Here is a 144,179-nt window from a genome sequence, read left to right as displayed (position 1 = left end):
CTTTAACTTTTGGTCTACTACTTATAGCAACACTTGAAATGATTCAAGATCAGATTTTCACTTTGTTAAGCACAGACTTCCCATAAAGCTGGTTACTTCGTTGAAGTTCCATGTAATCTATGTGTTTCATCCCAACATATGCTGCTGGATTTCTTTCATTGTCTAGTAGCTCTGAAGCTGGTTCAACCACAGTCTCCAACGATGGTGCAATAACCGTTGCCAATGACATTCTAGTTGCTCCATTGCTCACGGCTGCTCTATGTACTACACTTTTGTACTTCCCGTTGCTCATAATCTATTGCAAAACCAAAACGGCAAATAAGATTAAAAGGAAATCTAACACAGACACAAACATTAGACACGACACTGTCATATTGTGTACCTCAAGATGATCGGACACAAGGACCAAGAAACAGTTTGAAGTGGAACTGACATTGATCCACTTGCCTTTGTGAAGAACTTGAAGGCCACTAACTCCATTCTGTATGAGGAGATTCAAGAGGCCGTGATCAGAATGTGGTGGCATTCCCATCGCAAGTTCGGGTTGAGGACAAGGAGGATAAAGATTTGCTGCCAAAATTTGCAAACCAGAATCTAGATTCATTGTTTTGTCTATATAGTTGAGTTCCAATCCTAAGCTTTCTGATATTCCTTTCAGTAATTCCCTTCCTAATTTCCATGTTCTTCTACTGTACTCTTCCGAAGTTTCCCTTCGACGATAAAAGAGATTGTTAACTTAGAACACAAAATATCATGTCCTAATAATCAGTATGAGAAAAGTAATAGACAGAATAAGCAAAAACCTGAATCCAGAAGGCTTGACCGGTGAGTGAAATTCGGGGTGAACAATAATTTTAACGAAATCCCTCCAGAACAAGACTCTGTCTTCTGAAGCATTGAAGCTGGTTCCATACCTTATTGGATCCACTACTTCCTTACCTGCATACTCTTGCTTCTCTTCCTCTCTAAGATTGAAGAAAGCAAAAACTTGATCAACCATTTTCTCGACGAGGCTCTTTGAAACAAAGTGATTGATTAGCATGAAGAATCCCCACTCTTCACAAGCCTTGCCTATGTCACGAATAGTTTTGGTTCGTTTATCAGGTGCACCAGTGGCCAGAAGAGAATAATCAATAACTGGGATTGGATCATTGTCATCTGGGTCTGCTACTATTTCATTTTTGTCATGTGGGTTGGTGATGAATTTGTATGAGAATGGAATAGAGTTGAAATCTGGAGATTCTGATAATGTTTTCACACTTTTGAAACTAGTTACTCTATTTTTGAATTTTTTGGTAACTTCAGGAGGAACTGTTGAACTTGAAGCCATTTAGAGTAACAGATAATGAAAAAAAATTGACAAGACACATATATAACTAAGCAACAAAAGATGTATCCTTTTTTGTGTTCTCTTCTTAACTCGGATAAGGTTTATCTCTAACGTGACTATTGATCTAGCTAACTATTAAGAATTTGGATTTTGTACAACGCGGTTTTTTTTTATTAAAGATCTAAAATACCGAAGTTTAAATCTTTTAACTAGATAGTTCAGATGTGACCGACTGCATATAGTTATGCGGGTTGTGCCTACAAATCCAAACTCAACCATAACTCACGCGTTCATATTTATCATTCATGATCACATTACACTATTTTTCGTTAATGATAACATTGATTTATTTAATACATACATAGAACTCTCAAACTCTCATCCTCTTATTGAGAGTTAGAAAAAAAAACATTGTAGTATGCAAGAACACAATCAAAAGCTTCTAGGTGGAACATTTAACTTCTTCTGATTGCTGCTATACAAAGACAGTAGGTATTTTCCATTGAAGGATCTTGACCTATCCATTGAACTAGGAGCACTATGCATATTTACTATATTGCCATTCCCACCAACCCTCTTTGAAACAATTTGTTCATTGACTTCACCTACCTCTTGCTTATTGGAAAGAGCAAGATTGATCTTAGCAGCAGAAGAAGAATCAAAAGAAACTGATCTTCTTGGCTGCACATTTACCATCTCTAACCTTGAACTCTCATTTTCCTCAACCTCTACTCCTTCTTCTTCTTCTTCTTCATCACCATTTCTCAAGTGATCAACAACACTATCTTCAAATCCATTTCCACCGTTATTCTCCGAATCATCCATCCGAGAACTTTCGACAAAAACATTAGGCTCCATAGAAGGAATCCTTAAAGGATCAACAACAATAGGAGCTCTACACATAGGACAACTAGTATGTGATACAAGCCAAGTATCAATACATGGTAAATGAAAAGCATGGTTACACTTAGGCAAAAGTCTAAGATTCTCATCTTCCTCAAACTCACTCAAACAAACAGAGCAATCCGACCCATCAATCAAGCCATCACCTTTCTTGAATTTAACAACAGTGATTGCATTAATAATAGATTGTTGAAGACCAGGAGTTCGAATATACCATATGGGGTGGTCGACAACAGAGCCGTCATCATGTTGTTCATCAACAGCAAAACCATGTTCTGTTTGTTGCCTTGTTAGCAAGGTTCTTCTTCTTGAACTGTTCCTACGGGAGAAAAACTTGACATAGAAAGCATAGCAGCATAAAACAAGGAAAATAGCTCCTACAATAGAAAAACTTATGATCAAATAAGTGGAGGTTTTGTGTTTGGTGTGGTTAACAGATGGTGGTGGTGGAGGTGGAGGGTGGTAGCTGCAGTCTTTGATACAGTCATCACAGTTTGTGGAACAAGACACTACAGCATGACAGAAAAAATCACATGTTAGGAGTTTTCTGTGATGAAGTCCCATGGTTTGGGTTAAGGGACAGAGAAGAAGAATCAAAATAACATGATAGGTGGAAGAGGAAGGAGGTAGGTATTGGATTGGATGAAAACTTGGTTTTTGTTAGGTTGAAAATTTGACTTTGGGGAGCTGTGATTTTTCTTTTCTTTTGGAGTTAGCTTAAATCTTAATCTTCTAAGCTTATTAATTAAATTGAAAATGAATAAGATAGTTGATAGCTAATGTATATACCTAATAGTTGAAAAGTTGGTTGATGCGTATAACTTAAATTTAAAATATTAGATAAGATTAGCAATTTGATTAACTAATAAATATGAAATTAAACTAAATAAAAATACCTTAAGTCATGATCAAACTAAATAAATGTATTGTCTTGAATGGGCTAAGATAAATACCTTAAGTCATGATCAAACTAAATAAATGTATTGTCTTGAATGGGGTAAGATTAGGGGTGGCAAAACGGGCTCGGTCCGCGGGGCATGCCCGTTTTGCCCGCACTTTTGTGCGGGGCGGGTTAAGGATTTAGGCCCTCACTCTCAAATGTATCCGTCCCGTCCCGCCCCGTTTTTTTCGCGGGCTTTTGTGGGCACGTGTATTTACATAAATTTTTGCATTTTTAGATTTAAAGAGTGCAGTGTCTGCGGGCTTTCCCCGCCCCGCCCTCACTTTTTTGCAGGGTGGATCTAAGTTTTAGGCCCGCATCCTCAACTATGATCGCCCCGCCCCGCCCCGTTTTTTTGTGGGCTTTTGCGGGGCGGGTCTAAACGGGACGGGCATGCCCGTTTGCCACCCCTAGGAAAGATGGTGTATTAGTAGTGGAAGGATTTGGAGTAAGTATAGAGAAATGAATTTTTATCTTGACTCATTTTTTTAAAGATAAAATTGAAATCGTAAGAATATTAAAATAATATATATATATATATATATATATATATATATATATATATATATAACTCAAAAGTTTAACTTAACTATAAGTAAATATATACTAAATCATCATAATAAAATGTATTATTCATAAATTTGATAGTACATAAATTATCCACCAAATTATAAAAAGTAACTTCAAAAAGATTATAAAAAAAAAAAATTATAAGTTTTTTAAGTTTAAAAAAAAGTGTTTTCATCTTCATCTAACACTTAATCAAAAGTTCAATCCTTCTACGACATCATCTTCGTCAGTGTCTTTATCTTCAATTTGATCAAAATTCATCTCTATGACATCATGGTTCTTCAATATTAGAACCAAAGACAAAATTATTTGAAGGTGGAGATGGAGGATTGCTTGAACTCGCAGTCATCCAAAAGATTATTTGAAGGCTGACAACTCTCATTGTTGAAGTAGATAATGAAATTCTACTGTCAGATGCAAACGGATATGATGAAGTTCCAGCGTTGGATGCTCGTAGAGACATGACATAAGGGTTTAAAACCTTTTACATTTCACTACCCTAGTATGTTCTTTCTCTCTCAAATACGTGTGAAAAAAGTCTTTTGATGTGAATAAAATAAAATAAAAAGTTTGGGAGAAGTCTTCACGAGGCAAAATATAAAATGAGATTTATAAAATTTAAGAAAAAAGATAAAATTGGATCAAAGAGTAAAATTCAATGATATTACATGATTTCACAAATTTTAGAGCGATTTAAATCTTTTAAAATTGTCCTAGGATACGATTTTACATAAAAATAATTTTACCTGCGATTTAACACGAAATGCTAACATAAAATGTGAATTTTATAGAATTTAGGTTTTAGATCGCGATTTTAAGAGCCTTGATTAGGATCATCTGATTTGTATGGTTGGAGATAGGATGAATACTTTCTTTTAGTGTGATATGTGGTTGGAGGAGGGTGTGTTCTGTGATAGACATATGAGACTTTTTTTATCTATCTCAAGATAAAAAGAAAAAGTTCTAGTTGTGGAGATGTGTAGGCTGGGGTGGGTAGTCAATGGAGGGGGTGAAGGTGGAAGTGGAGACTTTTTGTTTGGAATGAGGAACTAGTTGTAGAATATTGTGTTACTTGTTTGTTTACTCGATTTTAATTGTGATGATAGATGGGTGTCGACAAACCTTTTGCTTCTGATGGGGAACTAGTTGTAGAATGTTCTGGGTTGCTTGTTAACTATTAATAAGGATAATCATTATAATAGAGTGCAGAGGCTTGAAGGTAATGTGGAATACTCTGTTAAAGGCGTTTATCATTTGTTAACTAAGATTGTGACTTTTTATCTAAAGGTCTCCGCCGATTTAGATTCGAATAAAGTGGTTTTCTTAAAGGTGTCATTGTTCGTTTGGTGATTGAAAAATAAACTTTCAACTAAAGATAACCTAACTCATCGTAGAATCATTAATTCATATGCTATCTTAAGTGGTGATGGGTGTGAAAAAGTGAAAAAAAATCGTCACATTTTTTAGACTGCGAGTCTTTCATGAAGTTTTAGGGTGTGATGCTTCATAAATTAGGAATTATGTATGTCTTATATATTTCATGTCAATCATTTTCATAAAAAATTTGGAGGGAGGCAGAAGGTGAAAGTTATATACATGTTTTGTAGTTGCATCTATCTAGAATATTTGGAAAGAAAGAAATAGTCAAATTTTCAATTAAAATAAACCATCAATAATACAAATTATAAATAGAATTAAGTTTCAATTTATGTAGTAGCTTCAAGAAAAAAAATTATAAGCAAACGTTCGGTGGCGCAATCCTGTGAAGTGTGTTGGCTTTTTTTTCTTTAGCTTTTATGAACATTTTTCATGTTTTGATTTGTGTTCTATGTAGACTCTTTGATTTTCCTCTTGGCTTCAACAATGTTATATTTTGAACGTTAGCTATTATAAACTTCTTGTCCTAGAGTAGATTTTTTCAATATATTTTTGGTTTTCTTAGAAGAAAAACAAGTTTTGTTTGAAGCTTCAATCTTAAACTTATACTTTTATTTTCACTTTATTCTTAATCTACGCGTTACAATATTGACTTTTGGCAACTGTATGGGTGGGTTTGGGCTTTTATTACTCCAGCCCACTATTGTTAAATAGACAATGACACTGAAGAAATCATATCTGAAAATGTCAAAAATATTAATAAAGTGGCTCAAAAAGTCAAGTAAATACTTTTTGTTTAATAAAAATATTACTAAATCTAATGAGTTACTTGCGACGTGCATGTCACATTATTTAAAATGTGCCACAGCAAATTGTGACAGAAAACTTTCTTTACCCATCAACATGTACTCTGTAAGACAAGTGAAAACAAAATTGTAAAAAGACATTGAAAGAGTCATGCCACTACTACTAGACCACGTACATTTTTAAAAATATATTATTAATTTTCTTTACACTTTTTTTAAGAGAAAAATCACTATATTATTTAATTAACGTTTTGAATTTAAGAAAAATAATTTGGTTTGTTTATCTTATTGCTTCAATACATAGATGTGTAACACGTTTTTAGATTTATAATAAATTTCTAGTGTCTATTTAAATTTTTGATATTCGTGGATTGAATTTTCATCATAAATTACTAGGTTAAATTTATGAATTCACAAGTTTGGTCAAGACCAGGGTGTGGCTATAGCCGCACCAGATTTTTTTAATTTTTTTATTATAATATATATATATATATATATATATATATATATATATATATATATATATATATATATATATATATATATATATATATATATATATATATATATATATATATATATATTAGGTTAATTAATTTTATTATTATTAGGTTAATTAATAAATAAATAAAAATGAATGTGGAATATTGTGTTCATGTAAAAACATCATTTATAATTAGGGGTGTACGCGGGTTGGGTTGGATTGGATTTGGCCTATTCCGTTATCCAACCCGTTCAAATTTCAATGGGTTTGATCCGTTGTCCAACCCGTAATTTCATTGTCAAAATTGATCTGAACCGACACGTTCATTAATGGGTTGAGTTGGATTGGGTTTGCGGGTTGTATTTCAAATAAAAAATATATTTTTTAATGATTTTTTTTGTCGATTCTAAAAAATATAACACAACTCAATACAATCATATTCATTTATAACACTAAAATTCAATGAAACACATCATATAATATCTAATAAAATTTATCAACACGACATAACACTTTATAATAGTATAAAATTCAAAAAATATGTTATTTCCATAAAATACATAAGTTGAAAATGATACAAAAGAAAATAAGAAAAAACATTTAATCTTATAATTACGAAAACTCATTGGTCTAGTAGTATTACTAGTGGAGAATAATTTTTTTTGAAAAAATTAGTTATTAGTGAGATATTAATTTTATATTTTTATTTAAAATAATAATAAAAATAATAAAAAATTACTAAAGTCACATCATTGGGTTGGATCAACGGGTTTGTGGGTTGCAAAACTCAAACCCAATACTCGAACCAAAACTATACGGGTTGGGTTGGATTAGGTATATCCGTAAACGAATGGGTTCGGATAATTTATGGGTTAGGTTGGGTTGGATCAGCGGATTCGTGGGTCGACCCGTACCCATGAACACCCATATTTATAACTATTAAGTTTCTTTTAAGGTGTGACATGTTGTTTATAGGGAGTCAAGAGTCCCTTAACTCTTTATTTAAGAGATTATTTTTTGAATTGATGTACTCTTTAAAGAAAATTAATTAATCCAGAGATAGCTAGTGTAATAGATTGTGCTCTGAGAAATAACCTTATGGTTGTCCCTAAGATTCAAAAGGATCTTGCCGCTGCTTGTCCATGTGAAATAACTCAATAAATTATATGTGATATTGTTGATGATGTGTTTTGTGTTTTGATTGATGAATCTGGTAATGTTGTTGGTAAAGAACAAATGGTTGTTGTTATTCGCTATGTTAATATGGAAGGTTTGGTGAAAAAAAAGGTTTATTGGCATTGTAAATGTTAAAGAAAGAAGTGTTAAGTCACTTAAGGAGGCATTTGAGAAGTTGTTGTCTATTAATAGCTTAAGTATATCTAGCATTAGGAGGTGAGGGTATGACGGAGCTAGCAATATGAGAGGTAAGTTTGGTGGTTTGAGAACTTTAATCCAAAATGAGGATCCATCTGCTTATTATGTGCATCGTTTCGCCCATCAACTTCAATTGACACTTGTTGCATATGCTAAGACACACAAAGATGTTAGTGGTTTTTTTGGTAAGGTCAATATGCTTGTTAATTTCATATGATCTTCTAACAGGAGACAAGAATCGCTTCGGGACAAACAATTAACTCAGTTTACTAAATTGATTGAAGAGTACCAGATAGAGACTAGTAGTGGATTAAATCAAGAATCATATATTGCTAGAGCGGGTGACACTCGTTGAGGTTCCCGCTTTAGGACTCTCACTAGTTTTATGACTTTGTATGGTGTCATTATTGTGGTACTTGAAGAAGTTGAGAATGATATGTCATTTGAAAAATATGGTGAAACTATGCTATTGTTAGATATGCTTCGTTCCTTTGATTTTATCTTCATGTTATATATGATGGTTGAGATTTTAGGATTTATAAATTATTTGAGTGTAGCGTTACAAAAGCGTGATCAAGATCTTTTGAATATTTTGTCACTTGTCAATGCTACTAAACAAGAATTACAAGAAATGAGGAATGATGGATGGGAAGAACTTATATCTAAGGTTATGGAAATTTGCAATAAGCATGATATTGATGTGCCTGATATGGATGCACCGTATGTGCAAGGGAAGAAACCTAGGCGACATGCTACAACTTCTAGTGCTTCTAATTTGCATCATTATAAGCACAATTATTTGTTTAGTGTTTTAGATTTGCAGGTGTACGACCTCAATGCTAGGTTTGATGAAGAGAATAGTAAACCTTTAAAATGTGTTTCATAGTTGAGTCCTTCATCATCATTTGCATCTTTTGAGGTGAAAAAATTATTAAGGATGTTTGAACTTTATTCAAATAATTTTGTAGATGTGTCGGAAGTGGTGTTGCAACATCAACTTCAAAATTATGTTGGAAAGGTTTGATGTGGCCCAAAATTTACAAAGTTAAAAGGGCTTTCATATCTTTATACAAAACTTGTAAAAACAAATAAGTGCAACACATTTGATATAGTTTATAAGCTTTTGAAATTGGCTTTATTCTTGCCAATAGCAATTGCAAACGTGAAACGTGTTTTTTCAACTGTGAAGTTTGTGAAGAGTCAATTATGTAACAAAATGAGTTATCAATAGTTAAATAATCGTCTTATAACTTTTATAGAAAAAGATATTCTTGGAACAATTAACAATGGTGTTGTTTTAGTTCATTTTCAAGAAATAAATGGGAGACGATTTTTATTATAATATATTATATTAAGCAATATTATTTTTCATTTTGAATATGCTTTAGTTAATAATTTCATTTATGATCGGTCACACCAAAATATATGTCAGGATCCGCCCCTAGTTAAGACAATTATTTTTTAAACTAGCTACCTTTTTATCCCTTCTAATTTTACTCACAATAAACTTGCTGTGATAAAAAAAATAGATTTATTAAATATAAAAATATCACATAATTTAAGTTGGATTAGACTTGAACTTTTTTTAATATCATTTATGATTTATTTATTTTACCAACAACTTATAAGTTTAAATTATGTTGTTTTTTAACATTTGAAAAATAAATTTGTAATCAATTTCTAAATGTTTTTAATAAAAAAATAATAATTTATCCCCATTAAATACTTTGATCAAATGCTCAAATTGATCACCCGTCCATGTTATGTTTTAAAACACGGAAAAATAATATGGCTATGAAAGGATTAATGTGTATTCGTCATTGGAAGTAGTTACCAACTCTCATAGAAAATGTCTAATAAAATTAATTCCTTGTTTACTTTTATTTTATTTTTTGAACATTTATTAATCTTTTTCTTCATGCCATGAAATGATTTGTTTCTTCTTTCTTTGGTGTGGGTCCTTGAAGCAATCTGAAAAAGTCCATGTTTCATCTCTTAAACTTGCTTCCAAGACATGTTCATTATGCTTCCCTCTCACGAGTCAATCAATGCTTGCATTCTTTCCCAGTTCAAAACATGAGTTCAACCCACTTATGATGTTTCTGTTACATACATTCTAGAAAAGAACAAATCAAGATGACAAAAGAAAATGCCTTAAATCTACAAGCAATAGGTCAGAAAGGATAAGGAAATTTCACAAACATTACCTTCAAGGAACATCATATCCAACACACATGACATAGCTAGCGTGCGTTTTCCTTTGCTTGGAGTAACGAAATTCATATCCAAAACATTAACTTCATTTTCTTTTCCACACTTTGTGTTACTTTTCCGTGCTTATTATTCAGCGATTTCTTTGGAAGTGTAACCAAATCCCGCACGTCACTCACAATGTAAACTTTAAGAAACAATATAAATAAACTAGAAAATACCTCTGACAAGTTCATATCATATTTTTCTGATTCCAGAAATTGAAAGCTTGAAACTCTACAAAAATATGTCAACAAAAGGTTCATGGATGACACTGAAATTCAGAGGTGTTGTTGATGTGGTTCGTGCTAGCAGATTCCGGGTAAACTATGGTGGATTCAAGAGGAACACTCCAATTGTGACAGCGTCTAAGGTTGGAAATAGTTCCTGGATGATGCAACCTAGTATACAATTCTTTAGCACCAAAAGAAACACAATAACTAACGCAAATAGGTTAGCTAAACACACCTTCTCAAAGCACCAACCATTATTTAAATTTCATCTTCAGATCTAACGGTTAATTTTAGATTCTGAAATTTGTTTTCAACATGTAATTCAGATTAAAGAATGATGAGGTTCCACCTGAAGCACCAGACTCTAAAATTTTCGCATTTTCTTCATGGTAAGACAAGTATTGTTCTGATAAAACATAGCAAGACTTCATATATTTGTTTCTGGTCGTAAGATAAAAAGATTACGATAAACAATTGCAGGGTTAAATGGGTTTTGTGCTCGTTATTTTCTTTCATGATACCGTTCTGGAGACAAAAATGGGGAAAACTACAAAGAATAGAAGGTACATTTAATATCATACACACATAGAATACTTAAAAAATGGTATAAAAAAACTAGATGAAAAATGCACATTAGTTAATTGGGAATGGATATGTGGATTCAGAAGAGGCAGAGTTAGTAATTGAAGAGGTCGAAAAAGTAGCAGAAGTAATAGAAAAGGTGGCAGAAGAAGCCGAAAAGCTAAGCGAAGACATAGCAAAAAAGCTCCCTGAGGATGCTAAGTTAAAGAAAGCAGCATTGGTTGTGGAAAATTTATCAAAACAGGTAGCTCATGATGCTGAGATAACGGAAGAGTTCATACACAAGGTACTCCATATTTATCATCAATCCAATTAACATTAAATCGTGTAGCTAAAAACGGTCTTCAAGTGATTGTGATTATAATTTTTGGCTTATATATGATGAAACACAGATTGAAGAAGTGGCAAATGACATAGAGGACTTAGAATCATACGTGGAACCAGTAATTGACAAGATTATGAAGAAAAAAGAAGCTTAAAACTTAGAATCCTGTTTGTGTATATTTATCTTTTGTACAAAATTATACTTAAAGCAATTGATTTGTAACGAAATTGACAACAATATGAAAGCTCATTAACAATTCAAAATACAAACAAGAAGGCAAAAATAAGAAAAGTTAAACTGCAAATGAAAAATAACAATTGAAGAGAAAATAATGGATCACTCACTAAATTAATAATTAAACTACACAAAATAATAGAATGAAGGAATCGTTACTGAGATCGATCAAAACAGGGCAAAATGGAGGTAATGTTCACGATCCATGAAAATCCATAGTTAAAAACAAAATAAATTAAATTAAAAAGTAAGAGTGACTCTCTACATCATCAAAGCAGCAGCAAAAACCACGATAGCGGCAGATCCGGCGACGGTGAATCTGTTCAAAGCGGCGCTGTTTTCGGAAGGTGATGGTGCTTCAGATGGAGAAGAGATCGCCGATGGAGTGACAGCTGGAGTGGCAGCTGGAGTGACGGCCGGAGTAAGAGGAGGAGATGGTGGAGAGTTGACGGCGGAAGGTGACGGAGAGGGAGCATTCTTCACAGGCACAGAAGGAGAAACCGCTGGAGACGGAAACGGAGACTGAGAAGACTTTGGTGGAGAGGCAACCGGCGATCTGGTTGGAGATGATGCTGGAGATTGAGCAATGGTGGAACTCACCAACAATGTGGCAACTAGCATCAAAACGACGGTGTAGGAAGCCATAGTAGAAAGATGAAGAAAGAAGAAGAAAACGGATTGAGATATTGAAGCAGCGAACACAATTGAACGATTGCGACTGTGGTGGAGAAAATATTAGGGTTTGAAGGGTATTTATATAAGTGTAACAGCTTGAAGAAGACGCGTTTCTAGGGTGAGTCGTTTCCACTTTCCAGGGTCAGCAACTAGGGTTGAAAATAGTGATTAGCACTATTAACTAGTCATAACTAGTTATTGAATTATGGGATACAATTCCAAACCCCTAAACTTTCAAATTTGTTTAAACGGTCAAGCACTAATTTCATAATGTAATTTTTTAAGTGGGATTTAAATTTAATTCTTCTATCTAAATTTTAGAGTAAGAAAGCCACGAATAAAAAATTTATATTAAAATAATTAATAAAATTATTAATGGTAAGCTTCTAATATCTTCAATGCACAATTTTTAAGAATTTTTTTCTATATTTATCTCTTAACTTGTACTTCAATGACACAAGTTAGTATTATCCTAAATTTTATTATGCAAACGAATAATTTTGAATATTTTATAAATTAAAGAGATTATAAACTATGTTCTCAAAAGTTAAATCAAGAGGATTTCAAAAACTAATTAAAAGTTAAGATTTTATAATCATTTTAATTTTGAATATAAAATGAATTATATTTGTTTTGTACGGCCAAATGTCTAATAAAATAATGTTCATTTATATCATTCTTAAGCAAAATTTATTTGATTAAAATATCTCATATTTTGCTATCACTCTTTTATAAAAGTTTCAGATCTCATTTTTTATAAGTTAAACTCATTATCATTTAGAGTTGTATTCATAAAAAAACTCTTTTAGAAGCAAGAATGTATGTAGTCGTTTTCTTATTCCGAAGATAATTAGTCTTTAAATAAGAGTTAGATTTTGATACTAGTTGTTAGATATGTGATTCCAAACAAAATTAGGGGATGACTAATATGGATTTGAAAAGCCATTTAAAAAAATACATTTTTTTGCAAAATCAAAGTTTAAAACTCTTTTGAAAGCGGAAAAAACAAAATGGAATTGCATTAGAAATAAATGATTATAAAGTAAAGAGTTAAGGGATTAGATAAAATCATAAGAATTACATAGGTTTAATCTAATGAAGCGACCTACTCTTTTCTCCAAGAATTTTTTTTTAGAGTTTTCTCTATGATGTGAGTTTTTGACAAGATTTACCCATGAACCTCCTTATATAAGGATTGTAGTTTTTCAATGGATAACTTTCCAACCAACGCGGTGTTTTAACTAAAGAGTCATCCACAACCAATTGTGAGCTTTTAATAGTCGACTAAGCTCACGAACTGACTGGGAATTTCAACTATGAAGATCTCTCTAACCAAACAAAGGTTTTACTTGGTTTACCTCAACAACCAAACACGGGTTTTTTACTTGGTTTAACTCAGAACCAAAACAAAATTTCTCCTAATGAGAATTTACAGATATGCCCATACACCATACCAGACTACCTCACATATAAATTTTTCACTCTCAATAGCACATAGACAAATGTAAGAAAATAAAGACAGGGGGGAGTGAGAGAAAGGTATCGTAAATATTTGTTCCAATGTGTTAGAAATGAGAAAATATCCTTCTATTTATAGGACAAAGGTGGCTCAAATATGAAAATAATCTATTGACTTTTAAATGGTGATAATTGATTGTACAAGTCTCATATCGATTATGAGATACAAAAACGGGAGGTTTTCAAAAGATATGGTACTTAATCGACTACTAACCCTGTAAGACCATAATTTTGAGCATAAGATCCCTCATGCTATCTCACCATATGCATTGGCTTTGGGATCACACCTTGGCAACCTCATTACCCCTCATTCATTGGGTTTGCATTGGGAGAGATCACCAAGCACATTTGATTGTATCATACTTTGTTTTTCATTATTTACTAACCAAAATACCAAAAATATATCTATGTATAGCTTTGTTTCTTTTATAGGTAGTATGTGCATCTACCAATGCCCTATCAAGCTCACAACTAGGGTTTAAGACCCTTAATGCAAGGATATCAATCAAGAGATGGTTCACATTGGTTCTAGACATCATATATGGATCCCCATGATCTCCATTTATCATTTTGATCAATAATTCATCAATAGTTTGAAGCTTGTTTGCCTTGGAAGCCCTAATTCATCTGGGTATCTTGTGTGACTTCCTCAGTAAGTTTCTTCATCATTTGATACAATACATTAAGGGATACTTCATATTACATCATCTTATATATATATGATCCTCCATGAGTCCAAGAGATCAAGATAACTTCAAGTTTGCAAGTTGGTTCATAGTGGTTGAACAGAGAAAGTCAACTAGTCAAAACTGGGGTTTCCTAGACCCTATCTCCTACAATACTTGTCATATGAAAATTATTCTAAGAGAAACTTTACTCCTTATGACAATAAAAACAACTTTAATGTTGAAGTCAAGAGCTATTTTTGCTTGGAAAGTCATTTTTTATGGTGAAATATTATAGCTCATTTTGTTTGAACCCTAGTTAGGAGGTTAACTTCCAAGTACCATAACTTGCTCAATTTTTATGAGATGAATGCTATTCAAGTTTCATGATCAAATTCAAGATGCCCTATATAAATTTTATTATTTTAATAAATTCAAATTCAAATTGCAAGGGCATGTTCCAAGAGGAAACATTATAGGTCATTTGGGGCCATTACCATTGAGCAAGTAATTTTCCTTAAATTCTAAAATGCATACCTCCTTCATGACAAATCCAAATGAGGTCAAATTTGTAACTAAATTGAATATGTTTTAAATATCTACAACTTTTATGAAGGAACTTTTTCCATTTGAAACTCATAACAAAAGTTATTCAAGGTGGAAGAAGTGAACATTTGGCTTGGTACTTAGAAAATTTTCATTTATGTTTGATTTTCCAAACTTTCACCTCAAAAAGCTTCAAATGGAAATGTATTCAAAATTAAAGTTGTTCCGCTTGATCTCACCTTTCCAAAAAGTCTAAGATTGTCTCATTTGGCCAAGAATTTGAGGACTTGCGCATGGGTTCTTCACAAAGCGTCATTTAGATGAATGACATTATCACATTCCAAATACCATTGCATGATCACATGACACACTTTCAGCATTGCACATGAGGAATTTTGGACTTTATTGCATCATTTCATGGGCCTATCACACGCCCTTGCATCCATGCTAAGAAGATTTCTATTTTTGGCCAATTTTTGAAATGTGTAGAAAGCATTGCCTTGCATATAAATAAGACCCCCATTGCTCAAAATTGGAGGACCTGGCCCAGGCTTTGAACCTGCAATCTAAACCCTCACCATTAGAGGATAATCTCGAAGGTTTTCATTTGAAAATCGAGTTTCAAATCTCCTTCTGTTGTGAGATTGAAACTCCAAGAATCCAAGCCTTTCCTTGATCCAATCCAACTTCTGCAAGCTTCTGATGTCAAGCCAAGGCCAATTGGAAGCAAGATCAAGCAAGTTTCAAGCTCCCTCGAAGGTGATTTTCCATAATTTTCGTCTCTTTGATTCTCTCTCAATTCTTCATTATTCTTTGTGATTTTTGGTTGGCTGAAGTCCTACCAATGTAGGAAACAAGATTGAGTTGCTTTGAGATTAAATCGAAGCAACTCAGTTCATGATCCTCAAAATTCAAATCCCTGTATCTTTTTATATACTTGGAATTGAAGAGAATTTAGGCCAGATTCGTGATCCTGAGCATTTTCTCTTTGAAATGGTGTCCTTGTTTTTTATTTTCCATTGAGATGAAGTTAGACCAGTCCGGTGAAGGTCACTGGAGAAGATGATCGGAGCCCTAGCTCCGGTGGTGTGTTGGCACACCTCCTGGCCATCTGATCTTGTTTGGATGTTCTAATATGGACATTTGGTTTGGATTACCACGCGTACATCTCGTTGACTTAAGTCCACCATGGAACGCGCACGTGTGGCCATCAGATTTGCCACCTCAATTAATGAGGGAGATCTAATGGCCCTTGTTTTTTCTTATTTTATTTTAATTTCTGATTTTATGTTTAATCCTTTTATTTTGTTTAATTCATATTAATTTCACTTTTAATCCAAAAAATATGGGACTTTCACCAAAAATCTTTAAATGTTTTTCTCTTTAATATTCTGAATTAAAATTATTTTTTAGATTAATTTTGATATTTTTCATGAATTAAATATTTTTGTGCATATTTTTAATTGTATAAAAATACTTATGACTTTTCAAAAATCATGAATTTTTTTGTCTAAGGTCATTTGACCTTGTTTGACCTAGGATAAATCTCTTGGCCATTTATTTGGTGTTTTGAAGAGATTTTAGGTTTTGACCAAATTAAAATATATTTTAATTCACCTTTAATTGGATTTTTAATAGATTAATTATTTGAAAATTATGTTGAGCCATTTTTATGGTCTTGTGATGTTTGACTTTTTGTTTGGGCCTTGGTCAAGGTTGATTTGACTTTTGTTGGATCAAAACCATTGGACTTAGGGGATTGATGAAATGCACATTTCCTCTCCCAAAATGAATGAATAGTTTTGATTTATAAAACTCCTCATTTGGTCAATTTGCATTTCTATCTTCCCTTCCCTCTTCATCTTCATCCATATTCTTTCTCATTTCCTCATTTGACAAATGAAATCTCTAAAGTCTAAAGGCTAATTGGTTCATCAATGACCTTGTGTCAGATGAACCAATACAAGTATGACTGAGATATGTCCCTTCCTCTCGATCTTTTCTTTTAGTGTGTGGTATGTTTTAGGAGTTTGGTTCTTCATACCAAATCTCTAACATGCATTAACACCTAAATTTTTATTGTTCGGTCTCAAATAGTTGTGACTTCTACATAAGTCCAATTGCGATTGCTTAACATAGAGCTAAATTTGACCCTAATGGCATAGCATTCTAGTAAGTGAGATTGTAAGTCTCTCATTCTTCATGGTATTGTTTGGAGACTTGACCTTTTTTTCCTTTCATGAGAGCTAGTGACATACTTGTTGAATTATCCAAGTTGGAGCCCTTCTCATGGAAGATGTCTTGGTTTAAGGATTCATACTTGTGAATGGATGGTTCAGTGTTCTCCAAAGAATGACTTAATCAATTAAAAAACACCACAAACCTTTAACTAACCTTTGACTAACTCTTGTTAATATTGCTTTACTTTCAAGTCATTTACTTTATGTAATTTAAATTTCAGTCATTTATCATTCATTGCCATTTACATTTCATTTAACTTATTTATGTTTATGTCATTTTCACTTTGCTCAGTTGAGCCATATCTTGTGATTGTATACTATTTGTGTATTTTGATTTTGTTTGTGGTCTTAGGACCTTAAAATACTTAATAACAACAAAAACCCTAAAAAATGTCTGGTGGACTGTTGGTTTTGATCTGGACTCTTGGACTTAGAACTAGGCAACATTCCCTGTGCAAAAAGGACTTGGCCAATGTCAATATTTTGAGGTCAAGCTATTATGAATTGAGCCTTCATCTGATGCAAGCCTTGGATCTTGTTTGAATTCATCTACTACTTTATCTTGGTGCTAATTGTCATTTTGATCTTGTGTCTTATGCTTTGTTCTAAGTTGATCAAGGAATAATTCATCTGATACATGAGAAGACAAATAAGACTGTTAGCTATGGGATTTACTTGCTTGGATGTGGCCATCTTTATTTGATGCCTTAATCTTCATGATGTATGATATTGTTAATTGCTTATTGATTATTGCTTAATTCAAAGTCCAAAGGGAAAGTGGGTTTTCTATATGACATTCTTGTTTGTTGGATTGCATCTCATTGGTCAGATCTCTTCAACTCTTAACTTTTAAATTTATGTTTAGGATAACCTCTTCATCTCCTCCCACTTCTTAAATTTCAAAATCTCTCCCCCTTTTCAAAAACTTCTTTTGCTTGTGATTTCAAACTTATACATGTTTAATGATTAGAAACTTTGACCTTATGCCAATGAATTTTTAAACTTTTTTCTTAAATCAAATTTGTAAATAAACTTAATCATATTGACTTAAAATTTCAAAAGACAAAAAGAACTAACTATCCCATTTAACTTTTTGACCCTTAGGCCTTTTTTATTATTAAACTTTTGTTAAAAGCAATTCACCAACTTTGAAATTTTTACCACGAACTACGAGGTTTTGATCCCTCATTTTTATGTTGGTACATAAGCACAAGTCTGAAGGTCTTGTCAAACACAAAAATATAATCAATGAATTCTTTTCTCATCCTCACACTCTATTTTCGTCAAACATCATTTATAACCAAAACCCATGCACACATAAAAAATGGCTCCCTATGACACTTTGGGTGCTAACACCTTCCCTCTGTGTAACCAACCCTCTTACCTGTAATCTCTGGCATTTTGTTAGTTTTGATTTGAAAACTTCTTATCTTTGGGTTTTGTTCGTACTTTACCCTTTTCCTTTGGAAACAATAAAAGCGCGGTGGCGACTCTGGTTTTTATTGACATTAAGCGTATCCATAGCTTGATGGTCATGAATTTACAGCTATAGAAATTAAGTGGTGACTCTGTTGGGGAGTAGTCCTCAGTGGGTTTAGCCTACTTTTCTATGTGCATATATTTGTATATTTGATGTTTGTATATTTGTTTGTGTGATATAATCCGTCGGTTGTGCTTAGTGATCTCTGAGGGGTGAGATAAGTTCTAACCCAAACTTGAGTGCAATTAAGATAGGAGGATGGTATTGTCATGTTCAACTTGTGCAGAGTAGTCCTTAACAAGTTGGCTTGAGATCCATCTACTCAGTGGAGACCATTTTGGAGTTACTAATGTCACACAAGTTATTTATGGTTAGGCATTACTTTCTCTGATTTGGGGTCCGAGAAGTTGAAGACCATAGAACATTTAACCCCAACTTGGACTATTTAGGACATAGTGCGGAGACTGTTCAGGACTGATAACAGTTGTTACGCGATACTACACTCAGACGAGTTTCTCTTGAGAATATTATGGGTTGATGAGTCAGGCATCCTAACCTATAATATCTGATAGATGGGATTAAGATTATGGGAACTTCTTAGAACATGATCTACATGTTTTTATCCTTAGTACACTCCTTTGGGATGGTTCTTAACCTGACTCCATGCTCGTGTCTCACAACAAACCCTTTGATTCTCGGTTGATCCGATCAAGTATCATCAATATCAATGGAACTTAGGTGTTGATAAGGTGAAAACCATTATCCACCAAAATGTGTAACACCTCAAAATTTGCCCTTCTCTATTGGGACTAGCTTAGCATATTGCATTTCATTTTGTAGGTCCTTAGTCATTGCATCTTTGTATATCATGTGGAGATAATAAGCAGGTCATCCTCCTAAGTCTTGCTCAGAAGATAAAGAGGTTAAAAGATTCAAGCAGGAGGGTCTCATGAATTGATCACTAATCATCTGAGGGTTTGTGCTTCAATTAGGGTTTCTTGGTTCCTCAAGGAGATTGATCATTATCTTGGTTGAAGTGGTGCATCATCATCATCATGGTCTTATCATCACCAAGAGGTTCATTGTGCCTGATCATGTGCCTTGGGATTAGGGTTTTGACCTCTGGTCAACCCTAATCAATTGTATTGTACCAATCAGGGTTTGCAAGGAGATGAGGTTTTCATGAAGATGGGGATCATCACATGATTTTATTGAGCTTGTATAAGCCAGGGTTTCATTTTGGAGCCATTTCATCAGGAGATTGAGGCTCAAATTCATCTGTGCATGACCAAGTCATCTATCAGCTTGAAAAAGTCAACCACAAGTCAACTGTTGGATTTGGAGGTGGGAAGTGGTTAGAAATACTTGATTCATGTTCAAACAAGTCTCATTTGACATTTCAAACATCAACATTGAAGAAAATAAAGTCAGGACAAAACTTTCCAAAAATGGAAAGTGACTTATAATTCAAAATTGCCAAAAATGGAAAGGTTTTCTCCTCAAGATTACATCATCAAAAGTGCTTCAAATGAAACTTTGTTGAACATGAAAGTTGTAGATCTTGTTCTCCCTTTTCCAAAAAGTCCAAGATCATGAATTTCTCATGTATGGTTGAAGAGATATGGTCAAATCTTGGTCAAATGAACATGGAACTTCAAAGGAGCATAACTTTCAAACCATAAGTCCAAATGAAGTGGCTCTTTTTGCAACATTCTCCTTTTAACTTCTAGTTTCCAAAATTGGCATTACATGGCATGCATTCCATTCATATAAATATTTGAAAATTCAATTCATTTTGGAGGGAAAAAATCAAGTTCAAAAATAATGCATTGTTTTCACATTTTAACATTTCCATTGGTCTTAAAACATTATTTTGAGTGAAATACAAGGCAAAAACGTGCACTATTCACATGTCATGCCACGCATAAGGTGAAAAAATAATTTTTGCAAAACACCTCCAAATTAACCATTTTTCATTAGCATTTGATTAGAACTTAATTAATCATGATTAGGAGCTCATATATAACACAAATCATAACAGAATTTTCACACTTTCCAATTCTAGATCTAGAAATTCTCAAAGTCTCTCAAAATTCTCTCTCATTTTTCTCAAGATTTCTTCACATCTCATGCATTTTTCTTGATTAATTCATCATCTAGTATCATTACTGAGCAAGATGCAAGCAAGAACCACTTGAATTCGTGTAGTTTGAAGCATATCCATAGCTTGAGGTCATCAATGGTGGAATCAAAATTTTGTTGAATCAAGTGCAATCAAGCATCAAGCATTCATCCAAACACTTGTACAAGCTTGTTGGAGCAACATTTGATCCATTACAAGGCCTGGAACACGTGAATCCAAGAATTGCACTTCAAGAGGTCACTTTTTCGATCTCTTTAATTCATGAAATTGTTGATATGTTCTTGTAGATCTTTTAATGGTGATAATTCTGCACTTTGAATCGAGTGATTTGGTGTAATATCCATGAAGTTACATGTGTTTAAAGTTTTGATAATGAAACTTGAAACCTTCGATTCTTGCATATTGTGTTGTTTCGTGTTAAATTAATTGTGGATTATTGTTATGTGATGAAAGATCTACCAATTAGTATGTTTAATTTTAAGAAATAAGAAATTTTTTCTTGATGATGGTGATGAAGTACTGCTCATGTCGCGTATGAATTCTGGAGATGATGATGATAGGCTATGGCAACGGTTTTCCTGATGCAAATCCGTTCCCTTAGAATGAGCGCAATTCTTTAGGCCACACTTCAAAACCGCTCTCTTAGGTGCGCTAGGGCTGCAACCTGATTAGTTGCATGACATTCCCATGCAGCGCGCCTTGTGTGTATTCAAATAGGCGGGCGGTTCGAGTCCAGCCTTTGGAGATTTTCATGTGCTTCACTTATTTTGTTCCTTCCATATGTTCATGCATGGCTTCCTATGTTTTTTAATTTTTCTTCAACTTTAAAAAATCAAAACAAATAAAATAATGATCCAAAAATGATGAGATTTTTTGCACTATGTCACATTTTGTGTCTAGAATTTTATGGATATTTTTTCACAAATTGTGCCTGGCTGGATTTAATTTTGCCTTAGGGTTTGTGTATACATGTCATGTTTTGACATTGCTTTGATATATCAATTGTGAAATGCTCAATTTTCATCCAATGCTCATGAAATTTTACATGCTTAACCTAGACATCTTGCTGGACATTTTGGTGTTGAGTTTGCATATTTATCAATTGCCATTGCTGAGTTATGATTTTTCTAAGTTAGGTGTGACAATTTGTGTCACACCTTGTGATGTTCATCTTGTGCTATGTGTTTACCCTATCAAATGAATTCCAATTTCCATGATTTTTGGTATGGTGCTTGATATGCATGTTGTGAATGCTCATGATTTTTTGTGGAATTTTTGGAATCCTTTCTGATTTGATTGAGAATTGTCTTTCTGGATGATCATTTGTGAGCTTTTGAAGTGTCTTGAACTTCAATGATTTGGGAAATGCTGGTTGTTTATCATATGGATGTGAAATTTTGCACATTGTTTCTAGACATGTTTAAGGTTGTTTTTGCTTTGGTTTGAATTTTTTATCATGTACCAATTCTGTTTTAGGCTTGTGCTAAGTTGATGTAGCATTTGGTGCCTCATTTGAGCTTGTTTTGATTGCCTTGACTTGATGAATTTTATTACCATGCTTAAACTTGTCCAAATGCCTTGATTTTTGGTGTGTTGATCATGTGGTGTGTTCTGTTTAGCCATGATTTTTCTTGAGATTAATTGAACCATTTTGGAATTAATGTGCATTTGTTCATTCTGTTGCTTCAATGTGCTTCCAACCTGCATACCTTTCCATATTTTGTTCATGAAATGGAATTGGTGAGTGATATTGATATGGGATCTTTTGGATGATGTTATTAATTGATTGAAGTTGATTCATGTCAATTTTCATGTTCTGTTTTGAATTTTTTTTCTCCCTCTTTGACCCTAGGCCTTGACCTAGTGGTTTGTCTCATCTTTGAGCTTTGATTTCAGGTTGAACATCCAGGTTATATGGTTCATGATGCAATCTCACTTGAGCATTTGATGCTTGCTTTTGACTACTAACATTGTGTGTTTTGTAGGGTTGCTAACTCGTTTGAGTTTGAGTTGTGGCTTATGCCTTTGCCTATTGAGTTTGACTGTTGATATTGATTGTTGTTTGATTGTCTGAGTTGTGTACTGACTTGTGTGATGTTTCAACAGGTACATAAGTTGCTTAAGTTCAATTTGAACTTGCTTTTGCTTGGTTGCTTAACCACATAGGTATAACTCTCTTGACTTCATGTAGTCTGGAAGACCTGTCCTGTTACTTGGGCAGGCACCTGTCTGAAGCCCTCCTTAAGAGGCAATGCTTGTGTATGTTTATTTTTGTGCCAAGCAGGGAAAGTCCTTTGACAAGGCAATTGGCAGATAAAAGAGATGTGCAATCCATCTCCTGCTATTTAGTGTGTCATCCACTTTGCTCACACACCTTGTGTTGATGCATTGTGGATATTAACCGAAGATCTTTGTTGTGTCAGTCTTGTGGAGAAGAGTTCCAACTTTCTGAACTCCCACACTTTCATTTGTCTGAAGCTCTCCCAGGCCAGGGATAAGAGTTGTGAAGTCTTATCTTCACTTTCTATTTCATCTGCTTCACCCTAACTCTCAATGTTAGGGTTAAGAGCTAACTACACCCGATTCCAGTTGGCTTGTGTTTCACAGCCTAACCTTGTGTGAGCCCACTTTGTTTGTATATAGTGTGTGCTAATTGTGTGTATGTTTGCTTTGCTTGTGCTGTTTAGGATAGCTTGTTGCCTGTGCAAGTTAGATAGAAACCTCAACCTAGGGCCATTGTGGAATACATGATAACTATTAGGCTCGAGCCAGTCTCCCTTCTAGTTTGTCATTTCCCAGTCTCTGGTTAGGAGAAAGTTTCTCCCCTGTTAAGGGGAACTACGTTGCCCTGATCCTCATACCAGATGAGGTACGTAGGCAGGAGGTCGTACGAGATCTCTCCGGGCACCCTTTTCTTTTTTTGAGTGTGTTGTGCTTGACAGCTATCAGGCTCGAGTTCCCGACTCCCTGTTAGTCTGTGTGTTCACCCTTTTTCTTTTTTGTGTGTGTTTGCTTGACAGTTAGCAGGCTCGAGTACCAAACTCCCTGTTAGCTTGTTTGTTCAACTTTGTTATTGCTTTTGACGATTCAGCGTCCGGTTAAACCCTTTGTGTGTGTAGGAGTCTGACGTAAGTTCAGCGATTGGCAGTCGGTTTCCTGTGTGCGTTTGTTGGTTCGGAGTCTGATGTAAATCCAGTGATTGGCATTCGGTTTCCATGTTTGCCTGTTTGTGTGGAGTCTGACATAAGTCCAGCGATTGGCAGTCGGTTTCCTGCGTGTGTTTTGTTTCGGCGTGCGTGAGCCGAACTACGGTAGCTCTGATTCTCATTCCAGATGAGATACGTAGGCATGGGATGCGATATCCTAGCGAGCCCGTTCCCCTCTTCTCCCACCTGTGTTGTTTCTAGTGTGTGTGTGTGCTTTGTTTGTGAGCAGTTTTAGCAACCTTATTCTTTCCTTTTGAGCGTGGATCCCGTCGAGTACGACGGATGCGTAGGGGTGCTAATACCTTCCCTTCGCATAACCGACTCCCGATCCCATCTCTCTTTGGTCGCGAGACCATGTCTTTTCCAGGTTTACTTCGAGCGTTTCCTTTCCCTCTTTGGGATAAATAACGCACGGTGGCGGATCTGTTTGTTTTGTTTTAGCCCGCCGATTGTTTTTCGCGGATGCGACAGCTGGCGACTCTGCTGGGGACTTTGAAGTTGACCTCTTGCTGGTCCATCTTCCCTAAGCGAGTCTCTCCTAGCGCTCTCTTGGATAGTTTAGGTTGTTTGTGCTGCTTTATTTATTGCATTTATGCTTATTATGTTGTGTATATATATTTGCATAAATATTTGCATGCATCATACTATCATTGTGTTGTCTTCTGTACAAGTGGTTTCTCTGATTTGGGGTGGGTGTTCTGAGTGGGGCTAAAACCCAGGCCCAAGTATACACCTAGGATTAGCGTGGTATCATGTTGCCTCTCATGTTAGGTCAACATGTTTTGGGCGACGTGACATACCACAAGTCGGACGAGGTTCTTTGAGGGAGCTCTTCCTTTGTGGAGTATCCACTTTGGTTGAGTAACTTCATCTGAACTATTGACTTCGGTGACCGTTCATTCCCGGATCTTTGGATTAGACGATCTTAAGAGAGCTACAACGGCACACCCGAAAGGGCAAACCCGTTGAGTATCTTTGCCCGATTGTCGAGACCATTATCCGCCTTAGGGTGACCTGATTAGAATTTACCTGTGAGGGGAGGGTTGATTCTTACAGATGCATGTTCTGGTGATGACTTTGATGGTGACTAATGGTTCAGCTGTTGATCAGAGTCCTATTTATAAGTTGGATTTATGGATTCATTTCTGAGACGCCGGAGTTCTGTCCGTGTTATTTATCAGTGGGGGTCCGTTTATTTCAGGATTCCCTGGGCTGGTATAGATGATTTTGTGGTTATTTGTTCAGAGGATCTCTGATGATGATGGTGACGTATCATTCTGTTCCGTTTATTTCGGAACTCTAAGCCGGATTTGTGGTTACATATTCCCTCAGATGGTCGTGATCAGTTCAGAGGCCGTAACTCAGTGCAGTAAATGTTCAGATGACTTGGAGGATGGCACAATGCATTGCGTTCACGCATCAGCATCATCCACATTTTGCATTCATCGGCATCTAACTCATGTCTATCCATACTCAGGGTACATTCTCGATTGAGATTCTGGTTGAGGGACATCCAGATGTCAGAATATTATTGTCGATTTTTTTTATCCGTCTCGATGAAGCCAGAATCGAAGGAAAGAGTGTTCCTCATACGGATAGACATTGCATTCATGGGTGAGTCATAATAACCTGACTTCTGTTTTGCAGGTGTCAGTTTCTAACATGTTTGGGTTTACTCAGGAACCATTGCTCGCGCACGCCAAATCATTCCCTTGCACACAACCCGTCCACACAGATACTTTACCAGACGCAACACACCCAAATTGATGGATACTTCCAACACAGACATTATCGAGCTGAAAGAGAAAATGGGAGAGCTGATCAATATTATGCAAGGGTTCACCTTGGGGCAGAAGGCGTTGGTTGAGAAAGTAGAAAAGCTCGAGCGGGTTTCGGCTGCCAACAGTGGTAACAACCTTAAGGGGGTCTCCAACAATGGTCTTGGTGGTTCTAGGGATGGTGGTGATCCCAGGAGGAAGGCTGCTGATGATGTGGTAATCAATAATGCTGGAGGCTTTGGTTTCGCTGCAGGTGGTGGACCTGGTAATGTGGGCAATAATGTGAAGGTTAATCAGTTCCCTCCTTTCCTGGAAGCCTTGGAAGATAAAGAAGCGGATCAATTCTCCATGCTTAATGAACCATTCGGCCAGTACGGTGCCCAACCGCCGAACAAGGAAATTCAGGTGTTGGCAGAAAAGATCAGGGCTCTGGAAAGCCATGCTACTCCGGGGGTTGTCAATATGTCGAACATGGGGCTGGTATAGGGGATTGTGATCCCACAAAAGTTCAAAGCGCCTGCGTTTGATAAATATAATGGGAGTTCTTGCCCGGAAACTCATCTCCAGGCTTTTGTCCGGAAAATTTCTGCCTATACAACAGATCAGAAGCTCTGGATGTACTTCTTCAAGGACAGTCTGTCCGGAGGATCCCTGGAATGGTACACTAACCTGAAGTCTGCTGACATCAAGAGTTGGCAGGATCTTGGCGATGCATTCTTTAAACAGTACCAGTTTAACGCTGATATGGCTCCTAGTCGTACCCAGCTGCAGGGTATGTCTCAAAAGCCTAATGAGGGGTTTAAAGAGTATGCGCAAAGGTGGAGGGAGTTGGCTGCCAGAGTTCAACCTCCGCTGGTGGATCGGGAGATGTCTGATCTATTCATGGGTACCCTTCAGGGGGTTTTTACTGAAAGGATGGTGGGTTGTCCCGTCACTGGCTTTGCAGACATAGTAGTGGCTGGTGAGAGAATTGAAATCTAGATGAGAATGGGGAAAATACAGGGAAATGCTCCGTCATCTGGAGTAAAGAAGCCATTCGGGAACGGTCAACACAAAAATGAGGGTGAATCAAGTGATGTGTATGCCCAGAGAGGACACGGTAGGGATCGTTACTACCAGCACACTGCTGCGGTAACCACCCCTGCTGGTAATCAGTCAGTACGACAGCAACATCAGCCACCTCAACAGAGAGCACAGAGAGCCGGGTACAAGTGAGGGGAAATGGGATTGATCGTCAGTTCGATAAGCTGCCCGTGACATATGCTTTATTGTTTAAAAAGTTGATGGATCTTGGGTTGGTTCAACCAAGGACGATGGTTCCGTTAAGATCAGATCAGAGGCCTCCTAACTATGATGAGAACGCCAAGTGTGAATTCCATTCTGGTACACCAGGGCATAACATCGAGGGCTGTAGAGCTTTTAAGCATGTTGTCCAGGATCTGGTAGACTCCAAGGCCATAAATTTTGCACCATCACCGAATGTTAATGCTAATCCCATGCCGGCGCATGGTCAGGCGTTGGTGGGTGCAATTGCTGAAAATTCGGATCACGCCTTTGCGGTAGGTGAAGAGACTGACAGTGACTGCGAGTTTGATGGTTGGATAAAACCGTGCGTACCAGGGAACTGGAAGGCCTGAAAAGATCATCACTGTCACTCATCCTGAAGAGTAATATTTCTGTTTTTTAATTCTGTTTGCATGAAAGCCATACGTTTTGCCCGAAACGTAATGGTCCATTGTAAGGGCCACCTCATGTGTTTCATTTTGCAACATTTTGCATCATTAATAAATGGATGTTTTTCACATTAAAAGCGGTGTTCCCTGTTTTTCATTTATTTTTGCAGTTTTAAAATAAATAAAAATGACAATGTTTGTTTTCATTTTCCCTTTTTTTTTTGATTTGACTCGTTCCAACTTCGAAAAATAATTCTCCTGATCTCGTTGATAACAATTCGGTTACACCTCTATATGACTTCGACAATCCGATCTATCATGCCGAAGAAGAAGGCGAAGAAGATTGTGATCTGCTGGAAGATTAACCAGGTTGTTGAAACAAGAGGAGAAGGTGATTCAACCGCACGAGGAGCGAGTTGGGATTGTTAATCCAGGCACCGCCGAGGTCGGAGAGGAAGTGAAAGTTTGTTCCGCCCTGGAGGCGAGTGTCAAGAGCGAAGGTGATGCCATTCGGTCTCAAGAACGCCGGTGCCAAGTATCAGAGAGCCATGGTGACTTTGTTTCATGGTATGATTCATCATGAGACCGAATGCTATGTTGACGACATGATAGCAAAGTCCCAAACAGAAGAGGGGCATCTGGTAGACCTGACCAAGCTGAGTAGACCAGTTGAGACAATTCAAACTGAGGTTGAATCTGAATCAGTGCACTATCAGAGTGCGGTCCGGTAAGCTGCTGGGGGTCATTGTGAGTGAAAGAGGAATCGAGGTTGATCCTGCTAAAAAAAAGGAAAAAAGGAAATAAGAATAAAAAGAAATAAGAGAAATGCCTGAACCGAAAACAGAAAAAGAGGTTCGTGGTCTCTTAGGTAGATCGAACTGCATTTCACGGTTCATATCTCACCTAACAGCCACGTGTGAACCCATATTCAAGTTGTTGAGAAAAAAGATCAAACGGTCAGGTGAAATAATGATTGCCAAGGGGCATTGAAAAATAAAAGAATAAGTTGCAGGAGCCTCCGATTCTGTTGCCTCCCTATGGAAAGAGACTGTTAATCTGTACTTGACGGTCCTCGAGGGGTCTATGAGGTGTGTACTGGGGCAGCATGATGAGTCTGGTCGAAAAGAGCATGCAAGTTACCTTAGCAAAGAGTTTACCGACTGTGAAACAATACATTCACTGCTCGAGAAAACTTGTTGTACTTTGGCATAGGCTGCTCGCCGACTGAGACAGTGTATGCTGATTCATACCACTTCGTGGATGTCCAAGATGGATCCGATCAAGTATGCTTTTGAGAAGCTAGCATTAACCGGACGGGTTGCGAGAGGGCAAATGATGTTGATTGAATACGATATTCAGTACATATCTCAGAAAGCAATCGAGGGGAGTGTATTGTCCGATTACCTCGCCCGGTAACCCATTGAGGATTATCAATTGAGGAAGTTTGAGTTCCCTGATGAGGGCATCTCGAGGTGCTCCAATCGAAAGATTGTGAGGAACCGATCCCAGAGGAGGGGCCTGACCCTAAATCCGAACGGATTCTGATGTCTGATGGGGCCATTAACATGAATGGAAGCGGAGTTTACCGAATGCACCGACGGTGTGATTGAGTAGGAAGCTGGTATCCTGGGTATCGAACTTCGTTGTGTACTTCTACTGGGGCAACGCCTTTCTCGTCGGTATATGGAATGGAAGTTGTGCTACCAGTTGAGGTTCAAATTCCCTCTTTGAGAGTCCTGATGGACGTGAAATTGCAAGAGGCTGAATGGGTAAGGACCCGGTACGAAGAGTTGAGCTTGATTGAGGAAAAGAGGCTGGCAGCCATCTGTCATGGACAGTTATACCAGCAGCGGATGAAGCGTGCTTTTGACCGAAAGGTGCGACCTCGGGTGTATCACGTAGGTGATATGGTGCTGAAAAGGATCCTTCCTCCTCAGAACGATCGAAGGGGCAAATGGACACCCAATTATGAAGGTCCATTCGTGGTCAAGAAGATTTTCTCTGGCGGAGCCTTGTTGCTGACGACCATGGATGGTGAGGATTTTCCATCCCCTGTGAATGCGGACGCAGTTAAAAAATACTTCGTATAAAGAGACCCGCTGGACGAAAAGAATAAAATAGTCCAGGCAAAAATGGGCATCCCGGCGAACCTAAAAAAATGAATGAAAAGGTTTGGGAAAAAATTAGGGATAAAAAGGAAAAACTGTACACCCAGCAAGTCGAAAACCTGAAAAGGCGGCTTGGGCAAAAAAGGGTATCCCGGTGGACTGAAAACCTGAAAGGGCGGTCCAGGCAAAAGAGGGATTGAAGCGAACAACTGCGTCTGGCATGATCGTTTGTGCTTTGGTTAAGGCATCAGGATAATCCCCGGTAGGGATCAGTCGGAAGCGTCTTGTTTAGAAGGCAGAAAGCACGGAGAGTCTGAGGACATATGGGGTGTAACCGAGTTGGAACTCGATGAGATCACGGTTTCACATTGCCATTAGGATAGATTTTTCCTTTTGTGCGCAATTACCTCTTTTCAGGAATTGCTTCCTTTGTATTGCTCATTCATGAGCCACATTTTTTCAATCAATAAAATGCATATTCAGTCAAATAATTTTGTTTTTGTTTTCATTACCGCTTTGATTGCAAAAACATCCAATTGTTTGTGATAAAGAATCTTGCATTTTAAGACATACAGGTTCCTTCCAATGCATGTTTATAAGATTGAAAACTTGAAATCTTATTCGGAAGGTTGAGTGACCCAAGTGTTGAAATCTTGACACGCCTGGGGCACGTTTTTATCTAACGATCTCTTTTGCAGGTACTGTTAGATATTTTCGCTCACTTGCAGGTTGTGATGTGGAAGCTTTTGACGAAAGATCCCCGAGGAGTCCGATCAGGGATGAATGAATGGAAGAATGGTGAAAAGACGGTGAGGACGTACGACGATCCTGGATATTAATCAAGAAGACTCTTCAAAGTCTAAAGATTAGAAAGTTTGTACCAATCTAAGGAGTTTGTTCTCCGTAGAGGACGGAGCAGTCGAGAATGCAAGGTGATGAATCAGAAAAGTCCAGACGAGTCTGGGAGTTCTCAAAATTGGAAAGCTGACAGTGGATTTAGATGGTGAATGCCCTGGTTCGACGAGTCGACGGGTGTTCAGTACCAGACTTTCCTTGTTTCCCCAAGCAGAGTTGGGATTGTTACCTCCTCAGCAGATTCAAGGTTTGTGTTTCCCTAGCAGGGTCGGGATGATTATCTCCCCCAACGGATTTGAGATCGGTGTTTCCTCAGCAGCCAGGCCTGAAGGTTGTTATTTCCCAGCGGAGATATCTGTCAGTGGTGGTTTCTCCTAGCAGAGTCGGGATTGTTATATCCCCAGCAAGCCAGAGATTGTTGGTTTCCCCACAGAGTGCGTTGGTGGTTCTTTCCCCAGCGAAGTCCCCAAGCGGACCGGGTACAGAGGAGGTTATTCCTGGTGAGGGTGGCCTATTTCCCAGCAGCGGTGTTATTCCCCAGCAGAGTGGAGATCGGAGTGTTGGCGAGTTCCTCAGCAGAGTGCCTCGAGCTCCCCAGAAGAGTCCCTTGAGGGGGATACTTTTTTATGCATTCATCATGTAGATAAGCATAGCATATTGCATAATAAATCGCGTAGCATTTCCATGATTATGGAGCATTACGTTGAAAAAGTCATGCATCATCATTGCAAGCCTAAGCTAGTCTCAAGTCATGGTTACCGTTTGAGATTTGGTTTTGCCAGTGGGTGAAGATGCTACTCAAGCCGTGATTACCGTTTGAGATTTGGTTTTGCCAGTGGGTGAAGATGCTACTCAAGTCGTAGTTACCGTTTGAGGAGAGGTTTTGCTAGTTGGGAAATCAACAACATTGCCAGTATCAGTTACTCGAGCCGTGGTTACCGCTTGAGAATCGGTTTCGCCGGATGGTGAAGATGTTACTCTGAGGAGTTTAGCATTGTGACGTTAGGTCAATGGTATTTCCCCCCGGTAGTGCGATATTGGAGGAAGATTTCTGTCGGGCGAGATGGAAGTTGGAATGTGTTACTCTGAGGAGTTCAACATCGTGATTTTGGAGCAACAGTATTTCCCAGTTATTCCCCGGCAAGCGTCTGCCTGGTTTTGACATATGTGGATGTCATCCTTGCGATACCAGTAAGTGTCGTGTCGATCCCCGTAATGTCTGCTTTCTTTGGTGTCAGTAAACATCATTGTTCGATGTCAGTAAACGTCGAGTTCCCTCCCAGTCATTGGTCAATGTCTGGTCGAGTTTTCTTTGGTGTCAAGTAAACATCATTGTTCGATGTCAAGTAAATGTCGAGTTCCCTCCCAGTCATTGGTCAATGTCTAGTCGAGTTTTTTTTGGTGTCAAGTAAACATCATTGTTCGATGTCAAGTAAACGTCGAGTTCCCTCCCAGTCATTGGTCAATGTCTGGTCGAGTTTTCTTTGGTGTCAAGTAAACATCATTGTTCGATGTCAAGTAAACGTCGAGTTCCCTCCCAGTCATTGGTAAATGTCTGGTCGAGTTTTCTTTGGTGTCAAGTAAACATCATTGTTCGATGTCAAGTAAACGTCGAGTTCCCTCCCAGTCATTGGTAAATGTCTAGTCGAGTTTTCTTTGGTGTCAAGTAAACATCATTGTTCGATGTCAAGTAAACGTCGAGTTCCCTCCCAGTCATTGGTAAATGTCTGGTCGAGTTTTCTTTGGTGTCAAGTAAACATCATTGTTCGATGTCAAGTAAACGTCGAGTTCCCTCCCAGTCATTGGTAAATGTCTGGTCGAGTTTTCTTTGGTGTCAGTAAACATCATTGTTCGATGTCAGTAAACATCATTGTTCGATGTCAGTAAACGTCGAGTTCCTTCCCAATCATTGGTAAATGTCTGGTCGTATACCCTCTGATATGTCGCCATCGAAGTGGTGTTTTGGTGTTATTTCCGGCGTTGCCAGCGGGATTATCACAAGAAAATGGAGAACGGGGTTCAAATGGAGAGAAGGAGATGCTGGGCATTTTCTGGAAAACGGGGTCTAAATGGGGAAAGGAAGACACGAGGTGTTTTCTGGAGAACGGGGTTCACAATGGCGATCGCAAGTTATCGTCAGGCGGCTGGGGTTCAACTGGAGAGCGGGGTTCATTGTTTGGCAAACAAGACTACTATGAAGATGTCGGGGTTTAACTGCGGTGATCCGGGATCATTCGCGCAAAAGAAAATATTTGTTCGGGGTTCAAGAAAACAAAAAAGAGGAAATCGTCAGAAAGTTTCGGGGTTCAAGAAAAGTAAAAAAATAATAATAAACCCCAGCGGGTATGTGGTGTTCAGGCCATGGTATCCCTGTGTTACCATCTATTTTGGTATACAGGTCAACATTCTGTTCCGGTATTCAGGCCGACTTTCTCCGTACCAGACGAATTCTTCTTTTCAAGATTGCTTCTTCGCTGATTCTGACAGGCATTGTTAATTATTTCCCATCAGAGTGCAAATTGTTCGTCTGTTCTTGGTATTCAATCACTCTTCACCCTGATCATCTGAAAGCCGAGGCTATTCATATCGACAGGTTCACAGTGGATTGAATACGGGCAACTGTAACACCTCAAAATTTACCCTCCTCTCTTGGGACTAGCTTAGCATATTGCATTTCATTTTGTAGGTCCTTATTCATTGCATCTTTGCATATCATGTGGAGACAATAAGCAGGTCATCCTCCTAAGTCTTGCTCAGATAATAAAGAGGTTAAAAGATTCAAGCAGGAGGGTCTCATGAATTGATCACTAATCATCTGAGGGTTTGTGCTTCAATTAGGGTTTCTTGGTTCCTCAAGGAGATTGATCATTATCTTGGTTGAAGTGGTGCATCACCATCATCATGGTCTTATCATCACCAAGAGGTTCATTGTGCCTGATCATGTGCCTTGGGATTAGGGTTTTGACCTCTGGTCAACCCTAATCAATTGTATTGTACCAATCAGGGTTTGCAAGGAGATGAGGTTTTCATGAAGATGGGGATCATCACATGATTTTATTGAGCTTGTATAAGCCAGGGTTTCATTTTGGAGCCATTTCATCAGGAGATTGAGGCTCAAATTCATCTGTGCATGACCAAGTCATCTATCAGCTTGAAAAAGTCAACCACAAGTCAACTGTTGGATTTGGAGGTGGGAAGTGGTTAGAAATACTTCATTCATGTTCAAACAAGTCTCATTTGACATTTCAAACATCAACATTGAAGAAAATAAAGTCAGGACAAAACTTTCCAAAAATGGAAAGTGACTTATAATTCAAAATTGCCAAAAATGGAAAGGTTTTCTCCTCAAGATTACATCATCAAAAGTGCTTCAAATGAAACTTTGTTGAACATGAAAGTTGTAGATCTTGTTCTCCCTTTTCCAAAAAGTCCAAGATCATGAATTTCTCATGTATGGTTGAAGAGATATGGTCAAATCTTGGTCAAATGAACATGGAACTTCAAAGGAGCATAACTTTCAAACCATAAGTCCAAATGAAGTGGCTCTTTTTGCAACATTCTCCTTTTAACTTCTAGTTTCCAAAATTGGCATTACATGGCATGCATTCCATTCATATAAATATTTGAAAATTCAATTCATTTTGGAGGGAAAAAATCAAGTTCAAAAATAATGCATTGTTTTCACATTTTAACATTTCCATTGGTCTTAAAACATTATTTTGAGTGAAATACAAGGCAAAAACGTGCACTATTCACATGTCATGCCATGCATAAGGTGAAAAAATAATTTTTGCAAAACACCTCCAAATTAACCATTTTTCATTAGCATTTGATTAGAACTTAATTAATCATGATTAGGAGCTCATATATAACACAAATCATAACAGAATTTTCACACTTTCCAATTCTAGATCTAGAAATTCTCAAAGTCTCTCAAAATTCTCTCTCATTTTTCTCAAGATTTCTTCACATCTCATGCATTTTTCTTGATTAATTCATCATCTAGTATCATTACTGAGCAAGATGCAAGCAAGAACCACTTGAATTCGTGTAGTTTGAAGCATATCCATAGCTTGAGGTCATCAATGGTGGAATCAAAATTTTGTTGAATCAAGTGCAATCAAGCATCAAGCATTCATCCAAACACTTGTACAAGCTTGCTGGAGCAACATTTGATCCATTACAAGGCCTGGAACACGTGAATCCAAGAATTGCACTTCAAGAGGTTACTTTTTCGATCTCTTTAATTCATGAAATTGTTGATATGTTCTTGTAGATCTTTTAATGGTGATAATTCTGCACTTTGAATCGAGTGATTTGGTGTAATATCCATGAAGTTACATGTGTTTAAAGTTTTGATAATGAAACTTGAAACCTTCGATTCTTGCATATTGTGTTGTTTCGTGTTAAATTAATTGTGGATTATTGTTATGTGATGAAAGATCTACCAATTAGTATGTTTAATTTTAAGAAATAAGAAATTTTTTCTTGATGATGGTGATGAAGTACTGCTCATGTCGTGTATGAATTCTGGAGATGATGATGATAGGCTATGGCAACGGTTTTCCTGATGCAAATCCGTTCCCTTAGAATGAGCGCAATTCTTTAGGCCACACTTCAAAACCGCTCTCTTAGGTGCGCTAGGGCTGCAACCTGATTAGTTGCATGCCATTCCCATGCAGCGCGCCTTGTGTGTATTCAAATAGGCGGGCGGTTCGAGTCCAGCCTTTGGAGATTTTCATGTGCTTCACTTATTTTGTTCCTTCCATATGTTCATGCATGGCTTCCTATGTTTTTTAATTTTTCTTCAACTTTAAAAAATCAAAACAAATAAAATAATGATCCAAAAATGATGAGATTTTTTGCACTATGTCACATTTTGTGTCTAGAATTTTATGGATATTTTTTCACAAATTGTGCCTGGCTGGATTTAATTTTGCCTTAGGGTTTGTGTATACATGTCATGTTTTGACATTGCTTTGATATATCAATTGTGAAATGCTCAATTTTCATCCAATGCTCATGAAATTTTACATGCTTAACCTAGACATCTTGCTGGACATTTTGGTGTTGAGTTTGCATATTTATCAATTGCCATTGCTGAGTTATGATTTTTCTAAGTTAGGTGTGACAATTTGTGTCACACCTTGTGATGTTCATCTTGTGCTATGTGTTTACCCTATCAAATGAATTCCAATTTCCATGATTTTTGGTATGGTGCTTGATATGCATGTTGTGAATGCTCATGATTTTTTGTGGAATTTTTCGAATCCTTTCTGATTTGATTGAGAATTGTCTTTCTGGATGATCATTTGTGAGCTTTTGAAGTGTCTTGAACTTCAATGATTTGGGAAATGCTGGTTGTTTATCATATGGATGTGAAATTTTGCACATTGTTTCTAGACATGTTTAAGGTTGTTTTTGCTTTGGTTTGAATTTTTTATCATGTACCAATTCTGTTTTAGGCTTGTGCTAAGTTGATGTAGCATTTGGTGCCTCATTTGAGCTTGTTTTGATTGCCTTGACTTGATGAATTTTATTACCATGCTTAAACTTGTCCAAATGCCTTGATTTTTGGTGTGTTGATCATGTGGTGTGTTCTGTTTAGCCATGATTTTTCTTGAGATTAATTGAACCATTTTGGAATTAATGTGCATTTGTTCATTCTGTTGCTTCAATGTGCTTCCAACCTGCATACCTTTCCATATTTTGTTCGTGAAATGGAATTGGTGAGTGATATTGATTTGGGATCTTTTGGATGATGTTATTAATTGATTGAAGTTGATTCATGTCAATTTTCATGTTCTGTTTTGAATTTTTTTTCTCCCTCTTTGACCCTAGGCCTTGACCTAGTGGTTTGTCTCATCTTTGAGCTTTGATTTCAGGTTGAACATCCAGGTTATATGGTTCATGATGCAATCTCACTTGAGCATTTGATGCTTGCTTTTGACTACTAACATTGTGTGTTTTGTAGGGTTGCTAACTCGTTTGAGTTTGAGTTGTGGCTTATGCCTTTGCCTATTTGGTTTGACTGTTGATATTGATTGTTGTTTGATTGTCTGAGTTGTGTACTGACTTGTGTGATGTTTCAACAGGTACATAAGTTGCTTAAGTTCAATTTGAACTTGATTTTGCTTGGTTGCTTAACCACATAGGTATAAATCTCTTGACTTCATGTAGTCTGGAAGACCTGTCCTGTTACTTGGGCAGGCACCTGTCTGAAGCCCTCCTTAAGAGGCAATGCTTGTGTATGTTTATTTTTGTGCCAAGCAGGGAAAGTCCTTTGACAAGGCAATTGGCAGATAAAAGAGATGTGCAATCCATCTCCTGTTATTCAGTGTGTCATCCACTTTGCTCACACACCTTGTGTTGATGCATTGTGGATATTAACCCAAGATCTTTGTTGTGTCAGTCTTGTGGAGAAGAGTTCCAACTTTCTGAACTCCCACACTTTCATTTGTCTGAAGCTCTCCCAGGCCAGGGATAAGAGCTGTGAAGTCTTATCTTCACTTCCTATTTCATCTGCTTCACCCTAACTCTCAATGTTAGGGTTAAGAGCTAACTACACCCGATTCCAGTTGGCTTGTGTTTCACAGCCTAACCTTGTGTGAGCCCACTTTGTTTGTATATAGTGTGTGCTAATTGTGTGTATGTTTGCTTTGCTTGTGCTGTTTAGGATAGCTTGTTGCCTGTGCAAGTTAGATAGAAACCTCAACCTAGGGCCATTGTGGAATACATGATAACTATTAGGCTCGAGTCAGTCTCCCTTCTAGTTTGTCATTTCCCAGTCTCTGGTTAGGAGAAAGTTTCTCCCCTGTTAAGGGGAACTACGTTGCCCTGATCCTCATACTAGATGAGGTACGTAGGCAGGAGGTCGTACGAGATCTCTCCGGGCACCCTTTTCTTTTTTTGAGTGTGTTGTGCTTGACAGCTATCAGGCTCGAGTTCCCGACTCCCTGTTAGCTTGTTTGTTCAACTTTGTTGTTGCTTTTGATGATTCAGCGTCCGGTTAAACCCTTTGTGTGTGTAGGAGTCTGACGTAAGTCTAGCGATTGGCAGTCGGTTTCCTGTGTGCGTTTGTTGGTTCGGAGTCTGATGTAAGTCCAGTGATTGGCATTCGGTTTCCATGTTTGCCTGTTTGTGTGGAGTCTGACATAAGTCCAGCGATTGGCAGTCGATTTCCTGCGTGTGTTTTGTTTCGGCGTGCGTGAGCCGAACTATGGTAGCTCTGATTCTCATTCCAGATGAGATACGTAGGCATGGGATGCGATATCCTAGACAGCCCGTTCCCCTCTTCTCCCACCTGTGTTGTTTCTAGTGTGTGGGTGTGCTTTGTTTGTGAGCAGTTTTAGCAACCTTATTCTTTCCTTTTGAGCGTGGATACCGTCGAGTACGACGGATGCGTAGGGGTGCTAATACCTTCCCTTCGCATAATCGACTCCCGATCCCATCTCTCTTTGGTCGCGAGACCATGTCTTTTCCAGGTTTACTTCGAGCGTTTCCTTTCCCTCTTTGGGATAAATAACGCACGGTGGCGGCTCTGTTTGTTTTGGTTTAGCCCGCCGGTTGTTTTTCGCGGATGCGATAAAATGGATGATTGATCTTGATAATGACTTGATCCATACCTTAACCTTTGTTTGTGTTTGCCTTGTATGTGATCCCTTGTTTGTGATTGTTGCATTTATGCATACAAGCGCATCATAACATTCATCACAGAAAAATAAAATTTCAAGGAACTGAGGTCTCATTTGCAAATATTTTCAGACCATGAATTGTGGATAAAGGAACACTAAGAAGTACAGTTTCAGATGTCCTGATTTGAAAGAGCTAAGGAAGTTGTCATCTTTTGTATTAGATCCCTTGGACTTCAAGCAACATCATGGGAAGCTCTTGTTTGTATTATCTGCTGATGTGGTTGAAGGACTCCTGAGTGTTTTGGTTTAGTTCTATGATCCTCTCTACCGGTGCTTCACTTTCCCTGATTATCAGCTTGTGCCTATGTTAGAAGAGTATGTCCACCTCTTGGGTATACCCGTATTTGACAAAGTACCTTTTAGTGGATTGGAGGAGATTCCCAAATCTCATATTATAGTTGAAGCTCTTCATCTGAAGAAACCTGAGATTGATTCTTATTTGGTGAAGAAGGGAGGTATTCTTGGGTTGACTTCTGAGTTCCTCGTTGGAAAAGTTATTGTTTTTGCTAAGGCCAGTAGCATGAATGCTTTTGAAGCCATCTTTGTATTGCTCGTCTATGTTCTAGCTTTGTTCCCTAACATTGACGGTTTTATTGATGTTAATGCCATTAGAATATTCTTGATTGGGAATCCTATTCTGACTCTGTTGGGTGACATGTATTTCTCTTTTCATTTGAGGAATTCTAAAGGTGGCGGGACTATTGTGTGTTGTGTTCTTCTCCTGTACAAGTGGTTTATTTCGCACTTGCCTCAGACGCCTGTTTCTTGGAGAACAAGCAATGTCTACGGTGCTCCCAGAGACTTATGTCTCTCACTAATAATGATATTGTTTGGTATGATTCTACATTAAATAGTATGGATATTATTGACAGTTGTGGTGAGTTCTCTAATGTGTCTCTCATTGGTACACAAGGAGGAATTAACTACAATCCTGCTTTGGCTTGTCGTCAACTTGGGTTCCCCTTGAGAGATAAACCTAATAACACTCAGTTAGAAGGTCTTTTCTATCAAGAGGGTAAAGATCCCCAACATTTGAAGCAGAGGATGGTGCATGCTTGGCATAATGTGCATAAGAAAGGAAGATCCGAGCTTGGTCCACGCCATTGTGTAGCTTTGGAAGCTTACACTATTTGGGTGAATAAGAGAGCTTTGAAGTTGAAGATGTCGTATGCTTGTGAAAGACCTATGTCTTTGGTTATGGATGAGCCATCAACTCTCCCTAACCAAGATGTAGAGGAGTTGGAAGACACACTCACCAAGATGAAGCAAGAGAAAGATATGTGGGAGGAGCGGTTCCATGCTTTGAGCCGAAAGCATGAAGAGTTGCAGCTTGAGACGAAAGACAATGATGCACTTATTGAGATTCTTGAAGATCGAGCTGTGAAGAGACAAAGAGAGCCAGAGGGTTTATCTTCCTCTAGCATGCCTCAGCCTTCCGGTGCTTGGAAGAAGATTGTTGATCAGCTAGTTCTTGAGAAGGCTCAGATGAAGACATCATTTGAGTCCGAGATTCGACGCATCCGAAGGAAGTATGCACCCACAACCAGATCATCTGATACAGTTGCTAAGGGATCCTTAGGATGATAGTTTCCTTTTCTCTTGTATTTATATTTTGGTCTCTGAAATTGTATTCAGTGTAATCCTTCCAAATTTTATGAATAAAAAGAGATTATTATGGTCAATCAAATTGCTGTTATTACAAATAGAACTTCATATGTTCCTTGAAATTAAAAATAATCAAAAAACATTGCATTTCATGCATCATATTCATGACAGGTTTTCTTCCGCCAGATGTCTTATTAGTTCTTCTTTTGTGCATCATCCAAGCTGACTCACTATTACAACACTCGTGCTAATCAACCAAGGATCATGGAGCATCTAGAGCAAGAAACCCAAGAGCTGAAGGATGAGATTTCCAGATTAACGACGCTGATGGAATCTGTCATTGTTGCACAAAACCAGTCTTCACCAACTCCTGCAACTCCTCCCCATAGGACTGTCATTTTTAAGGTTGCTACCTCAACTGTTCCTATTGCTGCTGCAGACAATCTATTCCTTCCATGCATGTTGGGTTCCCTTGGGGAATGCCATCTAACTTTATGCCAGAAGGGTATATGCCCACCTTTATTTCTCTGCCGGCATCTAGCACGGTCATGCCAGTGCCACCTCCTGTTGTTCACACTCTACCTCGTATTGAGGACATTATCCATCACATTGAGTCGTCTGAAGGTTCATATGTGTACGAGAAGATGGACGAGATGAAAGACCAATTCCTTGAGCTGCGTAAAGAGTTGAAGACTTTGAGAGGAAAAAATTTGTTTGGTAAAAGTGATGTTGAGCTATGTTTGATCCCCAATGTTAAAATCCCTATGAAGTTCAAGGTCCCCGACTTTGAAAAGTATAAAGGGAATACTTATCCATTGAGCCATCTTGTTATGTATGCCAGAAAAATGTCTTCTCAGACTGATAATGATCAGTTGCTGATTCACTATTTTCAAGACAGTTTGATTTGAGCCGCTTTAAGATGGTATATGGGTTTGGATAGTGCAATCGTTTGTACTTTCAACGACTTATATGAGGCATTTGTCAAGCAATACAAATACAACATGGATATGGCGCCTGATAGAGACCAGTTGAGGTCTATGTCTCAGAAGGATAAAGAGACATTCAAAGAATATGCTTAAAGATGAAGGGAACTGACTGCCCAGATTAGTCCACCCTTAGAAGAGAAGGAAATGACGAAAATCTTCTTGAAGACGCTGAGTTCATTTTATTACGAACGTATGATTGCAAGTGCCCCCAATTATTTTATCGAAATGGTAAATATGGGGATGAGGCTATAAGAAGGAGTCCGCGAAGGACGTCTGTCTAAGGAAGAAGCATCATCCAGCAAGAAGTATGGTGGGAGTTTCTTCAAGAGGAATGAGGGAGAGACTAATTCAATGTCCGTGGGGAGGTAGATGAGGCCTCATGTTAGGAAGAGTTCTCAACCTCGTCAGCATCAACATCAAGTTTCATCAATAATTCCTATTTTTTCCAACAATTCAAATCAATTAGTTCTGACTCAGCAACAACAACAACAACTGCAACAAAGAACCAACTACAATAACAACAATAATCATCATCAATAAAGCTTTGAGAGGAAGAAGGTATCTTTTGACCTTATTCCTATGACATACGTAGAATTGTACCCATCATTGGTTCTCAAGAATCTCATTCAACCAAGAAATCCTCCGCAAATCCCTGAGCCACTTCCATGGTGGTTCAAACCTGATTTACACTGTGCTTTTCACCAGGGATCCCCTGGCCATGACATAGAGAACTTCTATCCATTGAAATATGAGGTCCAGAAACTTGTAAAGAGTGGCATCGTGTCCTTTGAGGATAGAGCGCCAAATGTGAAAGCTAATCCATTGCCTACTCATGGTAATGCTACTGTCAACATGTGGGCGGTTGTCCATGGAATTTACGAGTATTTTATGTACGACGTATCTGTATGTCGTTGGTGGAAATGCATAGAACCTTGTGTTTAATAAGTGATTGTGAACATGACCATGATGGTTGTGTGATTTGCAGTGTAAACCCCAATGGGTGTATGGTTGTGAAGAGAGATATCCAAAAGTTGATGGATGAGAATGTAATTTAGATTCAACAGTCGGTGGATATAGATAATGTGAATGTAATTGTATCTGTATTCAAGACCTCTGAGCAGGTAGTTATCCAATTTGATAGCAGCAACAACAACAATGTCAATAGATCGGTATCGCCATTCGTTATACGGTTAGCGGGCCCTGTTCCGTCTGCATCCGATAAAGGTGTACCATATCAATACAACGCCACAATGATTGAGAATGGTCAAGAGGTTCCTCTTCCAATTGCAGACTCAGTGGTGAATACTGCAAGGTGACCCGTAGTGGTCGTGTGTTTGGTCCAGTTTTTCCGAAAGAAGTAGAAGATGTTGCCACAAGTAAGAAGGTAGAGATCTCGATGGTAAATCTAGTTAGTGCTTCAATATGTCAGTCTGGTGAATCCAGCAAACTGAAGGCTAACGATGATGATGAAGTTTTAAAATTGATTAAGAGAAGTGAGTTTAATGTTGTAGAGCAGTTGCTCCAGACTCCGTCAAAGATCTTCGTGCTGTCACTGTTGATGAATTCTGAAGCACATGGGGAGGCGCTGCAGAAAGTGCTAGAGTAGGCTTATGTTAAGCAGGATGTAATCGTGGATCAGCTTGACCACATAGTTGCCAACATTACTTCTTGCAATAACCTGAGCTTTTATGATGAAGAGCTTCCTAAGGAAGGCCGAAATCATAATTTGGCGTTGCATATTTCAATGAACTATAAGGAGGACGCTTTGTCCAATGTGTTGGTTGACACTGGTTCGTCTTTGAATGTGCTTCCAAAATCAACTTTATTAAGACTCTCCTACCAAGGCGCCCCAATGAGGTACATCGACGTAGTTGTCAAAGCGCTCGACGGTTCTCGTAAAATTGTCATATGTGCAGTGGACCGTCCAGTGAAGATAGGTCTGAGTGATTTCCAAATTACTTTCTAGGTAATGGATATCCACCCGGCCTACAATTGTCTATTGAGAAGGCCATGGATTCATGAAGCAGGAGCTATGACATTGACTCTACACCAAAAGCTGAAATTTGTGAAGAACGACAAGTTTGTCGTTGTTGGTGGAGAGAAGGCATCGTTGGTAAGCCATTTGTCATATTTTACTTATGTTGATGCCGAGGAAGAGGTTGAAACACCGTTCCAAGCCTTGTCTATTGCTGATGAAATAAAGAAAATTGGGGCACACATGTCTTCTTTAAAAGATGCACAAGAAGCCATTCTGACTGGTAGCATTGACAAATGGGGTCGTATGGTAGAGATTGCTGAAAACAAGAATTGGGCCGGATTGGGATTTCAACCAGGGCCGTTTAATGTCAGAACTGAAGTTATGCAACCAAGTTTCTGTAGTGGAGGGTTCATTCATGGGAATGATTAACACTCAGCTTCCGTAATTGAAGACAGCGGTGATGAAGACAAAGCTTGCGCCAACTTTGTGACGCATGGCCGAACTTGCAACAGTTGGGTTGCTATTGATGTTCCTACTGTTATTCATTGCTCTAAGTAATTTGTTTTCATTTATTTTTTTAAGAAAAATCCTTCTCCTATGCCTAAAGGGTAAGTGAACTTTGTTGGACATTTTCTGATTATCTTCAATAAAAACAATTTTATTCATCCACATCTATGATGTTTTATTTTCGCTTTTTGCTTTTTTTGAAAATGGTAATCATAAAAAACATAAATAAATAATAATCTTCCATCTGCATAATATTTGTTCGCACTCCATTTCTCTAAAATCAAAATATCAAATCATTATGCATGTTGATTCTCAAACCCATTGAATATAATGATCATACTCCCTCTCCAAACTTTGATTTCCCTGTGTTTGGAGATGAGGATGAGATTGATGATGAAGAAGTATCTGATGAGTTATCTCGTTTACTTGAGCACGAGGAAATCCATTCAGCCATTTGAGGAGCAGATTGAATTAGCCAACTTGGGTTCCGAAGATGATGTGAAGGAAATCAAGATTGGGTCTCAACTGTGTCCAGAAGCTAAGAAGGGGTTGATTGATCTTCTTCAAGAATACTCTGATGTGTTTGCTTGGTCTTATCAAGACATGCCTGGTTTGGATTCTAAGATTATGGAGCATAGATTACCGTTGAAGCCAGAATGGCCATCGGTCAAGCAGAAGTTGAGAAGGACTCATCCTGATATGGCAGTTGTAACACCTCAAAATTTGCCCTCCTCTCTTGGGACTAGCATAACATATTTGCATAACATTTCTTAGGTCATTAGGCATTGCATATTGCATATCATGTGGTTACATTGTGCAAGTCATCCTCCTAGGTCTTGAGCAGAAGATGAAGGGGCTAATGTGCAAGCTAGGGTTTCATTGATGGAATGGACTGATCATTAACTATCTGAGGATTGGGCTACAAATTAGGGTTTTATGATTCTCAAGGAGATTGGTCTTGATCTTGGTTGAAATGGTACATCATCATCATCATGGTCTTGATATCATCCAGAAGATTCAAGAAGATTGATCAGATACCTTGAGATTAGGGTTTTGACCACTGGTCAACCCTAATCAGTTGCATTGGGCCAATCAGGGCATGGCATGGAGATGGGGTCTACACTGGATATGGGGATCTTCACATAATTACATTGAGCTTATGGAGGCTAGGGTTTCATCATTGAGCCATTTCATCAGAGGATTGAGGCTCAACTTGATCAGTGCACAGCCAAATTCATCTATCAATTGAAAAAGTCAACTGTGGTCAACTGTGCTTGATTTTATGGATTTGGAGGTGGGAGAGAGTTGGATACACTTCATTCATGTTGAAACAAGGTTCATTGGGCATTTCAAACCTCAAGAATGAAGAAAATAAAATCAGGAGAAAAGTTGCCAAAAATAGAAAGTGACTTGTAATGAAAGTTTCCAAAAATGGAAAGTTTTTTTATCATAAAATTACATGTCCAAAAAAGCTTCAAATGAAATTTTGTTCAACATGAAAGTTGTAGATCTTGCTCTCACCTTTCCAAAAAGTCCAAGAACTTGAATTTCCCATGTATGGTTGACAAGTTATGGTCCATTCATTTTCCAAAAATGCCTAAAATCAAAGTGACATAACTTTCACATGGAATGGCCAAAATGGATGATCTTTCTTTGAGCAAGCCCCATTTCACATGTACTTTCATGATGCATAATCAAAATTCATCAAAATTGGTCAAGGCAAAAAGTCAAATTTCAAGTGGATTTCTTTTGAATTTTTGGTGTAAACATGTGATTTTGAGAAATACTTGGATTTTTCACACAAGACCAATTCCAACACTCTCCAAATGGCCAATGTGACTTGTTCCAACTGTTATTTTACTGTTGCATTGCCAATTTGGAGAAGGTCATTTTTGACATAACACTTAAAAGTGCATTTGTGCTAATCACTTGATTTTTGGTAATTGAGATTAACAAAGTGGATTAAGGAGATGGTATATATTGCTAATTGTAACAGAATTGCAAATTACATTTCATTCTCCAAGAATCATAACAGAATTTCCCTCCAAAACCTCCAAATTCTCTCAAACTTCATCACACATTTTTGATCATTTCTCATCCAAATCTTCATCAATTTGCATCATTCTTCTTGGATCTGCATTCTACAAGTGGAGTTGAGGAACTGTTTCACAAGATCCATGCCATAACCTTGCTAAATCGTGACTGTCCTAAGCTTGCACATCAATGGCAATTTCATCATTCTTGCACATGGAACCGTTTTGAGCTAAGCTACTTGCTTCATTCACCTTCCATAACCTTAATCTCCATCTGTTTTTGCAATTGGCGCGTGGAAACAAGCTGAATCGCATCTGCCATCATCATAAGGTGCAAATTCGAATTTCTCCATTTCTTGAATCATGATATGCGTTTTGTAGTTCATTCATTGTAGATTAGCATGATGTTTGTGGTTTTGAATTTGGTTAAGTGTAGAGAGAGATATATTGATTTGAATGTTTGGATGTGAATCTTAAATCGTTCGATCCCGTTGCTACAGTTAGAGTTAGGGCAAATCAATTCCATATCTTTGATCTATGTTGAAGGACGAACACGTGGATATATAGTTTGTTAATTTTGGTTGAGATTTGATGTTCTTCATTTTCTGGAAAATTTGTTGATGTTCTTGGTGATGAACTCGTCCAGACGTGTGTTTGATCTTCAATTTCCCTTGCCTGAGTTTGAAATATGTTTACCGCCAAGCTCAACCAATGGAAACGCGCCAGCGTTTTAAAATGGAGCGACGTCGTTTTGGCCTGGCTGTTTATTATTACGCTTTTGCCATTTTCCTTTTAATTCTTTTATTATTTCATTTTCTTTTTCTTATTTCATTTCCATTTTGATGCTTGATCTTGAAAAATTCATAGATGATTCATCCTTTATCCAAATTTTGTGAGGTTTTTTCCATGATGCTCCTTGTAATGTGTAGAATTTAATCATGATTTTTGAGATTTTTGTGCACGTGTAAAAAATTAAAATGCCTAGGGTTTGCTTGGTAGTGTCACATTTGTACATGCTTTGCCATATCTCTCATAAAATGATGATGCTTCCAAATAAATTCATGAAATTTTTTGTGCTTAATCTGGACTCTTTGATAGTGATTTTGATGTGCAGTTTGTAATTTTTGGATACTTGGTTGAGGAGATATAAATTTTTGAATAGAGGTGTGACAATTTGTGTCACACCAAGCTTGATGAATTTCATGATTTTATTTGCCTTGCTTAGGGATGTTGAATTGAGCCAATATTTTGCACGATTGAACATATGTATGTTGAGATCACATGTGATTTTTTCTGGATTTATTGATGGCATTTCCTGATTGATTGGAATTTTTCCCTCTGTTGGCTCATTTTTGTGACTTCATGTGACACATGTTACCATTTGATTTGTGAAATTCCGATCATTGACTGTATGAGTGTGAAATTTGGTATGAGCATTTTAGACACATTATAGGTCATTGTGGTTTTGATCCCATTCATTTATCTTGTTGTGTCACTGTTTTATGATTTTTGGAAGTTGATGTTTGTTTGGATACCATGTGTTGGCTTGCTTGAACTTGTCTGAACTTTATGAATTTAATTTCCATACTTCCATTGATCCTAATGAGCTGAAAATTGATATGCTACTCATTGAATGTGTTCTGTTTAGGTTGGAATTTTTGTGGAATTAATTGAATTATTTTCGTATGTTTTTGATTGAGATCTTTCTGTTTGGTCATTTGGAGTTGCAAATTGCATGTTTGATGCTATTTTGTGCATAAAATGATAATGGTGAATGATATGAGCATGGGACCAATTGCATTTGCTTTTGATTTGTTTGAATGTGATTTTGGATAATTTTCACTTGCTGTTTTGATTTTTTCATCTCCTTTGGACCCTAGGCTTGGCCTAGTGGTCTAGTTTCTCATGTTTGGTTTGGATTTTCAGGTTGAGATGCAAAAGCCTTAAGGAGAAAATTGCAAGTTGATTGAATTGACTTGTGAATTGTTTATGACTAACATTGGCTTTGTGTTGTAGGGTTTGATGCTTGAGTTTGAGCTCATGGCTTGCACTTATGTGCATTAACTTGTGTTGACTGTACAAATTGACTGTTTGACTTTTGCTGTTTACTGTTGGTTTGTCTGAGCACTGATGATACTTGATTGATTTCAGGTACATTTAGTTGCTTACAGTTCCTTGAGAACTTGCTTGCTGTTGCTTGGTTTTTAAACCAATTGAGGTAGAATTTCTATTCTCCATGTAGTCTGGAAGACCTGGCCTGTTACTTGGCCAGGCACCTGTCTGAAGTCCTCCTTAAGAGGCGATGTTTGTGCTTGTTTACTTTTTGTGCCAAGTAGGTAAAGACCTTGATTAAGGCAATTGGTGGATCAAAGAGATATGCAATCTATCTCCCACTATTCTGTTGAGTCGTTCCTCTGCTCACACAACTGGTGTTGATGCATTGGGACACAAACCCAAGATCTTGTACTTTGTACAGTTGTGTCAGAGTCTTGAGCGTAGAAGGGTTCCTCCATTCTGGACCCACGCTCCTTTGTCTGAAGCTCTCCCCGGACAGGGATAAGAGCTGTGAAGTCTCATCTTCACCCACATTTCATCTGCTTCATCCTGACTCTCAATGGCAAGGTTAAGAGCTAACTCTACCCTTGTACAGATGACTTGCCTTGGCAGTCGAACCCTTTGTTTGAGCCCACTTCTGACTGGATATAGTGTGTGCTTTGTGAATATTTGCTTGAAATGTTTGTTTTGTTTTGTTGATGCTTGCATGCTTGTTTTCCTGGATAGGATTAGCTTGCTGTTGTACAAGTAGGTAGAAACCATAACATAGGGCAATGATGCATGATAACACTAGGCTCGAGTACAGCTCCCTGGTAGTGTGTCTTCCCTTTGTCTCTGGCTAGAATTTCTTTCCCTTTCAGGGGAACTACGTCGCCCTGATCCTCATACCAGATGAGGTACGTAGGCAGGAGACCGTGCGAGGTCTCTCCGGGCACTTTTTTTTCTTTTTGTGTGCGTTTGCTTGTTAATCTTCTTGTGTGTCAGGATATGGATGTAAGCCCAGCGATTGGCTGTCCGTATCCTGATTGTGTTTGTTTGGTTCGGAAGCCGATGTAAGTCCAGCGATTGGCATTCGGGTTCCAAGTTTGCCTGAGTTTGTGTGTGTCTTGTTTGGCGTGCGTGAGCCGAACTACGGCAACTCTGATTCTCGTTCCAGACGAGATACGTAGGCATAGGATGCGATATCCTAGCGAGCCCTCTCCTCTCTTTCCCCACCGGTGTTGTCTTCAGTTTGTGTGTGTGTGTGATGTTTGTTTTAGCAACCTTAACCTATCTTTTGAGCATGGATCCCGTCGAGTACGACGGATGCGTAGGGGTGCTAATACCTTCCCTTCGCATAACTGACTCCCGATCCCATTCTCTTTGGTCGCGAGACCATGCTTTTCCCAGGTTTACTCTGAGCGTTTCCTTTCCCTCTTTTGGGATAAATAACGCACGGTGGCGGCTCTGTGTTGTTTTTGTTTCAGCCCGCCGTTTGTTTTTCGCGGATGCGACAGTTGGCGACTCTGCTGGGGACTTCCAAGATGTTGACCTGTGCTGGTCCATCTTCCCTAAGCGAGTCTCTCCTAGCGTTCTAGGATAGTTTAGGTTGCTTGTTGCTTTATTTATTGCATTTATTATTCTGACTGTATATATTTGCATGCATCATACTATCATGTTGCCGTCCTCTGTGCAGGTGGTTCCTTTGTTTTGGGGTGGGTGTTCTGAGTGGGGCTAAAACCCAGGCCCGAGTATACACCTAGGATTAGTGTGGTCTCACGTTCCTCATTTTCTTTATCAGCATATTGTTACAACGTGACATACCACAAGCCGGACGAGGTTCTTTTGAGGTAATTCTTCCTCTGTGGAGTATCCACTTTGGTTGAGCGACTTCATATGAACTATTGACTCTGGTGACCGATCATTTCCCGGATCTTTGGTTTAGACGATCTCAGGAGAGCTACAATGGCACACCCGAAAGGGCAAACCCATTGAGTATCTTTGCCCGATTGTCGAGACTATTATCCGCCTTAAGATGACCTGATTAGAATTTACCTGTGAGGGGAGGGTGATTCTTTCAAATGCATGTTCAGATGGTGACGTTGATGGTGACTTTTGGTTCCGTTGATCAGAGTCATATTTATAAGTCGGATTTATGGCCATTTGTTTCTGAGACACCGAAGTGCTGTCCGAGTTATTTATCAGTGGGGATCCGTTTATTTCAGGATTCCCCGGGCCGATTCAGAGATCATGGGTATCTGATCAGAGATTGTTTGGTGATGATGATGATGATGATGATGGTGTATCTTTCAGTTCCGTTTATTTCGGGACCCTTGAGTCGGATTTGTGGTTAATCAGACTTCAGATAGTTGTGATCAGTTCAGAGATCAGGCTTCAGTGCAACAGATGATCAGATGACTTGGAGGATGGCAACGCATTGCATTCATTCATCAGCATCATTACACTTGCATTTATATGCATCTAACACATGTTTATCCATATGCAGGGACATTTTTTATCGAGATCCTGGTTGAGAGACTTTTTAGACATGAGGAGACCCGGTTTGAAGGATGATGTGGTTTACAGTTTCTTTGACCCAGAGATCAGCATGCTGAAGGATATGATAGCATTGATTACACTCGACCATGTGGGGATGTTCAGAGAGTCATACGGTAGTATCCTGAAGATGGTTTTCAGGCTCACTGACAGTGACAGAAGTGCCATTCATACTCTTCTCCAGTTCTATGACCCAGGCCTGAGATGCTTCGTGTTTCCAGACTATTTGTTGGGGCCTCTGATGGAGGACTATGCTAGCATCCTGGGTATTCCGATCCGAGATCAGATTCCTTTCTGTGCTATTAGGGGAGAGCCTGAGGTCCTTGGGATTTCCCGTGCTCTTTATTTGAGTCCGGAAATGGTCAAGGAGGGTTTGAAGGAGAAAGGAAAATTACCGGGTTTTCACTTGAGTTTCTTGGAAGCTAAGGCCAAGGAATATGCTGCTATGGGTCATTGGAAGACGGTTTGTGCATTGATTGCTGTAAGCATTTATGGGGTTATTCTGTTTCCTAATCAGAAGAGCTTCGTGGACCATAATGCCATCAGATTGTTCATATAGAGAAACCCTATTCCTACTCTGATTGGAGATGTCTACTACTCGGTTCATAACAGGAACGAGAAGCGGCGTGGGGGTTTGATCCGGTGCTGTGCTCAGTTGCTACTCAGGTGGTTTATGGGGTATTTGCCTTCCCGAGGTGCTTTTGCTCATCTTGATCCTACGGTCAAGTGGTCGGTCAGATTGATTGGTTTGCGGGCTGCTGACATAGCTTGGACTCATAACGGTATGGCTGGACGGGATTTCATATATAGCTGTGGGAGATTTCCTAATGTGCCTCTTATAGGAGTTCAAGGTTGCATTAATTACAACCCGACACTTCTTAGGAGACAGATGGGATTCGCTATGGAAGTTCCTCCTCTCGAGCGAGAGATTCAGGAGTCCTTTTACTTCTCAGCTGAGGGCGATCAGGCCAAGTTAAGGCAAGTATCCGGGTCATGGCGTAACATTCAGAGGAAAGGAAAGGTTCCTTTTGGCAAGGTCAACAGCCGGTCTTTTCCTCTATTTGATGATTGGCTTCGGAAAAGGATAGAGCTCACACTTTTACCATTTCCGGGAGGTGATCCTTGGTGTCCTATGATTGAGAGTCCGACTTCTTCTGTCAGTATGGATGAGTTCCTTGAGATGAAGAGGGCCAGAGATCAGTTGCTTGCAGAGAAAGCGGAATTGGAGATGAGTGTTGCTCGGATTCAGACGGCTAACCAGGAGATCAGAGTGAAGATGGAAGATCAAGACAAGCGACACGCCTTGGAAGCAAAGCGCTTTGAGATGGATACGACCTACTATGGGAAGATCAGCCAAGCCTTAGCGTCATCCAACAGGGAACACGACATCACTAAGGAGAAGCTATCCAGAGCGTCAAAGGTCATTGAAGATGAGAAGAGGAGGCAGATCCTCGTGAGATATCAGAGGGACGACAGAGTCCGAGTTCTCATTGCTGAGTGGGAGGCCAAGCTGAAGGTTAAGGAAGCAGAGAACGTGAAGGTCATCGCCGAAAGAGATCATTACATTGCTGAGAGAGATCACTACTTCAGGCAGATGAAGATTCATCAGAAAGAGGTGGGGAGATTACAGCAGGAGAACACCGAGCTCAGGTTCGCCACAGAGTTCGCGAGGATGGGTGATGATATAGGGCCATCTGTGGGACCCTCATCAGGCTAGCCTTTCATTTTTGGGGATTACCGTCAGGCCTGTTGACGGAATCCATTTGCTTGTATTTCCTTGTCGATTCCGGAGAATTGTATCTGATTTATATCAATTGTGATGTATGACTATGGCACTTATTGCGCATTTTGCTATGTGATGGTTATCTTCATTCTGTGATTGATCTTTAAGCTTTATTTGCTTTACCGTATGCACTCACACAGCACACACATGGTTGGGCGGTATTTTGCTAAATCATATATCTCTGATCTGTATGATGAAATCAAATGACGAATATCAGAATATTGCTGCCGGATTATTATATGTCTCGATGAAGCCAGGATCGAAAGACAAAGTGTTCCTCATGTGGATCAACACTGCATCCATGCATAATCATAATAACTTGTCTTTTGTTTTGCAGGTGTCAGTTTCTAACCTGTTTGATTGACGCAGGAATGATGAACTCGCCTAACGCCGACATTCTCGAACTGAAAGAGATGGTGAGGGATTTGTTCAGTGTTGTGCAAGGGCTTGCCCTGGGGCAGAAAGCCATGGCCGAGAGATTGGAAAAGATCGAGAAGTGGCTAATGGTGGAGAAAGTTCGGGGAAAGGTTCCGTCGTCCGAAGTGACAAATCCCTCTGTCGCTATAACAAAGAAACCCCCTAGCAGTGGTCAGCTTAAGAAAGAGGTTGAGTCAAATGGTGTGCCAGCAAAGAAAGAACGCGGTAAGGATCGCTATCACCCTTATGCTGCCATTGCAACCATTCCAGTTGGTAGTTCACCTGCCCCACAGAGACATCCGTTACCTCAATAGGGAGCACAGAGAGCTGGGAACCAGGTAAGAGGAAAAGTGGTTGATCGTCAATTTGATAGGCCACCCATGCCGTATGCTCTTCTGTTGAAGAAGTTGAAAGATCTCGGAATGGTACAATTGAGGACATTAGCTCCATTGAGATCAGATCAGAGGCCACCTAATTATGATGAGAACGCCCAGTGTGAATTCCATTCTGGAACACCGGGGCATAACATTGAGGGTTGTAGAGCTTTTAAGCATGCTGTCTGTCATACCCCAAAATTTGCCCATTAATATTTTAAGACATTTTTCAGGGCACTCCGACTCATTTTTATGACACTGATCTTAAAGGAACGAAGGCCCAGCTCACGAATGGCTCAATCCAGAAAATGGCCCAAACTGGCCTGTTCGCTACACGTTCGCTACACGCTCGCCTAACGAACGTTCGCTACACGCTCGCCTAGCGAACGTTCGCTACACGTTCGCTACACGCTCGCCTAGCGAAGCTGACAGATAACAGAAAATTCTGGGCTTCACTCTGAGCCCATTAGGTCACAAAAAAGAGCATTATAAATACCAGCACTTCAGTAATGAAAGAGGACGAAAAACGACGAAAGGAGAACCCTAGCAAGCAAACCCTAGCGCTCACAGACGGAAAACCCTAAAGGAAACCTTGAAGGAACTCGGCGGCACCAAGTTCTACTTCTGCCCAATTCAATCCGATTTGCTGATTCGAAGTCACAACTCAGCCGCTAACAGGTTTACATTGCTATCATTGTCTTATGTTCTTAATTTGCATATGACTTTATGATTAGATTTATGAAATACCTTAAGCTTGGCATGTGAACTTTAGTATATACCATGCATACCTTAAATGATTAATCATATAATTGCAGTAATGAGATCCATAAGGCATAAAATTGGTTGAGATTGTACTGATATCATGTTCAAAAACCAGCAGCCGCTCGCTAGCACATCGCTAAGCGAGCCAGTAGCGAATACTCGCTAGACCTTCGCTAGGCGAAGCAGGGGCGAACGGGACAGTGGCTGTTTCATTTTTTTGCTGTTCTATCTTATGTTTGTCTAATCATGAGTTATTATAATTTTGCATCATGTGGTCTGAGTTCATGATTGTTGTGTTTATTTTATGGTGCAACTTTCAATTATATTTTATCTCGATGCTCTAATCCGTGTGTTGAATTGTGTAAAGGTTTACATGTTTCCAAGGAAATGGCCGGCTAGGCATTCCACCTTATGGGTGGGATACCCTTATGGAGATTCAATCTGAATTATTCAATCGATTTTAATGTATTAATTTTATGGCAAAGATCCACCCTAATGGCTTAATTGTTCTTAATGTATTGGTTTTAATATGCATCTAATTACCTACTTGATGACGGCTACCTAATTAATTGTAAAACTTTGCCTTTAAATAAGTGATCTTGGACCTCTCTTTGTTACCCTACGATTACAGTATTACGGTCATGTCCCGCGAATGTGGGGATACACTTAGCAATGGCCCTTCGATTAAATCATCATAAAATAAATCATAGTCCCTCGGATGTTGCCTTCGAATATATGATTTCGTCCCTCGATGACCCTTCGGTGTCGCCTACGGTTAAATGATGATCGTCCCTTCGAATGCTAAGGTATCCTTACGACTGTTGCCTTCAATGACCTATCGATGACCCTACAATGACCCTTTTACATCCAAAGGATAAAACTACTTACTTCTCAATAGTAAGGACAGTTTTACCCTCATAAGGATAGGAAATGCCCATAACGACCTTAGGAAGGTATAACTCTCAATTACTGGATCATAACCTAAAACATTTTCCACCCCTCACACTTTGCAAGTCCTAGAAAATCACCACTTGGTATACATTCATACTAGAATCATTACCAAGTTATATCTTTCTAAACTGTTTTTCAAAATCAAACGAGATAAATACTTTGTATACATTCATACGAGAATCATTACAAAGTTAAACTCTTTTTCGAAACATTTTTAAACAATTCACCAACACTTTTCAGACAAAAATATAAGTGATCCAGCAATTAAGAGCCCATGGATAACCATGGATACAAAGGGTGCTAATACCTTCCCTTTGTATAATGTACCTCCCGAACCCAAAATCTATTGAGGTCTTTCCTGTTCTTTTCCACCTTTCCTTATTGGATAAAAGAAAAGTCGGTGGCGACTCTTGCTATCCGCGACATTGCGATAAAAAGCAAAATACCCCAAGTCAGTTCACCGTATGACAGAACTGGCGACTCTGCTGGGGACACTTTAAAAAGAGAGGTTACCTTAAAAACAAGATCACTTATTCAAAATTGTCTGATTTACTTTTAAGGGATTGCTTGGGTATTTTTGAGTGAAAGATCCTACACCCGGATCTAGTGTACCTTAGGTAAGTAGCAATAGATCATCGCGACTATCCGGCGTATACTGGAATGGTTAAAATGATGGCTACGGTTGATGTGACACTTTGGATGTCCTGATGTTCCTCATGTTCACTTGAGGAAAAATTTGGCTTCCGCGTGGTGTCATTAAAGCATTAACCAGACCTTTAGAACCCTAATTGACTCATCCTGGCCATTAGAAAGTAGTGAGATAACTGACTTCGGTTCCGACTGGGGTTGGTTGAGACTCGATACTACACTCTTTGAGATTGGACTTTAGGGAAGCTTCGGTCAACCACTTGGTGTTGCACTGAAGTGGACTTGAAGGAAGGTCAATGATTGGAGATCCTTTTAGAACCCGGTTACTATTCTAGGACAGGTTGAACCAACTAAACTTCAGTGGGGAGGGTACTTACCTATGGAACTCATGCAAGCCTTAAAACCTAGGAATGATGGTTGTGTGACTTGCTTGTGCTTGTTATTTATTTAACCTCATAACATCATAACATCATAACATCATGACATCATAACATTGTACTAACCATTTCAAGGACTTAGGGATTTAACTTTGCTCTGTTTTGTAAAGCTATGGCTCCCAGGAAGACTATCCGGATCAATTTTGTAGCAATCTCTCCTCAACTGAAGAATTTAGTGTCAGAGCTCCCCGATCATGCCCAGTTCATCAAGAAACACGGTTCTCTCCTCAATTTAGTTACCACTGGGTTCAAAGAAGATATGATGAGAGTTTTATTCCAGTTCTTCGACCCTAAACATCATTGCTTCACATTCCCAGATTATCAGTTGGTACCCACATTGGAAGAATTCTCCAGACTGCTTGGGATACCTATCCTTGATCAAATACCTTTTAGTGGTTTAGAAAAGGTTCCGAAGTCTGAAGAAGTTGCCGCAGCTTTACACATGACAAAGTCTGACATTGAAGCTAATTGGGTAACAAGGAGTGGAGTTAAGGGTTTACTTGCCAAATTCCTGACAAATAAGGCCCGAGAATTCTTAAAAGTTATGAATGTCTGTGCTTTCGAAGACATCCTGGCATTGCTAATCTATGGCTTGGCGTTATTCCCTAATCCAGACCAATTCATAGACATGAATGCTATTAAGATATTTCTCACTCATAACCCTGTACCTACCTTGCTGGGAGACATTTTGCATTCCCTCCACACTCGTACCATGAAGAAGCAAGGGACTCTCATGTGCTGCATACCTTTGTTGTCTAGGTGGTTTATTTCGCACCTTCCTCAATCAGTCTTGAAGAACGAGCAGAATTTGAAATGGTCTCAAAGGATAATGTCGCTCTCCCACCCAGACATCTGTTGGTGTCCTCAGTTCAAGGAAAATGTTACCATCATTGACCGTTGTGGCGAGTTCCCTAATGTACCACTCCTAGGAATAAGAGGAGGTATTACTTATAATCCTGCTTTAGCTCTGCGACAGTTTGGTTGTGCTCGAAGAGATGGTCCACATGAAATGATCATCAAAGGCATCATGTTCGACTATGACAACGATTCCCAAGGCCTTCGTCAAAGATTTGTACGAGCTTGGGGCATGGTGAAGAGAGGTACGTTAGGACAGAAAAATTCTATTCCTATGGAACCTTATCTCAGATGGGTACGCGCCAGAGCTCGTGAACTTGTCATGCCATATCTTGCCATCGGACCTCAGATTGTCGAACCTGAAGCTGAAGGAGGTGCTCCTTAGATCATTCCTTATCCAGATATGCCTACCAACGTTGAGGAACTAAAGAGATCCTGGATCCAGTTGAGAGAAGAAAGGGATACTTTCGAGACTCAGTTCGTCGCAGAAAGGAAGAAAGTGTTAGAACTTACCAGTCAGCTTAATGAGGAACGAAGACTCAATGCGTATCTTCGCCCAAAAAAAAGTCGCCCCTGGGAGACTTGAGCTTTCATTGTATTTATTCCTTTTGTAATGAACATTGATCAAAGAAATTAGCAATAAACATTTCTCTCTTGTTGGTGATTTACGCAAAGTTAAATTCCAAAAGTCCTTGAAAACATTTCATGCATTGCATAACATAACATAACACTGCATAACAGGTATTCTACAAGTTCAATGTTCTCACGGTCTTCATTGCAAATAGAAAAATGGATCTCGAACAAACTGTCAAAGATCTCCAGACTCAGAATGCTCAATTCAAGGAGATGATGCTAAGCTTATCCAAGGGGCAGGAGGAACTGAAGGCTCTTTTACTCGAAAAGAAGAAAGACAAGAAAGCTGTGAGTTTCATTAACCCGGGAAGAAGGCGTAAAGGACAGGCCGCAGGAGTCAAGTTTGGGATCCCGAATGGTCCAGAAGAGGAGACAGAGAATGATTCAGAAGAGGAGAATGTCGATCTCTTCAACCCTGAGGACGACGATGAAGATTATGAAAATGAACAGTACTCTCCAAGAGATGATAAGTACAAGTTGCTGGAAAAACGTATGCTAGCTATGGAGGGTCAGAAGGCGCCCGGTCTGGATTTCGAAAGTTTGGGTCTGGTCTCCGATGTGACCATTCCTCGCAAATTCAAAATTCCCACTTTCACTAAGTACGATGGTGCGTCTTGTCCTCAGATGCATCTGAGAGCTTATGTGAGAAAGATTCAGCCGCATACCACTGACAGGAAGCTATGGATCCATTTCTTCCAAGAGAGCCTGTCTGGCACACAGTTGGAATGGTATTATCAGCTCGAGAGCTCTGACATCCGCACCTGGACTGATTTAGCAACAGCTTTCTATAAACAGTACCAGTATAACTCTGAACTAGTACCTACCCGGCTACAGTTGCAGAATATGACTATGGGATCTAAAGAAAGCTTTAAAGAATATGCTCAAAAGTGGAGAGATTTGGCTGGCAGAGTCAAACCCCCTATGACTGACAGAGAATTGGTGGATATGTTCATGGGCACACTGACCGGCCCATTCTACAGCCATCTACTAGGAAGTTCTTCATCAGGTTTCATTGAACTTATATTGACAGGTGAACGTGTTGAAAGCGGCATCCGAAGTGGAAAGATACAGGCGGCTGCCTCTGCAAGCACCAAAAGGTCCTATCAGGGGAGGAATGAATCAAATGCTGTGTACGGTCAAAAGGGTCGTAACAAGAAAAACCGTGACCATGACATCGGAGCAGTTACGATTGCAGCACCACCCTCTCAAAACTTCCACCCCAAACAAGACAGGCCAAGAAGCAGTTTACCAGGATCAATATGACCTTGGCACAGGCACTGCAGGGAATGCTAAAGGCAAATTTGATCACCCTTAGAGATCCTCCTATAAATCCCAACATTACCTCTTCTCGTTATAATCCCAATGCCAGGTGTGCATATCACTCCGATAGCCCCGGGCATGATACAAATGATTGCTGGTCATTGAAGAATAAGATTCAGGATATGATCGAAGCTGGAGAAATTGAGTTTGAACCTCCGGAGACTCCTAATGTCATCACTGCTCCTATGCCTAATCATGACAAGACGGTTAATGCCGTGGATGACGACGATCACGTTTCCAATATGGCGGACTTAACATCTCCTTTCCCGATCATAAAGAGGAATTTATTGCAAGCTGGTTTATTTCCAGGTTGTGCTGAAGATTGCAATCTCTGTATATTCCAACCAGATGATTGTTGGGAATTGAAGAATGGTATTCAACGGCTGATGGATGATCGTACAGTTCTCTTCGAACAGATTCCCAAGGCGGAAAACCCTATTGAAGAAATATCTGTGATTGCTAGGTCCAAAGTTCCAGTGAAGATTACCGCTACTAGGGCGCCTATGAAGATTACTGTTGAGCCCAGGGTAGCTCCCCTAATCATTACTGCACCTGGCCCGATCCCGTATTCCTCAAGCAAAGCTATTCCGTGGAATTATGGCGGTGATGTTTACGTCCATGGCGTAAAGCAAATTGACAATTCTACTAATCCTAATGGCATCGTTGGGACTAGTAAAATTACTCGAAGTGGAAGGATCTTCTCTCCAGAAATCTCACCTCCTGTCCTTGAAACTCGAGGAAAGGAACCAGTCAATCCTTCTCAGTCAGAGACACCGGTCAAAGTTACTCCCGAAGATGTTGCCAAACAGGAAATGGAAGAAGTGCTGAAAATCATCCGCAAGAGTGATTTCGATGTGGTAGAACAGTTGGGGCATACCCCGTCTAAGATCTCGATGTTATCCTTGCTGTTATCTTCTGAACCTCATGCCAATGCATTGGTAAGATTCTTGAAGACCGCTCATGTACCTCAGGAGACATCTGTCGATCAGTTCGAACATTATGTTGCTCACTTGGCTGTTGACAATGGCCTAGGCTTTTCCGACGCTGATCTGACACCAGTAGGAAAGAATCACAATAAAGCCCTGCATATCTCCATTGAGTGTAGGGGAATCACTTTGTCTCATGTGTTGATCGATAATGGCTCTTCCTTGAATGTGCTGCCGACAGCTGTGCTGGATAAGCTGGATTGTAAAAGCATTGAACTGAAACCTAGTGACATTGTGGTACGTGCTTACGATGGTGCGAAGAGTGTTGTCCATGGCGAAGTAGTCCTTCCTATCAAGATAGGACCTCAAGTCTTCAACACTACCTTCCATGTAATGAACATTCGTCCTGCCTATTCCTGCTTACTGGGACGCCCTTGGATTCATGGGGCAGGCGCTGTAGCCTCGTCTCTCCATCAAAAGTTGAGGTATCCCACAAAGGGCAAAATTGTCACCGTGTGTGGAGAAGAAGAGTACATTGTCAGTAGTGTGCATACCTTCAGATACGTCGAGGTGGATGGTGAATTCATTGAGACTCCTTGTCAGTCATTTGAAGTAGTTCCTCCGACCAATCCTGTCCTTAAGCCAACTTCCTGTGTACCCAAGGTTATTCGTGCTCCTCCTGCTATGATTTCTCTGAAGGACGCTAAAGCCGTGGTTGAAGATGGTGGTCGTACTGGCTGGGGTCGATTGATCGACGTACCGTACAAGTCTGACAAATTTGGCCTGGGGTTCAGCTTTGACAAGAGTCAAATTAATGTTTTAGAAGACGCTGACAGCGATTGCGACCTGGATAGCTGGATTTTCCCAACAATTGGCGACGGACTCAATAATTGGAAGGCTGAAGACACTATCCCGATTTTCTTTAGTCAGGAGTAATTGTTATTGTCTATTTTGGTGTTGCAAATTTTTTTTACAATTGAACTTCTCCAAGCGTTGTGTCTATGCCCGGGGCACAATAGCTAATTTGTTAAGGGTTTTGTCATTTTCATAAGCATATTCATATTCAATAAATCAATGGACTTTTTGCATTCAAATATTGCGCTCTTTGTCTTTTCTGTCATCTTCCAAACAAGCTATGTTTTCTTACACACACTCACGTAACAAATTGCAGATCCATACCCACTCTGGATCCTGTTGACAATAGTTCTACTACTGTTCATTATGACTTTGAAAATCCGATCTACCAAGCCGAGGATGGAAGTGTGGAAGATTGTGAAGTACCTGGAGAACTTGCCAGACTGTTACTGCAGGAAGAGAGGACTATACAGCCGCACGAGGAGTCAGTTGAGATTGTAAATCTGGGTACCGAAGTAGACAAGAAAGAAGTCAAAATAGGAGCAGGCTTGGAAAACAGTGTCAAAAGAAGGTTGATTCAGATGTTACATGACTATGTAGAGATTTTTGCTTGGTCTTATGACGACATGCCAGGACTGGATACCGATATAGTAGTGCATCGACTGCCAATGAGGGAAGAATGTCGTCCTGTTAAGCAAAAGGTTCGTCGCATGCGTCCTGAAATGTCTGAGAAAATCAAAGCCGAGGTGATGAAACAATTTGATGCAGGTTTTCTGGCTGTTACTTCTTATCCTCAATGGGTTGCTAATGTGGTACCAGTGCCGAAGAAGGATGGCAAGGTGCGAATGTGTGTAGACTACAGAGATTTGAATAAAGCGAGTCCCAAAGACGACTTTCTACTTCCGCACATTGATGTTCTGGTAGATAACACCGCAACACAAGGTATTCTCATTCATGGATGGATTCTCAGGTTACAACCAGATTAAGATGGCGCCTGAGGACATGGAGAAAACTACGTTTGTGACGCAATGGGGCACGTTCTGTTATAAAGTAATGCCATTTGGTTTAAAGAATGCAGGGGCAACGTACCAGCGTGCTATGGTGGTTTTGTTCCATGATATGATCCATCATGAAATAGAAGTATATGTGGATGACATGATAGCCAGATCTCATACTGAGGAGGAACACCTCGATCATTTATACAAACTGTTCGAGAGGTTGAAGAAATACAAGTTGAGGTTGAACCCGAACAAATGCACCTTTGGGGTAAGGTCCGGCAAACTCCTGGGCTTTATTGTCAGTGGTAAAGGGATTGAGGTTGACCCGGCCAAGGTGAGAGCTATTCAAGAAATGCCAGTTCCCAGTACAGATAAAGAAGTCAGAGGTTTCTTGGGACGCTTGAATTACATCGCCCGATTTGTCTCCCATTTGACCGCCACCTGCAAACCCCTCTTCAAGCTATTGAGGAAAAATCAAGAGATGATATGGAATGAGGAATGTCAAGAAGCTTTTGACAAAATCAAGAAGTATCTTCAAGAACCTCCAATTCTGATGCCACCAGTTGAAGGAAGACCTCTAATCATGTATTTAACCGTGTTAGAAAATTCAATGGGGTGCGTGTTGGGACAACATGACGAGTCTGGTCGAAAAGAGCATGCCATATACTACCTTAGCAAAAAGTTTACCGACTGTGAAACAAGATACTCACTGCTCGAGAAAACTTGTTGTGCTTTGGCCTGGGCTGCTCGCCGACTGAGACAGTATATGTTGAATCACACCACTTTATTGATTTCTAAGATGGATCCTATCAAATACATATTTGAGAAACCCGCTCTCTCCGGAAGAATAGCAAGATGGCAGATGATCTTAACAGAGTATGACATCCAGTATACTACTCAGAAAGCAATCAAGGGAAGCGTGCTAGCTGATCATTTGGCTCATCAAGCGGTGGATGATTACCAATCTATGAATTTTGAGTTTCCAGATGAAGATGTCATGTTTGTTACCAATCATGAAGAACATGGACCGGATGAAGGACCCGAGCTAGGATCCCGATGGACTATGGTTTTTGATGGATCTTCTAATGCATTGGGCAATGGTGTTGGTGTGGTAATCATTTCTCCCGAGGGTTATCATACGCCTTTCACTGCTAGATTATGTTTTCATTGTACCAATAATATGCCTGAGTATGAAGCATGTATTTTGGGACTCAAGGCTGCTATAGACCGGCGGGTCAAGTTTTTGAGTGTGTACGGAGACTCAGCATTAGTAATCAGTCAGATCAAAGGAGAATGGGACACTAAACATCCGAATCTCATCCCTTATCGAGAGCGGGTGTTAACATTAATCCCATACTTCGAAGAGATTACATTCGAACACATTCCACGAGAAGAGAATCAGTTGGCAGACGCATTAGCTACCATGTCATCTATGTTCAGAGTCAGATGGGACAATGAAGCTCCCAGGATCACCATTGAGCGACTAGATGAACCGGCATACTGTTATGAACTTAACACTGAGGGAGTACGGGAAAAACCTTGGTTCCACGAAGTAAAAAGATATTTAGAAGCTCAGGAATACCCTGAAGGGGCATCCATCAATGACAAAAAATTCCTGAGGAAGTTCTCCGCTAAGTTCTTTCTGAGTAATGGAGTATTATACAAACGTAACCACGATTCGACTTTGCTTCGCTGTGTGGATAAAAAGGAAGCAGAAAAGATTATGGGAGATATGCACGACGGTATTTTTGGGACTCATTCTAGTGGACATACGATGGCTAAGAAGATTCTGAGATCAGGGTATTATTGGTCTACCATGGAAGCTGATTGCCACCATCACTCCAGAACCTGTCACAAGTGCCAGATATATGCGGATAAAGTACATGCACCTCCTGCTCCATTGAACGTGTTGACCGCACCTTGGCCCTTTGCAATGTGGGGCATTGATATGATTGGGGAGATTAAACCTACTGCTTCTAATGGACATCGCTTCATCCTTGTCGCTATTGATTACTTTACAAAGTGGGTAGAGGCCGCCTCATTTGCTTTTGTGACCAAGAATGTGGTGGCACGGTTCATCAAGAATAGTCTTATTTGTCGGTATGGTATCCCTGAAAGGATTATCACCGACAATGGTACTAATTTGAACAACAAGATGATTACTGAACTCTGCACGCAGTTCAACGTAAAACACCATAACTCTTCTCCGTACCGACCAAAGATGAATGGTGCTGTAGAAGCTGCTAATAAGAATATCAAGAAGATCATACAAAAGATGACGGTGACGTACAAAGACTGGCATGAGATGTTACCGTTTGCTCTTCATGGTTATCGCACTTCAGTACGCACTTCGACAGGAGCAACTCCTTTCTCTTTAGTCTATGGAATGGAAGCCGTTTTACCAGTGGAAGTTCAGATTCCCTCTCTAAGAATCATGAAAGAGGCGGGCTTAGATGAAGAGGAATGGATTCAGACTCGACTCGATCAAATAAACTTGATCGATGAGAAGAGACTTGCGGCTGTGTGTCATGGACAGATATATCAGAAGCGCATGACCCAGGCATTTAACAAAAGAGTCAAGAGACAGGTATATCAAATTGGCGACTTGGTGGTAAAGCGCATCACTCTACCACAAGGTGATCCCAGAGGCAAATGGATTCCCACGTACGAAGGGCCGTTTGTAGTTAAGAAGATATTCTCTGGTGGAGCCATGATACTAGCTACAATGGACGGCGAAGACTTCCCGCATCCCGTGAACGCAGACATAGTCAAAAAATACTACGCATAAAAGAGACCCGCTAGGTCGACGTATCTAGGCAAAAGTAAGGGCATCCCGGTGAACCAAAAGGGTTCGGGCAAAATTTAGGGATAAACATAAAAAAATGTACACCCGGCAAGTCGAAAACCTGAAAAGGCGGCTTGGGCAAAAAGGGGTATCCTGGTGGATTGAAAACCTGAAAAGGCGGTCCAGGCAAAAATTAAGGATCAAAGCGTATGACTGTGTCCCGTTCTCGGTCAGCTTCACCCAAGCCAAAGGGACTGAACAAGCCAATCACTTTTATCCGACAGCAGGAGATGAGAGGCTTGAAGACATAATGACAGTAGTGGAATTAAAATCAATAGGACCTTTTCTGCATAGCTTTCTCTTTGTTTTCTTTGACAATTTCCTCTTACTAGGATTTCTGTCTCCTTGTACACAAACTGCCTGTTCATAAGCCCTCTTTCAAAATCAATACAATTTTGCTTCCAAAAGAAAAATGCTTTTGTTTTACTCTCTCTGTTTTGTTTGCATAAATGTCAATTGATTTAATTTGAATTGATGTATGCATATGAATATGACTGATGTTTATCAAAAATACATGCATGAAATAGCAATAGCAGTTACTAAAAGACTCCAGGATCGAGGAGACGGTCTAACCACGCGTTCCAATGAGTCCGGTTGCTAATTCTATTCCCCAACAAAAACCAGCTATTTCCCAGAAGAGGTTGGCATCACCAGACAGACTGGTCATCTCTCCCATCCCCAGCCAGGCTTCTGTTGAACATTTCTACCATCAGACAGAAATCAAGCATCCCCGGCTAAGAAAGGGTCATCGATACCAGTATCTCCCAACCAGAAAATTGAGAGTTATTTTCCCCAGTAGAGTCCTCTGGAAGAACTTTTCAGATGCATAATTCATTCATTACATCATTTCACAGCATACGCATGCATACATCGTTCGCATTTATTGTCAAAAGCATAAAACATCTCATGCATCATGACATGGCATGAAATTAACTTTATTTTTCAGGTTAATTATTCCCCTGATACAGTCAAAATGAAGATCCATTCAGACGGACATCTTTATCGATTACATTCAAGATTCAAATACATTCATTCTGATAAGCACTCTGATATCCTCCTAATGGTGGCATCTTTAAGCCCACCCCAGATATTCATTGCAAATACAGCATCTACAAATACAATCAGATACAGTCTAACGTACGGTTCATTCTGATTCAGCCCAACATATAACTCCTTCCACTCAGATACGATCTAACGGACGATCCATTCTGATCTTCAACTACTCCAACACGGTCTAATGTACGACCCAGTTGGACCTTCATTTCTCAGGTACTGCCTAGCATACGGTCCATCCTGATTCATCTCAACATATGACTCCTTCAACTCAGATGCAATCTAACGTACGATCCATTCCGACCTTCAACAACTCCAATACGGTCCAGCATACGACCCATTTGGACCTTCAAGGCCTCGGGTGCTACCTAGCGTACGGTACCTTCTGAAGTGTAGTCTGGCGTATGACTACCCCTTTATTATCAGATGCAGCCTAACGGACGGCTCGTTCTGCTACTCAGAGACGGTCTAGCTTACGACCCGCTTGGAGGTTCATCCCCTCAAATGCTACCTAGCGTACGGTACATTCTGAAGTGTAGTCTGGCGTATGACTACCCCCTTCATCATCAGGTACAGCCTAACGGACGGCTCAGTCTACAGCTCAGATACGATCTAGCATACGATCCATTCTGATCCTTCACCCCCAGTAACGATACAGCCTAACGGACGGCTCGTTCCGCAACTCAGATACGATCTAGCGTACGATCCATTCTGATCCTTTATCATCAGCGGCGTATGACCCATGCTAACTCCCCAGTGAAGTCGACGGCCTAATGAATGACTCACTATACGGTCTGGCGTATGACCCAGTGACACCCATGACTTCAGATATCTTCTAACGTACGACGCACTCTGAAGCTCTCATCATCAAACTTCCTAGATGGCATCTTTAAGCCCATCTCCATCAAGACTAACTAATTGACAAGTGCAAATTTTTGGGGCGTTCTAAGTGTTTAATAATCTTCCACCTCCAGACCACGAATGGCGTACATACCATTCTGACTCTCTCGGTTCAAGAATATTGAACAGGGGCAGCTGTCATACCCCAAAATTTGCCCATTAATATTTTAAGACATTTTTCAGGGCACTCCGACTCATTTTTATGACACTGATCTTAAAGGAACGAAGGCCCAGCTCACGAATGGCCCAATCCAGAAAATGGCCCAAACTGGCCTGTTCGCTACACGTTCGCTACACGCTCGCCTAGCGAACGTTCGCTACACGTTCGCTACACGCTCGCCTAGCGAAGCTGACAGATAACAGAAAATTCTGGGCTTCACTCTGAGCCCATTAGGTCACAAAAAAGAGCATTATAAATACCAGCACTTCAGTAATGAAAGAGGACGAAAAACGACGAAAGGAGAACCCTAGCAAGCAAACCCTAGCGCTCACAGACGGAAAACCCTAAAGGAAACCTTGAAGGAACTCGGCGGCACCAAGTTCTACTTCTGCCCAATTCAATCCGATTTGCTGATTCGAAGTCACAACTCAGCCGCTAACAGGTTTACATTGCTATCATTGTCTTATGTTCTTAATTTGCATATGACTTTATGATTAGATTTATGAAATACCTTAAGCTTGGCATGTGAACTTTAGTATATACCATGCATACCTTAAATGATTAATCATATAATTGCAGTAATGAGATCCATAAGGCATAAAATTGGTTGAGATTGTACTGATATCATGTTCAAAAACCAGCAGCCGCTCGCTAGCACATCGCTAAGCGAGCCAGTAGCGAATACTCGCTAGACCTTCGCTAGGCGAAGCAGGGGCGAACGGGACAGTGGCTGTTTCATTTTTTTGCTGTTCTATCTTATGTTTGTCTAATCATGAGTTATTATAATTCTGCATCATGTGGTCTGAGTTCATGATTGTTGTGTTTATTTTATGGTGCAACTTTCAATTATATTTTATCTCGATGCTCTAATCCGTGTGTTGAATTGTGTAAAGGTTTACATGTTTCCAAGGAAATGGCTGGCTAGGCATTCCACCTTATTGGTGGGATACCCTTGTGGAGACTCAATCTGAATTATTCATCGATTTTAATGTATTAATTTTATAGCAAAGATCCACCCTAATGGCTTAATTGTTCTTAATGTATTGGTTTTAATATGCATCTAATTACCTACTTGATGACGGCTACCTAATTAATTGTAAAACTTTGCCTTTAAATAAGTGATCTTGGACCTCTCTTTGTTACCCTACGATTACAGTATTACGGCCATGTCCCGCGAATGTGGGGATACACTTAGCAATGGCCCTTCGATTAAATCATCATAAAATAAATCATAGTCCCTCGGATGTTGCCTTCGAATATATGATTTCGTCCCTTGATGACCCTTCGGTGTCGCCTACGGTTAAATGATGATCGTTCCTTCGAATGCTAAGGTATCCTTACGACTGTTGCCTTCAATGACCTATCGATGACCCTACAATGACCCTTTTACATCCAAAGGATAAAACTACTTACTTCTCAATAGTAAGGACAGTTTTACCCTCATAAGGATAGGAAATGCCCATAACGACCTTAGGAAGGTATAACTCTCAATTACTGGATCATAACCTAAAACATTTTCCACCCCTCACACTTTGCAAGTCCTAGAAAATCACCACTTGGTATACATTCATACTAGAATCATTACCAAGTTATATCTTTCTAAACTGTTTTTCAAAATCAAACGAGATAAATACTTTGTATACATTCATACGAGAATCATTACAAAGTTAAACTCTTTTTCGAAACATTTTTAAACAATTCACCAACACTTTTCAGACAAAAATATAAGTGATCCAGCAATTAAGAGCCCATGGATAACCATGGATACAAAGGGTGCTAATACCTTCCCTTTGTATAATGTACCTCCCGAACCCAAAATCTATTGAGGTCTTTCCTGTTCTTTTCCACCTTTCCTTATTGGATAAAAGAAAAGTCGGTGGCGACTCTTGCTATCCGCGACATTGCGATAAAAAGCAAAATACCCCAAGTCAGTTCACCGTATGACACTGTCCAAGACCTGGTGGATTCCAAGGTCATTAACTTTGCCTCATTTCCAAATGTTAATGCTAATCACATGCCTGCGTATGGTCAGATGGGGATGAATGCAATTTCGGAGGATAGGAGGGCGAGTGGGTTGATGAATAGGGATCAATTAAAAGCTCCAAGGCCTGTGGTCCCAAGACCTTTGATGAAGGAGGGAGCTTTCCCTAGTGTTGATACTTGTTGTGCGGCCGTCGCCACAGAGGGGTGTGTACTAATGGGGGATATGACCCAGAAGGTGAAGGGGGTGGAAATGGATGGTGAAAAATTTGAAACACCAGGTCAGGCAGTTGAAGCCTTCACGGTGGAGAAGGCCATTATTGCTGGGAAAGAGAAAAAACCGTCCATTTCTTCTTATAAACAAGCCCTAGAAGTGGTGAAGAATAGAGGGATCCCAGGCTGGGGAAAGATCATAGGCATTATGGTAAAGGCAGACATGTTCGGGGTTGGTTATCAGCCAGATCAAGGGTCGTCTAGACAAAACAGAGGACGTCGTCCGTCGTTCATCTTTGTTAGTGCTGGAATGCTGGATCCAGATCACGCCGGTACGGGGGGTGAAGAGATCGACAGTGACCGCGAGCTGGAGTCGTGGATAAAATTGTGCGTACCAGGGAGCTGGAAGGCCTAAAAAGATCATCAGGGTCACTCATTCGGAAGAGTAATGATTTCTGTTTTGATTTTATCTGCATGAAAGCCATACGTGTTGCCCGACACGTAATGGTCCATTGCAAGGGCCACCTCATGTTTCATTTTGCAGCATTTTGCATCATAAATAAATGGATGTTTTTCAATTAAAAGCGGTGTTCCTTGTTTTTTCATTTATTTTTGCAGTTTAAAAATAAAAACAAATAAAAATGGCAATGTTTTGTTTTCATTTTTTCCTTTTTTGATTTGTCTCGTTCCGAATTCAAAAATAATTCTCCGGATCTCATTGATAACAATTTGGTTACACCTCTGTATGACTTCGAGAATCCGATCTATCATGCCGAAGAAGAAGATGAAGAAGATTGTGATCTGCTGGAATTAGCCAGGTTGTTAAAACAAGAGGAGAAGGTGATTCAGCCGTATGAAGAGCGGGTTGAGATTGTCATTCCAAGCACCGCCGAGGTCAGGAAGGAAATTAGAAAATGAGGTCGCTTCAGAGGCGAGTCAAGAGCAGAATGGTAGCCTTGTAGAAAGAGCATATGGATACCTGCGCCTGGTCGTGTAAGGATATGCCAGGGTCGGATACCGATGCCGTTGTGCACAAGCTATCATGGAGAGGAGACTGTCCTCTAGAGAAGCAGAACGCCAGTGCTACTTATCAGAGAGCCATGGTGACTTTGTTTCATGATATGATTCATCATGAAATTGAATGCTATGTTGATGACATGATAGCAAAGTCCCAAAACAGAAGAGGGGCATCTGGCAGACCGGGGCAAGTCGTTCGACCGGTTGAGATAATTCAGACTGAGGTTGAATTCAAGTGAGGGCGCTATCAGAGTGCGATCCGGTAAGATGTTGGGGTTCATTGTCAGAGAGGAATCGAGGTTGATCCTGCTAAAAAAAAATATATATATATATAATAATAAAAAAAAGAAAATAATAAAAAAAAATGCCTGAACCGAGAACGAAAAAAGAGGTTCGTGTTTTCTTAGATAGATTGAACTACATGTCATGGTTCACATCTCATCTAACAGCCACGTGTAAACCCATATTCAAGATGTTGAAAAGAAAGATCAAACGGTCAGGTGAAATAATGATCGCCAAGGGGCATTGAAAGAATAAAAGAATAAGTTGCAGGAACCTTTGATTCTGATACCTCTTGTGGAAGGAACAACTGTTAATCTGTACTTGACGGCCTTCGAGGGGTCTGCGAGGTGTATTGGGTCAGCATGACGAGTCTTGTCGAAAAGAGCATGCAATTTACCTTGGCAAAAAGTTTACCGACTGTGAAACAATACATTCACTGTTCGAGAAAACTTGTTGTACTTTGGCATAGGCTGCTCGCCGACTGAGACAGTGTATGCTGGTTCATACCACTTCGTGGATTTTCAAGATGGATCTGATCAAGTATGAGCTTGAGAATCTAGCGGTAACCTATTGAGGATTATCAACCGAGGAAGTTTGAGTTCCCTGATGAGGACATCTCGAGGTACTCAAATCGTAAGATTGAGAGTGACCGATCCCGGAGGAGGGGTCTGACCCTGAATCCGAATGGATTTTGATGTCGGATGGAGGAGGTTAAGGTGAATGAGCTTTTGTTGCCCGGATAGCATTTGAGTGCACTAACGATGGTGGCTGAGTATGAAGCTCGTATCCTGGGTATCGCACGTCGGTGCGTACATCTACTGGGGCAACTCCTTTCTCATTGGTATATGGGATGGAGGCTGTATTACCGGTTGAGGTTCAGATTCCCTCTTTGAGAGTCCTGATGGACGTGAAATTGCAAGAGGCTGAATGGGTAAGGACCCGGTACGAAGAGTTGAGCCTAATTGAAGAAAAGAGGCTGGCAGCCATCTGTCATGGGCAGTTATACCAGCAAAGGATGAAGCGTGCTTTTGACAGAAAGGTACGACCTCGGGTATATCACGTGTGTGATATGGTGCTGAAAAGGATCCTTCCTCCTCAAAACGATCGAAGGGGCAAGTGGACACCTAATTATGAAGGTCCATTCGTGGTCAAGAAGGTTTTCTCTGGCGGAGCCTTGTTGCTGACGACCATGGATGGCGAGGATTTTCCATCCCCTGTGAATGCGGATGCAGTTAAAAAATACTTCGTATAAAGAGACCCGCTGGACGAAAAGAATAAAATAGTCCAGGCAAAAATGGGCATCCCGGCGAACCAAAAAAACAGAAAGAAAGGTTCGGGCAAAAATTAGGGATAAAAAGGAAAAATTGTACACCCGACAAGTTAAAAACCTGAAAAGGCGACTTGGGCAAAAAAGGGTATCCCGGTGGACTGAAAACCCGAAAGGGAGGTCCAGGAAAAAGAGGGACTGAAACGAACAACTGCGTCTGGCATGATCGTTAGTGCTTTGGTTAAGGCATCATGGATAATACCCGGTAGGGATCAATCGGAATCGTCTTGTTCAGAAGGCAGAAAGCACGGAAAGTCTGAGGACATATGGGGTGTAACCGAGTTGGAACTCGATGAGATCACGGGTTTCACATTGCCATCAGGATAGATTTTTCCTTTTGTGCGCAATTACCTCTTTTCAGGAATTGCTTCCTTTGTATTGCTCAATTTTGAGCCACACTTTTTCCAATCAATAAAAATGCATATTCAGTCAAATAATTTTTGTTTTTGTTTTTCATTACCGTTTTGATTGCAAAAACATCCAGATTATTGTGATAAAGAATCTTGCATTTTAAGACATACAGGTCCCTTCCAATGCATGTTTATAAGATTGAAATCTTGAAATCTTATTCGGAAGGTTGAGTGACCCAAGTGTTGAAATCTTGACACGCCTGGGGCACGGTTTTATCTAACGATCTGTTTTGCAGGAACTGTTAGATATTTTCACTCACTTGCGGGTTGTGATGTGGAAGCTTTTGACAAAACAAATCCCCATGGAGTCCGATCAGGGACGAATGGATTAAAGAACAGTGAAAAAGACGGCGAAGGACGTACGACGATCCTTGGAATTAATCAAGAAGACTCTTCAAAGTCGGAAGATTGAAAAGTCTGTATAAGTCCCAGGAGTTCGCTCTCTGTCGAGCGCGGATCGGTTTGGAGTACAAGATGATGGAGCAGAAAAGTCCAGACAAGTCGGGATGTATATCCCCAAGCAGAGTCGTGAGGACTAATTTCCCAGCAGATTCCAGGTCTGTGACTTCCCCAGCAGGGTCAAGATGGTTATCCCCAGCGGGTTTCAGATCGATGTTTCCCCAGTCGCCGGGCTTGGAGGTTGCTGTTTTCCCAGCAGAGCTATCTGTGAGCATTTCCCTAGTGAAGTCGCCAGGTATTTGAGAGGGTTCTCCAAGCAGAGTCGGGATCGATATCCCCAGCAAACCAAAGACTGTTGTATCCCCGCAGAGCGTTGGTGGTTCTTATTCCCAGCAGTTTCCCGAGCGGATTGGGTGCAAAGGAGGTTCTTCCCCAGCAAGGGATGCCTATCTCCAGCAGCAACGCTATTCCCCAGCAGGGTGGAATCGGAGTATTGACGAGTTCCTCAGCAGAGTATCTCGAGCTTCCCAGAAGAGTCCTTGAGGGGGATGCTTTTTATGCATTCATCATGTAGAGTAAGCATAGCATGTTGCATAGAAAAATAAATCGCGTAGCATTTCCATAATTATGGAGCATTACGCAGAAAAATTCATTCATCATATTGCAAGCATAAGCTAGTCTCAGACCGTGGTTACCGCTTGAGATTTGGTTTCGCCGGATGGTGAAGATGTCACTCAGATGAGTTTGGCATCATGACGACAGGTCAGCAATGTTCTCCAGTAGTGCGATGCTGGAGGGAACTTTTTTCCGTCGAGCGGAGATGGAAATGGAAACGAAGGAGGTTACGCGATCAGCGCGGCTAGCGGGGTTCAAATGGAGAAAAGGAGACACGAGGTGTTTTCTGGAGAGCGGGGTTCAAATGGAGAAAAGGAGACACGAGGTGTTTTCTGGAGAGCGGGGTCCAAATGGAGATTGGAGTTGAAGATTATATCCAGGATGAGGTCCTTAGGATTATCTTTTGTTCATGTGTCACCTTAGACTTTGGCGGATGCCAATGGAGGTCGTTATGGGTGTCTTCGGATGAAGAGATGCACATGTTACCTTCCTTTTGTGAAGGTGTACCCTCTGATATGTCGCCCTCAGAGTGGTGTTTGGTGTTATTTCCGACGTTGCCAGCGGAATTATCACGAGAGATGGGAGAACGGGGTTCAAACGGAGAAAAGGAAATGGTGAGACATTTTCTGGAGAGCGGGGTTCAAATGGAGAAGAGAAGACACGAGGTGTTTTCTGGAGATCGGGGTTCACAATGGCGATCACAAGTTATCGTCAGGCGACTGGGGATTCAAATGGAGAAAAGGAGACACGAGGTGTTTTCTGGAGAATGGGGTTCATCATTTTGGCAACAAGGATAACGGGGTTCAAATGCAGTGATATGGGATCATTGGCGCGAGAAAATTTCGGGGTTCAAGGAAATGGAAAAAGAGCAATTATCAGAAAAAACTTCGGGGTTCAAGAAAAATAAAAAAAGGAGGAGATAATAATCCCCAGCGGATGTGGTGTTCAAGCCATGGTTGTCCCTGCGTTACCATTTATTTTGGTATTCAGGTCGATGTTTCTGTTTCGGTGATCAGGCCGACTTTCTCCGTACCAGACGGGTTTTTCTTCAAGATTATGTTTCTTTGCCGATTCTGACAGGCGTTGTTAATTATTTTCCCATCAGAGTGCAAATTGTTCGTCTGTTCTTGGTATTCAATCACTCCTCATCCTGATCATCTGAAAGCCGAGGCTATTCATATCGACAGGTTCACAGTGGATTGAATAGGGGCAGCTGTAACACCTCAAAATTTGCCCTCCTCTCTTGGGACTAGCATAACATATTTGCATAACATTTCTTAGGTCATTAGGCATTGCATATTGCATATCATGTGGTTACATTGTGCAAGTCATCCTCCTAGGTCTTGAGCAGAAGATGAAGGGGCTAATGTGCAAGCTAGGGTTTCATTGATGGAATGGACTGATCATTAACTATCTGAGGATTGGGCTACAAATTAGGGTTTTATGATTCTCAAGGAGATTGGTCTTGATCTTGGTTGAAATGGTACATCATCATCATCATGGTCTTGATATCATCCAGAAGATTCAAGAAGATTGATCAGATACCTTGAGATTAGGGTTTTGACCACTGGTCAACCCTAATCAGTTGCATTGGGCCAATCAGGGCATGGCATGAAGATGGGGTCTACACTGGATATGGGGATCTTCACATAATTACATTGAGCTTATGGAGGCTAGGGTTTCATCATTGAGCCATTTCATCAGAGGATTGAGGCTCAACTTGATCAGTGCACAGCCAAATTCATCTATCAATTGAAAAAGTCAACTGTGGTCAACTGTGCTTGATTTTATGGATTTGGAGGTGGGAGAGAGTTGAATACACTTCATTCATGTTGAAACAAGGTTCATTGGGCATTTCAAACCTCAAGAATGAAGAAAATAAAATCAGGAGAAAAGTTGCCAAAAATAGAAAGTGACTTGTAATGAAAGTTTCCAAAAATGGAAAGTTTTTCATCATAAAATTACATGTCCAAAAGAGCTTCAAATGAAATTTTGTTCAACATGAAAGTTGTAGATCTTGCTCTCACCTTTCCAAAAAGTCCAAGAACTTGAATTTCCCATGTATGGTTGACAAGTTATGGTCCATTCATTTTCCAAAAATGCCTAAAATCAAAGTGGCATAACTTTCACATGGAATGGCCAAAATGGATGATCTTTCTTTGAGCAAGCCCCATTTCACATGTACTTTCATGATGCATAATCAAAATTCATCAAAATTGGTCAAGGCAAAAAGTCAAATTTCAAGTGGATTTCTTTTGAATTTTTGGTGTGAACATGTGATTTTGAGAAATACTTGGATTTTTCACACAAGACCAATTCCAACACTCTCCAAATGGCCAATGTGACTTGTTCCAACTGTTATTTTACTGTTGCATTGCCAATTTGGAGAAGGTCATTTTTGACATAACACTCAAAAGTGCATTTGTGCTAATCACTTGATTTTTGGTAATTGAGATTAACAAAGTGGATTAAGGAGATGGTATATATTGCTAATTGTAACAGAATTGCAAATTACATTTCATTCTCCAAGAATCATAACAGAATTTCCCTCCAAAACCTCCAAATTCTCTAAAACTTCATCACACATTTTTGATCATTTCTCATCCAAATCTTCATCAATTTGCATCATTCTTCTTGGATCTGCATTCTACAAGTGGAGTTGAGGAACTGTTTCACAAGATCCATGCCATAACCTTGCCAAATCGTGATTGTCCTAAGCTTGCACATCAATGGCAATTTCATCATTCTTGCACATGGAACCGTTTTGAGCTAAGCTACTTGCTTCATTCACCTTCCATAACCTTAATCTCCATCTGTTTTTGCAATTGGTGCGTGGAGTTCGGGAGGATGGGTGATGATATAGGGCCATCTGTGGGACCCTCATCAGGCTAGCCTTTCATTTTTGGGGATTACCGTCAGGCCTGTTGACGGAATCCATTTGCTTGTATTTCCTTGTCGATTCCGGAGAATTGTATCTGATTTATATCAGTTGTGATGTATGACTATGGCACTTATTGCACATTTTGCTATGTGATGGTTATCTTCATTCTGTGATTGATCTTTAAGCTTTATTTGCTTTACCGTATGCACTCACACAGCACACACATGGTTGGGCGGTATTTTGCTAAATCATATATCTCTGATCTGTATGATGAAATCAAATGATGAATATCAGAATATTGCTGCCGGATTATTATATGTCTCGATGAAGCCAGGATCGAAAGACAAAGTGTTCCTCATGTGGATCAACACTGCATCCATGCATAATCATAATAACTTGTCTTTTGTTTTGCAGGTGTCAGTTTCTAACCTGTTTGATTGACGCAGGAATGATGAATTCGCCTAACGCCGACATTCTCGAACTGAAAGAGATGGTGAGGGATTTGTTCAGTGTTGTGCAAGGGCTTGCCCTGGGGCAGAAAGCCATGGCCGAGAGATTGGAAAAGATCGAGAAGTGGCTAATGGTGGAGAAAGTTCGGGGAAAGGTTCCGTCGTCCGAAGTGACAAATCCCTCTGTCGCTATAACAAAGAAACCCCCTAGCAGTGGTCAGCTTAAGAAAGAGGTTGAGTCAAATGGTGTGCCAGCAAAGAAAGAACGCGGTAAGGATCGCTATCACCCTTATGCTGCCATTGCAACCATTCCAGTTGGTAGTTCACCTGCCCCACAGAGACATCCGTTACCTCAACAGGGAGCACAGAGAGCTGGGAACCAGGTAAGAGGAAAAGGGGTTGATCGTCAATTTGATAGGCCACCCATGCCGTATGCTCTTCTGTTGAAGAAGTTGAAAGATCTCGGAATGGTACAATTGAGGACATTAGCTCCATTGATATCAGATCAGAGGCCACCTAATTATGATGAGAACGCCCAGTGTGAATTCCATTCTGGAACACCGGGGCATAACATTGAGGGTTGTAGAGCTTTTAAGCATGCTGTCCAAGACCTGGTGGATTCCAAGGTCATTAACTTTGCCTCATTTCCAAATGTTAATGCTAATCACATGCCCGCGTATGGTCAGATGGGGATGAATGCAATTTCGGAGGATAGGAGGGCGAGTGGGTTGATGAATGGGGATCAATTAAAAGCTCCAAGGCCTGTGGTCCCAAGACCTCTGATGAAGGAGGGAGCTTTCCCTAGTGTTGATACTTGTTGTGCAACCGTCGCCACAGAGGGGTGTGTACTGATGGGGGATATGACCCAGAAGGTGAAGGGGGTGGAAATGGATGGTGAAAAATTTGAAACACCAGGTCAGGCAGTTGAAGCCTTCACGGTGGAGAAGGCCATTATTGCTGGGAAAGAGAAAAAACCGTCCATTTCTTCTTATAAACAAGCCCTAGAAGTGGTGAAGAATGGAGGGATCCCAGGCTGGGGAAATATCATAGGCATTATGGTAAAGGCAGATATGTTCGGGGTTGGTTATCAGCCAGATCAAGGGTCGTCTAGACAAAACAGAGGACGTCGTCCGTCGTTCATCTTTGTTAGTGCTGGAATGCTGGATCCAGATCACGCCGGTACGGGGGGTGAAGAGATCGACAGTGACCGCGAGCTGGAGTCGTGGATAAAATCGTGCGTACCAGGGAGCTGGAAGGCCTAAAAAGATCATCAGGGTCACTCATTCGGAAGAGTAATGATTTCTGTTTTGATTTTATCTGCATGAAAGCCATACGTGTTGCCCGACACGTAATGGTCCATTGTAAGGGCCACCTCATGTTTCATTTTGCAGCATTTTGCATCATAAATAAATGGATGTTTTTCAATTAAAAGCGGTGTTCCTTGTTTTTTCATTTATTTTTGCAGTTTAAAAATAAAAACAAATAAAAATGGCAATGTTTTGTTTTCATTTTTTCCTTTTTTGATTTGTCTCGTTCCGAATTCAAAAATAATTCTCCGGATCTCATTGATAACAATTTGGTTACACCTCTGTATGACTTCGACAATCCGATCTATCATGCCGAAGAAGAAGATGAAGAAGATTGTGATCTGCTGGAATTAGCCAGGTTGTTAAAACAAGAGGAGAAGGTGATTCAGCCGTATGAAGAGCGGGTTGAGATTGTCATTCCAAGCACCGCCGAGGTCAGGAAGGAAATTAGAAAATGAGGCCGCTTCAGAGGCGAGTCAATAGCAGAATGGTAGCCTTGTAGAAAGAGCATATGGATACCTGCGCCTGGTCGTGTAAGGATATGCCAGGGTCAGATACCGATGCCGTTGTGAACAAGCTATCATGGAGAGGAGACTGTCCTCTAGAGAAGCAGAACGCCGGTGCTACTTATCAGAGAGCCATGGTGACTTTGTTTCATGATATGATTCATCATGAAATTGAATGCTATGTTGATGACATGATAGCAAAGTCCCAAAACAGAAGAGGGGCATCTGGCAGACCGGGGCAAGTCGTTCGACCGGTTGAGATAATTCAGATTGAGGTTGAATTCAAGTGAGGGCGCTATCAGAGTGCGATCCGGTAAGATGTTGGGGTTCATTGTCAGAGAGGAATCGAGGTTGATCCTGCTAAAAAAAAAATATAATAATAAAAAAAAGAAAATAATAAAAAAAAATGCCTGAACCGAGAACGAAAAAAGAGGTTCGTGTTTTCTTAGATAGATTGAACTACATGTCATGGTTCACATCTCATCTAACAGCCATGTGTAAACCCATATTCAAGATGTTGAAAAGAAAGATCAAACGGTCAGGTGAAATAATGATCGCCAAGGGGCATTGAAAGAATAAAAGAATAAGTTGCAGGAACCTTTGATTCTGATACCTCTTGTGGAAGGAACAACTGTTAATCTGTACTTGACGGCCTTCGAGGGGTCTGCGAGGTGTATTGGGTCAGCATGACGAGTCTTGTCGAAAAGAGCATGCAATTTACCTTGGCAAAAAGTTTACCGACTGTGAAACAATACATTCACTGTTCGAGAAAACTTGTTGTACTTTGGCATAGGCTGCTCGCCGACTGAGACAGTGTATGCTGGTTCATACCACTTCGTGGACTTTCAAGTTGGATCTGATCAAGTATGAGCTTGAGAATCTAGCGGTAACCTATTGAGGATTATCAACCGAGGAAGTTTGAGTTCCCTGATGAGGACATCTCGAGGTACTCAAATCGTAAGATTGAGAGTGACCGATCCCGGAGGAGGGGTCTGACCTTGAATCCGAATGGATTTTGATGTCGGATGGAGGAGGTTAAGGTGAATGAGCTTTTGTTGCCCGGATAGCATTTGAGTGCACTAACGATGGTGGCTGAGTATGAAGCTCGTATCCTGGGTATCGCACGTCGGTGCGTACATCTACTGGGGCAACTCCTTTCTCATTGGTATATGGGATGGAGGCTGTATTACCGGTTGAGGTTCAGATTCCCTCTTTGAGAGTCCTGATGGACGTGAAATTGCAAGAGGCTGAATGGGTAAGGACCCGGTACGAAGAGTTGAGCCTAATTGAAGAAAAGAGGCCGGCAGCCATCTGTCATGGGCAGTTATACCAGCAAAGGATGAAGCGTGCTTTTGACAGAAAGGTACGACCTCGGGTATATCACGTGGGTGATATGGTGCTGAAAAGGATCCTTCCTCCTCAAAACGATCGAAGGGGCAAGTGGACACCTAATTATGAAGGTCCATTCATGGTCAAAAAGGTTTTCTCTGGCGGAGCCTTGTTGCTGACGACCATGGATGGCGAGGATTTTCCATCCCCTGTGAATGCGGACGCAGTTAAAAAATACTTCGTATAAAGAGACCCGCTGGACGAAAAGAATAAAATAGTCCAGGCAAAAATGGGCATCCCGGCGAACCAAAAAAACAGAAAGAAAGGTTCGGGCAAAAATTAGGGATAAAAAGGAAAAATTGTACACCCGACAAGTTAAAAACCTGAAAAGGCGACTTGGGCAAAAAAGGGTATCCCGGTGGACTGAAAACCCGAAAGGGAGGTCCAGGAAAAAGAGGGACTGAAACGAACAACTGCGTCTGGCATGATCGTTAGTGCTTTGGTTAAGGCATCATGGATAATACCCGGTAGGGATCAATCGGAATCGTCTTGTTCAGAAGGCAGAAAGCACGGAAAGTCTGAGGACATATGGGGTGTAACCGAGTTGGAACTCGATGAGATCACGGGTTTCACATTGCCATCAGGATAGATTTTTCCTTTTGTGCGCAATTACCTCTTTTCAGGAATTGCTTCCTTTGTATTGCTCAATTTTGAGCCACACTTTTTCCAATCAATAAAAATGCATATTCAGTCAAATAATTTTTGTTTTTGTTTTTCATTACCGTTTTGATTGCAAAAACATCCAGATTATTGTGATAAAGAATCTTGCATTTTAAGACATACAGGTCCCTTCCAATGCATGTTTATAAGATTGAAATCTTGAAATCTTATTCGGAAGGTTGAGTGACCCAAGTGTTGAAATCTTGACACGCTTGGGGCACGGTTTTATCTAACGATCTGTTTTGCAGGAACTGTTAGATATTTTCACTCACTTGCGGGTTGTGATGTCGAAGCTTTTGACAAAACAAATCCCCATGGAGTCCGATCAGGGACGAATGGATTAAAGAACAGTGAAAAAGACGGCGAAGGACGTACGACGATCCTTGGAATTAATCAAGAAGACTCTTCAAAGTCGGAAGATTGAAAAGTCTGTATAAGTCCCAGGAGTTCGCTCTCTGTCGAGCGCGGATCGGTTTGGAGTACAAGATGATGGAGCAGAAAAGTCCAGACAAGTCGGGATGTATATCCCCAAGCAGAGTCGTGAGGACTAATTTCCCAGCAGATTCCAGGTCTGTGACTTCCCCAGCAGGGTCAAGATGGTTATCCCCAGCGGGTTTCAGATCGATGTTTCCCCAGTCGCCGGGCCTGGAGGTTGCTGTTTTCCCAGCAGAGCTATCTGTGAGCATTTCCCTAGTGAAGTCGCCAGGTATTTGAGAGGGTTCTCCAAGCAGAGTCGGGATCGATATCCCCAGCAAACCAAAGACTGTTGTATCCCCGTAGAGCGTTGGTGGTTCTTATTCCCAGCAGTTTCCCGAGCGGATTGGGTGCAAAGGAGGTTCTTCCCCAGCAAGGGATGCCTATCTCCAGCAGCAGCGCTATTCCCCAGCAGGGTGGAATCGGAGTATTGACGAGTTCCTCAGCAGAGTATCTCGAGCTTCCCAGAAGAGTCCTTGAGGGGGATGCTTTTTATGCATTCATCATGTAGAGTAAGCATAGCATGTTGCATAGAAAAATAAATCGCGTAGCATTTCCATAATTATGGAGCATTACGCAGAAAAATTCATTCATCATATTGCAAGCATAAGCTAGTCTCAGACCGTGGTTACCGCTTGAGATTTGGTTTCGCCGGATGGTGAAGATGTCACTCAGATGAGTTTGGCATCATGACGACAGGTCAGCAATGTCCTCCAGTAGTGCGATGCTGGAGGGAACTTTTTTCCGTCGAGCGGAGATGGAAATGGAAACGAAGGAGGTTACGCGATCAGCGCGGCTAGCGGGGTTCAAATGGAGAAAAGGAGACACGAGGTGTTTTTTGGAGAGCGGGGTTCAAATGGAGAAAAGGAGACACGAGGTGTTTTCTGGAGAGCGGGGTCCAAATGGAGATTGGAGTTGAAGATTATATCCAGGATGAGGTCCTTAGGATTATCTTTTGTTCATGTGTCACCTTAGACTTTGGCGGATGCCAATGGAGGTCGTTATGGGTGTCTTCGGATGAAGAGATGCACATGTTACCTTCCTTTTGTGAAGGTGTACCCTCTGATATGTCGCCCTCAGAGTGGTGTTTGGTGTTATTTCCGACGTTGCCAGCGGAATTATCACGAGAGATGGGAGAACGGGGTTCAAACGGAGAAAAGGAAATGGTGAGACATTTTCTGGAGAGCGGGGTTCAAATGGAGAAGAGAAGACACGAGGTGTTTTCTGGAGATCGGGGTTCACAATGGCGATCGCAAGTTATCGTCAGGCGACTGGGGATTCAAATGGAGAAAAGGAGACACGAGGTGTTTTCTGGAGAATGGGGTTCATCATTTTGGCAACAAGGATAACGGGGTTCAAATGCAGTGATATGGGATCATTGGCGCGAGAAAATTTCGGGGTTCAAGGAAATGGAAAAAGAGCAATTATCAGAAAAAACTTCGGGGTTCAAGAAAAATAAAAAAAGGAGGAGATAATAATCCCCAGCGGATGTGGTGTTCAAGCCATGGTTGTCCCTGCGTTACCATTTATTTTGGTATTCAGGTCGATGTTTCTGTTTCGGTGATCAGGCCGACTTTCTCCGTACCAGACGGGTTTTTCTTCAAGATTGTGTTTCTTTGCCGATTCTGACAGGCGTTGTTAATTATTTTCCCATCAGAGTGCAAATTGTTCGTCTGTTCTTGGTATTCAATCACTCCTCATCCTGATCATCTGAAAGCCGAGGCTATTCATATCGACAGGTTCACAGTGGATTGAATAGGGGCAACTGTAACACCTCAAAATTTGCCCTCCTCTCTTGGGACTAGCATAACATATTTGCATAACATTTCTTAGGTCATTAGGCATTGCATATTGCATATCATGTGGTTACATTGTGCAAGTCATCCTCCTAGGTCTTGAGCAGAAGATGAAGGGGCTAATGTGCAAGCTAGGGTTTCATTGATGGAATGGACTGATCATTAACTATCTGAGGATTGGGCTACAAATTAGGGTTTTATGATTCTCAAGGAGATTGGTCTTGATCTTGGTTGAAATGGTACATCATCATCATCATGGTCTTGATATCATCCAGAAGATTCAAGAAGATTGATCAGATACCTTGAGATTAGGGTTTTGACCACTGGTCAACCCTAATCAGTTGCATTGGGCCAATCAGGGCATGGCATGGAGATGGGGTCTACACTGGATATGGGGATCTTCACATAATTACATTGAGCTTATGGAGGCTAGGGTTTCATCATTGAGCCATTTCATCAGAGGATTGAGGCTCAACTTGATCAGTGCACAGCCAAATTCATCTATCAATTGAAAAAGTCAACTGTGGTCAACTGTGCTTGATTTTATGGATTTGGAGGTGGGAGAGAGTTGGATACACTTCATTCATGTTGAAACAAGGTTCATTGGGCATTTCAAACCTCAAGAATGAAGAAAATAAAATCAGGAGAAAAGTTGCCAAAAATAGAAAGTGACTTGTAATGAAAGTTTCCAAAAATGGAAAGTTTTTCATCATAAAATTACATGTCCAAAAGAGCTTCAAATGAAATTTTGTTCAACATGAAAGTTGTAGATCTTGCTCTCACCTTTCCAAAAAGTCCAAGAACTTGAATTTCCCATGTATGGTTGACAAGTTATGGTTCATTCATTTTCCAAAAATGCCTAAAATCAAAGTGGCATAACTTTCACATGGAATGGCCAAAATGGATGATCTTTCTTTGAGCAAGCCCCAATTCACATGTACTTTCATGATGCATAATCAAAATTCATCAAAATTGGTCAAGGCAAAAAGTCAAATTTCAAGTGGATTTCTTTTGAATTTTTGGTGTGAACATGTGATTTTGAGAAATACTTGGATTTTTCACACAAGACCAATTCCAACACTCTCCAAATGGCCAATGTGACTTGTTCCAACTGTTATTTTACTGTTGCATTGCCAATTTGGAGAAGGTCATTTTTGACATAACACTTAAAAGTGCATTTGTGCTAATCACTTGATTTTTGGTAATTGAGATTAACAAAGTGGATTAAGGAGATGGTATATATTGCTAATTGTAACAGAATTGCAAATTACATTTCATTCTCCAAGAATCATAACAGAATTTCCCTCCAAAACCTCCAAATTCTCTAAAACTTCATCACACATTTTTGATCATTTCTCATCCAAATCTTCATCAATTTGCATCATTCTTCTTGGATCTGCATTCTACAAGTGGAGTTGAGGAACTGTTTCACAAGATCCATGCCATAACCTTGCCAAATCGTGACTGTCCTAAGCTTGCACATCAATGGCAATTTCATCATTCTTGCACATGGAACCGTTTTGAGCTAAGCTACTTGCTTCATTCACCTTCCATAACCTTAATCTCCATCTGTTTTTGCAATTGGCGCGTGGAAACAAGCTGAATCGCATCTGCCATCATCATAAGGTGCAAATTCGAATTTTTCCATTTCTTGAATCATGATATGCATTTTGTAGTTCATTCATTGTAGATTAGCATGATGTTTGTGGTTTTGAATTTGGTTAACTGTAGAGAGAGATATATTGATTTGAATGTTTGGATGTGAATCTTAAATCGTTCGATCCCGTTGCTACAGTTAGAGTTAGGGCAAATCAATTCCATATTTTTGATCTATGTTGAAGGACGAACACGTGGATATATAGTTTGTTAATTTTGGTTGAGATTTGATGTTCTTCATTTTCTGGAAAATTTGTTGATGTTCTTGGTGATGAACTCGTCCAGACGTGTGTTTGATCTTCAATTTCCCTTGCCTGAGTTTGAAATGTGTTTACCGCCAAGCTCAACCAATGGAAACGCGCCAGCGTTTTAAAATGGAGCGACGTCGTTTTGGCCTGGCTGTTTAATATTACGCTTTTGCCATTTTCCTTTTAATTCTTTTATTATTTCATTTTCTTTTTCTTATTTCATTTCCATTTTGATGCTTGATCTTGAAAAATTCATAAATGATTCATTCTTTATCCAAATTTTGTGAGGTTTTTTCCATGATGCTCCTTGTAATGTGTAGAATTTAATCATGATTTTTGTGATTTTTGTGCACGTGTAAAAAATTAAAATTCCTAGGGTTTGCTTGGTAGTGTCACATTTGTACATGCTTTTCCATATCTCTCATAAAATGATGATGCTTCCAAATAAATTCATGAAATTTTTTGTGCTTATTCTGGACTCTTTGATGGTGATTTTGATGTGCAGTTTGTAATTTTTGGATACTTGGTTGAGGAGATATAAATTTTTGAATAGAGGTGTGAAAATTTGTGTCACACCAAGCTTGATGAATTTCATGATTTTATTTGCCTTGCTTAGGGAAGTTGAATTGAGCCAATTTTTTGCATGATTGAACATATGTATGTTGAGATCACATGTGATTTTTTCTGGATTTATTGATGGCATTTCCTGATTGATTGGAATTTTTCCCTCTGTTGGCTCATTTTTGTGACTTCATGTGACACATGTTACCATTTGATTTGTGAAATTCTGATCATTGATTTTATGAGTGTGAAATTTGGTATGAGCATTGTAGACACATTATAGGTCATTGTGGTTTTGATCCCATTCATTTATCTTGTTGTGTCACTGTTTTATGATTTTTGGAAGTTGATGTTTGTTTGGATACCATGTGTTGGCTTGCTTGAACTTGTCTGAACTTTATGAATTTAATTTCCATACTTCCATTGATCCAAATGAGCTGAAAATTGATATGCTACTCATTGAATGTGTTCTGTTTAGGTTAGAATTTTTGTGGAATTAATTGAATTATTTTTTGGTATGTTTTTTATTGAGATCTTTCTGTTTGATCATTTGGAGTTGCAAATTGCATGTTTGATGCTATTTTGTGCATAAAATGATAATGGTGAATGATATGAGCATGGGACCAATTGCATTTGCTTTTGATTTGTTTGAATGTGATTTTGGATAATTTTCACTTGCTGTTTTGATTTTTTCATCTCCTTTGGACCCTAGGCTTGGCCTAGTGGTCTAGTTTCTCATGTTTGGTTTGGATTTTCAGGTTGAGATGCAAAAGCCTTAAGGAGAAAATTGCAAGTTGATTGAATTGACTTGTGAATTGTTTATGACTAACATTGGCTTTGTGTTGTAGGGTTTGATGCTTGAGTTTGAGCTTATGGCTTGCCCTTATGTGCATTAACTTGTGTTGACTGTACAAATTGACTGTTTGACTTTTGCTGTTTACTGTTGGTTTGTCTGAGCACTGATGATACTTGATTGATTTCAGGTACATTTAGTTGCTTACAGTTCCTTGAGAACTTGCTTGCTGTTGCTTGGTTTTTAAACCAATTGAGGTAGAATTTCTATTCTCCATGTAGTCTGGAAGACCTGGCCTGTTACTTGGCCAGGCACCTGTCTGAAGTCCTTCTTAAGAGGCGATGTTTGTGCTTGTTTACTTTTTGTGCCAAGCAGGTAAAGACCTTGATTAAGGCAATTGGTGGATCAAAGAGATATGCAATCTATCTCCCACTATTCTGTTGAGTCGTTCCTCTGCTCACACAACTGGTGTTGATGCATTGGGACACAAACCCAAGATCTTGTACTTTGTACAGTTGTGTCAGAGTCTTGAGCGTAGAAGGGTTCCTCCATTCTGGACCCACGCTCCTTTGTCTGAAGCTCTCCCTGGACAGGGATAAGAGCTGTGAAGTCTCATCTTCACCCACCTTTCATCTGCTTCACCCTGACTCTCAATGGCAAGGTTAAGAGCTAACTCTATCCTTGTACAGATGACTTGCCTTGGCAGTCGAACCCTTTGTTTGAGCCCACTTCTGACTGGATATAGTGTGTGCTTTGTGAATATTTGCTTGAAATGTTTGTTTTGTTTTGTTGATGCTTGCATGCTTGTTTTCCTGGATAGGATTAGCTTGCTGTTGTGCAAGTAGGTAGAAACCATAACATAGGGCAATGATGCATGATAACACTAGGCTCGAGTACAGCTCCCTGGTAGTGTGTCTTCCCTTTGTCTCTGGCTAGAATTTCTTTCCCTTTCAGGGGAACTACGTCGCCCTGATCCTCATACCAGATGAGGTACGTAGGCAGGAGACCGTGCGAGGTCTCTCTGGGCACTTTTTTTTCTTTTTGTGTGCGTTTGCTTGTTAATCTTCTTGTGTGTCAGGATATGGATGTAAGCCCAGCGATTGGCTGTCCGTATCCTGATTGTGTTTGTTTGGTTCGGAAGCCGATGTAAGTCCAGCGATTGGCATTCGGGTTCCAAGTTTGCCTGAGTTTATGTGTGTCTTGTTTGGCGTGCGTGAGCCGAACTACGGCAGCTCTGATTCTCGTTCCAGACGAGATACGTAGGCATAGGATGCGATATCCTAGCGAGCCCTCTCCTCTCTTTCCCCACCTGTGTTGTCTTCAGTTTGTGTGTGTGTGTGATGTTTGTTTTAGCAACCTTAACCTATCTTTTAAGCGTGGATCCCGTCGAGTACGACGGATGCATAGGGGTGCTAATACCTTCCCTTCGCATAACCGACTCCCGATCCCATTCTCTTTGGTCGCGAGACCATGCTTTTCTCAGGTTTACTCTGAGCGTTTCCTTTCCCTCTTTTGGGATAAATAACGCACGGTGGCGGCTCTGTGTTGTTTTTGTTTCAGCCCGCCGGTTGTTTTTCGCGGATGCGACAGCAGTTAAAATCAAAGAAGAAATGAAAAAGCAGATTGATGATGGTTTTCTTGTAATTGTCGATTATCCATATTGGGTGGCCAATATTGTGCCTGCTCCTAAGAAAGATGGAAAAGTCCGCATGTGTGTTGATTATAGAGATTTGAACAAAGCTAGTCCGAAAGATGATTTTCCTCTCCCACACATTGATATGTTGGTAGACAATACAACTAAATTCAAAGTCTTTTTGTTTATGGATGGATTTTCCGGTTATAATCAAATCAAAATGGCACATAAAGATATGGTGAAAACCACATTTATTACACCCTAGGGAACATTCTATTATAGACTGATGCCCTTCGGTTTAAATAATGTTGGTGCAACATACCAGATTGCTATGACCACTCTTTTTCATGACATGATGCATAAAGAGATTGAAGTTTATGTTGATGATATGATTTCCAAATCAAGTGATGAAGAAGAACATTTTGATCCTTTGTTGAAGCTATTCCAGCATTTGAGGAAATATAAACTCCGCTTGAATCCTAATAAATGTACTTTTGGTGTTCGTTCTGGTAAGTTGCTGGGCTTCATTGTCAGTAAGATGGGTATTGAAGTTGATCCTGCCAAGGTCAAAGCAATACAAGAGATACCTGCGCCCAAAACTGAGAAGCAAGTCAGAGGTTTTCTCAGCCGCTTGAACTATATCTCAAGATTTATATCCCATATGACTCCCACATGTGCGCCTATTTTCAAGCTCCTTCGGAAAGATCACTCTTGTGATTAGGCCGAGAATTGCCAAAAAGCTTTTGATAGTATCAAAGAGTATCTGTTTGAGCCTTCGATTCTGCCGTCGCCTGTTGAAGGAAGACCCTTAATCATGTATTTGACCGTGATTGATGAGAGTATGGGTTGTATTCTTGGTCAGCAAGATGAATCTGGGAAGAAAAAGTATGCAATTTACTACCTCAGTAAGAAGTTCACCGATTGTGAGACTCGGTATTCTATGCTTGAGAAGACATGTTACGCATGAGCTTGGGATGCTAAGCGTCTGCGCCAGTATATGTTGAATCATACTACTTGGTTGATATCCAAAATGGATCCAATCAAGTACATTTTTGAGAAGCCTGCTTTAACTGGGAGAATTGCCCGTTGGAAGATGTTGTTATCTGAGTATGATATTGAATACCGATCTCAGAAAGTTATCAAAGGTAGTGTCTTGGCTGACCATTTGGCCTACTAACCTATTAAAGATTATCAGTCAGTGCAGTACGATTTTCCTGATGAAGAGATTTTGTACTTGAAGATAAAAGATTGTGATGAACCATTGCTTGAAGAAGGGCAGTAACCTGGTTCCCGTTGGGGTATGGTATTTGATGGAGCTGTTAATTCGTATAGTAATGGCATTGGGACAATGATCATTACTCCTAAAGGAACTCATTTTCCGTTTACAGCTAGATTGACCTTCAAATGTACAAATAATATGACTGAGTGTGAAGCTTGCATTATGGGGCTTGAAGAGGCCATTGATCTCAGAATAAAGGATCTTGACGTCTATGGAGATTCAGATTTGGTTGTGAATCAGATCAAAGGTGAATGGGAGACAAATCAACCCGATTTAATACCATATAGAGATTATGTGAGGCAGATATCAACTTTATTTACAAAGGTTGAGTTTCATCATATCTCTCAAGATGAAAATCGGATGGCAAATGCTCTTGCAACATTGGTTTCAATGATTGTAGTGAAATTTTGGAATGAAGTTCCTAATTTAACTGTGATGCGCCTTGATAGGCCAGCTCATGTATTTTCTGTTGAAGAAGCCAAAGATGAAAAGTTGTGGTATTTTGATATCAAGTGTTTCCTCCAAAGTCATATTTCCCGCTTGGGGCATCTCTGAAAGATAAGAAGACTTTGAGGAGATTAGCTGGCAACTTCTACCTAAATGGTGATGTGCTTTACAAGTGAAACTTCGACATGGTTCTGCTCAGATGTGTGGATAGACACGAAGCAGACCTGTTAATGACTGAAGTCCATGAAGGTTCCTTTGGTAATCAATCCAATGGACAGGCTATGACGAAGAAGATGTTGATAGCAGGTTACTATTGGATGGCAATGGAATCCGACTGTTACAAGTTTATGAAGAAATGCCACAAGTGTCAAATTTATGCAGATAAGATTCATGTTCCTCCGACACTGTTGAATGCCATTTCCTCTCCATGGCCCTTCTCCATATGGGAAATTGATATGATTGGTATGATTAAACCAAAAGCTTCGAACAAACATCGTTTCATTTTGGTGGCTACTGACTACTTCACAAAGTGGGTTGAAGCGGCATAGTATGCAAATGTAACCAAGCAAGTTATTGTAAGGTTTATCAAGAATCAGATTATATGTCGTTATGGTGTGCCAAGTAAGATCGTTATTGATAATAGATCGAACTTGAACAATAATATGGTGGAAGCTCGTTGCAAAGACTTTAAGACTGTACATCATAATTCTTCTCCTTACAGACCTAAGATGAATGGGGTTGTTGAAGCTGCAAATAAGAATATTAAGAAGATCATTCAGCAAATGGTTGTAACATATAAAGATTGGCATGAGATGCTCCTATTTGCTTTGCATGGGTACCGTACATCCATCCGCACTTCAATAGGGGTAACCCTTTTCTCTCTTGTTTATGGTATGGAAGTTGTGCTCCCCGTGGAGGTTGAGATCCAATCATTGCGTGTCTTGATGGAAGCCAAGTTGACAGAAGCTGAATGGTGTCAAACCAGATATGACCAGTTGAATTTGATTGAAGAGAAGAGATTAACTGCCATGTGTCACAGTCAATTATATCAACAAAGAATGAAGAAGGCATTTGATAAGAAGATTATGCCTCGTGTGTTTAGAGAAGGCGACCTCGTGCTCAAGAAGATTTTATCTTTCAAACCTGATGCCAGGGGAAAATAGACTCCCAATTATGAAGGCCCATATGTTGTTAAGAAAGCCTTTTTAGGCGGTGCTTTGATTATTACAACTATGGATAGTGAAGAGTTCACTCAGCCTGTGAATGCCGATGCAATCAAGAAATACTTCGCCTAGAAAATAAAAGAACAACTAGCTAAGTTGTAAACCTGAAAGGGCGACTTAGGCAAAAATGAGCGTCTCGGTGGATTGAAAACACGAGAGGGAGATCCAGGCAAAAGTTAGAGACATAAAACAGAAAATTTATCCCGATAGATTGAGTACCCCACCTTGGGGAAATCTAGGAAAAAATTAGGGATTATGGCAAGTAATTGCATTCGGTTGGTCCTAGTCATTGAGATAATTTTGAGCAGGTTGTCTGGTTCTGATTCATTATTCTCAACTGAAGCCAAGAGCACAGTGGATATTGAAGTTGGTAGGGATAGTAGTGATCATTGTATTCAATGTAGCCCATTTTCCATGTAAATTACAATTTTTAACTTTTGTAAAGATCTATGGAGTCCTGTCATTTACAGAATACCATTCTATTGAATAAAGTAGAGCTTTAAGCTAATTGTTTCTACTCTTATTTACTTATGATAATGAAATTGAATTTTTATGATGATAATTTTGAAATAAATTAATGAATAAAAATTATTTTTCTTAAAAAAATAATAAAAACAATCACTTTAAGAATAATCGATTTCAGCAAGGAATATTAACAACAATCTGAGGACAAGTAAGTCTCAAAGTGTGAAGCCTTGTTGGTCTTCCCCAAGAAGTTTGGTATGGTAACTTTTCCCCAACAGTTCATCATTCATCCCCAATTTGGTTGATAAGTTTCTCCCTACATAATTTATCATCCCCAGTAGAGTTGAGCTGATGATCGGTCCTTATCCCACAACTATGGTACTCCTCTTGATATCCTCTAGTTTGTGACTTTGGAGATCTGAAGCTTTCATTTAGTTTTCATTGGTATATTTGTGTTGCATGACTTTGGCAGTTCGTTGGATCCGGTCATCTTTTCCTTGGAATTGGTTTATTTTGCAATTTCCTAAGGGAATTTGTTGATTTTTGAGGAACACAACGATCTTGGTCATAGAACCCTCAACATTTTTGCTTAGATCCCCATGCAGAGTTTTACCTCTTGTATTCTCCGACGGAGTTTATCTTCTGATATCGAAGATCCCTTGTTCCCGACAGTTTTGGACTCTGAGCAGTATTTGGTTTGGCCCCCTATGGGTTGTCTCCAATTTGATATGGTGTTGACCTAAAATTTCCCATAGAGTTGACAATTTAGGTCCTCATCAGATCTTTTCTCTTTCCCCAACTAGGGTTGAGTTATTCAGAGCTAGATGACTTATGTTCATCCCTAGCATTTTCTCTAGTTGGTGTTTCCATCCTGTTGAGATTAGTCGAGTGTTGCAACAATGATCCAAATCGGTGATATTTGTATCCTTTGTGTTGTTTTGTCAACATAATCATCAATCATATACATTCATATTCATGCATAAATTATTCATCAGATATTTCATTATGCATTTTATTACATTTGATTTCATTATTCTGATCCCCTGCTTCTGTGATAACATTACTTATACATATTTGGGGTGTCTGTCCTCCTTCAATTGTAGAGTGTCAGTCCCCTTTAAGCAGAAATAGTTTAACATTTCTCATTTCCCCATTGAGTTATTTCCTTGTGGGTGATTATTATTTCAGTTTCCTCCCCAGTTCTTTGGATGAAACCACTCCCCTTGAGTTATATCCTCATAGGGTTGAGTCTTTGTTTGATCGTTTTTTTCTAGTTATTACCTAGGTAGATATTTTTGATCCCTTTAGAGTCTTTTACCCAGTAACTGGTAATATTCTTCTCAAGCTTTGAGTACTTTGCTTTTGCCAGATACCCGGTAAAAGTATTTACTTCCTTTATTTTTTTCCAACGGATTCGTTTTCACGTTTCCCCAGGCAGTATATCCTTGATATGTTCATCCTAACCGGTGACGGATATTCTTCCTTTTGTGGTTTTCTACCCAGTAAAAAGGTAGTTATAATCCCTACTTTAATTCCTTAGAGAGTTAATCCTGGATATGTTCATCTTAACCGATGATGGATTTTCTCCTCTTTGTGGTCTTTTTCCCAATAGCCGGTAGCTGTAAATCCTACTTTCACCTCCGAGTCTATCCTTGATATGTTCACTTTAATCAATGACAGATACTCTCTCTTTGGTATTCTATCCAATAAATGATAGATATAATTCCTATTTCTCCCTGATAGTTTATCCTTGATATGTTCATCCTAATCGATGACGGATATTCTTCCTTTGAGTTATCCTTGATATGTTCCCTTTAACCGGTGACAGATATTCTCTCTTTGGTCTTCTACCCAGTAACCAGTAGTTGTAAATCCTATTTGATATTTTCCCCAGCAGGCTATTCTTACTCAGTAACTAGTAACGAATACACCTCTTTTTCCTCAGCGAGTCATCCTTGATATGTTTACCCTAACCGGTAACGGATGTCCCTCTGTCAGAGTGTATTATCTTCCTACCCAGTAACCGGTAATAGATAATATATTTTTGGTACTTCTGTGTTGAAGTTCATTCTTCCCTAGTTGAGTTTGATTCAGGTATTTCAACTTTGTTCTGATCTACTCGTTTCCCCTATAGATTTTTCCTTTATCCCCAACCGAGTCCTTCTATTGATTTATGGAAATTCCCCTCGCGTCTCCTACGGTTTTTAAAGACGTAGTCTGGACTACGCATAGCTTTTATCCCCTAGAGTCTTTATCTCCCTAGTGAGTGTTTCTTACGAAATTCATTACGCTCCTGTGAATTTTCAGTCTCTCCGAATTCTTTTCCTTTGTGGCAATATACTCCCCACAAAGATTATTTTTAACATTTCATATCATATGCATGATGAGGTCTCTTAGGGACCAAAATTTGTTTTTATATGTTTTTAGTTAAGTCCATTCTACTGAGTTGATACGAAGATTTTAACCTTCACGTCCTCAGTTAGAATGTCCTTAAATAGGGGCAGCTGTAAAACCCCAATTTTGACCCTAAGATCCCTCATGTTATCTCACCATATGCATTGACTTTGGGATCACACCTTGATAACCTCCCTACCCCTTATTCATTGGGTTTGCATTGGGAGAGATCACCAAGCATATTTGGTTTTATCATACTTTGTTTTTCATTATTTTCTAACCAAAATACCAAAAATATGTCTATGTATAACTTATGTTTCTTTTATAGGTAGTGTGTGCATCCATCAATGCCCTATCAAGCTCACAACTAGGGTTTGAGACCATTAATGTAAGGATATCTTTCAAGAGATGGTTCACATTGGTTATAGACATCATATATGGATCCCCATGATCTTCATTTATCATTTTGATCAATAATTCATCAAGAGTTTGAAGCTTGTTTGCCTTGGAAGCCCTAATTCATCTGGGTATCTTGTGTGACTTCCTCAGCAAGTTTCTTCATCATTTTATGCAATACATTAAGGTATACTTCTTATTACATCATTTTATACATATATGTTCCTCCATGAGTCCAAGAGATCAAGAGAACTTCAAGTTTGCAAGTTGGTTCATGGTGGTTGACTAGAGAAAGTCAACTGGTCAAAACTGGGGTTTCCTAGACCCTATCTCCTACAATTTTTGTCATATAAAAATTATTACAAGAGAAAGGTTACTCCTTATGACGATACAAACAACTTTCATGTTGAAGTCAAGAGCTAGTTTTGATTGGAAAGTCATTTTTTATGGTGAAATATTATAGGTCATTTTGTCTGAACCCTAGTTAGAAGGTCAACTTCCAAGGACCATAACTTGCTCAATTTTCATGAGATGAATGCCATTCAAGTTTCATGATCAAATTCAATATGTCTTATCTAACGTTTATTATTGGAAGAAATTCAAATTCAAATTGCAAGAGCATGTTCAAAGAGGAAACATTATAGGTCATTTTGGACCATTACCGTTGAACAAGTAATTTTCCTCAAATTCTAAAATGCATACCTCCTTCATACCAAATCCAAATGAGGTCAAATTTGTGACCAAATTGAATAGGTTTTAAAGATCTACAATGTTTATGAAGGAACTATTTCCATTTGAAGCCCATAGCAAAAGTTATTCAAGGTGGAAGAAGTGAACATTTGGCTTGGTACTTAGAAATATTTCATTTATGTTTGATTTTCCAAACTTTCACCTCAAAATTCATCATGATCCATGCTTCAAATGGAAAAGTATTCAACATTAAAGTTGTTCCCCTTTATCTCACCTTCACAAAAACTCCAAGATCATCTCATTTGGCCAAGAATTGGAGGACTTGCGCATGGGTTCTTCACAAAGCTTCATTTGGATGAATTACATGATCACATTCCAAATACCATTGCATGATCACATGACACACTTTCAACATTGTACATGAGGAATTTTGGACCTGATTGCATCATTTCATGGGCCTATCACACGCCCACGCATCCATGCAAAAAAGATTGCTATTTTTGGCCAATTTTTGAAATGTGTAGAAAGCAATTGCCTTGTCTATAAACAAGACCCTCATTGCTCAGAATTGGAGGACATGGCCTAAGCTTTGAACCTGCAATCCAAACCCCTACCATTAGAGGACAATCTTGAAGGTTTTCATTTGAAAATCGAGTTTCAAATCTCCTTCTATTTTGAGATGGAAACTCCAAGAATCTAAGCCTTTCCTTGATCCAACTCAACTTATGCAAGCTTATAAAGTCAAGCCAAGGTCAATTGGAAGCAAGATCAAGCAAGTTTCAAGCTCCCTCGAAGGTGATTTTCCAGAATTTTCATATCTTCGATTCTCTCTCAATTCTTCACTATTCTTTGTGATTTTTGGTTAGCTAAAGTCCTACCAATATAGGCAACAAGATTGAGTTGCTTTGAGGTCAAATCGAAGCAACTCGGTTCATGATCCTCAAAATTCAAATCTATGTATCTTTTTATATACTTGGAATTAGAGAGAATTGACGCCAGATTCGTGATCCTGAGCATTCATTCTTTGAAATAGTGTCCTTGTTTTTCATTTTCCATTGAGATGAAGTTGGACCAATCCAGTGGAGGTCACTGGAGAAGATGATCGGAGCCCTAGCTCCGGTGGTGTGCTGACACACCTCCTGGCCATCTGATCATGTTTGGATGTTCTAATCTGGACCTTTTGTTTGGATTACCACTCGTACATCTTGTTGACTTAAGTCCACCATGGAACGCGAGCGTGTGGCCATCAGATCTTCCACCTCAATTAATGAGGAAGATATGATGGCCCTTATTTTTTCTTATTTTATTTTAATTTCTGATTTTATGTTTAATCCTTTTATTTTATTTAATTCATATTAATTTCATTTTTAATCCAAAAAATATGGGACTTTCACCAAAAATATTTAAATATTTTTCTCCTTCATATTCTAAAATTAAATTATTTTTTGGATTAATTTTTATATTTTTCATGAATTAAATGTTTTTATGCATATTTTTAATTGTTTAAAAATACTTCTGACTATTCAAAAATCATGAAATTTTTTGTCTAGGGTCATTTGATCTTGTTTGACCTAGGATAAATCTCCTAGCCATTTATTTGGTGTTTTAAAGAGATTTTAGGTTTTGACCAAATTAAAATGTATTTTAATTCACTTTTAATTGGATTTTTAATTGATTAATTGTTTAAAAATTATGTTGAGCCATTTTTATGGTCTTGTGATGCTTGACTTTCTGTTTGGGCCTTGGTCAAGGTTGATTTGACTTTTGTTTGATCAAAACCATTGGATTTAGGGGATTGATGAAATGTACATTTCATCTTCCAAAATGAATGAATAGTTTTGATTTGATAAAAATCCTCCTTTTTTCATTTATGATGTGGTGATGACTGAACCAGTCCGACCAAAGTCATCAGAGAAGATGACCAGCCTTTGGCTCCGGCGATGCGTTGGAAGCGTTCAGAGCCATTAGATGAGTTTGAAATGTTTTAATCAGGAGCGTACATTATGATTACCAGGCGTGTGGACGTTTGACTCAAGTGCATCATGGAACGCGCACGCTCCACCACTTGATCTGCCACCTCAAATAATGAGGCAGATCAAGTGGTCCACGTTTTTTTGATTATCTGATTTTATTTTTTATTCCTTTGATTTTCATTAATTCATATTAATTTTAATATTGATCCAAAAAATATGAGAGTTTCACCAATTTTTTTAAATAAAATCCTCTTTTATTTTCTGAATTAAAATTATTTTTTGGATCATTATTAATATTTTTCATGATTTAATTGATTTTGTGAATATTTTTATTTATTTAAAAATACTTTTAAGTCTCCAAAAATTCTGAAATTTTTTCTCCAAGGTCCTTTGACCTCGTTTGACCTATGATAAATCTAATGACCATTTCTTTGGTGTTTTGATGAGGTTTTAGGAAATTGACCAACCATATTTAATTTAATGTATTATTTTTAATATCTTTAATTGTTTAAATGCCAAATTAATTGTGTATAGCCATTTTAGTTGACTTTGTGAGTTTGACTTGTGTTGTTGGGCCTTGGTCAAGGTTGATTTGATTTTGTTAGGTTAATATCTTTGGATTTAGGGGATTGATGGAATGTGCATTCCATCTCCTAAAATAAATGAATGATCTTAATTTGGTAAAAGTTCTCCTTTGTCCAATTTGAGTTGAATCTATTTCCCCTCCCTCTTCATCTCATTCCCCTTCTTTATGCATTCATGTCATGGACCTATGATATCTCAATATCCTAAGGCTAGTTGGTTGCAAAATCAACATAAGTATGGATGAGATTAGGTCCCTCACTTTACATATTCTTTTTGTGTGTGGTATGTTTCATGAGCATAGTTCATCATACTATGTCTCTAACATGCACTAACACCAAAATTCTATTGCACTGCCTCAAATAGTTGTGACTTATACATAAGTCCAAATACGATTGCTTAACATAGCGCTAAATTCTGATACAAAAGGCATAACATTCTAGTTAGTGAGATTGTAAGTCTCCCCTCTTTCATGGTATTGTGTGGAAACTTGGCCTTTTTTCCTTCCTTTGGAAGATGTCTTGGTTCAAGGATCCATGCTTGTGATAAGTGAGTTGAGTGTTCTCAAAAGAATGACTTAAACAAAAGCAAAGAAAAAGCAATACTAACTTCTAACTCATTAGCAACTAACATTTAATTTCAAGTCCTTTACTTTCAATGCAATTTAATTTTTAAGCCTTATTCATTTGCCATTATTCATACCATTTTAATTGTTTATGTTAATGTCATCTTTACTTTGTCCACTTGGACCATATTTTATGATGTATCTTGGTTGTGTATACTTGTGTTTGTTTGTGTGGTATTTGACCATTAATGTACATAACAAGAACAAAAACCCTAAAAAATATCTTGTGTAGACTGTTGGTTTGATCTGAGACAGTTTGACTTAGAATTTAGGCAACACTCCCTATGCAAAGGACTTGACCAATGCCAACTTTCATGTAATCAAGTGCTTATGATTTGAAATTTCATCTGATACATCATTGAAGATCCATTTGAGTTCATCTGCAACATGATCATTATGAAGCTGTTATTTTGAACCTGAGACTTAGTGCATTGTGGAATTCATCTGCTACATGGGCAAATTTGAATAAGATCATGGAGTTGCTAAGCTTGGATGTGGATATCTTTATTTGATGCCTTGCTCTTCAAGTTGATATGTTGTACATTATTTGTTTATTGATTCTAATGTCGAAGGGAAATTTGGGGTTCTATATGACATTCTTGTCTATTGGATTGCAGCCCATTGGTCAGATCTTTTCAACTCTCAACTTTTAAATTTATGCTTAGGATTAGTCTCTTCGTCTCCTTCCCACTTCTTTAATTTCAAAATCTCTCCCTCTTTTTTTTTTTAAAATTTCTTTGTTTGTGCTTGTTTCCTAAACTTTGACCATTTTACAAACTAGAAGCTTTGGCCTTAAGCCATTGCATTTTCAAACTTCTTTTCTTAATCAAACTTATAAATAGACTTGACTATACTTGACTTAAAAGTTTCAAAAAAAAAAAGCCAAAAAGAACTAACTCATTCAAACCATTTTTAGGCCTTTATGCCTTTCAAACTTAAATTTTGTTAAAAGCAATGCATCCACTTTGAAATTTATACCACGAACTACTAGGTTTTGATCCCTCATTTTTATGTTGGTACGTAGGCACAAGTTCGAAGGTCTTCTCAAACACAAAAAATATAATTAATGAATTCTTTTCTTATCCCCCCATTCTATTTTTTTGCAAACATCATTTGTACAAAAACACACATGCATACAAAAAAGGGCTCCCTAGGAGTACGTAGGACACTTCGGGTGCTAACACCTTCCCTCTGTGTAACCAACGCCCTTACCTGTAATCTCTGGCATTTTATTAGTTTTGATTTGAAAACTTCTTATTTTGGGTTTTGTTCGTACTTTTCCCTTTTCCTCTGGAAACAATAAAAGCGCCATGGCGACTCTTATTATTTGATGTCTTGCTTATCCATAGCTTGATGATCATGAATTTACCTCTACAGAAATTAAGTGGCGACTCTGCTGGGGAGTAGTCTCCAGTGGATTTAGCCTACTTTTGTATGTGTATATAACTGTATACTTGACGTGTATATTTGTTTGTGTGATAAAACCTTCTTGTTGTGCTCGGTGATCTCTGAGTGGTGAGATAAGTTCTAACCCGAACTTGAGTGCAATTAAGATAGGAGGATGGTAAAGTCATGTTCGACTTGTGTGGAGTAGTCCTTAACAAGTTGGCTTAAGACCCATCTACTCAGTAAAGACCCTTTTGTATTTAGAAATGTCACATAAGTATTTATGGTTAGGCATTAATATCTTTGATTTGGGGTCTGAGAAGCTGAGGACCTTAGAACATTTAACCCCTCTTGGCCTATTTAGGATGTAATGCGGAGACTGTTCAAGTGTAGACTTGATAACAGTTGTTACGCGATGCTACACTCAGACAAGTTTCTCTTGGGAATATTATGGGTTGATGAGTCAGTCATCCTAACCTGTAATATCCGATAGATAGAATTAAGACTCTGGGAACTTTTTAGAACATGATCTATAGGTTTTTATCCTTAGTTCACTCCTTTGGGATGGTTCTTACCCAGACTCCATGCTCGTGACTCACAACAAACCCTTGATTCTTGGTTGATCCAATCAAGTCTTGTCAATATCAATGGAACTTGGGTGTTGATAAGGTGTAAACCATAATCCACCAAAATGGATGATTGATCTTGACAATGACTTGATTCATCCCTTGACCTTTATTTGTTTGCCTTGTGTGTGATCCCTTCTTTGTGATTATTGCATTCATGCATTCATGCGCATCATAACATTCATCATACGAAAATTTCAAGGAACTAAGGTGTTATTTGCAAATATTTCCAGACCATGGATTATGGATGAAGGAACACTAAGAAGTACAGTTTCAGAAGTCCCGACTTGAAAGAGTTAAGGAAGCTAACATCTTTTGTATTAGATCCCTTGGACTTCAAGCAACGTCTTGGGAAGCTTCTGTCTATTTTGTCTGCTGACGTAGTTGAAAGACGCTTGAGTGTGTTGGTTCAGTTTTATAATCCTCTCTACCGTTGCTTCACTTTTCCGAATTATCAGCTTGTGCCTATGTTGGAGGAGTATGCCCATCTTTTGGGGATACCTATTTCTAGAAAAGTTCCATTTAGTGGATTGGAGGAGATTACCAGGTCTCATCTTATTGCTGAAGCTCTTCACTTGAAGAAGTTTGAGATAGAGGCTCATTGAGTGAAGAAAGGAGGATTATTTGGGTTGACTTCTGAATTCCTCATCAAGGAAGCTACTACTTTTGCTCAAGCTGGTAGCGTGGACGCTTTTGAAGCTATCTTTGTGTTGCTCATCTATGGATTAACTTTGTTTCCTAACATTGATGGTTTTGTTGATGTTAACGCCATTAGAATTTTCTTGATTGGGAATCCTGTACCTACTTTGTTGGGTGATATGTACTTCTCTTTGCATCTAAGGAATTCTAAGGGTGGTGGAATGATTGTCTGTTGCATTCCTCTTCTGTACAAGTGGTTTATTTCGCACTTGCCTTAGACACCCACTTTTGTGGAGAACAAACAACGTCTACGGTGGTCTCAGAGACTCATGTCTCTCACTAATGATGATATAGTTTAGTATGATCCTTCTTTGAGAAGTTTGGAGGTTATTGATGGTTGTGGTGAATTCTCTAATGTGCCTCTCATTGGTACACAAGGAGGAATTAACTACAACCCTGCTTTGGCTCGTCGTCAACTTGGATTCCCCTTGAGAGACAAACCTAATAACACTTTGTTAGGAGGTCTTTTCTATCAAGAGGGTAAAGATCCCTAACATGTGAAGTAGAAGATTGTGCATACTTGGCATAATGTGCATAGGAAAGGAAGATCCGAGCTCGGTCTGCACAATTGTGTAACTTTGGAAGCTTACACACTTTGGGTGAAGAAGGGAGCTTTGGAATTGAAGATGCCTTATCCTTGTGAGAGACATGTGTCTATGGTTGTGGTTAAGCCATTAACTCTCCCTAACCAAGATGTAGAGGAGTTGGAAGATGCGCTCACCAAGATGAAGCGAGAGAAGGATATGTGGGAAGAGCGTTTCCATGCTTTGAGCCAAAAGCATGAGGAGTTGCATCTTGAGTCTAAGGACAAAGATGCACTTATTGAGTTACTTGAAGACCGAGTGACAAAGAGACAAAGAGAGCCAGAGGTTTCATCTTACTCTAGTATGCCTCAACCTTCGGTCGCTTGGAAGAAGATTATCGATCAGCTTGTTCTTGAGAAGGCTCAGATGAAGGCTTCTTTTGAGATCGAGATTTGACACATTCGAAGGAAGTACACGCCTACAGCCAGATCTTTTGACATTGTTGTTAGGGATCCTTAAAATGACTAGTCTCCTTTTCCCTTGTATTTTTATTTGGTTTCTGAAATTGTACTCAGTGTAATCCTTCCAATTATATAAATGAAAGAGATTTTTATGGTCATATCAAATTGTTGCGATATATATTTGCAAATAATATAGTAAGTTCCTTGAAAATAAAAACAATCAAACATTGCATCTAATGCATCATTTGCATAAGCAGGTTTCTCCTTCGCCAGATGTCTCATTGGTGTTTCTTTTGTGCTTCAGCCAAGCTGACTTATCGATACAATACTCACCCAATCACTCCAGAATCATGAAACATCTTGAGCAAGAGAATAGAGACTTGAAGGATGAGATTGCCCGTCTGACTGCCATGATGGAGTCAGTCCTAGCTGCTCAGAGCCAGTCTTCTCCAACACCTGCAACTCCTCCTCCTCAGAGGACTATCATTTCAGAGGTGGCTACCTCTACTGTTCCCGCAACTGCTGCTCATTTCACGCCCAACATTCCTGCCGGATTCCTGTTGGGAATGCGGCCGAACTTTGTGCCTGAAGGCTTTGCGCCTACCTTTGCTTCTATGCCGGCATCTAGCCCTGTCATGTCTGTGCCGCCGCCTGTCGTGCATACCCTGCCTCGTGTGAAAGACACCATCTATCATTCTGAGCCGTCTGAGGGCCCGGATGTGTATGAGAAGATGGATGAGATGAAGGATCAATTTCTTGAGTTGCGCAAGGAGTTGAAAACTTTGAGGGGTAATGACCTATTTGGAAAGAGTGCAGCGGAATTGTGTTTGGTTCCCAATGTGAAGATTCCAGTAAAGTTCAAAGTGCCTGACTTTGAAAAATATAAGGGGAACACATGTCCACTCAGTCATTTGGTGATGTATGCCCGCAAGATGTTTACTCAAACGGATAATTATCAGCGGTTGATCCATTATTTTCAAGACAGTCTGACCGGTGCTGCGCTGAGATGGTACATGAGGTTGGATAGTGCGAGCATCCACATGTGCAATAATTTGGGCGAAGCATTTGTGAAGCAATACAAATATAACATTGATATGGCTCCTGATAGAGATCAGTTGAGGTCGTTGTCTCAAAAAGATAAAGAGACATTTAAGGAGTATGCTCAGAGATTGAGAGAACTCGCCGCCTAGATTACCCCTCCTTTAGAAGAAAAGGAGATCACCAAGATTTTCTTAAAGACCCTGAGCTTATTTTATTATCAGCGGATGATCGCCAGTGCCCCTAGTGGTTTTACCGAAATGTTAAACATGGGGATGAGGCTAGAAGAAGGTGTCCGAGAAGGACGGTTGTCTAGAGAGGAGATGTCGTCCAGCAAGAAGTATGGTAACAACTTTAGCAAGAAGAAGGACAGTGAAGCTAATGCAATTTCAGTTGGGAGGCAAAGGAGGCCTCAGATTAGAAGAAGTCAACCACCCAGTCAACATCACCATCAAGTATCTTCAATTATTCCCGTATTTTTAGCAAATCAGTCAACACCAGTTCAATAACAACAACGTCAACAACAACAACCACAACAACGTACAAACACCTACAACAACAATAATACCAACAATCATAAGCAATCAAATTTTGAGAGGAAGAAGGTCTCTTTCGACCCTATTCCAATGACATATGCAGAACTATATCCTTCGTTGGTTCTCAAGAACCTGCTACAACCGAGAAATCCTCCGCAAATTCCCGAACCACTTCCCTGGTGGTACAAACCAGAACTCCATTGTGCTTTTCATCAAGGAGCCTCCAGACACGATATTAAGAATTGCTACCCCCTCAAATATGAAGTTCAGAAGCTGGTAAAAAATGGAATCGTGTTCTTTGAGGACCGTGCACCCAATGTGAAAGCAAACCCACTGCCTACCCATGGAAGTTCATCTATTAATATGGTGGACGGTTGTCCAGGGGAGTTCAAGGTATTTGATGTATGCTTCATTAGAAGGTCCTTGGTAACGATGCACAAGGATATTTGCTTGGGGAGCGATTGTGAGCATGACCATGATGGTTGTGCTATCTGCAATATTAATCCTAGAGGTTGTATGATTGTGAAGAGGGACATCCAGCGGTTGATGGATGAAGGCTTGATTCAGATTGTTCAATCCCGTCACATAGATGATGATGTCAATATAATAGTGCCAGTATTCAAGATACCAGAGAGAGTGGTGATTTCATTTGATAGCAGCAGTAGTAACAGTATCAGCAAGAGATCGGTATCGCCATTGGTCATACGGTTGGCGAGTCCAGTCCCTTATTCATCCGATAAAGTTGTTCCTCATCAGTATAATACAACTATGGTGAAAGATGGTCAAGAGGTTTTGTTACCTACGACCAGTTCGGTCATAAGCATTGCCGATGTTACTAAGGTGGCCCGCAATGGTCGTGTGTTTGGGCCGGTGTTCCCAAAGAATGTAGAAGTTTCTCCAGTTGATAAGAAGGCGGAAGTACACACAGTAGATCCAGTTAGCGCTCCAAAGTGTCAGTCTGGTGAATCCAACAATTTGAAGCCTAACAATGATGATGAGGTACTCAGGCTACTAAAGAAGAGTGAGTTCAATGTGGTGGAGCAGCTGCTCCAAACCCCCTCAAAAATCTCAATACTGTCTCTATTAATGAATTCCGAAGTGCACAGAGAAGCACTGCGAAGAGTTCTAGAGCAAGCTTTTATGGAACATGATGTCACGGTGGATCAGTTTGATCATATTGTAGCTAACACCACTTCCTGTAATAATCTCAATTTCTGTGATGAAGAACCCCCCGAGGAGGGTAGGAACCATAACTTGGCTTTGCACATCTCCATGAACTGCAAAGATGACGCTTTATCCAATGTGCTAGTTGACACCAGATCTTCCTTGAATGTGCTGCCAAAGTCAACATTGTTAAAGTTGTCATATCAAGGAGCGCCTATGAGATATAGTGGCGTGATCGTCAAGGCTTTTGATGGTTCGCGCAAGACAGTGATTGGTGAAGTAGACCTTCCGGTGAAGATAGGTCTGGGTGACTTCCAGATTACTTTTCAAGTAATGGATATCCACACGGCCTACAGTTGTCTGTTGGGAAGGCCATGTATCCATGAGGCGGGAGCTATTACCTCCACGTTGCATCAGAAGCTCAAGTTTGTTAAGAATGGGAAGTTAGTCATTGTTGGCGGGGAGAAGGCGCTGCTAGTCAGCCACCTGTCATCTTTCTCTTATGTTGAAGCTAAGGATGAGGTTAGAACTCCGTTCCAAGCCTTGTCTATTGCTGTTGAAAAGAGAGTTGGGGCACCCATGTCCTCATTTAAAGATGCAAGGAAGATTGTAGAAGATGGGAACGTTGATCAATGGGGACAAATGATAGAGGTATCCGATAACAAGAACAGATCCGGTCTGGGTTTTCAGCAAGGTTTGTCAACTGCTAGAGTGCGACTCAGTTTCTGTAGCGGAGGGTTCATTCATTGTAATGAACAACACCTAGTTGCTGTGCTAGAGGATGATGAAGAGGAATATTGCACCAATTTTGTGACGCATGGAAAGGCTTGCAACAATTGGACTGTCGTTGATATTCCTGTTATTATGCATCGATCTAAGTAATTGCTTTTATTGGTTTTTGAAAATCCTTCTCATATGCCTAAGGGAGAAGTGAACATTGTTTGGGCATTTCAAATTGATCATTAATAAAAAATAAATCTATTTATCCACATCTATGATGTTTTGTTTTTACTTTTTGCTTTATTCTGAAAATGGTAATCACAAAAAAACATAAATAAATAACAACAATTGTCATAATATTTGGTCACAATTCACTTCTCTAAAATCAAAATATCAAATCATTATGCAGGTTGGTTTCTAACCCCATTGAATACAATGATCCCTCTCCTTCTCCAAATTTTGAATTCCCTGTGTTTGAGGCTAAGGAGGAAAGTGATGAAGAAGTGAGTGATGAATTATCTCGTCTTCTTGAGCATGAAGGAAAAGCCATTCAGCCATTCGAAGAGCAGATTGAGTTAGTCAACTTGGGTTCCAAAGATGATGTGAAGGAAGTCAAGATTGGGTCTCGACTATTTCCAGATGTTAAGAAGGGGTTGATTGATCTTCTCCAAGAATATTCAAATGTGTTTGCTTGGTCCTATCAAGACATGCCTGGTTTGGATTCTGAGATAGTGGAGCATAGATTGCCGTTGAAGCCAGAATGTCCGCCAATCAAGCAGAAGTTGAGAAGAACGCATCCTGATATGGTAGTGAAGATCAAAGAAGAAGTGCAGAAGCAGATTGATGACGGTTTCCTTGTGACCGATGAATATCCGTAATGGATGGCCAGTATTGTGCCTATTCCGAAGAAGGATGGAAAAGTCCGCATGTGTGTTGATTATAGAGATTTGAATAAAGCCAGTCTGAAAGATGATTTCCCTCTACCACACATTGATATGTTGGTAGACAATACAACTAAATTCAAAGTCTTTTCATTTATGGATGGATTTTCCGGATATAATCAGATCAAGATGGCACCCGAAGATATGGAGAAGACCATATTCATTACACCTTGGGGAACATTCTGTTATAGAGTGATGCCTTCCGGTTTGAAGAATGCTGGTGCAACTTACCAACGAGCAATGACTACTCTTTTTCATGATATGATGCATAAAGAGATTGAAGTTTATGTTGATGACATGATTTCTAAATCCATTAATGAAGAGGAACATGTTGATCATTTTTTGAAGCTATTCCAGCGTTTGAGGAAGTATAAACTCCGCTTGAATCCCAATAAGTGTACTTTTGGTGTTCGTTCTGGTAAGTTGTTGGGCTTTATTGTCAGCGAGAAGGGTATTGAAGTTGATCCTGCCAAGGTCAAAGCAATACAAGAGATGCACGCGCCCAAGACTGAGAAGCAAGTTAAAGGTTTTCTCAACTGCTTGAATTATATCTCAAGATTCATTTCACACATGACTTCCACATGTGCGCCTATATTCAAGCTTCTTCGAGAAAAATCAGTCTTGTGATTGGACCAAAGATTGCCAGAAAGCTTTTGACAGTATCAAAGAATACCTGCTTTAGCCTCCAATTTTATCTCCACATGTTGAAGAAAGACTGATGATCATGTATTTGACTGTGCTTGAAGAGAGTATGGGTTGTGTTCATGGTCAGCAAGACGAAACTGGAAAGAAAGAATTTGCAATTTACTACCTCAGTAAGAAGTTCACCGGCTATGAGACTCGGCATACTATGCTAGAGAAGACTTGTTGCGCATTGGCTTGGGCTGCTAAGCATTTGCGTCAATATATGTTGAATCATACCACTTGGTTGATATCCAAAATGGATCCAATCAAGTATATTTTTGAGAAGCCTGCTTTAATTGGGAGGATTGCCCGTTGGCCGATGTTGCTTTCAGAGTATGATATTGAATACGGATCTCAGAAAGCAATCAAAGGTAGTGTCTTAGCTGACCATTTGGCTCACCAAACAATTGAAGATTACCAGTCGGTGCAGTATGATTTTCCTGATGAAGAGATCTTGTACTTGAAGATGAAAGATTGTGATGAACCATTGCTTGAAGAAGGGCCAGAACCTAGTTCCCGTTGGGGCATGGTATTTGATGGAGTTGTTAATCAATATGGTAATGGCATTTGGGCAGTGATTATTACTCCTCAAGGCACGCATTTTCAGTTTACAACTAGATTGACTTTCAAGTGTACAAATAATATGGCAGAATATGAAGCTTGCATTATGGGGCTTGAAGAGGCCATTAATCTCATAATCAAGTATTTGGACGTCTATGGAGATTCAACTTTGGTTGTGAATCAAATCAAAGGTGAATGGGAGATGAATCAACCCGGTTTGATACCATATAGAGATTATGTGGGGAGGATTTCAACTTTCTTTACAAAGGTTGAGTTTCATCATATCCCTCGAGATGAAAACCGGATGGCAGATGCTCTTGCAACGTTGGCTTCAATGATTATAGTGAAATATTGGAATGAAGTTCCCAATCTGTCTGTGATGCGTCTTGATAGGCCAGCTCATGTATTTGTTGTTGAAGAGATCAAAGATGAAAATCCGTGGTATTATGATATCAAATGTTTTCTCCAAAGTCAGATTTACCTCCATGGGGCGTCGTTGAAAGATAAGCAGACTTTGAGAAGACTAGCCGGCAATTTCTACCTGAACGATGATGTGATTTACAAGAGAAACTTCGACATGGTCTTGCTCAGATACATGGATAGACACGAAGCAGACCTGTTGATGACTGAAGTCCATGAAGGTTCCTTTGGTACTCATTCCAATGGACATGCAATGGCGAAGAAGATGTTGCGAGCATGTTACTATTGGCTGATAATGGAATTTGACTGTTGCAAGTTTGTGAAGAAATGCAACAAGTGTCAAATTTATACGGATAAAATTCATGTTCCTCCGACACTATTAAACGTCATTTCCTCCCCGTGGCCCTTCTCCATGCGGGGAGTTGATATGATTGGCATGATTGAGCCCAAAGCTTCGAACGGACATCGTTTCATTCTGGTGGCTATTGACTACTTCACAAAATGGGTCGAAGCGACATCGTATGCGAATGTAACCAAGTAAGTTGTTGTAAGGTTTATCAAGAATCAGATCATATGCCGCTATGGTGTGCCAAGTAAGATCATTACTGATAATGGATCGAACTTGAATAATAATATGGTGGAAGCTCTTTGCAAAGATTTCAAGTTTGCACACCATAATTCTTCTCCCTACAGACCTAAGATGTATGGGGCTATTGAAGCTGCAAACAAGAACATCAAGAAGATTATTCAGAAGATGGTTGTAACATATAAGGATTGGCATGGGATGCTCCCATTTGCTTAGCATGGGTATCTTACATCCATCCGCACTTCAACAGGGGAAACCCCTTTCTCTCTTGTATATGGTATGGAAGTTGTGCTCCCAGTAGAGGTTGAGATCCCTTTATTATGTGTGCTCATGGAAGCCAAGTTGACTGAGGCTGAATGGTGTCAGGCCAGGTATGATCAGTTGAATTTGATTGAAGAGAAGAGATTGAATGTCATGTGTCATGGTCAGTTATATCAGCAAAGAATGAAGAAAGTTTTTGATAAGAATGTCAGACCTCGTGTGTTCAGAGAAGGTGACCTTGTGCTCAAGAAGATTCTATCTTTCAAGCCAGATTCTAGGGGCAAATGGACTCCTAATTATGAAGGCCCATATGTTGTCAAGAGAGTCTTTTCAGGCGGTGCTTTGATTCTTACAACTATGGATGGTGAAGAGTTCACTCGTCCTGTGAACGCAGATGCAGTCAAGAAATACTTCGCCTAAAAAAGAAAAGAACAACTTGCTAAGTTGAAAACCTGAAAGGGCGGCTTAGGCAAAAAATGAGTGTCTCGGTGGATTGAAAACCCGAAAGGGAGATCCAGGCAAAAGTTAGAGACATAAAACAAAAAGAATTATCCTGATAAGTTGAATACCCCACCTTGGGGCAATTTATGCAAAAATTAGGGATTATGGCAAGTAACTGCATCCTGTTGATATTCAGTTTTGAAGGTGTTCTTAAGCATAACGGTCGATGTCGATTCATTGTCCCCAGCCGCTGCCAAGAGCATAGTGGATATCAAGAGTTGGTAGAAGGATTAGTGATCATTGTATTCAATGTACCCCTTTTCCATATAAATTACCATTTCAACTTTGTAAAGATCTACGGAGTCTTGTCATTTATAGACTACCATTCCATTAAATAAAGTTGAGCTTTATCCAATTGTTTCTACTCTTATTTATTTCAGCCAAATAGATTTAAATTTTATTATGATCATTTTTTAAATTAAATTTTTTAAAATCAAAATAATTTTTCTTAAACATATAAAAGCATGAATTTTAAGCAATCGATTTCATTTTAAAGGAATGTCAACAGTGGTTCGAAAGCAGTAGGCCCTAATTGTGGATTTGGTTCTCCCCAAAGAAATAGGCACATTTCTCTTTCACCCTAACATCATTACTCAGCACTCAGTGTTTGTTGATTTCTCCGGACGATTTTTGTTCGCCATTCCCCGGTGAGGTAGCCAACTGAGTTGGTTGATCAGTCCCCTACGGAGTGTTTATTCCCCAACCAATTTGGGTCTCCAGTGGAGTAAGAACAGTTTTCCTCAGCAGTTCGCGTGGTTGCGATAGAAACTTCAGTTTCCTTATCAGTCGCCATCAGATTCGCTCCCAGTCAGAGTTTCCTCCTAGTTTCTGAGCATTTATTTGTGTTTATCCTCTGCATGGTTGTCTCCCATTTGATATGGTGTTGACCTAAAATTCCCTGCAGACTTGATAACGGTTTTCCTTAGCAAATCTCCTCCTTCCCCAACTATGATTGAGCTTTTGGGATGTTGATCTCTCTTCTCTCCAGTAATTGTATCCCTCTTTTGTGGATTGACCGAGAATTATATTGATGGTTCAAATCTGCGACACCTTTGTATCCATTGTGATCGTTTTGTCAGCATAATCATCATATATGCATATGCATATACATATACATATACATTCATATAATTTCATCATTTTCATCATCACACTTGTTGATTCATTCTTGTGATTTTAATTCTCTGTTATGGTGGTACTTTATCCCCATACAAGTTTGGTGTCTGTCCTCCTTCAATAGTAGAGTGTCAGCCCCTTAAGCAGAAAGACTTTAACCTTTCTCCTTTCCCCACTGAGTTACTTCCTCGTGGATGATTTTTGTTTCAGCTTCCTCCCCGGTTGATTATCTGGATGGAACCATTCCCCTTGAGTTATATCCTCATTAGGTTGAGTCTTGATTGACCGTTTCTTTCTAGATCTTGCCTAGATAGATACTTTGGTTTCCCTAAGAGTTTATTACCCGATAACTGGTAATATTCTTCTTAGTTTGCAGTTTGTTACTTTTTTCTCAATACCCGGCAAAAGTAACCTCTTTTCTCCCCAGCGGATTCATTTTTCATGTTTCCCCAGGAAGTTTATCCTTGATATGTTCATCCTAACCGATGACAGATATTTTCTTCCCCTACTTTGAGTCTATCCTTGATATGTTCATCTTAACCGGTGACGGATACTCTCACCCTTGGTATTCTACCCAGTAAAAAGGTAGTTGTAATCCCCATATTTATTCCCTAGAGAGTTAATCCTTGATATGTTCATCCTAACCAATGACGAATTTTCTTCTCTTTGCGGTCTTCTGCCCGGTAGTTGTAACCGGTAGTTGTAAATCCCGATTTTCTCCCTTTTGCATAGCTTATCCTTGATATGTTCACTTCAATCAGTGACGGATATCCTCTTTGTGGTATTCTATACAACATTCGATAGATGTAATTCCTATTCTTTTGTTCAGGTGGTTTATCCTTGATATGTTCATCCTAACCGGTGACAGATATCCTCCTTAGCATCCCCAGGCAAGTCTATCCTTGATATGTTCATCTTAATCGATGACGAATTTTCTTTCCTTTGAGTCTATCCTTGATATGTTCACTTTAATCAGTGACGGATATTCTCTCCCTTCGGTCTTCTGCCCAATAACCGGTAGTTGTAAATCCTATTTCTGCAGTTTTTCCCCAACAAGTCTATTCTTACCCAGTAACTGGTAATGAATACACCCTCCTGGAGACTCTCAGTGAGTCATCCTTGATATGTTCATCTTAACCGATAACGGGTGTCTTCTCTATCAGATCTTTATTATCTCCTTACCCAGTAACAGGTAATGGATAATAGATTTTTGCTCCTCCTATGTTGAAGTTGATTTCTTCCCCAGTTGAGTTGAGTGCGTATTTATTTAGTGAAATCGCTTTTCCTGCATGATTTGAGTACTTCAGTTTTATCCTGATCTATTTGTTTCCCCTGCAGATGTCCTTTTGTTTCCTCGGCTGAGTCTTTCCATTTTTATGGAATTCCTCTAGTCCCCAGCAATTTTAAGTCATAGCTTGGCCTACGCACAACCTTTTTATCCCCTCAGAATCTTTATCTCCCCAGTGAGTTTTCCTTATGGAATGCATTATGCTCCTGCGTACCTTCGGTCCCTCTGATTTCTTTTCCTTTGTGGCAACATTTCCCCACAGAGAATTCGTTTTTTACATTCATATCACAAGCATCATGAGGTCTCTTAGGGACCAAAATTTATTTCTATATTTAAGCCCGTTCTACTGAGTCGAAGCGAAGATTTTAACCTTCACCTCCTCAACTAGAATGTTCTTAAATATGGGCAGTTGTAAGACCCCAATTTTGACCCTAAGATCCCTCATGCCATCTCATCATATGCATTAGCATTGAGATCATACCTTGGCATTCTCCTTACCCCTTTTTCATTGGGTTTGTTTTGGGAGAGATCACCAAGCACCATGTAATTGTACCATATTTGTATTTTATCATTTTACTAACCAAAATACCAAAAATATGTCTTTGCATTTGCCTAAATCTTTTGTAGGAAGGGCATGATCACCTTGATCTATCAAGTTCACATCTAGGGTTTAAGACCCTCATTGCTAAGAGCACAACCAACGAGGATCCACAAGATCTCTAAGCATCATATATGAGTCCCAATGATCTCTACATGTTATTTTGATCAAGTATTCTTCAAGAGTTTGAAATTGGTTTGCCTTGGAAACCCTAGTTCATCTAGGTATCTTGTGTAACTTCTTCAACAAGCTTCCTCATCAATTGATCAAATTTCTCAAGGTACACTTCAAAATTCATCATCTTATGCATATATGATCTACCATGAGCCTAAAAAGTCAAGAGAATTGCAAGTTAGCAAGTTGGTTGATGGTGGTTGACCAGATGAGTTCATCTGATCAAAACTGGGTCCCCCTAGACCCTATCTCCTACAATTTTCATCATATGAAAATGATTCCAAGAGAAAAGTTACTCTAAATGACATTCAAAACAACTTTCATGTTGGGGTCTAGAGCTAATATTTCTTGGAAAGTTATTTTCTATGTTGAAACATTATAGGTCATTTTGTCTAAACCCTAATTTAAAAGTCAACTTCCCAAGACCATAAATTGCTCAACTTTTATGAGATGAAATATTTCCAAGTTACACAATCAAATTAAATATGTCTACTTCAACTTTTATGTTTGGAGTAAGATCTAAATCAACTTTTATGAGCATGTGATATGAGGATACATTATAGGTCATCTTAGACCAATACCATTGAACAAGTGATTTTCCTCAGCTTCAAAAATGCATAACCCACTCATTATAAATCCAAATGATTCCAACTTGGTGACAATTTTTAAGGTATTGGAAAGATCTACAACTTTGATGAAGACACATTTCTCATTTGGAGCTTACATAAAAAGTTAAGCAAGGTATAATAATTGAATATGTGACTTGACACTTAGAAAATATTTTAACATGTTGAAATTTCCAAACTTCCACCTCAAAATGCATCATGATATAAGTTCCAAATGGAAAAGTGTTCAACATAATAGTTGTTCCTCTTGATCTAAGCTTTCCAAAGAGTCCTAATTCATTCATTTTGGACTAAGTTTGATAGGTCTGTGCATGGTGTAAACGGACATGTATCAGTTGGCAAAATCAAAGCTTCAAATGTTCAAACAACTTTGCCTTGCCATTCAAGCTTCATGCAGACCTCATTTCAGTTGATTATGGACCTAAATGGATTGCTTCATGGGCCTACACACGCCCATGCAAGCATATGCATTACATTACCAAATTTGGAGAATTTTTCAAGTGTGCAAATAACACTTCTCATGGCTATAAATAGAGGTCCCCTGCATCAATTCAAAGGACCTTGCACGCCAACTTTGCTCCCAACCTTCTAAACCCTCTCAATTTAAAGGAAAACCTGAGAAATTCCATTTGAAATTTTAGTTTGAATCTCACTGTTTGGAGATTCAAAAACTCCAAGATCCAAAGCTTTGCATTGTTCTTAAGCCACTTCCACAAGCTCCATAAGCAAGATCAAGCACGAATTGAAGCAAGAGAGATCCATTTTTGCACAGATTGAAGGTAATTTTCCAGATTTTTCTTCTCTTCGATTATCTCTTAATACTCATCAATTCTCTTGGATTCTTGGTTGTATGAAGTCCTACCAATGTAGGCAAGAAGATTGAGTTGCTTTGAGGTCAAACGAAGCAACTCAGTTGACACACCTCAAAATTCAACTCCATGTATTCCTCTATATATTTGGAGTTAGTTAAAATTGAGGTGATATTCGTGACCTACGCCATTTTATATTTAAGATCATGTCCTTTTTTTTCATTTATGATATGGTGATGACTGAACCAGTCCGACTAGAGTCATCGGAGAAGATGACCGACCTTTGGCTCTGGCGATGCGCTGGAAGCGTTCAGAGCCATTAGATGAGTTTGAAATGTTTTAATCAGGAGCGTACATTGTGATTACCAGGCATGTGGACGTTTGACTCAAGCGCATCATGGAACGTGTGCACTCCACCACTTGATCTGCCACCTTAATTAATGAGGCAGATCAAGTGGTCCACGTTTTTTTGATCATCTGATTTTATCTTTTATTCCTTTGATTTTCATTAATTCATATTAATTTTAATATTGATCCAAAAAATATGAGAGTTTCACCAAAAAAAATTAAATAAAATCCTCTTTCGTTTTCTGAATTAAAATTATTTTTTGGATCATTATTAATATTTTTTATAATTTAATTGATTTATTGAATATTTTTATTTGTTTAAAAATACTTTTAACTCTCCAAAAATTCTGAAATTTTTTCTACAATGTCCTTTGACCTTGTTTTACCTATGATAAATCTCATGGCCATTTCTTTGGTGTTTTGATGAGGTTTTAGGAAATTGACCAACCATATTTAATTTAATGTATTATTTTTAATATCTTTAATTGTTTAAATGCCAAATTAATTGTGTAGAGCCATTTTAGTTGACTTTGTGAGTTTGACTTTTGTTGTTGGGCCTTGGTCAAGGTTGATTTGACTTTGTTAGGTTAAGATCATTGGGTTTAGGGGATTGATGGAATGCGCATTCCATCTCCCAAAATGAATGAATGATCTTAATTTGGTAAAAGTTCTCCTTTGTCTAATTTGAGTTGAATCTATTTCCCCACCCTCTTCATCTTATTCCTCTTCTTTATGCATTCATGTCATGGACCTATGATATCTCAATATCCTAAGGCTAGTTGATTGCAAAATCAACATAAGTATGGATGAGATTAGGTCCCCCACTTTGCATATTCTTTTTGTGTGTGGTATGTTTCATGAGCATAGTTCATCATACTATGTCTCTAACATGCATTAACACCAAAATTCTATTGCCGGGCCTCAAATAGTTGTAACTTCTACATAAGTCCAATTACGATTGCTTAACATGTCGCTAAATCCTGATACAAAAGGCATAACATGCTAGTTAGTGAGATTGTAAGTCTCCCCTCTTTCATGGTATTGTGTGGAAACTTGGCCTTTTTTCCTTCCTTTGGAAGATGTCTTTGTTCAAGGATCTATGCTTGTGATGAGTGTTCTCAAAAGAATGACTTAAACAAAAGCAAAGCAAAAGCAATACTAACTTCTAACTCATTAATAACTAACATTTAATTTCAAGTCATTTACTTTCAATGCAATTTAATTTTTAAGCCTTATTCATTTGCCATTATTCATACCATTTTAATTGTTTATGTTAATGTCATCTTCACTTTGTCCACTTGGACCATATTTTGTGATGTATCTTAGTTGTGTATACTTGTGTTTGTTTGTGTGGTCTTTGACCATTAATTTACATAACAAGAACAAAAACCCTATAAAATATCTTATGTGGACTGTTGGTTTAATCTGAGACAATTGGACTTAGAATTTAGGCAACACTCCCTATGCAAAGGACTTAGCCAATGCCAACTTTCAGGTAACCGAGTGCTTGTGATTTGAAACTTCATCTGATACATCATTGAAGATCCATTTGAGTTCATCTGCAACATGATCATTATGAAGTTGTTATTTTGAACCCGAGACTTAGTGCATTGTTGAATTCATCTGCTACATGGGCAAATTTGAATAAGATCATGGATTTGCTAAGCTTGGATGTGGCTATCTTTATTTAATGCATTGTGTCGCATCGCGCGAAAAACCGGCGGGAAAAGAAAGAACAACAGAGCCGCCACCGTGCGTTATTTATCCCAAAAGAGGGAAAGGAAACGCTCAGAGTAAACCTGGGAAAAGACATGGTCTCGCGACCAAAGAGAATGGGTTCGGGAGTCGGTTATGCGAAGGGAAGGTATTAGCACCCCTACGCATCCGTAGTACTCTACGGGATCCACGCACAAAAGGAAGGATAAATGGTTGCTAAACACTGCTCAAACTCACACACACACTGGCTGAAAGAGACACAAGAAACTGACTGAAACTGACTCGGCAGGATGTCGCATCCTGGGCCTACTTAGTCTATCAGGCATAGACATCAGAGTCGAAGTAGTTCGGACTGGGGAGACAACACATGCTCGCTAGGATATCGCATCCTATGCATACGTATCTTCTCGGACGAGAGAAGAATCAGAGCATTCGTAGCTCGGCTGACACGCACACAAACAAACACAGGCAAAGGCAAACGTGGAGCCTGAATGCCAATCACTGGACTTACATCAGCATCCGAACCAAAACACACACAAAGAGGCAAACGTGGAGCCCGAATGCCAATCACTGGACTTACATCAGCATCCGAACCAAACACACGCACACTGGAACCTAACTGCCACTCGATGGACTTACATCAGCTTCCAAGCACACAACAAGACAAAACAAAGACACAGGCGACAAATTGCTAAGGAGTCAGGCACTCGAGCCTAGCGACTGTCAAACAACACACACAAAAAAGAAAAAGGGCGCCCGGAAAGATCAACTCAATCTCCTGCCTACATACTTCATCTGGTGTGAAGATCAGGGCGATGTAGTTCCCCTACGGAGGGAAAAGGATGAACACGCGAACTAATAGGGAGACTAGAGCTCGAGCCTAATAGTTGCTACGCAAACAAAAAGAGACGCTGAGACGTCAGAAGGAACACAAAGGTTGAAAGGACCAACTAATAGGGAGACTAGAGCTCGAGCCTAATAGTTGCCAAACACACACAAGAAAAGAAGAAAAGGCGCCCGGAGAGATCTGCTCATCTCCTGCCTACGTATCTCATCTGGTATGAGAATCAGGGCGACGTAGTTCCCCTACGCAGGGATAAAGGACTAGCCTAACCAGATAACAGAGGGAGACACAACACTAGGGAGACTACGACTCGAGCCTAGGTGTTATCATGCAAATCATCCCTAAGTTAAGGTTTCTAGCTAGATGGCACGCGGGCCAACCTATCCTAAGTATGGCTCACACAGGAAGCAAGCCACACACACTTAACTTGCACAGGGAGCAAGCCAAGCAAAACCTACTTGCACAGGAAGCAAGTCAAACTATCCTAACTTGCACGGGAAGCAAGTCAAACTATCCTAACTTGCACAGGAAGCAAGTCAAACTATCCTACAAGCACAGATAGCACACACTATACACAAGCAAGTGGCTCAAACAAGGCTAGGTTTTAGTCAAGGGGTCATATCAACCTCAACAAACAAACCTCTGGAATGGGGTGAATGTGCTCTTAACCTTGCCATTGCGGGGCTAAGGTGAAGCAGATGAAAGGTGAGTGAAGGTAAGACTTCACAGCTCTTATCCCTGGCCTGGGAGAGCTTAAGACAAGAATGTGTGGGTTCAAAAAGTGGGAACCCTTCTACACATTTGATACTGACTCAACTGTACAGTTGTACAAGATCTTGGGTTTGTATCTGTAATGCATCGACACAGTGGTGTGAGCAAAGCAGATGACACACTGAATAGTGGGGGATAGATTGCATATCCCTACCTTCCACCAATTGCCTCTTCACTTAGGAGGTCTTTGACTCTATGCAAGGACAAATGTAAACAGTCACAAACATTGCCTCTTAAGGAGGACTTCAGACAGTTGCCTGGCCAAGTAACAGGCCAGGTCTTCCAGACTACATGAAGACAAAGAGACATACCTCAATGCAAATTGCTTATACAAGCAAAGCAAAGCAAAAGGTTCACAAGGAACTAAGCAACTAAAGCACCTGAAACAGTCAAGTAGATGTTAGGATGCAAATTCAAACAAAACAAACAGAAACAGACAACAACAGTCCATTAGAGGCACATGGATGTGCATGGCACAAGGCTTAGGGTATGTGAGCCAAGCCACCTACGAAACAAACAAGTTAGACAGTGGTATTTAAGCAAGCTCAATCAAAAAGAATTGGTCTCAATGGTCATTTGATGGTCAACCTGAAATCACAAACTCAGGGGTGAGTAGCAGGACCACTAGGACAAGCCTAGGGTCAAAATGAATGAGAAAGCCTAAACAGCAAAGGATGAGTGTCCAAAATCATGTTCAAACCATTAAGAAACACAACCAATTGGGTTCACATTCATATCAATCATCATCATCATTTTATGAACAAAAGAAATCAAAACATGGCATTTAGAAGCTCATAGAAGTCAACAGCAAGACTTGAATCAAAAGCAATCCTAAACATTTCCAAAAATCATCAAATAAATCATGATCAATCACAATCCACAGCATGGTAAGCATGTCAAATTTCATCCCAATTGGACAAGTGGAAGGCAGTCAATGAAAATCAGAAAGTCAAAGAAATTTTGAACATGTTCAAAGAAGTCAACCAATCATGCATCAACTTAGAAAATTCATAAATCCGAGATGGTGTATGATAAATGAATGGGACTAAAACCATGGCAAAGATGAGGATGTCTAGTTATCTCATGTAAAATTTCATGTCCATCTAATAAAGTATGAGAATTTCACAAATGAAATGGGAACATGTGTCACAAGAAGTCAACATTTGACTAGGCAGGGGAGAAAATCTCAAACAATTAGTAAATGCCACAAATAATTCCAAGAAAATTCACATGTTAACTAGACATACAAGAGTAGGTTCATGCAAAAAATCAGATCAATTGGAGGTAAAGAAGCATGGCTATGAAAATCATGAAGTTGGACATCAATGGTGTGACACAAATTGTCACACCCTAATTCAAAAAATCATATCTCACAAACAAGCAATGATAAATTCACAAACTCTACACCAAAATCACCATGAATGTGTCTAGTTTAAGCACAAAAAATTTGGGAGCCATTGGATAAAGTGTCACCATTTCACAAATGATTTGGCAAAGTGTACAATATTTGGTCACATGTCACAAACCCTAGCACCATTTAAAATTCGACCATGAAAAAATTCTGGAAAATATATGACAAAAAACTAGAGATCAAGATGGACACAACACAAAAAATCCCATTAAATTTGGATTAAAAATGAACAAGTTATGATTTTTGTAAGTTTGAGTGATTAAATGAAATAAAAATTGAAAATTAAATGGATTAATGGAATAAATAAAGAAACAATGGGGGGGGTCAACGCCCCGGTCAACGCGCCCAGTGGCAGCGCTCCTTTTTAAATATATATTTTAGAAGGCATTTAATAATTGAATTGGCATCGCGCCCCAGTGGTAAAACACTTGGTATTTGAAGCAAGGGTCTGGGGTTCGAATCCCCCTCGCCCCAGGCCTTTGGCATTTTTTGAAAACAAGGCAAGGCATAAGTGTGGGCCAGGCGTACAGCAATAAAGCAGTCTCAGCATCATATGCATTCACGTTACAGCATTCATATTAAAAGAAAATGAAACAAAATAATAAAAAAAAAAAAAAAAAAAAAAAAAAGATGAATGGAAATGTTATTAATTAATTATTTAATTATCATTTTTAAAAAAACAAAAAAAACAGCAAATTCCCACAACCAATTGCCATTGCTTCCCTTGGCCTCATGCAGCAACAGCAGTGCCTAATTTAAGGGGATTTTAAATCCCAGCCACATATTCGCATGGCATACTCCCCCAGCCAATCACCCTTCGCCTTTCCCATGCAACTTAAGACCTATTATGCTACAGGAAAATTAAAACAAGAGTTCTGGGCAGCGCTACAGTACCTCATGTTCACCATTTTTAACAAAAAAACAGCATAAACAAATCATGACCAAAATCAGAAAAGTATGTATCAATGTGTTCCTCTAAGCATGTACATTAATAATCTAAAACTATTTTCCATCAATTTAATTCAAAACGGAAGAAACAAACAAAAACAACTTTGACCATCAAACTTAAAATCCACTTTTCTTTCTTGATAATCAATCATTTTCAAAACTACAACAACTGTTGAGCTCAGCATCAAGAGATCTTCATGAAGCATATCAAAATTTTAAAAAAAGTGGAAGTTGAAAACGCACCTATTTTTGAAGACAGTCGTGGTACAGTGGTTTGTTGGTGTCCAATGGCTGAAACAGATGCTTTAGAACCTCCCCAATGATGAATGGTGATTGATGTTTGGCTTAGGAATGTTGGAAAAGGTCTAGAACTCGACTGTCATGGAAGGGTGACTGCTGAAAACAGTTGTGGAAAATGAACCTCCAGTTTGAAAAACATGGTGAAAACAAGGTCACAAAGTTGCTTGGATGTTGTTTCAAACAAGGCACAACTTAGCTCTTTTGATGTTTTTGGACAGATTTTGGAAAATGCATAAAATGAAGCTTGAGAGAATAAGAGAACAGAAATTTCTTGCTATCCCATGTGGCTGCCCTTAGTGTTCTTTTTTGACAGAAAATGATGAGTAAACTCTGCTGTTTTTTGTGGTACAAGGCATGGCAAGGAAGTATGGAGTGGTATGGTTGCAAATTGTACTTTTTCTCCAAAATCAAGCAAGCAAGCATGGCCTCTTGTACAATTGGTTTTGGCTGCAGAATGTATTCATAATTGACAGTAAAATGGCCTTCTAATCTTCTGTTTTGAAAGTACAAATCATGGTATGGTGGATGCATAAACAAGTATGGTGCAAGTATGGTTAAATGGTACTTTTCTTACAATTCAAGCAACCAAGCAATATTCACATGTGCTGCATAATTTGACTTTGCAAACACACTCAAAATGATATTTATGAGCTGTTCCAATTGGCCAAATGCTGAAAAAATGTTTGAGTCAAAAAGTCAACTCTTGGTCAAACTTATATTTAAATGAAAAAAGGTCAGAATTTGTCATTTTGATTGGTGAAGTTTTGGGTCATGAAATTTATATTTTTGGAAAGAGGATGAAAAATGTGGTTTGTAGGAAAAAACCCCACCAAATTTGGCCAAACGGTTTGGGAGATATGCCCCTTTGAAGTTCAAGATTTTCTAAAATCGATTCGATCATAACTTGCCAACCATACATGGGAATTGAGAGTTCTAGGACTTTTTGGAAATGGGAGAACAAGATCTTCAACTTTCATGTTGGGAAAAAATTCATTTGAGGTTTGTATCATGATGTAAGTTTGAGGATCAAAACTTTCCATTTATGGCAGGTTTCAGTTACAGGCCCAGTTTCTACTTTTGGAAATTTTTGATCTGGCTCCAAATTCTTCCATGATGGTGTTTGGCATGATATATGATGACTATTTGGACATGAATGAACTCTCACAAACCAATTTCAATCATCAAATCACTGATTAAATGGACAGTTGACCAACAGTTGACTTTTAGGGTTTCTGACTGATTGTGCATTGACTGATGACTTCCAAACCCCAATTCCTTGAGAACTTGACTTCAAGTGATGTCCCAAGTTGTATGAACTCTTGATTATTGACCATGGTACCCAAATTCCACAAGAATGACCACCATCCACTGCTTTGACTGACAGTTGACTTTCTTTGACTTTTGACTGTCTGTGTATGAACTAATGATCTCCAAACCTTCAATCCTTGACCAAAATACTTCAAATAGACCTCCAAACCATGTGAACTTGTTGGACAATCCCCAAGGCCTTGATTCAATTAGAAATTCCTTTGCTTGCTTGGTTGACTGATCAGGAGATTGGTTTGACCTAATTTCTGATTGCTTGCTCTTGAGGCAACCGAGGGACAATGCAAATGCTATGCAATGGATCATGATATGCTATGACCTAATATAAAAATGTATGCATAATGGTAGGTGCAAATTTGAGGTGCTACAGCTGCCCCTATTCAATCAGCTGGGAACCCGAACGGATGATAGCAACGGCTGTCAGACTTTCAGGGTAAACAGGGATTGAATACCAAAGAACCGTAGAATTTGCACAGACTGGATATGATACAAAAAGAACCACGTCATTTACCGATGACAAAACTGTATGACAGCCTCAGAAAAAGCAAAACCATTTACCGATGGTTAGAAACTGGAAGCTTGATATTTACCGATATCAACTTCAGCATGACCATTTACCGATGGCGGCTGGGGAAAACAAACTTCTGAAAAGCAAAGCCATTTACCGATGGTTAAAACTGGGACCTTGATATTTACCGATATCAACTTCAGCACGACCATTTACCGATGGTGGCTGGGAAACAGATTTTGATGTAGAAAGGAAGCAAGACCATTTACCGATGGTATCTTCAAAGAAACTTGACATTTACCGATGTCAACTTAGCAAGACCATTTACCGATGGCATGCTGCAACTGGGAATTTGATATTTACCGATATCAAAGAAAACTGGGCCATTTACTGATGGCATCTCCACTTGGGGGGGATAAAATCTTTGTGGTATAACCAGACAAGACGTTTACCGACGACTTCTGGGGATCTTGATTTTATTGACCAGACATTTACCGCTGACTGGGATGAGACTCGACGTTTACCGACATCGAAAGATGATGTTTACTGACATCAAAAGAAATGACCAGACATTTACCGATGACTGGGATGAGACTCGATGTTTACCGACATCGAAAGATGATGTTTACCGACATCAAAAGAAATGACCAGACATTTACCGATGACTGGGAATGAGAAATTAATTGGGGGAGATACAAACAAATATTCGCAACCGGAAACCAGATAGGACATTTACAGATGACTCTACTGGGGATTTCTAGCTGGGGATTATCAGACATTTACCGATGACTGAGGAAAAGACTCGATGTTTACCGACATCGAAAGATGATGTTTACCGACATCAAAAATGACCAGACATTTACCGATGACTGGGTGAGACTCGATGTTTACCGACACCGAAACAATGGTGTTTACCGACACCAAAAATGATGACACACGTGGGTGCTGGCATGACACTTACTGGTATCACAAGAACGACATCTGAGATATGTCAGGGCAAGGCTGATCACTTGCTGGGGGTCTCACTGAGGAGAAATAGACTTTCTGTCACCATCGGGTGAGGAAATAAACCTCTGTGGGGAATAAACAAAATTGAATGCTGTCAAGAACAACTGTAGTAGACTTGTTGTGTTGATGTTGAACGAAATGATCCGCCTCTGCCGGGGATACGGTCTGGTGAAGTTAACACATGAATGCATATGTTTGAATTTTCCATGGCGTAATGCTCCGTTTATGAATGGGAATGCTACGCTGTTTTTGAGGATGCAATGATCACTACATGCAAAATGCAAATGAACCCTGGCTAGGGAGCCGAAATGATCAGATACTCTGACTCTGTGGGGAGACTCCTCTTGGGGGAAATACTCTGCGGGGAACTTTGCTTGAGGAATGGTAAAGCGACTCCACACTCATGTTGAAGCAATGGCACTGCTGCTGGGAAAAGGTAAACTCCGCTGGGGATAAATTCAATGAACCTGCCTCACTCGGGGAGGAAATCGGCAAATACAGGCCTGCTGGGGACAGGCCATCCTTAGATCTGTTGGGGAATAGAAAACACTATCCACAGACGTCTTCGCAGGGGAACATAACTCTGATAGCTTTCAAGCTTGCTTGGGGAAAATATCTGTTGAGGAAACGTCCTCACAGACGCCAATCTGAAAAACAGCACAACAAAATGCCCCCCAGGGGATGTATGGACAAGATACGCTCAAGTGTCCGCAACATTCAAAATGATTTTCAAATGTTTTATCATTCTGCACATTGTTGTGTAGCCTTCATGTTTTTTATATGCAATGCTTATCAAAAATTCGGACATTTTGCGAACAAAACAGTAAAAATAAAAATAAGAGCTATTTATCTGAATAACGATTTTTTTTTATTGATTGAAGATGTGCCTGAAGAGGCAAATACATTAGGAAGCAATTCCTAGAAAGAGGTAATTGCGTACAAAAGGAAAATCCTATCCTAATGGCAACGTGGACACGGCATCCACTATTTCCCAATTCTGTTATAACTCACAGATCATCAGTTTTCCTCCCAACTCCTTGCTTTCTGAGAAGAATGACTGGACAGATCACATCTTTCGAGATGGCAGACGACAAAGCTCGATGAAGTACAGACAACTCAGACTGTAGTCTTCGCTTTAATCCCTAATTTTTGCCTGGATCGCCCTTTCGGGTTTTCAATCCACCGGGATACCCATTTTTGCCTAAGCCGCCCTTGCGGGTTTTCGACTTACCGGGTGTACAATTTTTTTATTTTATCCCTAATTTTTGCTCGAACCTTTTCTTTCTGTTTTTTGGTTCGTCGGGATGCCCCTTTTTTTTTGCCTGGACTCTTTTATTCTTTTTGTCCAGCGGGTCGATTTATGCGAAGTATTTTTTGACTACATCTGAGTTGACAGGAGACGGAAAATCTTCACCATCCATAGTTGTAAGCATCAAGGCTCCACCGGAGAAGACCTTCTTCACAACATACGGACCTTCATAGTTAGGAGTCCACTTGCCCCTGTTATCTGTACCGGGAGGGAGGATTCTCTTCAACACTAGATCACCGACCTGATAGCTTCGGGGACGCACTTTCTGATCAAAGGCTCGCTTCATCCTTCGCTGATACAACTGTCCATGGCATACAGCTGCTAACCGTCTCTCCTCGATAAGGCTCAACTCGTTAAACCTTGTTCGAATCCACTCAGCTTCGTCCAGCTTGACATCCAATAAAACTCTCAGAGAAGGAATCTCCACTTCAACAGGCAGGACAGCTTCCATGCCATACACAAGGGAGTAAGGGGTTGCCCCGGTCGACGTACGTACTGAGGTACGGTACCCATGCAAAGCGAAAGGCAGCATCTCATGCCAATCCTTGTACGTAACGACCATCTTCTGCACAATCTTCTTGATATTCTTGTTTGCCGCTTCTACAGCACCATTCATCTTCGGTCTGTAAGGAGAAGAATTGTGATGTTCAATCTTGAAATCTTTACAAAGCTCTTTCATCATCTTGTTATTGAGATTCGAACCATTGTCAGTGATGATTCTCTCAGGGACTCCATAACGACAGATGATTTCTTTCTTGATGAACCGGGTAACCACTTGTTTGGTAACGTTAGCATAAGAAGCTGCTTCTACCCATTTGGTGAAATAGTCAATCGCAACCAAGATGAAACGATGTCCATTCGAAGCAGTAGGCTCAATCTTCCCAATCATATCAATGCCCCACATGGCAAACGGCCAAGGCGAATTCATGATATTCAGAGGGCTTGGTGGTACGTGCACCTTATCAGCATAGATTTGACACTTATGGCACTTCCGAGCATACTTGAAACAATCGGATTCCATAGTCATCCAGTAATATCCCGCTCTTAACAATTTCTTAGCCATTGCATGTCCGCCGGCATGAGTACCGAAGGAACCTTCATGAACTTCCTGCATCAACATGTCTGCTTCGGGTCTGTCCACGCATCTGAGCAAGACCATGTCAAAGTTTCTCTTATACAACACATCATCCTGATTCAAATAAAAACTTCCAGCTAGCCTCCTCAGAGTCTTCTTGTCATTCTTCGACGCACCCTCAGGATACTCTTGAGTCTTGAGGAAATTCTTGATGTCAAAGTACCACGGCTTTTCATCAGTAGCAACAACTAACTCGGCTGCAAACACATACGCAGGCCTCTCGAGTCGATTCACTTCAATATGCGGCACATGATTCCACCAATGAACTTTGATCATAGATGACAAAGTAGCCAAGGCATCAGCCATCTGATTCTCATCCCGGGGGACATGATACAACTTCACTTTCTTGAAGAACGTCAGTATTCTTCTGGTGTAATCTCTATACGGAATCAAATGCGGCTGATTCGTATTCCAATCTCCGTTGACCTGATTGATCACTAGAGCTGAATCTCCAAATATGTCAAGTGTTTTGATCCTCAGATCAATGGCTTCTTCTATCCCCATGATACAAGCCTCATACTCAGCTTCGTTGTTGGTGACGTCAAACGTCAATCTGGCAGAAAAAGGTATATGAGCACCTTTGGGATTGATCAGCACTGCCCCAACACCATTACCATTCATATTCACAGCCCCATCGAACATCAGTGTCCATTTGTCATCCGGGTCCGGTCCTTCCTCAACAAGAGGCTCTTCGCAATCTTTCATTTTAAGATACATGATGTCTTCATCAGGGAATTCAAACATCATAGGCTGATAATCTTCAATCGGTTGTTCGGCAAGGTAGTCTGAAAGAATACTACCTTTGATGGCTTTCTGAGATGTGTACTGAATGTCATACTCTGTTAGAATCATCTGCCAACGGGCAACACGTCCGGTGAGAGCTGGTTTCTCAAAGATGTACTTCACTGGATCCATCTTAGAAATCAACAAAGTGGTATGGTTCAACATATACTGTCTCAGTCGGCGAGCAGCCCAGGCCAAAGCACAGCAAGTTTTCTCGAGCAGTGAATATCTTGTTTCACAGTCGGTAAACTTTTTGCTAAGGTAGTATATGGCATGCTCTTTTCGACCAGACTCGTCATGCTGTCCCAATACACACCCCATCGAGTTCTCAGTCACTGACAGGTACATTATCAGAGGTCTCCCAGGAACTGGAGGTATGAGGATTGGAGGTTTCTGTAAATACTCCTTGATCTTGTCAAAAGCTTTCTGACAGTCATCATTCCACTTGATCGCTTGATTCTTTCTGAGCAGTTTGAAAATTGGTTCACATGTAGCAGTTAGATGAGATATGAACCTTGCAATGTAGTTCAACCTCCCTAAAAACCCACGGACTTGCTTCTCCGTTTTCGGTTCAGGCATCTCTTGAATAGCTTTGACTTTTGCTGGATCAACCTCAATCCCTTTCTCGCTGACAATGAAGCCTAAAAGCTTCCCTGATCTCACCCCAAACGTACACTTGTTCGGATTCAACCTCAGCTTGAACTTTCTCAACCGGTCAAACAGCTTCTGCAAATTAACCAGGTGCTCCTCTTCTGTCTGCGACTTCGCAATCATATCATCTACGTATACTTCGATTTCCTTGTGCATCATGTCATGAAAGAGAGTCGTCATTGCCCTCTGATAGGTAGCACCAGCATTCTTTAGTCCAAATGGCATCACCTTATAGCAGAACGTGCCCCAAGGTGTAATGAATGTCGTCTTTTCCATATCCTCTGGCGCCATCTTGATCTGATTATATCCGGAGAAACCATCCATGAAAGAGAATACCGAGGATTGAGCCGTATTATCAACCAATACATCAATGTGAGGTAATGGGAAATCATCTTTCGGACTTGCTCTGTTCAAATCCCGGTAATCGACACACATTCTGACTTTACCATCCTTCTTCGGCACAGGAACGATGTTGGCCACCCACGGTGGATAACTGGTGACAGCCAGAAAACCCGCATCCCACTGCTTCTGAACCTCTTCCTTGATCTTAGTTGCCATGTCAGGACTCGTTCTACGAAGCTTCTGCTTGACCGAAGGACATCCTTCTCTAAGAGGTAATCGGTGCATCACAATGTCTGTATCTAACCCAGGCATATCTTGATACGACCAGGCGAACACTTCCACATATTCTTTCAGCATCTCAATCAGCCTCCTCTTGACAGAGTCTTCTAAAGCAGCCCCAATCTTAATTTCCTTTTTGGCGTCCTCAGTACCCAAATTAACAGTTTCCAACTCCTCCTGATGAGGTTGGATGACCCTTTCCTCCTGCTTCAGTAACCTGGCCAATTCTGCAGGGAGTTCACAGTCTTCCTCACTCTCCTCTTCAGCTTGGTAGATGGGATTATCGAAATCATACTGAGCCATAACAGGACTGTTCATAGTGGATGCCATAAGATCGCTTCTGCATGTTTAATGCTTTGTTTTAGAAAGAGAGTTCAAAAAAAGTCACAAAAAAAACATTGCCATTTTTATTGTTTTGAAAAAAAGGGAAAACAGAAAACAGAAAGACAGGGATCACAAAATTTGTTCAAAAAATGTCCTTCATTAATGATAATCATTCAAAACATGATGAGGCCCTACAAAATGAATCACTACGTCTTGGGCAGAACGTAGGATTTTCATGCAAAATGACAAAACAACAGAAAATTACTCTGTCAGAAGAGTAACTTGAACCACTTCTTCAGCCGTCCAGTTGTTGATAGACCCCCCTGGTGCACACGGGCGAACCCAGTTGTCCAAATCGCAATCACTGTCACAGTCTTCACTACTGGTTGCAGAGACGTCGCCATGATTCATCAGCCCAGCGCTGGTAAAGGTACTCGGACCCGCTTGACCATTCTGCTCTGCTCGGAGAGGCTCATAACCAACACCAAATTTGTCTTCTTTAACCGGCAAATCCACCATCTTGCCCCAACCTTCAGTTTTGCCAGAATCAACAACCTCCTTAGCCTGCTTGTAAGAAGTGATTGAAACACCCGGCTTCCTCTGATCAGCGTATGCCACTTTCTCAAGAGTCACAGTCTCAAACGCCTGGCATAAGGTTTCGTGGATCTCGCCATCCACCTCAACATATTTGAATGAGGATAGATGACTTACCAGAATCTCCTCTTCACCGCACACAGTCACAATCTGACCGTTCCAGACATACTTGAGCTTTTGATGGAGAGTCGACGAGACTGCCCCTGCTGCATGAATCCATGGACGCCCCAACAAACAACTGTAGGCGGGCTGGATATCCATAACATAGAAGATGATATCGAAAACCTCAGGACCTATCTTCACAGGCAAAGTAACTTCTCCACACACAGAACGTTTGGAGCCGTCGAAAGCACGAACGATCAGGTCACTGGGAGTAAGCACAGACCCTTCCGCATCAATCTTCTTCAAAATCTGCTTAGGCAACACATTCAGCGACGACCCGGTGTCTACCAATACGTGAGACAACACTGCCCCCTTGCACTCCATGGTGATGTGCAAGGCTTTGTTATGGTTTCGCCCTTCAGGTGGTAAGTCCAGGTTGGTGAAACCTACACCATGCCTGGTGCTCACATTGGCCATCACACCCTCCAGTTGATTGACAGAAATCTCTTGAGGTACGTAAGCCAGATTCAACATCTTCAGCAAGGCATTACGGTGTGCCTCAGAGCACATCAACAGTGAAAGTATAGAGATCTTGGACGGAGTCTGATTCAACTGGTCTACAATCTTGTAGTCACTCTTCTTGATTATCTTCATAAACTCCTCCACGTCCTTCTCAAATGAGCCCTCAGGCGCTTCCTTCTGGACAGGTTCTTCCTCAACCACAGCTTGCTTACCCTTTGCTCTGGCAAGAGCCTCAGCATTGTTGTCCCTCAAAGGCTGCGGTGCAAACAGACGACCACTTCTGGTAAAACCTCCTGGACCCCCTACATTATCCACAGCCGGACCAACAGTTGCAGGAACTCTATTCGGTAAACCAATTGTCACTAGAGCTTGATTCACTGGTCTTGTCTGACTTTCAGCCCTTCTGTAATTGCGGTGAGCATTATCATACTTCCACGGCACAGCTCTACTATTCTCAACAACCCTTCTTCCAGACGCCACGGTAGTAGTCGGAACACTGATGGTTACAGGCACGGGAATGGTAACTGGGGTACCATTCGTTGCGGGTGCACTGACAATCCTTTGTCCACGTTCCTCAGACGGTTTAAAGTAAATGGTGATAGTTGACGCTGTTCCACGATCCTTTACAGCCCTACTGAATTGCAAACAACCTTCATCCATCATACCCTGGATACCGGTCCTCAACTGGTCGCAACCATTCTCAGATTCTGCACAGCCCAAACAATTTTCATCACAGCCCGGGTAGACACCCCCCTTCAGCAGACGACCCTTCACGACTAGCAGAGAAGTCTGAACATCATCAACATTAACAACCAGATCTTCAGCTTCTTTCCCCTCAATATTGTTCACTCTATGCCCACCATGCTGAGGCATAGGGTTGTTCACGACGTTAGGCACTGGAGCGAAGTTGATCGCCTTGGCATCGATCAAATCTTGAACCTTGTGCTGGAGAGCTCGACACTTCTCAGTATGGTGGCCTGGTGCCCCAGAATGAAAGTCACATCTAACATTAGCATCATAGCCGGGAGGCAGCACTGTAGGCGGAGCCATTGTACGCAACCCAATCATCCCCAACTTGAGTAGTTCGGGTAATAATTCTGTGTAAGACATGGGCAAAGGATCAAATCTTCTATCAGCCTGCAATTTCTGTCTGGGCTGATAAGGACGCTGCTGTTGTTGTTGTTGCTGCGGTTGTTGAACTCTTGGTTGTTGTTGTTGACGAGGTTGAGGTGCCGGAATAGTCACTGCAGCTACTGGACGATATTGATCTCTGTTAGCATTTGTTCTGTACACACCCCCTCTGTGCTGTACAGCATTGGTCTCTCCTTCTCTACGGCGAGGTGCCCCAGAGAAGGGTTTCTTTAATGAAGACGAGGAACCAGCATCGTGGATCCTACCAGCTTTGATTAGACTCTCAGTCCTCTCTCCACAAATGACGACATCAGAAAAACTACCGAATGGACAGCTCCCCATCCGGTCCATAAACACACCTTGAAGAGTACCGATGAACATATCTGTCAACTCCCTCTCCAGCATAGGGGGTTGAACTCTAGCAGCCAGTTCACGCCACCTCTGGGCATACTCCTTGAAGCTTTCATTGGATTTCTGACATAGACTCTGCAGCTGAGTCCGGCTAGGCGCCATGTCCATGTTATGTTTGTACTGCCTGAGGAACGCTTCACCCAGATCTCTCCAGCATCGGATCGAATCTCTCTTCAATTCCATGTACCAGTCCAAGGAAGCCCCAGATAGACTATCTTGGAAAAAATACATCCACATCTTTTCATCATCAGTATACGCAGAGATCTTTCGATAATAAGCCTGCACATGGGTGCGAGGACAAGAAGTACCGTTGTATTTGTCGAATGACGGTGCTTTGAACTTGTGAGGGATTCTCAAACCTTCTACCAACCCCATATTAGTAACATCAAAACCGAGAGAATTCTGACTTTCCATTGCACGGATCTTCTCAGCAAGAGCTTCAACTTTGCGGTCTCTCTCATTAACCCTTCCCAGAACGTCTTCGTCTTCACTGAGCAGAGAGAACATATCCTCTTGTCTGTCAACGACCGGAACAGGATTACGGGCCGGAGCACGGACTACTCTGGCATTAGCGGCATCTGGAACAATAGGTTGACCGTTGATTCGAATACCCCCCAACTCATCACCTACAGCATAGTTGTTGACGGGTACAGCAGCAGCAATATTGTTATCATCGACTGGGCCTCCCTCTGGCGGACCATGGTTGACCGGTGGATTTGCAGCCTCTTGTCTCTGAACCATAGCTCGAAGTTCTTCTTGACCTTGCGCAACCCCTTGCATCATATTCATAAACTGGGCCATGCTAGCCTTCATCTCAGCCAACTCTGCTTGAAATTGATCCATACTTCTCTGTTGATTCAGTCTTGTTGAGTAGCGGTGCGGACGTTGATCAGCTATCCTGCCTGAACAGGAACCAAGAGTGAGAAGTCACGATCAAGAACACCTGTTATGCAAAATGATATGAGTATGATGCAAATGATGCGTATGATGCACATGATATGCTCATTTCTCAGGCATTCAAAGAGCCTGACCCATTCTGAAAAGATGGCAACCTGCAGCAACAAGAGAACAAAACAGATACAAGGAAATGCTGCCATCCTTATACATACATAAGGGTAAAAATGCATACAACCAATGTCGACAGAATATCTGAATAAACAACGTACAAAGAAAAAGAATCCCATCCAACAAGCCTGGAGGTGATTCTTAACAAAAGATCCAAGAGATGGCTTACACGCAAATGAATCCCATCCAACAAGTCTGGAGGTGATTCTCAACAAAATACAATCAGAGACACAAACTAAGACAGACGGTCTTCCGGAATGAGGGTCTTCAGGTAATGGCACTGGTCGATCAACAGTGTGCATTCTGAACAATCTGGTAGAGGGGTGATCTTCTCCTTCAACTGTCTTCTGAGCTCCAAGACTTCTCCTCCAAGGTGGTCCTCTGATCTCTGTCTCAACTCTACTTCCTTCTTCAACTGAGTGTCTTTATCTCTGAGTTGCTTCTCCAAGTCTCTGATCTTCTTCTGATAACTGGCCTCTGCTCTCTGCAGCCTCAGACATTCCCTATGTTCTGCATCTAACATACTCTCCATCTCCTCGTAGGATCTCTTCTTGCTTCTCAGTCTACTAGCATCTTCTCCTTGCACCTCCCTGAGTTGATGGGCCATGTGCAACCTATCAGCTTTAGCTTTGTACAACTCCATCTGAGTGTCTTGCTCCTTCTCTCTCAGACGACGACTCTCCATCAGGGCTTGCTTATAGTGCTCAGCAGGCACACTATCAGCAAGAATCAAAGGTGGTTGCTCCTGCAACGGCTCCATCCTATCATAGGGTAACAACAAAGTTTCCACTCTCTTCTTGACCCACTCAGTGTAATCGGGCATAGCAACGGCAAACTTCTTCCCTAAGACAGATCCATCCTTCACACCAATAGACTTCCAAGCTCTCCCTATCTGCTCCAATCTAACAGGGTTATCCTTCTTCTCAAAACAAAAACTCTCGGCTATCTCGGCTTCAAGCGGTCTTTTGCTCATAACAAACCCTAGCTGGCGAAGAGAAAGAACTGGGTTGTAATTGATGCAACCCCTAGTCCCTATGAGTGGTACATTACGGAATCCTCCACAGCTCATAATGACGTTACGCACATCCATCCGGTAAGATTGCCACCTGATATCATAGGAGGTAAGAGACATAACCCTCTGAGTCCACTTAAGAGTGCTCTGGGTATCTACAAATGGTCCACTAGCCGGCAGAAGAGACATGAACCATTTGAACAGAAGAGGTAAGCAGCACCTGATGGCTCCACCCTTACCATGCCTACTGTGGATGGCATAGTAAGTATCAGCTAAGAGAGTTGGGACTGGATTCCCTCTGATGAAAATGCTGATGGCAGCGAAGTCAACAAAATTCGGCATACTCGGAAACAAGACGATCCCATAGATCATGACGGCCAACTGAGCATGAAAGGCTTCCCAACTTCCCTTCTCTGCTTCTTCTCTAGCTACCCTCAACAGAAATTTCAAAGGCAATCCCACAACATCCCCACAGGGTTTCCAATTCTTACCAACCTCCTCAACACTCAACCGGAGAGCTCTGGCAATCCATCTGAAGTCGACCTCCTTTGGAACGTCCAAGAAGGGAGTCTGATGCTGAATAGGGATGCCTAATAGGATAGAATACTCCTCGAGAGTAGGTGCTAACTGGTAATCCTGGAAAGTGAAGCATCTGAGCTCTGGATCATAAAACTGTAGTAGCGTCTGCAGAGGCACTGGATCTACTACCGTCTTCAATACTGTCAAGATATCTCCATACTGTCCAACGAAATTCTTCAGACGATCATCTGTCACAAAGCTACCCAACTCAATCAGTGAAGTCAACGGCTCATGATGAAAGCTGTAGGAACAGGTCTTCCGCTTCGGCTCGGGGACCGTTGCCATCTCTATCAGTAGACAAGCTCTGGAATGTACCTGAGAAATGATATGCATGCAGAGATTAGTTTTTTTCTTTTCTTTCTTTTTTTTTTGATTTGATTTTTTTGATTTTTTTTTTTTCAATGCGTTTCTTTTGAAAAATAAATATGCTATGATGCACATGATGCCGACTGGACTGGCTGGTTGTGCAATCTCTGATACTAGGCCGAAGCTTTAGTCAAAATCAGAACATAAATCCCACTTAAGGTCAACCGAACACTGTCTGAACACAAAGTCACCATCAGAACCAAGTCACCAACAGAACCGAGTCACCAACAGTACCTGTAATAACGAATAACCCTTCCCCACTCACGGGTGTAGTCTAGGCCAGGGTAAAGCTTGAGAGAAACGCAGCATAAATAACCTTTCGCAAAATACTGTCATATACACACCCGAAGTATGTAACGACAACATCCCACCAGGGTCTGAACTGCTCGTGATATCAATGTTCCGCTAAGTGGCGCCATACCACCCGCTTCCCATGAATCACTCTATTCCTAGGTATCCTAGATTGCACTCATGGTCTGGGTATTGGACCTTTTACCTCAACTGACTCTTCCCCCCACACAGAGAGAAACAAACAACCAGCCAGGTGAACAGATGAATAAATGCAAACATTAATGCAAACATAAATGCAAACAATAGACAATGAATGCAAACAGTAAATAATGAATGCAATAAATAAACACAGCATAAAGCAACCAAAACCCTAACCTAAAGAGCGCTAGGAGAGACTCGCTCAGGGAAGATGGACCAGCATAGGTCAACTTCTCTATTATCCCCAGCAGAGTCGCCAGCTGTCGCATCGCGCGAAAAACCGGCGGGAAAAGAAAGAACAACAGAGCCGCCACCGTGCGTTATTTATCCCAAAAGAGGGAAAGGAAACGCTCAGAGTAAACCTGGGAAAAGACATGGTCTCGCGACCAAAGAGAATGGGTTCGGGAGTCGGTTATGCGAAGGGAAGGTATTAGCACCCCTACGCATCCGTAGTACTCTACGGGATCCACGCACAAAAGGAAGGATAAATGGTTGCTAAACACTGCTCAAACTCACACACACACTGGCTGAAAGAGACACAAGAAACTGACTGAAACTGACTCGGCAGGATGTCGCATCCTGGGCCTACTTAGTCTATCAGGCATAGACATCAGAGTCGAAGTAGTTCGGACTGGGGAGACAACACATGCTCGCTAGGATATCGCATCCTATGCATACGTATCTTCTCGGACGAGAGAAGAATCAGAGCATTCGTAGCTCGGCTGACACGCACACAAACAAACACAGGCAAAGGCAAACGTGGAGCCTGAATGCCAATCACTGGACTTACATCAGCATCCGAACCAAAACACACACAAAGAGGCAAACGTGGAGCCCGAATGCCAATCACTGGACTTACATCAGCATCCGAACCAAACACACGCACACTGGAACCTAACTGCCACTCGATGGACTTACATCAGCTTCCAAGCACACAACAAGACAAAACAAAGACACAGGCGACAAATTGCTAAGGAGTCAGGCACTCGAGCCTAGCGACTGTCAAACAACACACACAAAAAAGAAAAAGGGCGCCCGGAAAGATCAACTCAATCTCCTGCCTACATACTTCATCTGGTGTGAAGATCAGGGCGATGTAGTTCCCCTACGGAGGGAAAAGGATGAACACGCGAACTAATAGGGAGACTAGAGCTCGAGCCTAATAGTTGCTACGCAAACAAAAAGAGACGCTGAGACGTCAGAAGGAACACAAAGGTTGAAAGGACCAACTAATAGGGAGACTAGAGCTCGAGCCTAATAGTTGCCAAACACACACAAGAAAAGAAGAAAAGGCGCCCGGAGAGATCTGCTCATCTCCTGCCTACGTATCTCATCTGGTATGAGAATCAGGGCGACGTAGTTCCCCTACGCAGGGATAAAGGACTAGCCTAACCAGATAACAGAGGGAGACACAACACTAGGGAGACTACGACTCGAGCCTAGGTGTTATCATGCAAATCATCCCTAAGTTAAGGTTTCTAGCTAGATGGCACGCGGGCCAACCTATCCTAAGTATGGCTCACACAGGAAGCAAGCCACACACACTTAACTTGCACAGGGAGCAAGCCAAGCAAAACCTACTTGCACAGGAAGCAAGTCAAACTATCCTAACTTGCACGGGAAGCAAGTCAAACTATCCTAACTTGCACAGGAAGCAAGTCAAACTATCCTACAAGCACAGATAGCACACACTATACACAAGCAAGTGGCTCAAACAAGGCTAGGTTTTAGTCAAGGGGTCATATCAACCTCAACAAACAAACCTCTGGAATGGGGTGAATGTGCTCTTAACCTTGCCATTGCGGGGCTAAGGTGAAGCAGATGAAAGGTGAGTGAAGGTAAGACTTCACAGCTCTTATCCCTGGCCTGGGAGAGCTTAAGACAAGAATGTGTGGGTTCAAAAAGTGGGAACCCTTCTACACATTTGATACTGACTCAACTGTACAGTTGTACAAGATCTTGGGTTTGTATCTGTAATGCATCGACACAGTGGTGTGAGCAAAGCAGATGACACACTGAATAGTGGGGGATAGATTGCATATCCCTACCTTCCACCAATTGCCTCTTCACTTAGGAGGTCTTTGACTCTATGCAAGGACAAATGTAAACAGTCACAAACATTGCCTCTTAAGGAGGACTTCAGACAGTTGCCTGGCCAAGTAACAGGCCAGGTCTTCCAGACTACATGAAGACAAAGAGACATACCTCAATGCAAATTGCTTATACAAGCAAAGCAAAGCAAAAGGTTCACAAGGAACTAAGCAACTAAAGCACCTGAAACAGTCAAGTAGATGTTAGGATGCAAATTCAAACAAAACAAACAGAAACAGACAACAACAGTCCATTAGAGGCACATGGATGTGCATGGCACAAGGCTTAGGGTATGTGAGCCAAGCCACCTACGAAACAAACAAGTTAGACAGTGGTATTTAAGCAAGCTCAATCAAAAAGAATTGGTCTCAATGGTCATTTGATGGTCAACCTGAAATCACAAACTCAGGGGTGAGTAGCAGGACCACTAGGACAAGCCTAGGGTCAAAATGAATGAGAAAGCCTAAACAGCAAAGGATGAGTGTCCAAAATCATGTTCAAACCATTAAGAAACACAACCAATTGGGTTCACATTCATATCAATCATCATCATCATTTTATGAACAAAAGAAATCAAAACATGGCATTTAGAAGCTCATAGAAGTCAACAGCAAGACTTGAATCAAAAGCAATCCTAAACATTTCCAAAAATCATCAAATAAATCATGATCAATCACAATCCACAGCATGGTAAGCATGTCAAATTTCATCCCAATTGGACAAGTGGAAGGCAGTCAATGAAAATCAGAAAGTCAAAGAAATTTTGAACATGTTCAAAGAAGTCAACCAATCATGCATCAACTTAGAAAATTCATAAATCCGAGATGGTGTATGATAAATGAATGGGACTAAAACCATGGCAAAGATGAGGATGTCTAGTTATCTCATGTAAAATTTCATGTCCATCTAATAAAGTATGAGAATTTCACAAATGAAATGGGAACATGTGTCACAAGAAGTCAACATTTGACTAGGCAGGGGAGAAAATCTCAAACAATTAGTAAATGCCACAAATAATTCCAAGAAAATTCACATGTTAACTAGACATACAAGAGTAGGTTCATGCAAAAAATCAGATCAATTGGAGGTAAAGAAGCATGGCTATGAAAATCATGAAGTTGGACATCAATGGTGTGACACAAATTGTCACACCCTAATTCAAAAAATCATATCTCACAAACAAGCAATGATAAATTCACAAACTCTACACCAAAATCACCATGAATGTGTCTAGTTTAAGCACAAAAAATTTGGGAGCCATTGGATAAAGTGTCACCATTTCACAAATGATTTGGCAAAGTGTACAATATTTGGTCACATGTCACAAACCCTAGCACCATTTAAAATTCGACCATGAAAAAATTCTGGAAAATATATGACAAAAAACTAGAGATCAAGATGGACACAACACAAAAAATCCCATTAAATTTGGATTAAAAATGAACAAGTTATGATTTTTGTAAGTTTGAGTGATTAAATGAAATAAAAATTGAAAATTAAATGGATTAATGGAATAAATAAAGAAACAATGGGGGGGGTCAACGCCCCGGTCAACGCGCCCAGTGGCAGCGCTCCTTTTTAAATATATATTTTAGAAGGCATTTAATAATTGAATTGGCATCGCGCCCCAGTGGTAAAACACTTGGTATTTGAAGCAAGGGTCTGGGGTTCGAATCCCCCTCGCCCCAGGCCTTTGGCATTTTTTGAAAACAAGGCAAGGCATAAGTGTGGGCCAGGCGTACAGCAATAAAGCAGTCTCAGCATCATATGCATTCACGTTACAGCATTCATATTAAAAGAAAATGAAACAAAATAATAAAAAAAAAAAAAAAAAAAAAAAAAAAAGATGAATGGAAATGTTATTAATTAATTATTTAATTATCATTTTTAAAAAAACAAAAAAAACAGCAAATTCCCACAACCAATTGCCATTGCTTCCCTTGGCCTCATGCAGCAACAGCAGTGCCTAATTTAAGGGGATTTTAAATCCCAGCCACATATTCGCATGGCATACTCCCCCAGCCAATCACCCTTCGCCTTTCCCATGCAACTTAAGACCTATTATGCTACAGGAAAATTAAAACAAGAGTTCTGGGCAGCGCTACAGTACCTCATGTTCACCATTTTTAACAAAAAAACAGCATAAACAAATCATGACCAAAATCAGAAAAGTATGTATCAATGTGTTCCTCTAAGCATGTACATTAATAATCTAAAACTATTTTCCATCAATTTAATTCAAAACGGAAGAAACAAACAAAAACAACTTTGACCATCAAACTTAAAATCCACTTTTCTTTCTTGATAATCAATCATTTTCAAAACTACAACAACTGTTGAGCTCAGCATCAAGAGATCTTCATGAAGCATATCAAAATTTTAAAAAAAGTGGAAGTTGAAAACGCACCTATTTTTGAAGACAGTCGTGGTACAGTGGTTTGTTGGTGTCCAATGGCTGAAACAGATGCTTTAGAACCTCCCCAATGATGAATGGTGATTGATGTTTGGCTTAGGAATGTTGGAAAAGGTCTAGAACTCGACTGTCATGGAAGGGTGACTGCTGAAAACAGTTGTGGAAAATGAACCTCCAGTTTGAAAAACATGGTGAAAACAAGGTCACAAAGTTGCTTGGATGTTGTTTCAAACAAGGCACAACTTAGCTCTTTTGATGTTTTTGGACAGATTTTGGAAAATGCATAAAATGAAGCTTGAGAGAATAAGAGAACAGAAATTTCTTGCTATCCCATGTGGCTGCCCTTAGTGTTCTTTTTTGACAGAAAATGATGAGTAAACTCTGCTGTTTTTTGTGGTACAAGGCATGGCAAGGAAGTATGGAGTGGTATGGTTGCAAATTGTACTTTTTCTCCAAAATCAAGCAAGCAAGCATGGCCTCTTGTACAATTGGTTTTGGCTGCAGAATGTATTCATAATTGACAGTAAAATGGCCTTCTAATCTTCTGTTTTGAAAGTACAAATCATGGTATGGTGGATGCATAAACAAGTATGGTGCAAGTATGGTTAAATGGTACTTTTCTTACAATTCAAGCAACCAAGCAATATTCACATGTGCTGCATAATTTGACTTTGCAAACACACTCAAAATGATATTTATGAGCTGTTCCAATTGGCCAAATGCTGAAAAAATGTTTGAGTCAAAAAGTCAACTCTTGGTCAAACTTATATTTAAATGAAAAAAGGTCAGAATTTGTCATTTTGATTGGTGAAGTTTTGGGTCATGAAATTTATATTTTTGGAAAGAGGATGAAAAATGTGGTTTGTAGGAAAAAACCCCACCAAATTTGGCCAAACGGTTTGGGAGATATGCCCCTTTGAAGTTCAAGATTTTCTAAAATCGATTCGATCATAACTTGCCAACCATACATGGGAATTGAGAGTTCTAGGACTTTTTGGAAATGGGAGAACAAGATCTTCAACTTTCATGTTGGGAAAAAATTCATTTGAGGTTTGTATCATGATGTAAGTTTGAGGATCAAAACTTTCCATTTATGGCAGGTTTCAGTTACAGGCCCAGTTTCTACTTTTGGAAATTTTTGATCTGGCTCCAAATTCTTCCATGATGGTGTTTGGCATGATATATGATGACTATTTGGACATGAATGAACTCTCACAAACCAATTTCAATCATCAAATCACTGATTAAATGGACAGTTGACCAACAGTTGACTTTTAGGGTTTCTGACTGATTGTGCATTGACTGATGACTTCCAAACCCCAATTCCTTGAGAACTTGACTTCAAGTGATGTCCCAAGTTGTATGAACTCTTGATTATTGACCATGGTACCCAAATTCCACAAGAATGACCACCATCCACTGCTTTGACTGACAGTTGACTTTCTTTGACTTTTGACTGTCTGTGTATGAACTAATGATCTCCAAACCTTCAATCCTTGACCAAAATACTTCAAATAGACCTCCAAACCATGTGAACTTGTTGGACAATCCCCAAGGCCTTGATTCAATTAGAAATTCCTTTGCTTGCTTGGTTGACTGATCAGGAGATTGGTTTGACCTAATTTCTGATTGCTTGCTCTTGAGGCAACCGAGGGACAATGCAAATGCTATGCAATGGATCATGATATGCTATGACCTAATATAAAAATGTATGCATAATGGTAGGTGCAAATTTGAGGTGCTACACATTGCTCTTCAAGTTGATATATTGTACATTGTTTGTTGCTTGATTCTAATGTCCAAGGGAAATTTAGGTTTCTATATGACATTCTTGTATATTGGATTGCAGCCCATTGGTCAGATCTTCTCAACTCTCAACTTTTAAATTTGTGCTTAGGATTAGTCTCTTCATCTCCTTCCCACTTATTTAATTTCAAAATCTCTCCCTCCTTTTTTTTTAAACTTCTTTGTTTGTGCTTGTTTCCTAAACTTTGACCATTTTACAAACTAGAAACTTTGGCCTTAAGCCATTGCATTTTCAAACTTCTTTTCTTAATCAAACCTGTAAATAGACTTAACTATACTTGACTTAAAAATTTCAAAAAAAAAAGCCAAAAAGAACTAACTCATTCAAACCATTTTTAGGCCTTTATGCCTTTCAAACTTAAATTTTGTTAAAAAGCAATGCATCCACTTTGAAATTTATACCACAAAAACTACGAGGTTTAGATCCCTCATTTTTATGTTGGTACGTAGGCACAAGTCCGAAGGTCTTGTCAAACACAAAAATATAATTAATGAATTCTTTTCTCATCCCCCCATTCTATTTGTTTGCAAACAACATTTGTACAAAAACACATATGCACACAAAAAAGGGCTCCCTAGGAGTACCTAGGATACTTTGGGTGCTAACACCTTCCCTCTGTGTAACCAACCCCCTTACCTGTAATCTCTGGCATTTTATTAGTTTTGATTTGAAAACTTCTTATTTTTGGGTTTAGTTCGTACTTTTCCCTTTTCCCTTAGAAACAATAAAAGCGTGGTGACGGCTCTTGTTATTTGATGTCTTGCTTATCCATAGCTTGATGATCATGAATTTACCGCTACACATACTTGTTGAATTATCCAAGTTAGATCCCTTCTCATGGAAGATGTCTTAGTTTAAGGATTCATACTTATGAATGGATGGTTGAGTGTTCTCCAAAGAATGACTTAATCAATTAAAAAACACCATTAACCTTTAACTAACCTTTGACTAACATTTGACTAACTCTTGTTAATATTGTTTTACTTTCAAGTCATTTACTTTATGTAATTTAAATTTCAGTCATTTATCATTCATTGCCATTTATATTTCATTTAACTTGTTTATGTTTATGTCATTTTCACTTTTCTCGGTTGAGCCATATCTTGTGATTGTATACTGTTTGTTCATTTTGGTTTTGTTTGTGGTCTTAGGACCTTAAAATACTTAATAACAACAAAATCCCTAAAAAATGTCTGGTGGATTATTGATCTTGATCTGAACTCTTGGACTTAGAACTAGGCAACATTCCCTGTGCAAAAAGGACTTGGCCAATGCCAACATTTTGAGATCAAGCTATTGTGAATTGAGCATTCATCTGATGCAAGCCTTGGATCTTGTTTGAATTCATCTGTTACTTTGTCTTGGTGCTAATTGCTATTTTGATCTTGTGTCTTATGCTTTGTTCTGAGTTGATTAAGGAATAATTCAGTTGATACATGAGAAGACAAATGAGTCTGCTAGCTATGAGATTTGCTTGCTTGGATGTGGCCATCTTTATTTGATGCCTTAATCTTCATGATGTCTGATATTGCTAATTGCTTATTGATTTTTGCTTGATTCAAAATCCAAAGGGAAAATGGGTTTTCTATATGACATTCTTGTTTGTTGGATTGCATCCCATTGGTCAGATCTCTTCAATTCTTAACTATTAAATTTGTGCTTAGTATAGTTCTTCATCCCCTCCCACTTCTTAAATTTCAAAATCTTTCCCCCTTTTCAAAAACTTCTTTTGCTTGTGATTTCAAACTTAGATATGTTTAATGATTAGAAACTTTGGCCTTATGCCAATGAATTTTTAAACCTTTTTCTTAAATCAAATTTGTAAATAAACTTAATTATATTGACTTAAAATTTCAAAAGACAAAAAGAACTAACTACCCAATGCAACTTTTTGACCCTTTTGGGCCTTTTTTATTATTAAACTTTTATTAAAAGCAATTCGTTAAATTTGAAATTTTTACCACAAACTACGAGGTTTTGATCCATCATTTTTACGTTGGTACGTAGGCACAAGTCCAAAGGTCTTGTCAAACACAAAAATATAATCAATGAATTTTTTCTCATTCCCACACTCTATTTTTCTCAGACATCATTTATACCAAAAACACATGCACACATGAAAAAGGGCTCCCTAGGAGTATGTAGGACACTTTGGATGCTAACACCTTCCATCTGTGTAACCAACCCCCCTTACCTGTAATCTCTGACATTTTATTAGTTTTGATTTGAAAACTTCTTATCTTTGGGTTTTGTTCGTATTTCCCCTTTTCCTTTGGAAACAATAAAAGCGCGGTGGCGACTTTGTTTTTTATTGACGTCAAACTTATCCATAGCTTGATGGTCATGAATTTATCGCTACAAATCCTAATAGTTGATTATGAAATGTTACAAGGGTAATAATTGATTATGTTTAAGGAATAATTGATTATATAGTGTTAAAATGCTTCATAAATAACTTTTTGAGTTCTTAGCCAATTTGTTAGGCACAAAAACTATTTTTTATGATTTTTTGCGAGATAAGATATATAGTCATATATGCGCATACTTCATAAACATTATTATAGGACAAGATGCTTTCAACCAACTTTGAGTTGCCCTACCCACATTGTATATGTGCATGAAATACACATTTCCTAATGGGAGAGTTTGTGTTATCTAAGAGGATAAGGAGATCGCCAAAAAGTGCTATCTAGAAAGTGTGAAGTTAAAAAAGATAAATGTGATTGTGGTCCAAGACCAACATCTGAAAACAAAGGAAGTGAATGTTGTATACGTGAAGTTGGAAGTCCAACTGAGATAGCTCTTAAAGATAAAGAGTTGGCCGTCTTATTCCAAAAGAACATGAATGTGGCAGATAAGCATACGAATCAGAAACCATTAATTACTTTAGGCATTAAGTCGTGTCTAATTTAATTTATTTGTTTAGATTGATTATGGAGAGATACCATATTTACCATGTGTACGGTTAAGTTTTCATGATATTATTTTTTTGTCGGGGAGCACTCTTTTCCCTCGCGTTGGTAACGATTCGCACTGGTTCTTAATGAGGGGCTTTATGCTATCAAATAATTTTTGGAATATTATCTTTTTGCTTTTATAGTAATTTTGTTGTGTTATCAAAATCATATTGTACATATATTTTCAATTCAAAATTGTTGTAACATTGTATCAGTATTTTATAACTTGTGTACCAGGTTGTCGATAATAATGATGTTAAAGAGGAAGTAGGGTTCTTTCTCTGTGTTTGTAATATCACAATGTGGGGTGCCTTTGTGATTGTTTAAGAAAGTTAAGAGAGTTTTGTGGATTGGGTGTAACGTTTCTAACATAGTAAAATCTCTCACGGGGTATGAGGGGACTGGAGTATCCTTGTTTGGAAAGCGGTACCCGAATATATCTTGTGTTCTTTACATTTCAACATTTATTTTTCTGCACTTTACTTTTCAAGTTCATCAAAAAGTTTAAGAAAAAATAAGAACACATGAACCTTTGTCTAACATCGAGAAAATATCGTTAAACCTAATTCACCGCCCTCTTAGGTTGCTCTCTAATCTTATAAACTGGACTTACACTTATTGGATCAGATAACACTAATAAATCAAGGAAAATACTACTACAAATAATACATTTTATGACAACGCTTTCACCTTGATCAACAAATATATGGGGTATATTTCTTGGGAGTGTCATGATTAATTATTTATTTAAATATATGCAACAAATTCCCTTGTTTTTTTCCAAAAAAAACGAGGGAATATATCTATCAGAGACCTCACTTTGAATCCTAATTACTGCATTTTTAGATTTTTATTTATTTTTCAATTGGTTTAGGACCAAGCATTACATTTCCTCAGTTGGTGCATTTCCTTTTTCCTTTTTTATTTATTTTGAATTACGAGATTAATTTTTTTCAATCAAAAAATATTTATTTTGTTAAATTATTTACTTAAATGCCCCCTTGTTTCAAATGTCCTTATATTTCTATTAATTTTTTATTTATTTTTAAATTTGTATTTTTCCTCTATTACTTTTCCCGACCAATGAGTAATATCATTTTCGTGAAATTCTCAAAATATGGTTTTTCTTTTCTATTTTTTAAATTTTAAATTAATTAATTCCCTCGGTTATCCTCTATACCCGACATTAAAGTTCTTTTGCATGAATAACTCATAGAACTAGACTCTAATTTTTCATTTACCTATCAACACTCATCGTTTCATCATCATGCTCTTAAAAAAACCTATGTGATTTTCATATTCATCAAAACATCCTAAACTAAGATTTCATCATCTCTTCCAACATAACTCTTGCAACATCAACTTGAAAATCAACTCTTCCAACCCAACTCAAACAAAGCTTCCTCATCATGTTTTTGGTATGTAATTCACTTTATCAAGTGTTAGTACGAGAAAATTGAGTCATTGACTACATAAATGTTGATATAAATGTCATTTTTCTTGAATAGTGTTAGTTTGAGAAAATTGTGTTACTTACCACTTAAATGTTGATAAGAATGTTGTTTTTTCTTGAATAAATTTAGTTTGAGAAAATGGTGTTATGTACTAATCATTGAAAGGTTGAAAAAATGTTGTTTTTCTCGATCCTTGCAATAAGTTTGACTAGTATAGTAAAATGTCGATGTTGTTGGTTTTGTTTCAAGTTAAATGTTTTTAGGAAGTGTACCATGAGTATAGTATAGTTCATATGCATTAGATGCCTTAGCAGAGATTTCTTGATTTGAGTAGTATAGTTTCTATTTACACAGAGATGGGCGATTCAACCAGTGCCTCTCGTACAACCTATGATACAACCTCTACCAATACTAAATGTTAAAAAAAAAAGCTAGAGGTGTCACGATGATGACCAAGGTGTTAAAATCCCATGAAAGCGGTGTTCGCTTCCCGATTATTTTTTGTCCAAAAACTAGTAAGGCTTATGGTGAACATGTTGATAGTTTTAGGAGATATGTGTCAGTACAAGGTAGAAGTAAAGTCATCATTTTTATAGATAATTGGCACAAAGTTTCTGATGATTTGAAAGATCAATTATGGACCGATATTACAGTATTTATTTTAAATTTTATTATTTGTTTTACAGGTGTATATGACCATTTATTTCTTTGGTTTAATACAAATATAAACTCTATTATGTAAACATAGAAAGTGTTTATTGTTCTAGAGGATGATATGCTGGAAAAATGGGTTGAATATGTTGGTGGTATGTAACTCACTTTATCAAGTGTTAGTTCGAGAAAATTGTGTCATTGACCACATAAATGTTGATATAAATGTTGTTTTCTTGAATAGTGTTAGTTTGAGAAAATGGTGCCATTTACCACTTAAATGTTGATAAAAATGTTTTTTTTTCTTGAATAATCTTAGTTTGAGAAAATGGTGTTATGTACTAATCATTGAAAGGATGAAAAAATGTTATTTTTCTCGATCCTTGCAATAAGTTTGACTAGTATAGTAAAATGTTGATTTTGTTGGTTTTGTTTCAAGTTAAATGTTTTTAGGAAGTGTACCATGAGTATAATATAGTTCATATGTATTACATGCCTTAGCGGAGATTTCTTGATTTGAGTAGTATAGTTTCTATTT

The 144,179-nt window shown here is 39.6% G+C and overlaps 5 protein-coding genes and 1 pseudogene across 5 annotated transcripts in view; 2 read left to right on the top strand and 4 right to left on the bottom strand.

Annotated features, from left to right (window-relative positions):
• LOC127106284 (2-oxoglutarate-dependent dioxygenase 19) overlaps positions 1-1,433 on the bottom strand; it is a 1,525-nt gene extending 92 nt beyond the window's left edge. The window contains exons 1-3 of the mRNA XM_051043587.1: positions 804-1,433; positions 383-710; positions 1-295 (exon numbers count right to left, since the gene is read on the bottom strand). The exon at positions 1-295 is cut by the window's left edge and continues 92 nt beyond it. Coding sequence (XP_050899544.1) covers positions 50-295; positions 383-710; positions 804-1,330 — 1,101 coding nt within the window. The 5' untranslated portion in view covers positions 1,331-1,433 and the 3' untranslated portion in view covers positions 1-49. The remainder of the gene's footprint in view (positions 296-382; positions 711-803) is intronic.
• A 168-nt stretch (positions 1,434-1,601) lies between these two features.
• LOC127106285 (E3 ubiquitin-protein ligase RING1) lies at positions 1,602-2,994 on the bottom strand. The gene has a single exon (XM_051043589.1). The coding sequence runs from the start codon at positions 2,795-2,797 to the stop codon at positions 1,763-1,765; it is 1,035 nt and encodes a 344-aa protein (XP_050899546.1). The 5' UTR covers positions 2,798-2,994; the 3' UTR covers positions 1,602-1,762.
• Positions 2,995-6,547: 3,553 nt separating this feature from the next.
• On the top strand, positions 6,548-9,126 carry LOC127106283 (uncharacterized; annotated as a pseudogene).
• Positions 9,127-10,125: 999 nt separating this feature from the next.
• On the top strand, positions 10,126-11,430 carry LOC127106280 (uncharacterized). The gene is made up of 5 exons (XM_051043585.1): positions 10,126-10,487; positions 10,594-10,656; positions 10,748-10,830; positions 10,933-11,135; positions 11,242-11,430. The coding sequence occupies exons 1-5, from the start codon at positions 10,282-10,284 to the stop codon at positions 11,326-11,328; spliced, it is 642 nt and encodes a 213-aa protein (XP_050899542.1). The 5' UTR covers positions 10,126-10,281; the 3' UTR covers positions 11,329-11,430.
• Positions 11,431-11,491: 61 nt separating this feature from the next.
• Positions 11,492-12,312, bottom strand: LOC127106282 (classical arabinogalactan protein 1). The gene has a single exon (XM_051043586.1). The coding sequence runs from the start codon at positions 12,051-12,053 to the stop codon at positions 11,670-11,672; it is 384 nt and encodes a 127-aa protein (XP_050899543.1). The 5' UTR covers positions 12,054-12,312; the 3' UTR covers positions 11,492-11,669.
• A 33,030-nt stretch (positions 12,313-45,342) lies between these two features.
• On the bottom strand, positions 45,343-128,660 carry LOC127102680 (uncharacterized). The gene is made up of 3 exons (XM_051040022.1): positions 126,263-128,660; positions 124,890-126,013; positions 45,343-45,413 (listed from the first exon to the last, which is right to left on the bottom strand). The coding sequence occupies exons 1-3, from the start codon at positions 128,323-128,325 to the stop codon at positions 45,343-45,345; spliced, it is 3,258 nt and encodes a 1,085-aa protein (XP_050895979.1). The 5' UTR covers positions 128,326-128,660.
• Positions 128,661-144,179: the final 15,519 nt, after the last annotated feature.

This window comes from Lathyrus oleraceus, chromosome 7, assembly GCF_024323335.1.
Source record: "Lathyrus oleraceus cultivar Zhongwan6 chromosome 7, CAAS_Psat_ZW6_1.0, whole genome shotgun sequence".
Classification (NCBI taxonomy): domain Eukaryota; kingdom Viridiplantae; phylum Streptophyta; class Magnoliopsida; order Fabales; family Fabaceae; genus Lathyrus; species Lathyrus oleraceus.
This window is presented reverse-complemented; position numbering and strand designations above follow the sequence as displayed.

Excerpts from the sequence above, each read along its gene's own strand:
- LOC127106285 (XM_051043589.1), bottom strand. The coding sequence starts at position 2,797 with ATGGGACTTCATCACAGAAAACTCCTAACATGTGATTTTTTCTGTCAT.
- LOC127106280 (XM_051043585.1), top strand. The coding sequence starts at position 10,282 with ATGTCAACAAAAGGTTCATGGATGACACTGAAATTCAGAGGTGTTGTT. Across the intron at positions 10,657-10,747 it reads ATTTTCGCATTTTCTTCATG|GGTTAAATGGGTTTTGTGCT; the intron begins GTAAGACAAGTA and ends AAACAATTGCAG. Across the intron at positions 10,831-10,932 it reads AAAACTACAAAGAATAGAAG|AAGAGGCAGAGTTAGTAATT; the intron begins GTACATTTAATA and ends ATGTGGATTCAG.
- LOC127106282 (XM_051043586.1), bottom strand. The coding sequence starts at position 12,053 with ATGGCTTCCTACACCGTCGTTTTGATGCTAGTTGCCACATTGTTGGTG.
- LOC127102680 (XM_051040022.1), bottom strand. The coding sequence starts at position 128,325 with ATGTCTTACACAGAATTATTACCCGAACTACTCAAGTTGGGGATGATT. Across the intron at positions 126,014-126,262 it reads CAAGTTACTCTTCTGACAGA|AAGCGATCTTATGGCATCCA; the intron begins GTAATTTTCTGT and ends TTAAACATGCAG. Across the intron at positions 45,414-124,889 it reads ATCTCATCTAACTGCTACAT|ATGCGATTCAGCTTGTTTCC; the intron begins GTGAACCAATTT and ends TGATGATGGCAG.